Genomic DNA, 144,179 nt, shown 5'->3' on the forward strand with positions numbered 1-144,179 from the left:
CTCCCAAACCACAGCAAGCATTTTTCTGAAGTCCTTTGGGCCTCTTAATCTAATTTAGTCATGTTTTATAAATTATTTTCCAATTTTTATTTTAATCATATCTGTATGTTTCAATATTGATTTTGCATTTCATGTAATTATTAAAATGTGAATTGAAAATTATATCTATTGCTTCCTGGTATGATTTCTTTCAGAATAGTTTCATGCAGTTGGGTAGTCAGCCTATTTGTGGATATCAACCTGACAGGGGCCAGCGATCCCCTATTAAGTTGATGGCTGATAGAATAGGCATAGGAGAAAAAGGATCTTTGAGGGAGGCTTTCATCAAGATCAGTGGCAAATTATTATTTTGACAATGAGGGCAAAACATGGCCCAAGAATTCTCGGAAACATTATGTAAGCCCATTCTTTATTAATAGATTGCCCATTGCCTTCATTTCCTCTCAGTGAAAACATATCCAGTTGTCTCTTCATCTCAATTCTGTCGATAGTTATTGCCTTCCCTGGTAACTTACTCCACAACTTTGGGCAGAAAGGTTTCACTTGCTTACAGTTTTATTCCAAATTTCACTTCTAACTTTACTTATTTGAATGTAAGTTTCTCACCAGAGAATACAACATTGAACTTGGAGGAAGCAGCCTTCTATCAACAAGAGAGAAAGTGATTACTCATCATCATTGCTTGAACTTAATCTCCATAGAATAAACAGAGGCAGGAACAACTATCCTCTGCAGTAAACAATTGAGTTAATGGGTCCTTGGCCTCCCAACACTTTTCGAAGAACAGTGATTAGATCTGGAATATCACATGGTACTCTATATGGAATCAGCTTCCTTTAATAATCATCTCAAATTTTCTTGATTTTTACAAACCAGTTCTTCACTTGCCTTCTTTTCCGTTAGTATGTTGTGCTGATGGTTTATGTTTATACGATCCAATCCCTCGACCTTTTTAGGAGCAACATGTTTTAAAGTTGTTACACTTAACACATTCTATTGATTACTTATTCCCTTAAGTCTATTTCACACATTCAGATTGAAATATGTTTGTCACCCAATTCCCTGTAGCCTACAGACTTAAATATCTGTTCACCTGGTTCATGTTATATACAGAAAAATAATAAGTTATCAGAAGATAAACCTTTTGGGGATACTTCAACTGCAATATCTTTCCAATCCAAAAAGTTCAATTTTATAATTACTCTTTTAGTCTTTGGTTTTCAAGCTGATATTTATCCTGCATCAATCTTTATCTTCTTCACAGTCACAATTCTGTCAGTAGCACTTTTACTTCAAAATTGGAAGGTTATAGCTTCAAATCCCACTCCAGAAATATGATCACAAAAATCTTGGCTGATGTTGCTACGATAGGAGAGTTGGAGGTTCTGTCCTCTGCATGAGGCATTGAATTGAGATCTGCCTGCTCTTGGAATGGATGGAAGAGGTCTCATTTCACTATACTGAAGTAGAACAGAGGAGTTGTCCCTGTCCTGGTCAATATTCATCTTTCCACCAACACACAAAGCAAACTATCAACTCACCATAACACAGCTGTGGATGAAAGCTTGTTGTATACAAATTGTTTTTCACGTTTGCTACATTACACTAACTGCACCTCAGAAGTACTTCATGGCGAAAAAAAACTTTTGCAGGATTCCTGAGGTCAATCTAAAATTTCCTTTCGGCACCAATCATCCATGTGAAACCTGGTCAACCTTGGCACATTAGTACCCTTGTCCTGTTCACCAGTTAGTAGCATCCTTAAAACAAAGCTCCATAAAGCCTACTTCTCTTTATATATAAAATTAAAATTATTTATAAGGAATACATTTATTATTTTATTGAATATCACAACACTAAAACTGCTAAGAATGCCTTTCTTCTAACTTCCTTGCTCCTAGTTGTCTATTGATAGGGTATTGGTAGGGGAATCCAAAGCTAGAATGCATTGGTTTAAGGTGAGAAGGGAACGATTTAAAATGGACCCGAGGGGCAACCTTTTCACACAGAGGGTGGTGGGTATATGAAACGAGTTGCCAGAGGAAGCTGTAAAGGTGGGTACAGGTACAACGTTTAAAAGACATTCAGACAGGTACATGGATAGGAAAGATTTAGAGGGATATGGGCCAAACACAGGCAACTGGAACTTGCTCAGGTAAACAATTTAGTCAGCATGGACAAGTTGGGCTGAAGGGCCTGTGTTCATGCTGTATAGTTTTATGACTCTATAAAATGATGTATTTATCTGCTTTTCATTCACTAGTGCCTGCAAAGAGTTTCTTGCATACTACATGGCCTCCTCATTCCCTAATGTTACAGACAAGAAGGGCACATAAGTGGCCTTCCATGCTGAGCAAGGACAAACAGGAGCTGGCCTGTTGCCTGTGGTTCAAGCAGGTGCTGGTCACCTACGTTATAAAGATAAGGCATCTAACACATGCTTCAGGACCCAATGCTGGATGCACTCACGGAAATCAATACTACATGCTGCCAGTATGAAGTGTAGTTACTTACTTATAAAGCACCCTCACAATTACTGCGATTCAGCATCTGCCAAGGTCCCCAACCTCATACGGGAGACTAAGGCTAACAGTCTAGTGCTCAGTCGAACCATGGGCTGCGTGTAGGGGCAGAGATGTACAAAATAATAATGGCCTGGTGTATTACTTGGCTTCGCAAAAAGCAATAATCATGCCACAGGATGTAAAATGGAACATTTGTGCAGCAACCACGGGGTAAAAAATAAATCAATGGAGCAATGTTACCAGAAACAATTTCTCCTCCATTTTTATCAATTGTACTTGAAGTGTCATTATAGATGAGTTAGAAACTTGATGTGGCACATCCTCAAAATTGTCCAAGGTGGTTTGAAGAGAGAACAAGGAGAAACTACGTAACCAGAGAGGCAGCTAGGAACAATATGTATCTGCAGGAAAGAAGCTGTAGACTCTACTATAGTACTCAAACAATGGCCATACATCGGGAGAATATCAGTATCAAATTGGCAGCAAGTGTTTACCTTCTGTTTTCCCAATAGTTTGTCACCCCTCTACAGTCCTTTGTTACTTCCATCTTGAGGGCTGACTCCAAGGTAAAATTGTGTAGAGGGTGGTCACACTATCATGACACTGACCCGATTTTGTAAAATTCGAAGACCTATTCAAGAACTTGTGTCATGCCTCCATGGTCATGCGCCCTGTTGTAGCAGTGTTTTGTTGGTGCATGGAATTGTGCACAGTGTCAGCAGCTTCAGATGTGCATCATGACTTTGGAAAGTAATATACTCTGTAAAATTACGGTGTTCGATTGTGCTGGTGCAAACCAACCGAGAAGAAATATATGAATTGCTTTGTTATGCCAAAAAACTTTTTAGCAATAGGTTAATATTATTTGTGTCCAGATATTGCCAGTTACAATCTGCAATAAAAGTTGAAAGGGATATAACTTTCACAGTCCCTTACAGTGCAGTGCCTGTTGTGGCAGAGAGCTGTAGGTCAGGTGGCCCAGTTCACTTAGATTCCATTGTCATGTGTGGCATTTTAATTGGTCCAGTAGTACAAATGTATCATCCAGTGATGACAGATTGGAGGAGTACACTATGCACCTTGAATGCTGTCTGACTTGTCTCCGTGGTTGTTCCTTTTTTCTACCTAAAACAAGATGTCGACGCATATTCATCTGGAAAACTCATTGTGACCTTTTAAAGAACTGAAATAGGAATGGATCCCCAGAGTCAAAGATGCTAAGAGAGATAGGAAATGGTTACCAGCAACCCAGAAAACAATAAGGACTGAGAAATAGGTCTAGTGTAACCACTTTCTATTTCCTCACTTCCTTTCTACCATCTGACAATGTCAACTGCACAGTCTACAATAGTGATTGACACCCAGTGTAAATGATGCTCAATGGGCAACGTCAAAGATACAAAACTTAATAAGGCCAATTATTATAAGTATGAAGGCCAAATTAATTAAAGAAAATCGAACAAGTGCATTTGGTGGAAATCTGAAATGAAAACAGAATTTACTGGGAATACTCAGTCAGTCAAGCAGCATCGATGGAAAAAGGTCAAAAAAATTTCAGGTCGAAGACATTTTGTTAGAACCTTTGGTACAGTCAAACAGTGTAGATGGGTTGGTAATGACTGGAAAAGGTTTGCTAGAGAGCCTGCCCTTACCACCTCAAATGCACCCACTCATTTAAAAGTGGGCACTTCTGCCTTCTCTTGGAAAGCATTATGGAAAATTGAGATATAAAAATAGGCAGGGTTTCAAGATGCTGTTCTGATGTTGGTCTGGAGTGACTGTACAAAAAAGGAAACTGTCAATCAGCAGCCTTTTTGACTCAATGCCCAATTTTCTTCTGTATTTAAGCAACTTACTGCCGGCCATTTTGACCTAGCAGTACAGCTAATTATACCCATGAAGAATTTGTGATTCTTTTCCTTCCTATCCCACTGGAATATCATTTGATAGGAAGGAAGTTCAGCCACTTGCACCAACCTTGGTTGCAATGCAGCAAAGGATTTTCAAATTATTTTGCTCCCAGACAAAAGATGGAAAATCTGATTACAGTGTGCTACTTCCATCATTCTCAGGCAGAGTCAATACGTTTGAGCATGTCTCAGCATATTTTTGGCTTTTCAAGACTGGCAGCTGGAGATTATTTTGATCCCTGTGGATATTTGACAGTCTCTTAGTTCTGCTAATTAGGAATGGTGCATAACATCAAAAACACTGCCGATTTAGAGTAATAGTTTCCAAAATACATGTATAAATAAAACTTGCAACCTCTTTGCAGGTTCAAAAAAAATTCAGAATATATAACAAATCTGCCATGTAAGGAATCCCTCAGATGTATTGAGAATTAATCCATCCAATATGCTTGCCAGCAATTATTTAATGATTTGAAGTAATTCTGTTAAATTTTAAATGTGATTGAAAGGCAATCCTGTAAAGCTACAAAATAAGCAAATTTAAAAAATTGACAGGAGTGAAAACATAATTAGATTATAATGACGTGTACTCCAAGGAACAACTGACAGACTCAATTTTCAATTTCTCCAATCTGAAAGCAAAACTCGGAAACTGCCTATTGTCTCTTTGATTAATCACGTAGATTTTAGCCAGCACCCTGACTGGAAATAATACATTTTCAGGGGAAAAAAGGAGCAGATTGGTCTCATTTATGTTATGTGGTTCTCAAGTAGTATGATATATAATTTAGGATCCAATTTCATGATACCAATTATCACTCAATTTGATGAAAGCTATATTTAAATACATGCCACTTTTACATCACCAGATTATTGCCAAGAACAGCCTGAAGTTGACAGGAGTTGGTATCCATACAGTGGAGTCAATTCCTTGGCCTTTGCTGTCACAATAATAGCTAACAGTCCTTGCTATTATTTAATGGTGAATGATGCAGCAAATTTAGGTAAAAGGCAGATGGGCTGACAAATGCCAACGAAGTTGCTCAGCAAGTTCCCCACTTTAACATTAGCTGAGCAAAACAACACCTCAATGTCAGTTTCGCCAAAGAAATACAGTAAATCCATTATTTGCAAAGTAGTCAGGAACTAAACCCAGCAAAGAAATCTAACCTTTGTCATCATGTCCAACTATCCTTTTAGTACTGCTAATCAACCTCTCTAGCTGTGGAATTCCTGAGGATCAAACAGATTTCAGGCCTAGCTACAGCTGCTCTGGGCAGGCCTTTTCCCTCATTACTTTCATTGAATAGTTTCCAGTGCCAGAGGAGGACCGATGGTGATTTCCATTGACATTTCTTTCACCCACAACACTGTGTGGTGATGGAATTATTGTTTAAAATTTAGTGAATCATTCAACATCACTGAACACTGAGCCTCATCTTAGCAATGATTCCTGCCATCCAATTCCATGTCAACTTTGGGGGCTGGTAAGCTGGGTTGAATTGGTTAGAGATTGGCCTTGATCCCAACATCATGAGCTCTTCAACATCTAAGTGAAGGACATCCCTGACACAGCCTCAGCCAAATTCACATAAACTGATAACTCTGGATTAGCTGTATGTTGCCTTAACCACCGAACAAAGACCACGAGGATTTGGTGAGAAACTTCCATCACTTGAAATGGTCCAGATCTATCCAACACCTTAGCAATGACATTCTACATCAATAATGAGGTCTCTGCCCAGAAGCTAAACATCAATTTTTACACCGAGAGGGTGGAATGGGTGGGCTGCGCTAAGTACCTAGGTGAAGGGTGGACTGTTCTCTCACCTTAAAGCAACATTTGTTATGTGGTTCTGACAGGGTAACATGGACTGCAGGAACCAAGACCCCCTGAGTAGCAGCTTGACCCTGGTGTACTCTACCATGGAGTACCAAGCCCCTGTATGGAGAGACAATTGCCATGCCAAGATAATGGATGTGCAACTAGATATGGCTTTGTGTATTATTACTGGAACACTGAAGCCAATGGATACTGTCAGGCTCCTGACACTGTGAACATCACTTCTGTGGACAATACAAGGGAAGTCTCCATTGCCCACTTTGAAATTGTATCTCTACTCACTGGTGACACTTGATCCAGTGCAGAATCGAAGGATACCAAAACTTCACTTCAAATCAAGTGAGAAAGACTCTAATGATACATCATTAGCAACAATGGAAGTCTCACTGGACCAGCAGTGATGTCATAAACAAAGACTTTATCACCATTCCAAGAAACCTATAGCTGTACTAGACCTTCAGATAGTATATAGCATCCTTGAATTAGACATGAACTGGGTAAGGAAGATATGGCCATCTTTTACACCAATGGAAACCTAAATCATGTCTTAGTTTTGACCGTAGCAGCAAAGATCAAACAATAGGATATACTGTCAAAGACTGCCCTCTCCAATTATTTCCAGGGCACATGGCCAACATTAACACAGCCACACCAGATGCCATAGCCTGGCTCCGAGTCCCTGAGAGCAATACATAAGTTGATACCACAGCCATCCAATAACAAGAATACAATCTTCCCTGGTTCTGAAAATTAACTATTGTACAAGTAGAGGCTCATTCCTTCCATGCAAACACAAGTGGAACTTTGACACTATGGCTAAATCTCGTTCAATATGCATCACAGAAGATATCTTTTCTAATCTCTTTTGAATCCAAAATTAAGCAAAAGTCATTCGATACTGCAGTGTTTTTTAGTTTAATTTTCAGTATTTTGTTTTAGATATTTCAGTTGTTCAGACATGAAGGCCAGACAATGATTCTGTGCCAACTGGTAGATGCACACTTAACTGTCAACTGCATTTGATCTCAAACCCTAATATGCAGGTGCATCTTTGGACTATTGTATAAGGTGCTCCCTCAATCAAAATTACAGGGGAGGCTTATTCTGAAAGAGTCAGCAGTAATACCATAGAACCATAGAACAATACAGCACAATACAGGCCCTTCGGCCCACCATATTGTTCCAACCTTCAAACCACTTCTAAGACTATCTACCCCCTTTCTCCCATATATCCCTCTATCTTAAATTCCTCCATATGCTTATCTAACAATATCTTGAACTTGACCAACGTATCAGCCTCCACCACCACCCCAGGCAGCGCATTCCACGTACCAGCCACTCTCTGGGTGAAAAACCTCCCTCTGACATCTCCCTTGAACTTCCCACCCATTACCTTAAAGCCATGCCCTCTTGTATTGAGCATTGGTGCCCTGGGGAAGAGGCGCTGGCTGTCCACTCTATCTATTCCTCTTAATATTTTGTATACCTCTATCATGTCTCCCCTCATCCTCCTTCTCTCCAATGAGTAAAGCCCTAGCTCCTTTAGTCTCTCCTCATAATCCATACTCTCTAATCCAGCCAGAAATAATACTTTCAGTTTCCCCCTGAAATACACCTACTGTAGGTAAGCAGGGGGAACAATCCTTTGTTAGTGGGAAAGCTAAACTTCCTATCATTCATATTTTTTTCAAGCATTTTTTTTATTGTTCTATTGCTACCTTCCCCGTTAGCAGGAAAACCTTAATTTATAGGCAATTTTGGAGTTCCCGTGAGACAGCAGATGCAGTATGCTAGATTATTACTTGGAGTGCTTACCAAAATGCTACAAAGAAATCATCATTGTATGCCTTATTTCTCTCGAGCAAAAATTAACCCTGGCATACCTAAATTTGGAGTTTCATCTATGAAAGCTAAACATCCTTCATAACACTACATAATAGCATGTTTGGTAGCTTTTGTTTTTGGTAGCATATGTGTCAACAGCAGCAACAGTTTATGGTACCACTGTAGAGCGCACATGTGCTCCTCCTTTCTGACACAATAGATTTCCCCAGTATTTCCAACTTCCAATTACCTATCTGGGTGCAGGCACTGATCATTTCCCCCTCAGTGTTTTGCCAAGCAGCCCTCCAGGATTGGTCAGGTTTGATCATGGAAAATAAGTCATAATTTGCCATTCACAGGCAAATACACACATGCAAGCATAAATCCTCACGATGCCTTTGCTGTTCCCTTATAACCGTAGGCTATTTAACAAGTGTGGCAGATTGTAACGTAACCAGGATCTCCAAGGTATTTATTGAAACAGATGGATATTTGGAGGTAGTAAAAGCTCTCCCTCACAAATGTAGCTGAGATTTCAATATTTATCTTTTACCCTAAACAATATTTTGTATGAAATTTTATTTTGTTATGTAAACAGATAAGAAGATTTTCTATCTTTGCACAGGCATTTTCAGTTTAATGGTTTTTTTTACTGAAAGAGAATGAGACCATTACAGTTACTTTCCAGGTGCTGTTTCCAGCAACAAGCTTAAAAAAGATTGATTTTGAGGATATGTTTGAATTTTCCCTGTTGTTCCACTCATTCAAATAGTGCACGTATTGCTAATTTGAATGAATAACATGGTCCTCTTAAGGTCAGAGCCAATCAATTTTCAAGTAAACTTTCAATTATACATCAGGAATTTAGCCTCCTTCCAGTTATGATTGTTATCAAAAGAATTTAGGATGTTCAAAGCATTTGCTGCAATCAACTTCAGCAGAATTAATTGCACTATTTTTTATCATCTTCTCCTTGAAAGAGAACCACATAATATATACAATGGCACCAGTGGCATGCACATGAAAATGGCTGGGGAGTATGTCCAAGGGCCCTAGTTCAACAGAAACAAAACAAATAGGACTTGGCTGATATATACAAGCCAAAAGAACAAACTTTCTGATTCATCAATACTGAAGCTGTTTCAGTTTCTGCTGCCATTTCATATGCATATCCCAGTTTTTATTTTAAAATTTTGAAAATGTTTAAAATATTTGTCAAAATGGTGCTTTCTTCTACCCCCCTTTGTTCCTCCTTACCTTTGACCCTTCCCCCGGTGGATCTGCTCTCCCCTCCTCTCCCGCACCTGCCTATCACTATCTCTTACCTGCATCTACCTATCACCACCTTGTGCCCGCCCTACCTCCCCACTTCTGTCCACCTATCACTGCTCTGCTTTTCCCTCCTATATACTGGGCTTCCCCTTTTCCTATCTTCAGTCCTGAAGAAGGGTCCTGACCCGAAACATTGACCGCCTGCTATTCTCCATAGGTGCTGCCTGGCCTACTGAGTTCCTCCAGCATCATCGTGTTTTTCATCTTTGTACTTGTTTTACTGTATGTGAAAATAATTCGAGGTGATTGACTACTTGATAATATCACACTTCCTGGATGTCAGGTCTGCCCAATAAGTTAGCAACCTGGGAGCAACCAATGTCAAGAGAAGTGAAATCCCAAGTTCAGCATGGAGCACTATCACTTTGCTGTCGACTGCAAAGTATTAGCCATCACTGAATCTTTTCCACCATCCTTTCAGGTCACACATTCAAGAACCTAGACCCAGATCTTGAGTGCCTATAATTTCAAATCTCTGGCATTTAAATGGAAGAAAGTGCAGGACCTCTTCACTTGCATTGTCAAATGCAGAAGTCCTGAATATTTGCTCCACTGCCAGATTGCACATAATTGCTTGGGTTTCCACCAGGTGATCCAGTGTCCTCCCACATCCCATGGTAGGTTAAGTGGCCCCTGTAAATTACCCCTCAGTGTAGGTAAGTGGCAAAAGAATCCAAAGGCTGCTTGATGGGCATGTAAGAGAGAATATGTTGCAGAGTCACAAAGAATAAGGTGGGGGGGAATGGGAGTAATGGGATTGTTCAGTGGGGAGCCACCGTGGACTCAATGGGTCAAATGACCTCCTTCTTTTCATAATATGTAAGTAAATAAAAGCAGGACCTTGCTGAGATTCTTGGACCCAAGACGTTTTTGTCTTCAGTTGGGACTGTTGGGCAACTTTTACACTCAGAGGGTGGTGGGTACATGGAACGAGCTGCCATAGGAAGTGGTTGAGGCAGGTGCAATAGTATCTTTTAAGAAGCACTTGGATAGGTACATGGAGGGGCGGGGCTTGGAGGGATATGGACCGAACGCAGGAGATTGGGACAAGCTGGGTGTGCACCGTGGTCGGCATGGACTCGTTGGGCCGAAGCGCCTGTATCCACGCTGTATTGTTCTATGACTCCACTTTAATAGGTCCAGCCTAGCTTGAACAAATCTGGTGATATGCTATCAATACCACATAGAGAATTGATGGTTTGCCAAACTCATTGTAATCAGCAGGCAGTTGAATGTTGTGTGCTGCCCGGACCAAGTTGAACAGACACCGGTTAATTGTGCGTCATGATCCCAGCATGTGTTTACTAGTGCTATCCAATTTAGTTCCCATTATCTTTGGGATAAAGTACTGTACAATCTTCTCCAGCTATTCTGAGCATGTTCCTGCAAATCAATCACTATTAGATAATCTGGTGACTTGTAAAATTTCATAAGCCTTATTATCTCACTAGGTTACATGAAAGAAAAATTCTTGAAATGCTTTTAATATTTTGGTTAAGCCAACATGTTTGTAAAACTATACAATCTGATTTTTTTCTTGTAATATTGAAATGAAAATGAAAGCAGAATGCACCAAGTAAAATAGGACCATGTGAGACAAGTAGATTCATTAATAAACACACAGTCTGTCAGAATAGGACTCAGCAAACTGGTTTGTGGTGAGATTACAGAGTAACCTGCAGAAAAGATAGGAAAGCATCTCGATTTCAAACTGGTTAATAATTAAAACACTTTGCTAATCACCAAATATATCTTTAAAGTACATTAATAATCATTGTACAACAACCTTCCTTGTACAAAGAAACATTACCAAATAAGGTGATTGAGAAAAGTAGGACTTCAAGTTTTAGACATGTACTTTATATTCACCAGAATAAATGTTCTTGCCACCAACGCTGTCTCTGCAAAATGCTACAAATCTATTGGCAGGGTAGATGAATCCACATCAACATTCTCTTCCAGGCCAATCTCTGCAGCATCGAGGCCCTAATCATGCTGAACCAGCTCTGATGGGTGAGCCACACTGTCCACATGCCCAATGTAGATAGGCATCATGGGAAATATGAACAAGGTGGATTGAAAGGGCCCATTTCTGTGCTGTACAATTCTATGATTCTATGATGCAGGTTTTCAACCCAAAATATCATCAATTTATTTTCCCCCACAGATGCTGCTTGACCTACGGTCTTCCTCCAGCAGATTGTTTGTTGCTCCGGATTCCAGCATCCGCAGTCTCTTGTGTCTCTATGATTCTATTGTTCTCTGACAATTCTGGAAACACTCAGCGGGTCATGCACTCAAAGAGAAACTGAATTAACATTTCAAGTCTTTAATCACTTCTGAAGAAGGGTTTCAGATCTGAAACATTAACTCTGTTTCTCTTTCTACAGTTGCCGTCTGACCTGAGTGTTTCCAGCATTTTCTGTTTTTACTTCGGATTTCCAGCACCTGCAATATATTTGATCTTCCCTCATCACTTTTAGACTGGAGTTGGATATCAATTATAACTTCTTCAGTTAATTTAACAACTCACAGGTCTACAGCTCACAGTGAGCAGGATGCAAAATGAGGAACAACATGGGAACCAAGAACACTGCAGACATGATGGGACAGATCTTAAATTGCTGGCTGCTTGCCCCGAAGCCACGTTGTTCATTCCAGTGTAGCCCACTGTATAGTTATCCATTGGAAGCCATGCTCCCAGAACTTCAATGCAGGTGAATGCCCCAGGATAGACAGCCCGCTACATTCACAGAAAGGTGTTGAGCTGCCCTCAAGCTCACCAACTATCACAACCATCTGAGTGAATGCAGTCGCTGCATGTTTATACTTTGGATCTTTTAAACATGAAAAAAATGTTTAAATGAATTAAAAACATTACTTATTTTAACATACTGTAAATTAAACTTTTGAAAAAGCACCACAAAAATGTCAACCTCAACAATGACTTTTGTGTTCAGAACACCCAATATTTTCTTGCAATACCCAGGATATAAGCTAGTTAATCATACTAGACACATTTCAACCTGGATGAGCAGGAGTGATTGGGTTTGGGTGCATGGAATGTGTTCAGCTCAAAAAAATATGATTCTGCTCCAGAACATAAACTTTACAATATTCTGGCCGAGAGACTGAATCTAGTATTCTCACTTACCACAATGCTACATAATTGACATTTTATGGAGTTGGTCAATGAGTAAAATGGTTCTTGGTATCCCATTCTGTAACATTCATGTACAACCCATTGAGTGCACTAGAATTTCTAGCCAATAATTTCAAACATTTTAAGTTCTAAACTACTATCAGCCGATATCTGAAACAATAGAAGTTGGACGATTGAGTGCATTCACCTGCAAAATGGTAATCTGGCAAAACAGATTGGCAGCTCAGTCTGCACCCATCCAATTTTGCTTACTTCAAATTCTGATGTTAAAAACATTCTGTGAACTTCTTGTAATCATAAGAAGTCAAAAACATTGTCCAAATGATAGCCATTTCATACATGCCAGGAATACCGAGAAGTTATATGGCTGAAACTTCTTTAAACTTGACAAGTTGTGAGCCCTTAAAATTTTAATTATCAACATGTGTAATATGAAATATCTTGAACATGGTTTGCAAGTTATAAATTTTCTCCATAAATATAAATGATAATGTGTGGAGAGGCCATGGATGGCCAAATCTGAATCAGCTATGTTCCAAGCAGCTTCAAGGTGGCCAACATAGAGTTTACAAGAACTGTGGAGGAATAAACTACTAACAGCAAGTGCAAAAAAAATCTGCAACGACCTCACCGCCAGAAACTGACGTGACAGTTCTGCAGCATTGGCATTGTAGACTAAAAATAGATTCATCTGGAAATTCAATTGCATAATTCTGTTTTTCTTTGCAACATTACAGCATTGAAACATGATCCTTTATTTCCAAGAGGCAAATATAATAATGATAATTTCTAGGTCATTTCCAGAAATTTGACCGAGAATTTTTGGGTATAAGTCACCCATGTCCTCTTGATGTCAAGGCAGCAAACTTTCCTTCTGGACCATTGCGGTGGTTCTCATGTTGTTCCTTATTTTGCATCCCGTTTACAGTGAGCTATAGACCTGTGAGTTATTGAGTTAACTGTAGAAGTTACCCAACTCCAGCCCAAAGGTAATGAGGGAAGATCAAAAATATTGCTGGTGCTGCAAGTATGAAATAAAAACGGAAAATACTAGCAGGTCAGGCCAGCAAACCAGTGTGGGGCTCTCACAGGACATCATGACCTTTTTAGTACAACATCATGGGAGAAAGAAAAAAGATGAGACCAACAGGGAATATTGAGAAGGCACCAGGCAACTATAGCCAGCTGAATAAAAATAACATTTTGAAGGGAAAAAGTAGTGTTTTCAGATAACTAAAGTAAACCTTCAAAATAATTTATTTATAACCTTATCTAAGAATATTTCATGCAAAAAGAAAACACCCTGCTCCTCCTCCTCAGTTAAGCAGTAGTCTTCTATCATAAATGGTTTGGTTTCCAGAAGAGGAGGACAAGACAGTTTAAGAAAGGTCCTTTGCCTAAGGCAACCAGTGATGGACAACCATCCGATCACCAATCATTTTAAAATGATACATTCAAGCTGAAAAAGATTGATTAAAATTTGGAATGCTGCCCAGTAGTTGACCTGAAATCATGTAGAGTGCCACACTTATAACATTCAAGTCTATTTTTAAGTCAAAAAACTGAGTGACCGAGCAGGATGTTTCAAGGAATTGTTTTTTTCAGATTTGCAGTGCAGGTTGTCCCTAGGTTACAAACGCCTGACTCACGGACACCCCACGTAATATTATTAAATTCAAAAGTCCAACGTACATACAAATGTTTGCTCCTACGAATAGCAAAACTAGTTTCCTCTCTCTCACTGCTTTTAGTAATTGTTTCTTCTGGTCAGTTTTGTGTGCTTTTTATGCCATTCATTACAATACTGTGGAGCTATGGTTACCATATCAAGTGATTTTTGTGTACTTTCCAACTTACATACAAAATCGACTTTTGGACATCTGTAAAAATGGACCCTGTTCGTTATCCGGGCATGGCCTGTACTGAATGTATTTTTTTCCTTTTTAAAAACTATGACTTGCTATTATTGTTTAAATGATACTTAAAATATGGCAAATGCATCAGTCACCACCCAATGAATTATAGAGAGAATCCCTGTTTGTGAAGACAACAAAAAATTATTACCTGAGTTACAATGTTAATATAAAGTGATGCATCAAGAGAAATAATGAGTGAAGTTTGCTCTAAGCAATAGTCAAAGCACTTGAGATCTGCCAAGAAATGAGAAATGCGAAATGCTGCAAAATTGGTAAACTGATCAGAAAACAGACTTTGCCAAACACATTATTAAAATCTACTTTTATGGGAAAAGTAAGTGCAAAGAATTAAAAGGCAGTTTTAAGGAAAATGCAACAATAAAACCATTAAATATTAACTTGGAGATTTCATTTAAGATTTTCAAAATGGATGTAACAAGATAATACAAAGATAAGCTAATTGGAAAAAAAATCAGCCTAAGATGTTCCATGTCTTTCCACTAGAAGGTTGGTTTAATTTGCAAAGTGATACAGAATCTAAATAGGCAACACTGCACTACACAAAATTAACACACCATTAAGTGCATAATTCTCTAGTGTGATGCTGAAAGCTCTGTATAATGAAGAAGTCAGCTTTTAATTGTAACCACAAACAGTTTTGTCCAATTAAATGGTGTAGTTTATAGTGCAAGTAGATTTGTTATTCACAGATGTCTAATCCATTTCAGTAATTGCATGGTTCTTGGCCAGACTGGCCCCCAAGAGACCTATGAGGTACTTATTTGGATAACTAGGCGAACAACAAAGCAAGTATAGAAATGAAAGAGAAAATCGCCTTGCACACTCTTTGAACTGTATAATATGCATCTATAAACATCACAAAAGATTGCATCAATTTTTATTGTTTATATATTGCACTGGAAAACAGCTTTAGTATTTGTAGAATTGTTTGCCCTACCACAAATATGAGTTGTAATATTCTGCTCTTTGTTAGAAAATCTTTGCTGTTTATTGTGTTGAGAAGTTGCTGCTCATGATTTGTTTGGAAAAAAGCAAAATAAATTATTATCTTCAAGTGATACACATTAGTGGGAGAATTAAATAGAGTGACATGGTATGCAGCACCATACATTTTGCATATTCATGAGGTTTTGCTGTTAAACTACATGTTTGTGTCATGATCATGTTTTATTACTCTAACTCATCAAATGCTACACATTTATTCAGTCAAAATAATGAATTTAAAAAAATCATTAAAAATCTTCCTGTAGTATCTTATTCATTTCAGAAGATTGTACATTTTGTGGAAGGATTAAGATTCACATGTTCAATATTATATCAAGTGCTGTTGTACTCTGAAAGGGTCTGAATATTGGAAGATATCCTTAACCACATCTAAAAGTGAGGCTATTTTAATTTTATGTTCATTGTGTGCCTTCTAAATGTTGAATATAACTTAAAACTGTTTTAAATATAATGTTAAATGAAAATAGAAAAAAACCACTATGGATGCCAGATATCTGAAATAGAAACAGAAAATGCTGTAAAGACTCACCAGACCAAGCAGCATCGCAGCACCTGTGGAAAGAGAAGCAGATGACCATTCACCAGTTGGAGACACAAGAGACTGTAGATACTGGAACCTGGAGCAACAAACAATCTGCTGGAGGAACTCAGCAGGTCGAGCAGCATCTGTTGGGGAAGAGGAGTTGTCAACATTTCCCATCATATTGTTTGTTACACTTCACCAGCTATTCGTCTCAGCCTCATTAATTTTGAAAAGGCTTGCATTTACCAAGATAAAACTGGTTACTTTTCTGTAATACTGAATTGTAATTTTGACTTTGCAATTGAACAAAACAAGCACTCTTATTTCAGTTTCTAATGAAGGGTCTGCATCCTTAAACCTCAAATTATTTTCTTTTTCCACAGATGCTGCCTGGCCTGCTGAGTCTTTACAGCATTTTTTGTTTTTAAAGTAAGATAAGATATCTTTATTTGTCTCATGTACATCAAAAACTTTATATTTAATGTTGTAGATTATAACAGGAATTAATTTGTAGGATTATTTTCTTTAATACTTCAATGCAAAATCTGTGGCAACTTGATTGATTTTGTTACTTAATCAGTAAACAATAGAAACAATATAATAGCCTTCCTATTTATTATTACCATTCCACTACAAGAACCACCTTAAATCTTTACTTAAATCTGGGTTTGCAATCATTAGGCAGAAACATGCAGTGGTGAAGTAAGGTACCATCCAAATAATTTTAAAATAAGACTCCATGCACAATGAGTCTTTTTCCGATGTATTCTGCTTAAAAGAAAACGTTGAATGGCATTTCTGTATTCATATTCCACCAGTGTGTGTAACTTAGCTATTATACTGTTATTATGCATTATCTTTTGAAGATCTCTTTCCAATCATTGCACTATAACCAGCAACAGACAATTGACTTGTACTGAACAAAAGATCTGTCAGTATTGAAAAGGTTTGCATACACTGTGATAAAGCTGGTTGCTTTGTTGTGGATGGTAAATGAACAGTATGGGAGTAATTTTGACTCTGTACTTGTACAAAACAAGTGAGATTAATTCATGTGCCCACTACATAACTTCGCCAATTTTAATTTCCATTAAACCAATTGAAATGAAAACCAGGGAGGTGCACAGCATCAAGTTGAATTAATCTTGCCATTTTATACTACTGTGCACAGTCAAAATGCCGTCTCCCTTTCAGCATCACTGTAGCTACAGAGAAATAATATTTATCTGTTCACGCTCTTCACCTCAGTCATAGAGAATCATTGAACCATCAGCAAGTATTGTAGAATATTCAGTCACTACTGTTTTCTGTGATACTTTTGTCACTGAAATGGTTGATATTCACAGTCTCACTTGGTTTATTGATTGACCATGTTAGGACTGGGGAGGATTGGGAGATGGGATTGTCTGGACAATGTGAGTCTCTATCCTCAAGTTTTGCCCATTCAAAACCGCAGGACTTGATTGAGAACAGAGGCCCCACTAATTCTCTAACGTAAGGCAAAGAGCAATTACATCTGAGTCCTAACCAAACATGCTCTCCAGCTGCTTTTCCCTTGACACTCCTAGAGTAAGCGTATTAAAGAAGGACGACAAATTTTCATCCCAGTGTTTAATTACTCATTAATGCAGTAATGATTTATATAATAACTAATATCCTGAATTCTCCAAGTCTCAATAAACACATGCTGGAAATCAGATGTGACATTCAGATGCAAATCATTCAAGATAAAATTCAAAAAACAATGGAAACTTTGTGTGGATACGGACCACTCTGTGTATTTCTTTTGGTTAAGTATTTGTAACTGATCCATGTTGTAAGGGATTGACTCACTCAGTGTTATGTCTAATCTTAGAACAGTGATGCACCAATAATATTGCCCTTTAGTCTGGGTGTGTTTTCTTTAACTTTCTTCAACGGAGTAAGCAAACATTTGATGAGGTGGGGCTACATTACACCACATTACATTTCTCAGTACTAGCCCAAAGTTTTGATCAGATTTAATTCGGCAAATTTGGACAATTTGAGGTAACACTTTTTAAAAAATGCTCTTATTCCCCATAACTGAGGTTCAACCTTTATGGTTTAATCAAAAAATCTTCCAACTCACCTCAGCATTTTTAACCTCTTTGACTTTGCAATGGCTCTTACAATTTTCCATTTTATAAAATCTAACTATATTCCAATAGTTCTTTCATAAAAATGTCCTGTTTTCTCTGTACCTTTGTATTTCTCTTTTCACACATGGACAGAGAGCAGAAGTTTTCCCAATATAATGGCCATGGAAACAAAAACTTACATTTATAAGGCACCATTCATAAGTTCTATCTTTCAAAAGTGCTACAAGCTGATCTAAAGCTGACAATGTAGGGTATGATGGTGTAAGGTGATACGGGGAGGCTACTAACTCTTGTACAACCACAGACAGTTGTATCTCAGCTTAAATCATTCTGTAACTGGTGGTCATGCTTTCAGTTGTTTAGAAACTAAGGTCTGCAATTCCCTCACTATGCCTCTCTGCCTTCCTACCCCTTCTCTCTTTCAATATGTTCTTTCACATCCAACTCTTTGCTGAAGCTTTTAGTCACCTGTCCTGTTATCTCGTTACTTGGCTTTGTGTCAAATTTTTATCCGATAATCATGCTGCTGAAACATTGTGGTATGTTTTACTACATAGAGGCACTAAATAAGTGTAAGTTGTTGTTACTGAGGTTCATGACTAATGTTATCCCCTACCATCTACTAATGTATTGCATTGAGAAGGGAGATCAATTGGCTTGTTACAAGCCGATCTCTTGAGGGGTATCAGACCCTGGATCTATGTGTTGACTCATCAACAAGGAGGCTTGTCTAAAAGTCGTGATGGAAAGTTAAAAGTTTTAGAGCATTCAACACTTGGAGAGTTATGTGGTTTCTCCCCTGGTGCCATAACTCTGCTCTTGTGTGGAGGTGTAGCCAACAGCTGGCTCCTGGTTACTTCTTATGTACAGGTCCGGAGTGGGATCCAATGAAACTGTTACACATTCCTCTGAAGTCTGCAAGGAAAATTTGCTTCTCCATCAAATGAGAAGTGCAGCTTAAGAGTTAAGTGTTGCCCATTCTCAGAGGCTTGTCTTAGAGCCTGTACATGGATTTGCTATTCCCCAAACTCGTATCTTCAACTAAACAGCCGCTCATGGGTTCTAGTGTCCAAAGACTCAGAGATAATTAAATCGTGACACTTTAGGAGTTCAAAGGTATTGTGCTTGTTGCTGGATTTGTATCTAGAGGTTTTTGTCAATGATCTTGAGGCATGAGTTTAAATCCCATAATGGCAACTGGGGAATTTGTGGGGACAGAAGAATATGAAGAAAAGATTATAAGGCAATGAAGAAAGGCCCACAAGTTGGGCTAGACAGTTGCTCCAGCAAAGAACCAGCATGGATATAATGGGCTGAATGACCACCTCCTGTGCTGTAGCCATTCTATGGTTCTGTGATTCTATGTTCATGTCATTGAATAAGTTGACAATTTAAAAAAGCATAGTCATGCTGAACATGAAACTACTGAATTCACATAAAAAACCCTTCTTGTTCAATTAGGTCCTTCAAAATAGAAATCTACCACTCTTACCTACTCTGTCCTATACATGACCCACGGACGCAGAACATTGTGGTTGACTTTGAACTGACCTCGGAAATGGCTTGGTAAGTTCTGGGTTGGCCAATGTGCACCGGCCCAGCCTGTTATGCCCACTCCTTATCAGTCAGTAAATACAAAAAGTCTTCTCTGTCCATCTCCAATCCTTTTTGCTTCTTTTGCCTCATTTGCTCTGTCCTCCAAAGTTAACATTTCTGCAAAAACAGCAAAATAAATAGTCGTAAGTTCAAATTGCAATGGCAGATGTAGAATTTATATTCAGCTAATAACCTTGAACTTTAAATAAAATTAGTTATCAATAATGACAACCAGAAAACTACAAGATTTTTGTAAAAATCGCATCTGGTTCAGAGAAGGATATCTGCCATCCCTACCTGTTCTGGCCTGTATGTGGGCTCCAAGCCCAACAATGTGGTTGACCCTTAAAAACCCTCTGAAATAGGCCAGTAAGCCACACAGTTCAAGGACCAATAGGGATGGGCAATAAATGCTCACCTTACCAGCAACTTCCAGATCTCAAAATGAAACAGAAATACAATCATTGTCGTTAAAAGTAAAAACCTGAGCTAAGTACTATTCCTAACTACCTGCTAGTGCAATCTTCAGCTAGTACTTGCTTTCTATAGGCAATGCTGTTTAACGTCCACGTGTCCAGGTATGTTGGCCCATTTTAATTGGGATTCGTCTTAATCACTTGAAATGTATTGATGATATAATTGTTACTTGGGTAGGTCTCCAGACCTTAACTGGGCACATATTCTTCTCAATTCCTATAAAAGTGATAATAACATTACATGGGATTTCCAGGCCTTCTTGTCCACACACCCCACCCCAACAATAAACAACAATACCAGTTAGCAATATTAACTACCTATTACCTTGGTTTCATTTTCTAAAAGGGTTTGCAATAAATTTGCATAATGTGGGAATTTTAAGATCTGAATGGTTGGGAAGAAAAACCCTTTTGCAATGTTAGATTATTGCTCTAAAATTATAAAGCAAAGTGTATGTCATGTTTCAAGATCAAACTATTTCTTCTTTTAAATTTCATAGTGGAAAGCTGCACATGTTCTTCATTAATGACCTTCACCAAAACCTGATTACTTTGCACATCTTGCTGATGCTCACAAATCCACCTTTGGAGCATTAGAAATAACGCTGGGGGTTCTAAGCACAGAAAATCAACCATTGATTCCTTTTTTACATTACACTACGTTCTGTTGATGTGAACATTTTCTCGTGCTGTTTTTCACTTAATGTTAAAAATTTTGGTTTCCATTTCACACTAAATAGATAGGAAGCCTTATCAATATGTATTTTACAAATTTATGACGCTTTTCCTCAGGATTGCCTGTTTTTCCGGGTCCAAAGATCATATGAGTGAATATCTGCCCCATTTCCTTTGTGCTAGAGTTTCAGTGATTTCCTGGGAAATGGTAGAGACCTGAACCTTCAGCACTGTAGGCATACACCATGTATATATTTGCAGGATGGTATGTGTTTGGCCTTAAGAGAATGTACAACAATTCAGCAGGCAAAAGACCAAATAGACATTGAGTGTGATAGAGATGTGATATTCATACAGTCCAACACTGATTCCCAACTTGGAACTATCAGGAATGTCATTACATCAGTGGGCATGATAGATCAGATACCATCAGGGACACATGGCAACAATCTCTGCAGACGGAAATGGGAAAGTACAGAGATCAGATGCTCAGAGATTGTTGAAGAGGAATGGATGGGTGTTGGTGGAGCTCAAGCCATAGGAGGCTAGAGGTACTTCTGTGGGGCCAGGAAGAGCACATTCCTTTCTTCTGACACAAAGAAACTTCTCAATAAATTAGAGAAACAACAGGATTTACTTGAACTTCCTTGGGCCCACAGTTAGAATGGTTTCCTAATATCAATGATATTATCAGGTGGAGACTGCCATTTGAATTGGGACCTTGCTTCTATGGGATGGGCAGCTGACCTGTGCCTTAGTTCAAGTTATTAAAATGCTTGGAGACAGGAATGGATCAGAAACACGGTGGAGGAAGAATAAAAAAGTAATTTTAAGATAAGATAAGATTTCTTTATTAGTCACATATACATCGAAACACACAGTGAAATGCATCTTTTGCATAGAATGTTCTGGGGGGCAGCCTGCAAGTGTCACCACGCTTCCGGCGCCAATATCAGTTTTATACATTAACCTTTCCATCCAACCCCATCTGCAACTAGTAAGGAACTTCTGGATGCCAATTCCAAAACCCAAGGTTGGCAAGGTGCCCTTGCAACAGGAAATTTATGTGTTGCTGGACCTGGACTTATGAAGAGGAGCTTGTGGCAGATGGCTAAAAACAATGGCTTTATTTCACATTTCTAATATCGTTGGCTGTCAGAAAAACTGCGATAATTTCAAGGTAGTGGAGGGAGCTGGATGTTGTCTGTTAACAGTAGAAACTCGTGTGTGTCTTTAGTTGATGTTGCTGAGGGGAAGTGAGAAGGAGAAGGGATAAAGTATCAATCCTCAGGAAGACTGGATCGAACAGTGTGGATCCAACAAGACAAGCCATTGTTAGTGAGTGTCTGGCTGCAAATGGATGGAATGAGTGCAATCCCTCCCTTTCTGTGTAACAGTGAAAAGGTGTTGGAGGTAGAGATTCTACCAACCATGGTAAAGGGCGCAGACAGATAGCTGGATCACATTGGTAGCTTGTTTGGTACTGGGGCAGGTACTAAAAAGCCTGCAGAGCTTCAAACAAGGGGTTTGAAACGAGTATGTTATTAACCTGTTCATTCAGCAAGTGCAAAATCACCAACCTTCCCTTAGATATCATGCCAAATAATTTGCTTAATCACATGTATACCTTGATAGGATTTTATAGACATGGTTAAATTCTGTCTCTGTTCATTTGTCAGGTCTGCCGAATAATCATGTTGCAGATCCAATGAGTGAAACATAGTAACAATCACTGTAATGCTTAAGACCAACTATTATGGAGTATGATTGTCTGTTGGTTCCTTCTATTTAATGACATCCTGTCTGATGATTATGATTGTTTCTACTGGTGAAAGAATCAGTGTTAAGATTCGCTGAATGTACTCTGAAATGGCACTTCCATGAAGCTGGTGCTACCCAGCTGCCACTGTTGAGAAATGTAAGTACAAAGTGTAGATAGAGTATTCCTCCCAAGGTGGAAATGTCAAGCCCTAGAGGGTATAGGTTTAAGTTGAGGGGGTGGGGGAAGTTTAAAGGAGATTTACGAGGCATGTTTTTTTTACACGTTGTGTGGTAGGTGCCCGGAATGCACTGTCGGGGAAGTAGTGGAAGTAGATAAAATAGCAATGTTTAAGAGGCAATAAGACAGGCACCTGAACAGACAGGGAACGGAGGGATATTGACCACGTGTAGGCAGGTGGGATTAGTTTGGATTGGCACCATGGTCGGCGCAGACATTGTGAGCCAAATAGCATGTTCCTGTGCTAGACTGTTCTATGTTACATTACAGATGCAGTGGTAAGATCCGAACACTGGAAGATAGCAATAACAATTAGCAGATGAAAACCTTCGGACAATTGCCTGGCGTCTGCATCCTTCATGGAAATTACACAGACTGTCAGTGGGCTTTTCCTTGAGAAGTGAAAACACCGCCACCCTAACCACTATCCTCACGACAAGATGATTGTCAACATTTGAAGGCTTCGTGTAAAGATTGGCCATCAACTGTTCTAATCATTTTGTCCTGTGATCGGCACCTATTTTCAGGCCTACCTCTTGCCCCCTGTAGAATAAAACAGCAGAACTGCCACTAATCCTATATTGAACTACTGAAACCATTTGGGAGTTTAAACCCTTAAGTTATGTGGGAGCCAAAAGCGTGAGAAATCTAAATCTTGATTGCAATTCACCTCACAAATAATACTTTTAACCGTAACCAGATATGTTTAAACTTTGCAAAGAGCTCATCTCTTAAGCTATCACACTAAATATATTGGAGAAAAAAGCTTGACATGCATAAGAAGAGTTTAATATGTTTGTGGATTACAGCATAATATGATCTTTATGTGTTTTGAGATACTTTTAACCTTAAACTAAAGGAAATGAGTTGAGAATTATGATGAGGACTTATCTATGCAGAGAATACCATTTACATGTATATCATTTTTCACTCACCTTCTGCCTTTTGCACTTTCTTCAGTCAATTAAATAATTGAGTTTGATGCACAAGTACTTGCAAAACTTTGTTGATTAAAATGCTTTCTCCATGATCTTGTTTATCTATATTATCCAGATAGAAACTGAATAATTATCAGTTAAATATTAGAAAACTGAGGAAGTATCAATGTGTCTCAATGCACATTGAGAATTTAAATAATTTATGTGTAGAATTTACAATTTGTTACATTTCTCAGGAGCCATCTGTGTTATTAGTGATTATAATAGATCAATAGGCTGCTAAATTAGCTTTCTCAGCTTAAATGCAAAACGGCTGCTTGGATGAAACATCACAGAGGTTCAGTGCCTTAAGGAGAGGGAAGACTTAGAAGGGGTTTGGGCAGGGAGATTATCTCAAAATCCCAAAATTAATGACCTGGAGGATAGTGGAGGTTAGGCACTGCCACTGAACAGGTAGTGCCCAGTTCTACCTGTTTTCACCCTTTGTCGCTGCCTGTTTCAGTCAGAGCCACTGCTCCTTGCACTTCTTGCACATCCACACCCACTCCCAATCCCAAGCAATTATCTATGGAAGTACTGCTAATTACCTGCTTAATTGGCCCAAAGTTGCACTTGTCTAAGTGTACCCAATACCAAATTGGGAATACTTGGCAGAATTCTTTCCAATGCCAGCTACCCCACAAAGATTAACTACCACTTCTAAATCTCAGAAGCTTCTAACCACCTTTAATCAATGTAGCTTGCTCCATTGCTAGTTGATGTGGTTCAATGGTACATAACCATTGGGGAACTAAAGGCAGTTGTGGCTTCCACCCAAATTGATGGTGAGCCTGGGTCACACACCCATCCAAAGGTGGTCTCAGGAAGTCCAAAGTAGTTTTAAGCTTGGACCTCACCTGAGGGCAGTTGCCAAGTTGCAAATTCCAATGCACGCTCCTCTGTAGCTCGTTGACAGCAATACTGAGAAACTGGATGGTTGGGAGGCTGAGTGAGCCTTCAGCAAGTAATGGCAAAGGTCTCCCCCACGTTGTCACCACCATCAAAGTTGCTGCTACCAGAGCACTAATCCATTGACTCCTGGAAGAACCAAACAAGAAATTGTTCTTCCGAGTCTAACAACAGTTTTATTCCAACGTGGTCCTTGGATGTCTGAGACCCGTGCTATAGAAACTGGGATTCAACAGAAAAAGAACCTTGTTTTTAATCACTAATTACATTTTTTAAAAAATCATCCTTGGATCATGAGGATGCAGAGCAGGCTTTTTGCCAAATGGAATCCAAAACCAGCCACCCAGGTACATGAGAGGCTTCCTCTACTTGTCACTCCTCACATTTAGCAACAGTCAATACCTTTTAATGCAGAACAGGATCCCAAATTTAACATGAAATGAACCACAGGCTTGAATGCAGTATCTAAGTTGCCAAAACACACTGCCAGACAAATTCTATCACATTAACATATTTGGCCAGGAAATCCCTTGGTAATGCTCTTGTTCATAAAGTTATAGGAACTGGAGTAGGCCATTTAGCCTTCAGAGCCTATTCTGCTATTTAATACTATAGAAGATCTGTAACTGGACTCCATGAATATACCCCGATTCATAATCCTTAAATAATCTTGCACTACAAGGTTCCACCAAGTGCTGCTTTGCCAGAAATTCCCCCTACCCCATTAATATATTTTGCAGGTTTTAATTATTAGCTTGAGCTCAGGTTCGGAGTGATTGGTTGGACTTACAAAGTTACAGTGACTTTCTTGACCTTGATCTGTGTTTCCCAAGCTCTTGTGTATTCTGGCGGGTTCAGTTGTCCTACATGGGTTGTGACACATCCGTCATTGTAATACCCTATTGTACGAATTGCTTATTATGTGGAAAAATGTCAGAGTGCTGCCTTCCACAATGGGAAATTTATCTTTCACATGGTTCACGACACAGTTTCTGAAGTATTTTCATGTCTCTTTTTATTACAGCCAAAATAAGGAAATTAAAGATCAGTTACAATAGAGAAAGAAAACTTTTGTTTCTGAATGAAGAAACACATGTTTCACTGCAAGGTCAATCATTAATACATCAGCTATTGTTTCTCAATAATTAAACCTTAAATAAGAACACATTTTAATACAAAAAATTTAAATACAAACAGAAGTAAAAATATTAAACATTATTGATTTTGGTTTATGGGCTTTTTTTCTCTAGTCATTCCTAACTTGACTACTGCATTAAAGAGGAGCTTTTTTTAAAGCATTTGGCCTTATGCACAGAACTCTTCTTTAGAGGAGCCACAGTTCAATTGAGCAGACTATGCTAAGAAATTGCTATACAAAAAGCAATTCCTACAATACAGTACATATCAAAATAATGCTTTTTGGTTGCAGAAATAGAAACTAATAATGAAAAAGATTTTACATGGATACCACATGATTGCTCGATTACATGATGAACCTGGTTTCTTAAGAACTTAGAAAATAATTACATCTGTGAGAAACCAATGTTCTTGAACTTGATCATTGTGTACAATAGGTAAAATGGAAAGAATTTCTGAACAAAAATCTAATTTCCCCTTTAAGCCATTAGAAAGTGATAGAGCTATTGTTAAAAAAAAGTAGTTAGCATTCCACTTAAGTATTATGCTTCACTCAGTACTTTATGTCTTGACTGGTCACAATGACATCACTGTCACAAAAGAAGTTTTTCCATCTGAGTCTTCTCACAGTCTTCAGCAATCATGCAGAGGCATGTCATTTACTAAAAGCCATGCCCTTTAAGTTCATGTCAAACAAAATAATCATCTGAAGCTACATTACACAATGTAAAATGGCCAGCTCTCCAGGCACTGGCAGAAATGGCAGGTGGGCCTAAAGAAAGTCTGTACAGCCTGTCACTGGAAAGCCTTCTGAAGTCTGTGCCCATGTAGCTACAAGGAAACAAAGCATGTCAGGCTGCCTTTCAGAACATCTTCTTGGCAGTCTGTCTGATAAATGCCGAGTTTTGGCTCAAAAATGTTGATGGCAAATCTTCACTTCACCGAAGCAGTATAGCTCTGATTACGAGAGGCAACCCACGCCATGAAGATATCCCTACAGAAGACACAAGAGTTTAACCTTACTGCTATTACCTTTAATCTGAGACAAAATTAGACACACATTTTCAGCACTGTAAGATGCCAGGTAGATAACTAAACTCCAGATTTTCTCTACCAATCTGGACAACAGAATGAATATGACATTTGAACAAAGTCTTGAGATTAGCTTTTTAGTAACAAACTACTTCTTAGTTTTTATCAGATTATGTATTTTATTTAAATGGTGCTTTTAAGAAATATTTCAGACAAAAAGCAATAAACAAGGTACACAGTGACAGATCAGCCTTTCCATCTCATCGCAATGGCATCACCCATCTTAGAATTTCAGATCTGCAAGTGAAATATTTGTAACTGGAAGTAGTAACAGAAAGATATTCATTTCAGCCGAATGCTCTGCAGTTTTTCATTCCCCCATTCACTCATTGATATTTTAACTGGCAGGTGTGGTTCAACCAGGAATGGTAATACAAGATTTGCACCATAAACACCAATAGTAATTTTTCAAATTACATTCACACTTTAGATGCAAGTCACTGTTCACAGAGCATCACAATGTGCATGATAGCAATGTTAACAACAGCAAATAATGATATCCAACTATATTTTTATTTCTGTTTGTTGTTTCCACATCTCACACTTTATCATCGACAAGAAGGAATGTGCCACTGGCAAGCCTATCATGTTTTCCATGGGCTAGCAATAGGAAAATATCAGCACTTCATGATTTTTCTTTAAGTATGCATGTTTCACTGTTTCATCTATGCCTCTTGAAGAGAGAATTCATTTATATCATTTTATTCAGAACTACAATGAAAAGAAACAACTAAAAAGCTTAATGTTGTAATAACTGGTAGTAACGTTAACACCAAGACAGAATAAGAGACTTTTAGATTCATTTTCATCGACAGTGCTTCAAAAGAACGTAAAATAATATAGTAAATATACTAGTGTATTGGATAATGAAGATATCCTTAACGTCTTGAAAACTTTACAGATAGATCAGTGCTTCTTAACATATGCCACACAGTTTACATTCGTGAATAGTTACAGTATTTACCATCAGTTCCAAACTGCCTCTGTTTCAGGATTTCTATCAGTGTAGTAATGTTTAACCACGATGATCTATGCTCCATCAACTAGAAATATTAGTATTACAAATCAGAAGATTCATCTTCCACTACATTAGTACACTTGATGGGTTAATCACTATTTGATTTCTGCTAACTGACAAGGATTGATGGCTGAGATCAAGTTTTGCATAATGAAAATGGACATACAGAGAAGGTATGTATTGTCATATCTAAAACAACATAAGGAGTGTTGCCTAATTCTTGTTTCCAGCCACAAACGGGCTTGCACTTTATATATCCATTTAAATGTCTACCACTGCAGATACTGGTGTGTTGAGATTTTGATTTCATTTGTGCATACTGCTTGCACACTAACTTTCTTTGTATAGTGTGTCTTGAAAAATACATTTTCATTTAGATATTGTAACTAATCTGATAAAACAGGTATATGTGAAATGTTACCTGCAGTGGTTAACTACACACTCGCTGCTACAGTATTCATTATCCCACTCCACGCTCTGGATTGGTGGATTTGTGCAGCCAGTCCTCATGCATCGTAGTGGAGTGGTAGCACCCACAGGAGTTGGTGGGGGAGAGCTGATGATAGGCTGGACTTCAGGCGGAGGTGGTGAAAAGGTCTGGAAGTAGTTAAAAACTATTTAAATAGGTAATTTTTTCCCTCTAATTAATCCAATGTTTAAATGGTTCTGAAGTGGAGGGTAGAGTCGGCGAAATTTTCTAGCTCTGTGGTGCCCAAACAAGATGTAAATGTAGTATCAACAGTCGGCAAGGAATAATGATACCAATGCTCCTTGTAATGAATAACAGGGGGTCTCTATAATGTGGTTTCAGTCTTAATAGCTTGCCTTCATATGCTGAGTGTGAAGCTGCATATTTGCTGTAGCCTCATGCTAAATACAGAGAGTGCACAACGGACCAGAATAAAGAAAATACCCAATCTTGCCCCTGAATTCTGTCTAAGGTCAAGCACTAAACTTTATACATGGTAACAAAACTCACAATCATTCTTTTCAAAGGAGTGAGTGACCTGTAGATACAGGAATGAAGAAAGCTATACTTTGGCTTCCAACAGACAAGGACCAGCAAGGGTTGCATACAAATTAGATAGGCAAAGCACTCCACAACAAAAGGAGGGTCATTTTAGCCACAAATAAGCATTATATTCAGAGAGCTTGTCCTTGTAAAGTCTGCACAATAATTAGTAATTACTATTCAAATTAAAAATGAGTAAAAACACCATTTTGCACGCTTTAATCTTTGAAATTAATTGGGACAACCATACATGGTTCAAGTATTGCCTTTGCATCTTTGCATTTTAAGACTGGTGCCTGCACCAGAAAACTGGGTGGAGACACTTTTTGGAGATTTGCATCTTTGTTACATGCAACGTAATTACAAAAAAATGAACAAAAGGAAAAACACACACTGAAACATTTTCCTGCCTCCTTCCTTCCTTTATCTGATACTATACGACAATTCCATGTTTCCATGGAAACAAACAGATAAACTGTATTGAAAGAAAACAATGATAGATTACATGTACATGGGGTGTCATATCCAATTAAATCAAATTGACTGTGTACTGCAAAATGCTGCTGCCCTCACAGCAGATCAATAAATATGAGCTAAATCCAACAAAGTTCTCTTATATTTTCCCATCCAAATCTACTAAGTCCAAGACAGATCATGCTACTCTGATCCAAGTACTGCCTGCTAAGGGGGCAGGTGGTGAACAGACACCATTCAATCGTGGCCTATTCAGTCCAAACTACTCTAACACTCCATTCATGCATAGCAAAACACCATCTGGTCCTATTTTCCCTCCAGCAATCACAGCTGACCAAAAACGATGATAACAGCTGTTACAAAACAAAAGCCAAACAAAGGGGCAAGAAAGGTTATACTCAAGTCCAGTACTGCAAACTACTCCATGAAGTGGGTAATAGAAAGAATCTTTTCAAATGCTTAAAGACTATTCAATAGAGCAAGGCAGAAGACACTGGTTAAACCTGAGATATTTAATCCATCTGTTTCGTAATACTGCAAACATCAATGGGTCAGGTGATAATGGCTGACTGAAATTATGCTGTATACAGTCACCAGGATTGTTGTACTCTAAGTTAGTGATTAATGACCTAGTGCCGACTATAATTAAAACTTTTTTGTGTTCATTCAACTAATGCGAAGCTGTTTAATGGGAATAATGATACAGCTCTCTACCAGAATGGTAAAGATCCCTGTGTGTAATCTTGCCGCATTAGATGAAAACAGATAAAATTATTTAAACCTCACTGCTAAAATTCGTAAACTTCTTATTTTTCTGCGATTGTACATTATTGACATGTTAAATATTTGTGCCATGAATAGGCAATGAACGGACAGAAAAATTCTGTTCATGCAAGTGAGATATCACATCATAATTTTACATTGGAGGCAGCTAATTTCCCTAGGGCAGAATGAGTCATGCAAACTTTAATGTCTGAAATAGCCAAAAATAAACATAAATTAAAATATGATTCATATTACTCTTTTGTCAGAAGTAAAAATGTAATTATACCTGACAATAAAATATAAAAGCTGATTTGCACTGAATTATCTCGATGCCTAATTCATATTAATTTTCTGATAGCAGATGAAATGTTAATTGGAGGAGATAATTTCCCCACACAAAGCTTTCTTTTCTTCCCACCTAATTTATTCTGAGCAATGGATTTAAGAATTTAATCAGATATACACCACTACACCATTAAATGTTTGTATACAGGGATCAAAATGCTGAACAGTTGCGCAGTAAAGGAGAAATGCATGTTCCTTATCAACGTAACAGTGTAGTTCAGCCTCAACACAATACCTGCTATTTTGTGACTGCTTATTATTTTAATTTCTGTTTACATCTAATAGCTGGTAGCTGTGGACACATAGTCTAGCATGTACCCCAGTGTGTATTGGGATTCCAGTCATGCATGACACTTGCTGTTTTTAATTTTCATTTTATCATCAGCAGTTTAAGGTTGTTGCCAGTGCTAATTTGCAATTTTAACCAGACTTCTCCACTATAGCTTCTGACAGGACAGATGCTGTAATTAATCACTAGAGACAGCTGGGGACGGCAGCCATGCTGTTCTAGAGAACATTACGATGGCAGCCTCATTTCTGAAGCACTTGGATGAGAAATGAAATAATGTGAACTGCTAATCCCATCTGTGTGCAGGCAGGATGCACAAAGGTGCTCAGTACTTTTTTCTCAATGCTATTAATACAAATTACAAATTCATTTACTGGTGAATGATTAGACAACTGATAAGATCTTTTACTACTGCAATCTATTTAGAACACGGTCCAATTCAATGAATGTTATTTCTTAAATACATTATCTTAGATTCTTATTAGTATTCCTATATGCGCTATGCATTTACAAGAGCTAGTTTTGTATCTGGGAAGCAGAATGTCAGACTGAAATGTCTTGTTGATGGTATGTGGGGAGGACAATCAAAATAAAAACTTGCATCAAATATCCTATAAGAGAATTCAAAGGAAAAATATAGTTAGTAAAAACTGAGGCCAATCAGTGCAGATTTTAATTCATTTCCTGCTTCTTCAAATCAAATTCATTATGCATTCTTTATTCTGTTCAACAATGGTCACTGGAGATAGTGGAGCAGATGGATTTTATTTGCAAAGCAGCATACCAGTACATAGAGTGTAACTGCACTTTCCTGATTGTCATCCAATTGTGGAATCAGATAATCAGTGTGTTATCTGTGGAGTTCATTTCAGAAGTGTGAAAGGACCATCAATACTAATGAATTATGAAGGCCTTCCTCAAGAGTGAACTAAATCCAATAAGATCTAAACATTCTATGGAGCTTAAAGTAAATAGGATGGAATAAAGGGCTTTTTTCCCCCCAAGTAATATATTTGTTGATTTCCCATCAAGGAAAAAAATCAATATCAGTTGTTCTGTGCATGATGCACCTTATGGATTCTGATTCCTTTCTAATTGTAAGCTGACATTGCTCAAATAGTGAAGTTGCGATTGAGAGCTTATATTAGCCAAATCTACAAGGATAATTCTAATTTCATTTATGTGGTGTACTGACATAATAGAATAGTGAAAATGATGTTAATTTCTGTAGAGTAAACAAATATAAAATGTGGCAATGAAAAAAAAATCACTGAATTCACTTTCTTTAACAAATGGGAATGATTTTCTCGAAGCCACCAATTAAACCATAGGTAGGTTTGGTTAACGTCAATCTACACTTAACTCATCTAATTGTGCAGGATTATTTCTATTTCGATACTGAATTGCAAAAATGTTTATACCAATTACCACACCGTTTTATTTACTAGTATAACTTTTATTTAAACAATCTGTTATTTTTCTTGTTTTACATTTTCTTCAAGTATGTAAAATGTGTTGCTGTACAAAATGTATTTTATACATAGTACAGAACGGAGCTAAAATGCTCAGCTTCACATTATAATGAACAATAAACTTAACGGGTGCATAATTCATTCCTAAAAATCCACGCTGTGATCAGTTTATCACAAGACAAAGAAGATCCTGAAGTATATTTTTATTATAACAAACAGTTTGAGGTCATTAGTACACCGGATTCATCAATTTATGAAATACCACTCAATTCCCATTTTAGGAACATGAGTCACGTCAGTATACAATGGCACATCAACTTGATTCACTGGGAATTTTCCGTTTTTAATACTTACTGACCTGTGGCAATACTTGGGTCTGGGCCTGGGTTTGTAGTGGAGATTGCTGTTGTTGCTGGACTGGTTGTGGACTTGACCTTGTGGGAAGAGGAGAAGTGATCTGTGAGGCCACCACTGGTTGCGATGCAACAGGGGAATGCTGAGGTGGTGAGTGCTGAGGTGGGTGTTGCTGTTGCAGCTGCTGGATTTGCTGTTTCTGCATGTGCTGTAGCTGCATTTGCTGTAACTGCTGCTGGATCTGCTGCTGGTGCAACTGTTGCTGCATGTGCTGCTGAATTTGCTGCTGCTGCATTTGATGGTGCATTTGCTGCTGCTGCATTTGGTGTTGTTGTATTTGATGCTGATGCTGTATTTGCTGATGCAGTTGCTGCTGCATGTGATGCTGCTGGAAGTGTTGCAATTGATGCTGTTGCATCTGCTGCATCTGGTGTTGTTGAGACTGCAGTGGAGGGCTTAACTGGGGTGAAGGTGAAGTCGGGACCAGAGTGGTGCCCATAGAAGTTCCTATGGGTGTGGCAATGTTTGTTGACATGTTCGCTGTGATAGAAACAGATGCCAGCTGATTGCCTTGCAGGGGCAATCTCATTGGTTTGGGGGCAATTGCCCTTGGCAGTGTCTGTTGCAGGGACTGGGTTGACACTGAGACAGATGCATGCTGCGAAAGTGATGAATTCATAAGAAGGGAAGTTGAAAGACTCGTCGACGCCAAAGTCTGCTGCACAGAACGCATGGTCTGTGCTTCCGCTGATTCTGCAGCAGCCTGTAAAGAGAACAAAGTGCAGGAACCTTAACCTAAGTAAGGCATGTGACTACTATAAACCACTATATCCATACGTAGCGCTGATAATGTTACTGGCGGAGAATTTATTGTGCATCTCTATACAACCAGACAGCTGCAACGCCTGAATTTAGCTTAAGTTTTTCCCCACTACTTTGAAGTATATCCCACATCATTAGTAGTTGTTGAGTTGGATTGTCAAAGCCTGCATTTTCTTTTCTGTTTGATAATTTATTACACATCACAGCAGAATAACACAATAATCAGAGACACGAGAATCAATTTATTTTAAAATAGCACCATTTTAAATGTTTTTTGTTGATATTACTGATGCTACAGACATGATTCAAGGGGATTTCCATAGCTGAAATCAATCCAATGTTTGACAAATAAAATACACAAATATAAATGGGAGGCTGGATAGGCCAAATCACCACATCAATAAAAAGGATCAATTATGGCTAAATGACATTGAAGTATTTAACAACTTTTCCTTTCAATTTATGAAGACTTAATACAAATATGTTATCATATTTTTGCAGTGAAATCCAGTGGAAACATTTTAATCAAATCTGGAGCACTTGAGGGACTTGGCTAGTTAGCTGGTAAATTAATATGTTGATCATTACCAGTTATAATGAAGGGAAAATATCCCGACCAGCCATGTGATAATAAGCAGCAATAAAAATCAGATATCAAAAGGCATGCTGTGATGAATAATCATTTGGAGCAATTTTGAACTAATTATGAGAAATTGGAAGATTATCTACCCATGAACATGCCTGTAACAAATATGGCGGCTTGGACTTTGCAGTCAGTGGTAGAAGGAAGGCAAGCTGAGCCACATTGATCATAATGAAAGTGGCTCATATAAATTTAGTGGGTTCTGTGGGGTTGTTTCTCCCAATTCTGTTTTGACCTTCAGTCTGGTATTCTTAATAGGGGATCTGTGGTGTCAAGGAACAACAAAGTCATCAAGCCAACCTTACTAAATCATTTGAAGAATTCTTGCAGGCAATAATCCAGAAAGTTAAAGACACATTATAATTCACATTTTAAAGAAAACAAATTAAAGCATGGGATATGTATACAAGATTATAGTAGAACTAGAAATGTAAATTCTGTACAAAGTATTTTGAAAATCTCTAAAAATTTTTAATCAAAAAATGGACAGAAAGATGCTTCTCATTTGTAATACTAATTTTATAACATCATTAGAAACTCAGTTGTACATCATTCAATAATGCCTAACTTTTCAATCTCTTTTACCACAATAAATTATTAAAAATTGAAGTTTGCATCAATTCATTTATTCAGTATTGGTTGCATCTGCAAATACTGTCACAGAGCATTTCATAATGGAGCAAGCTATGATTGACATCAACTTCTAGATCTCTGCATTGAGTTGCACAAGTTCATTGCCAGAGTTTACTGTCAAACAGTAACGATGTAGAGCCATGACTATTTTATTTTTGCAAACTTGGAGCAGAGAGATTTGAAATTTCTTAAACAATGAAAGATATGACAGTTAATCAATTGCTTGTTCAGGTCTTTAAACAAGAATATATTTGTATTATTAGGAACTGATGAAACTTTATTGAGAAAATGCCAGTATATGCAGCAAGCAAGTTGAATATAAGTTTGTTCATTTAAAATTCATTCATGGGGATACCTTTTGGTTATTTTGGTTAATGTATAAAATTAACCAGGGTAGTCTTTCAAACAAAAGACTCTTGTGTTGAACTGTTGTTTTGAAATAATTCGATTTGATTCATGATCCCTAGTTTACTTCTCCAGTGCAATGAAGTTATTGCATGTAAACATTTCTCAATTGCTTAAATAAATGCTTACATTTTTAGTTTTAAGTCTCTCTTAAATATCCTAAGGAATCTCTGTAAATTAGCAAAACCAACCTGCAGAATCTTAAACACAATGTGTTTCAAATTTAGAAGGTAGTTATTTTGGGAATTTGGAATGTTAAGATTCGAAAACAAGGGAGTCTCAATCTCCAATCGTCTCTGTAATATCTCCTTCCAATTCTTTGGAAGCATGTTTAAGAGAACCTTAATGCAATTAATTCTCTCAATGATTCAAGATCTTCAGATCTGTCTCTCACTTATCTTACTTGGTCAACAATTAAAACCATTATTTTCCAGTATCTCTGAAACCCCAGAACTTCTCCAACCAGTTTGTGTAACACTCCTTCAAAATAAAATTAGAGCCAAAACCCATCCCTCCTGCCAGACTCTAGGTCCCCTTCTTATTGTTTCTAGCTCAATGGGCATTGGTGAGCGCTACATCATAATACGTGCAGTACAAACTGATAGTTTAACCAACTGGCAGAGGAAAGAAAATGACATGGCATCATTATTCCAAAAGCTGAACAGCTCTCAAGGAAATTATTGGTGCACTCACTTCTGTAATATAGCAAATGTATGGACCAATTCTGCCAGCAGCAAGATCCCACAAACAATATGAAGGTAATGACCAGACAATTTGTTTTAGTGAAAATGTGTGAATGTTAAGTATTGGTCACAACAGTCAGAGATCTCCCCTGCTCGCTATCAAAAAGTATTGTGGGATCTTTCAAACCTACTTGAGAAGACAGAGAAATTCTCATCTTAACATCTGATCTGACAGTGTAGAACTACATCAGTCCTACATTAAAGTATCTACCTAGACTATTTCCTCGGATTCTAGCAGTAGGCCTTGAACCCACAGCATTCTGACCCACATTAAAAACTTTGTTTTAAAATAAATTATATTTTCTTCCTCCGATGATAGAGCTGGTGAAAGATATGCGTTACCGCAGTAACTTATTCTGACAGAGATGACAAATGATGAAATGCAGCTTCTTTCCATAAATCCAATATGTGCTGCAGACACTTTTGTCACTCACTTTTTGTCACTTGTGATATAAAACCAAGTTCTGTTATGTGATTTGTGAAGGTTTAATTCAGTTTGACTCTTGCAGTAACCCACGACCTAGCATGAACTATAAAAACCAGCATAAGCAAACAAACCACGTTCACAAAACACCTTCAGAAAATTACCTTTGAAACAAGGCTGGCTCGGTAGGCAGCAAGAGCTTTCAGATATTCCTTTTTGGCAGCTTCTGTTTTTCTCTTGTATACCTATATTCAAAAAACATATTCTCAAAGACTGAATATTGCTTGAATAATTATTAGTGTTGTACAATTTTGACTTTTGTGATATGTAGCAATGTTGCAGCACTTGATTAATATAAATTTGAAGATATTTTAAAAATTTAAGAAATGGAAACACGAATAGGCCATTTGGCCCTTTGTACCTGATCCACCATTCAATACAATCAAGATATGGCTTTTACCCTAAAGCCACTTCCCAGCACAAACATTATTTCTATTGATTCCCTTAGTTAACAAAAATCTATTGAACCTTACATCCTCAGTGACAAGCTTCCAGCTCTCTTCAGCGAAGAAGTTTCTCCTCATCATTTTTCTGAATGGCCAACATTTGAGATGGTGATTATGATTCTAGAAACCACAGCAAGGGGAACCTCTCCAAGCATCTTGCCAAGTCCAAAGGAATTCTGTATGTTTCAATGAGATCACCTTTCATTCCTCCAAACTCAAGGCAGTATAAGCCCAGTCTACTTAATGTCTCGTCACAGGACAACTACTCCATCCCAGGAACCAACGTCGTGAATCTTTGTTGCAGTTCTTCTATCATCAGTAGAGAAACCAGACCTGAACAGGCGCAGTCATACAAGTGCCCTATATAATTTTAGATCCGTGCAACAAAGGAAAAACAAACCATTTTCCTTCCTAATCGTTTGTGGTATCTGCCCAGGTCCTTCTGAAGACCTTCACCTTTCAAACTGTCAACATTTAAAATACATTCTACTTATCTATTTTTTCTACCAAAATGGATGACCTCACATTTTTCAATATTATATTCCATCTGCTCTCTTCTTGTCCATTCACATAGGCATTCCCCTGAAGTTTCTCTGCATTCTCCTCATAACTCATTCTGCCACACAACATGAGAAAACTTGGATGCATTACACGTGGTTTCCTCATCCAACTTATCAGATTTGGACAAAGCGACCCAGTGCAATATATAGTGTGAACAGATGGGGCCCCCTGCATTTATCCCTGCATCACCAGACCAGTCACAGCCTACTAATTGGAAAATGACTTAATTCCTACCCTCTATTTTCTATTAACCAGTTCTCCGTCCACACCAGTATATTATCCTCAATCCCACATAACCCAAATTTTGTTTGGCAAGCTCTTTCGTAACACCTCAATGAAGGTCTTCTGACAGTCCAAATACACCACATCCACTGGTCTGCCCTTACTTATTTTGCTATATACAACCACAAAACACTCAAAGTTTTGTCAAACATGATTTCCCTTTCATCAATTCACGCTGACACTGCCGAATCCTATTATTATTTTCTCAGTGCCCTGATAACACTCCAATAATATATTCTAATATTTTCCCACCTACCAATATCAGATGAACTGATCTGCAGTTCCACACTTCCTCTTGTTTTTAAAAATAGTGGGCTTATGTTTGTTACCTTCCATTTTATGGGAAGAATTCTATAATCTATGGACTTCCGGAACATGAAGATGTTGTGTTTTTACCACTTTTATACATTTGTACCCCAGAAGCCGTGTACGATGCCAGTTATACACTAATGTCATGGTTAAAATTGCCCTGTAATATTATCAATATCAATACAGTAATATAATCCAGCTGCATTATCAAAATCTATTTCAGCAGCAAAAGATACGATTGGTCGTAACTCCATCAGTATCTGCAGAGAAAATGTAGGATTTACCTGTTTTTGTTCCTCTCCTAGACTGTCCCACATTGATGCTACAATTTTGGAAACTTCTCCAAAAGTGGCATTGGGGTTTTGTCCTTTGATGGCAGCTTGAGTATCCCTGAAGAATAGAGCATAAGCCGACACTGGCTTCTGAGGCTCATTGGGATCTTTCTTCTTCTTCTTCTTTGGTGTCTTGGGTTTTTTACCCGAATCTACTGCAGCTCGTTTCTCTACACTAACCTGAAACAGGTCATGAGAAAAGTAGTCCATTACACAAAGTGCTCACTTCAAGGTGATTAAAATTGTAAGTGCTTTGGATTAAGTTATGTTGAAAAACGATTTGGGAATGTAATTATTCCTAACAAAGGTAAAATTGAAAGAACAAATATTTGTACGTTTAGTTTTAGATAAATCAAAAAAAAGACAATGTATGAAATGGCTTTAGGCATTTAACTGTAGAGTATACTTTTGAATCAAGCAGGATTTAGTAACAGCAGATCAAAGCTTTAGGCAATCAAATAGCAGCAGTCCTTCCTTGATCTAGATTAGCTAACTGGTTTTAAAACAATCTCCAAAGTGCTTGACAGAACAAAAGCAAATCAAGGCAGATTAGTTAATCAAATATCATTCAAAGCAAACTTAAAAATTGCAATTATCTTATGAAAATTAACTGTGACATTCAATGGAACTGTTCATTTGCTTTTACTTTAAAACTGGCCTGAAGAGACTCAGCAATTATTGACCTTGAAATTTCATTTGTCTGCATTTCAACCAAACTACTTCTGCAAATAAATCAAAAACATGAAAATAAATACTGCAATGAGCGATGTCAATCTGTCTCGACATAGAAGTATTGAAGTCTCTCAGTGAGAATAATGTCCATTAAATATAAGAAATTATGATGTCATCTGCAGCATATAGCCTTACACAGACACATTTATAATGCCAAGGGAACAGTTGGAGGCAAGTACGTAAATATTTTTGACTATTGGCAAGTAAACTACCTACCCTATTAAATTCCTCAGCATCATCATCATTTACGGAGCTGGAAGGAGATGGGGTGGCTGACTTGCTAGCAGGGGGTGAAGGTGAATTCTGTGGCACGTTGCCCCCTCCTAGATTCAACCCCAACTGGGCACTCAGCTGTGATTGGTTAATGGTGGTCAGCTGATTGTGTTGCATTATTCCTGCTTGATTAACATCAGCCATGTGAACAACAGACCTCATCCCCATGTTTGGATCATGGTGATACTGGGGAACTTGTGCCTGGCCCAGGTCCTGTATTGGAAGAAGAATAAACCAGGTTAAGAGTAATAATAAGTGGACACAGAGCTTTGATGCAGAAGAAGACAATGAGATAATTAACTGTTTCCTTAGCATAATGGAGCAGATTTTCATCACTTCAGGAAAATAAAAAAAATGTATAAATTGTTGGCTCCAGTCCAGTCTGCTAGAAGATAAAATTCTATCTCCAGTAGTTCTTGAGTAACTGTACCTGGGCGAAGGGTCATTGATGACAACAGGACAAGACAAATTTGTAGAAATGTGGCAGTACACAAATGTGGAAAAGTGTGAATATTGGCAATGTTGTTTATGACCAGTGGACAGAAAGGTCTTTATTTATTGCTTTCCAAATGCATTCAAAAAAGCGGTACTTTTATTGGTTATGAGATGATGTTAACTCTATAAGGCCAAGTTATGATTAGGCTTGCTGTGGAGATCACTCTCGTGCAATATTACTGACCCATAAATGAGATTGGCTATAGAGCTAGTGTGTGCACTTATTTAGCTTTAATAAGCTAAGTGAGTTGAAGTTGTTTTGTGACCCTAGTTATTGCCATGTTAGAATGGAAATTTCCCATTTTATTCACCAGAGTGGAAATTCACATTCTGGTGGGATCGGATCTTCTACTGAAAAGCACACCAAGGGAACAGAAATCCTTGTACATAGTGCAACATTTTTGTGTGCCAAACAACTGAATAAAACTTGTACGTGTGATTCTGTAATTTTGTTACAAATCTACCCGTGTGTATGATACAGTGACATCAAATGGATTCTTGTTATCACTTGCAGAAAATTCATTTTTGCATTTAAAACCTGAAGCATACCAAAGCTGTCAATTTTGGCACAGATTAAAATGGGAAATTAGACAGAGCACTTAGCATGTCTTTAACAAAGACTTTTACAATGTTTATGGTTAACTTCTGCATGCGTAGAAGCAGAGAATGATGTTGCCATTACAACTCTGCTTTTCATACAGCTGCTTTATCATCGATCTTGGGGAAAAAAGTCATTGTATTTTGTACATGAAATGCACACTTTACTCATTCCTCATTGTAATGAAGCATGAGGCAGGGACCAAAATCCAGCAGCCACATTGTTGAGGGTTTTATAATGAAGCTTGCAAGTATGGAGACAACACGTCCTGTTTTCTGATGCTCTTCAGCATTCTAAATTAGGTTTCATTATAATATTCAAAGTTAGTGATGTACTGACGGAAAATCTCAATATGTATCGTTATAAACTTTAAGACTTAATATTGGCATAAATGTGAAAAACTGGGGGATCTTCACAAATGTACACAAACCTCACAAATTAAGTTGTAGCAAAAGAAATCAACAGGTGCTGCACATTTAAGGTCAGCTTGTAGATGTAAATACAAGCGGCATGGTAGCGTAGCGGTTAGTGCGATGCTTTTACAGCGCCAGCGATCGGTGTTCGATACCCCTCGCTGTAAGGAGTTTGTACATTCTCCCCGTGTGTCTGCGTGGGTTTCCTCCGGGTGCTCCAGTTTCCTCCCACATTCCAAAGACGTACGGGTAGGTTAATTTGGGTTTAAAAAATGGGCGGCGTGGACTCGTTGGGCCAGAAGGGCCTGTTACCACGCTGTAAATAAAATTTAAAATACAAAAAGGTGCAATTTAAGGAGTAAATTTGAAGCAGGGCAGCTTCCACGAAAATAATTAAGAACTGTTTTTTTCTAAAATATTTGATTCTGATCAAGCAAGCAGTGTGAATTGTCAATGGGTGGAATTAAGTGCAATTGTTATTGAGTACTATCAGCTACAATTATCACTCAAAGAGGTAATTGGAAATTTGGAAAATTTTCAGGTTTCTTAAGATGAGCGTTTGCAGCACTCAAAGCCATTATTTATGGTTTCTCCCATCACTATCCTTGTACTTTTTCCTGACTGGTGACTTTGCTCTAGATAAAGGATTTTCAGTCATTTAATTTTCCATCAACCTTGTTAACTTCTTTAAATGTCAAATTGAGGGAAATATTGGAATTGCAGGGTTATGCAAGCCATTTAATTTCTTGTTGAGGTTATTATGCTAAAATGGACAATTTCATAGCTATGTTTATGATAGAAATAAGAAGATAAACAACTGTGCAGTCAACACTTCGTCCAAAAGAACAAAACGTTCCAGATATTAAACATTTTAATGATGCATAAAATAACTAGTTCACTTGCAGCTCCGCAAACAAGGCTGTTAATTCACTAAATTGATTAAAAACGTGAATTGATTTAAATGTTATATACAATGTTTATACATAAAAAAGGGCATCTGTACTGCTGCTTAAATATGCCACAAATCACAGCAAAAAAAAAAGCCATTATGGGAAGGTTTGCTTGGAGGTAAAATAGGCAGATAAATGCTTGCTCCACGTTTATAGTGTGAAAACAATTTCTCTTTAGTCCTAATGAATATTCACTAACAGGATTTGGTATACAAGTACAACTATACTCCAATATGTTTGATATATAAGCAATTTTCCTTTTTTAGTGTGCTATTAGCTGCATCAATTCACATTTCAATTAAAATAGGGATTGCAACCTCATCTATAGTATTGCCTGGAAACATGGGAAAGGGCAAAATTGTCACTGATCATTATGGAACGTAAACTCCTACATATACAATTTACTGGGACAGTTCTGGTATATAAACTGGTGTTCTGAATATTGTGCAGACTTTGGTAAACTGCACTCAATATTATAGTATGTATACTTAAGTGAAATCTCCTGCATTAACAAAACAATAAGTGAGGACTATAGGAAAATGCATTTCGCTCTGACATTCACTGCTCCTTTTGAGTTAATATCAGAATTCATTAAAACTAACCTTACATAACATACACCAGAGTCCCCTAGCACTTCTAAGTCAAAGCTGGAAAGACCGTTAACAAGTTCAATTTTCATTCAATCAGCAGTACTGCTCTCTGAAATGTTTCATTGCAGAAGAGGAATAAAATAATCTATATGGTAATTATGAGGATGAATCCCCCAGCAACTTTCACCAACATGAAAGGTCAGCTCTATTCAGACATTTTATCAGCTCTCTGCACATACTCCTGTTCTGGCAATTTATATGTGAACTGTGTTTTACTTCCCCCCCCCCCCCCCCCCATTCACAACTACCTGCAGAATTAAGCTCTTAAACCAAATGAGAAAAATGAAATTCTGAATGCTAGCAAAGCCTATAATAGCGCAGAGATAAATCGCTCAGCTGTTGCCCCTCAAGCCTCTTGGGCTGAAGATTTTTTGTGGTGCACTGTGGGTATTCAGAACTTGTTCAACATGATTTCATTTCATTTCTGGCACAGCCTGAGAAAACTAAATTACAGAATCAATCATACAGAAGGTCAGAGTGAGACTTCATTACAAGTATTGCATGCTTGCATGAATATCTTTCATTTCTGACTGACCCAATATGTCACAATAGCTGTCTAGTAAAAATTCCACTTTCTGAAACTGATGTACTACAGAAGTCATTGCTATTCAGTGGACTGGACAGATTACGGAGAGGTGTTAAAAGAATGTGCTGAACCACTAGCCATAGATTCAAGCAAATGTCATGGGATAACTATACAATTATTATAAAGCAATAAAATAATGCTAAAAGGAAATTATCAGTGGGCTGAGCTTAATTAAATTTGAATTTAGCATTAAAAAAAATATTAAAATGAAATTGTCTTCCCAAGTACAGACTCTTGTGATTTATGGAACTGTACACATCAAAAATATTTTGAATCTATGTGTAAAATAAAAGGCAAATAAGCTTAAGTTAAACGTTATGGCTTCTAATACAGTGGCATGCAAAATTATGAATATATGTAAATGCATTACAAAAGGAAAAACATTTGCAGGGTTCAGATTCATAATCACAAATGTAGCTTGAGTGGTTTACATTCAATTTCAGAATTTGTATTGGAGTACTGCCTTGAGTCTACTTATTTACATGTTGCTTTTATTATTTGGAATATAATTCAGGAAATCAGATTGTTTGAAGATCATTGCTTAAAAATTTTAGGGTGCAGTAGAAGGGTGCAGCAGAGGGGTACTACTGGTTCTTTTGGTTACTGACTCTCAGTTGAAAGCTTTGTGAAATGAAGATGAACTGCCCAATGCTCCTCTCCAAGAATGAGTTCAGTGAGGAGTGTAGGTAGCTGGGTGAGGGGAGAAAATGAGAGCATTTTGTAAGTATGCAGGATTAAAAAATATAAAATGTCTGAATTGACGTGAAATGACCTGGAAGTGGTTGTTATAGAGCTTCACTTCGGAGAAAAAAACAATTTACAATTGCACAATCCTGTGTGACTGAATTTATAGTTATGTTTGTGGGTAAACTTAAAATGTGAGAGACTTCTGGTGTACTTGAATTTAAAATGACTACCAACATTAATATTATAAACACTAATGATGTAGAAGGCTAATATTCATTGAATTTTGCTCCAGGGCTTCTAGTATTACCACTTTTTCGTACAGGATATTATATGAACATTCATTTGGTACATCTAACTCGCTGTTAGCATTTGAGATGTTCCACAAAATTAATCTTTCTACTTCCTTTAATGTAATCAATATCAACGGTATAATATTTTCTTGTCTATTAGTTCAGACTGTTAAAGGTCTTATGTGATGGACAACAATAATTTGACCAAAGTTTTTAATTTTCATCTAAGAAGGTCTTTATGTATCACATCCATCGGCCAGCAAGAAAGGACAATTAAGTGCTTCTCCATGATCACTGTAAATGCTGTCTGGTGAACACCTGATGAGAGATGTCTTGTTGTTGGGGAAGTCTACCATTCAGTTCACCCAGAGGTGTAAAGTTCTCCTTTGGACAGGTGCTCCATGAAGCTACCCAGCCAAGCACTAATCAGACTTATCCTAATTGCAGCACGTAAGCTCTGATCGTGAAATCAGCACATCCTTCTCTACATTCAATGTTTGCCCATCATCTGTTATGCTCCTCCAAGGGAATGCTATCAATACTGGGAAATGGAGCATACATTTCTAATGGGAACACCAACCAAGATTTCACCTCTGTAATGTCATTATATACTTCCCAAGTTCCAGATGTTGTCATAACTTCCCTAAATGAGGCTATAATTTAGTGTCAATCAGGAACTGATTGCTTCTTTGGATGCATGACAACCTGCAACTTAGTCAAGAGTGCTAATCTCTTTACATTTCAGTCCATCCACAGTGGTCTGAGGCAGACTGGAATTCACACTCCAAGAGGTGAAAAGCAGATAACCCAATGTATCTTGGTTATAGGAGTTTTGGAAATTCATTTGAAATAATATTTATGCTAAAAGAATAATAAACCAGTCAAGCAAATGCAACCTGACTTGTAACATAAATGCATTCCCACTAAAACTCATCCTATTTTAAAAATGTTCCTGTGAAATGACGCTCTGTCTATTCATTCCTCCAATCAGATTCTAAGTCTGATTCACAATGCACAAAAATTAGGCTCCTATTTTGGTGTATAATAAATTTGTGGCAACAGTTATTATTCTACAGAAGTGCATTTCTTCCATTGTCTGTCATGATAGCAAAATACTTCCTCTGAGCAGAAAATGTCAATCATGCTGAAACCAAGTACGGAGAATCTCATATGAAAGGGAGAAACGTGTTTAATGTCTGAAAAGTAAATTATATGCTTTTGGTACAAAATGCCTCTCTCCATAAACTAAAAATAACTATTACTGTGCTGTACAATAGATAAAAATGAATGAATAGTCCTGTCTGTTTCCCCTAAGGAGCATCATTATTTCTTTTAATTGAGGACCCAGATGTAATTCTGTTTGATCTACTTTTCATTCAACCATATGCATTGATAATGTTTGCACTATTTTGCAAATTATCAAGCACCGTGGCACATCCTTTTTAACAAGAAACCCAAAGAATGTTCTGCTTCATGAAATGGTTTGCTGTATGTTTCTCGTTTATTACTCAAGGGATCTATCAGTGCTGCATATCTGAAAGCCACCAAATTTCTTCATTGGGGAAAAATGAAAATAGGAACATAACCCATTTGAACACAAACCACTGGCATTGTTACATATTTTAATTGGAAGGAAGAATGAAAGGATATTTGATAGATATAATGGTCCTTCCTCTTCCATCTTCCCCTCACTGTTTGTGTGGCTCAGAATGACCCAAGTGGATGTCACTGTTACCCTTTGAGAAGAATAATTGAGCAATATTCATAAAAAATACCTTTCTGGTCATTTAAATTCATCAGACTACAAATACACTGTAAATGTGAGTTTAGGGATTTGAAGCTGAACTGGCTGATTGAGTTCTAGACATGTCATTCCATTTTTTTGTTGAACAACATTAAATGATCCAGAGTTAAATGGAACGGAGAAGTCCTACCCAGGCCACATATGAGCTGGTGGTCAATGACATGACAACTGGATGGGCTCTGCAGTGCGTTTGTGGTCTGCTCTGCCAGATTATTGCCCAAGAAGTGAAGATGCAAATAATTCACTGTGTTCCTTGTTACAACTTTGGAATGATTATCAAGTCACATGACTGTCAAACCAGATTGGAGAAATAGCCAACAGTTCCACTGAAGTCATTTTTCCATGATTTGTAACAGACTATAGAGCAAGGAATCTGGATCCAGCTCTGAACTGACAGCCTCCTTTTTGTAAATGGAAGTCCTCTAATTTGTCAAGCCCTAACATAAAAGTGAGGCACTAGTCTTGCAGCAACTGACTGGTCACAATTTTGAACATGTATATCATACAGGAGAGGAAAAAAATGCAAAACGTTATCATGCAGTAAAACAAACAGCTACCATTAAACTTTGAAAACAACCCCATTATTGGTAATAAAATCCTGAATGCTGTGTAAACTTTTCACCAGCATTTAAAGATAATAGGGTCTAAAATTCATAGTCTCTGAAAATAACCATGGGTTTGAAATGGTGAAGAACCTTTGACATCAATATTGTACCTCACTTTGAAGAAAGAGTTGCAGTTACCTCACCCATGCAACAATAACAAGACATTGCAAAATTCTGCAGCTCCAGTCTGGAAGGAGTCTGTTGCATTAAAGCTGATGTTTATGGTCACCTTGATAGCCACTGGCAATGCATTCCTCACCCTATTGCAAGGTTGTCATGGTGCTGGCAGTAGTTTGAAGACTTCAGTAATAAGGTTCATGCAGGAAAATTGCTCAGCAAACACCTGGGGTTGAAATAGCCTCCTATTCACAGCCTTTCATCACCCTTCTCCACCTCCCTACTCTTGAAGCTCATCTCCCACTTTTCTCCCAGCCATTCTGTGTTCCAAAAGGAACGTCCACAGATGTATCTGTGAGTGGGAATGACTGCTCTGAACAGAGGGCTTGAACAGTCCTTCCTCACATGCCACACCCCGTGGAGCTTTAACACTAAGAAGCAGAAAACACTTGTAGAATTCTAACAAGACTGAGAAAAAGTCAAGCAGCAACCAACCCAAAAGCGGTTGATGATCCATTTGAATAGAGTTGATTGCAAGGTGTGGGAGGTAGGAGAGGTTATCCCTGCTGCTGGATGTACGTTTAGCTGTGTAGTTAATAGAGTGCACTAACTATCTCATGATTCTTGCAGCAGGCACTGGCCATAGCTTGCTAAACACCCTTGATACTGTGTTCAGTGTCTTGAATCTCAATCGTTCAACTGAATAAGTGTTACCTGCAGCACCCGAAGAACACCGCTAAGGATCTGGATTTTTTGCACGATAAGACTTTAAGAATGTTGCATTCCTCGAGCAGCTGTATTCCATTTTACCTGAATGACTTCCACGTAAGTCACCTGCTCCAATGTAAGCATTGGCTCTACACCTGTCACTAATCTTTTGCGTACCAGTTATGATTACATTCTGCAAACACTGAACAGACAGCTGAAAACACAAATGCATAATACAGTTGGAAACCGCAACCTGCTGCCGATTATGTAAATAAAACAAGTCTGGGCCATGTTCAGAAGCAAAGCCCAGATGAGATTAGAAGAAGTTTAGTCTCGATAATATAGAGCATTGAAGGCTACATGTTTCATATTGCTAAACTCATCAAGAAAGACAAACTCATTTTCAAGTACACATCAACCCAACAGAAGTGTAAAAGAAATTCATCCCAGTCAGTCATGCTAGATGTGTCAGCACATCGTGCTCTGCCTCTGAAATTCATTTCATTAATATCAGTGGAACTGAATTTGGTGCTGCTGACCTTTGATGAACTCGAGGCAGAAATCTTTACATTCATATACCATTTGTAATTACATGCTGGTTTTAATCATTTAAAATAAATTTACAGCTTAAATTTCTGGGCAATAGTTTGAATATTTCATTCCATCTTATTCAATTTAGTTATTTACTGGTTTGCTTTACAGCAGCAGTAAAAGTGGTCATGACATTGTGATATGGGAAGAACCTATATCGGTTGTTTTTGATGATGAGATAATAGAGGAGCATGAGAAATCAAAGCAAAACCCCTATGACTGATTAAGATACAAATTAATATTGCATTGCGTGGCCCATTTAAGTAATCCTAGATATTTTGTTTCAATTTATTCCAACATTTCATCAACTTGGAGCTGTAAAGTCATCGTATGTAATTATCTGTAAGAAGTTAATTTGTCTTAAAGCAAATGATTCTTGTTATCATTTGAATGATTATTTAACACATAGGAACTTATAGATTGATCAGGTTTCTTATAATTCACAGCTTGGAATCTAATTCTGATTGGAGTAAACTAATGCTTTTTTAATATTCCTTGCCAAATACATGAAGATAAGCTCTAGGTGAAAATCATGAAATATCCTGAGTATTCTTTTCCATTTCCAATTTACTTCCCCCTCTTTAAGGCCTGAAATCATTGTTGGAGTGTTCATGAATGAGCTTTTATAGTGAGTGTGGAGTATATCAGAGTTTAGCCAGAGCATGTGCCACATCAAAGCAATATAAACAAAGTTGCTGGGCAACATTCAACTTTGAGAATCTTTTTTCTTGTCCTTATCTAGAGTATTTTTGCCAATTCCAGCACCCTCATCACTACAGGGTTGAGTTTAAGAGAGACTGTGAAATAAACCTGTGGTCCTTCTGCTTTGTATGGCTCAATCAATCATTGGTCGAGCTCATTAAGCCACCAATTGGCCCCAAAGTGGGACTATTTCGATTAATGTAAATTTTCTCTGTTGCTGCGAAGTAGAACAAGTATTTCTACAGTTCATTCTTCTACAATCAGGAAATCATTATTAAAAACTCTAAGTGTATTAACCACCACTGAATATTAAACAAAATAGCTGTACTGAATAAAAATAAATCCATGTCTTAATTTGTGCATCAATAAATTGACTACAATTAATCTATTAATATTATGTATCATTCCAATTTCTGGTCCAGCATTATCTTGAACCCCATATAAAACCATGCCGAATCCCTGCTTCAAATAAGAATGTTGTACATTCTATACAATTGTATTTAAGTTCCACCCACCACAGTCAAACCATTGCTGAGCATTCCACCATCCTGGTCCATAATACTCCTGGATATTGTGATGGAAGGCAGATCCAGGCTCTGTGGGGGAAAGTGAGGTGTGAATTCATTCTCTTGTGAGGGCAATGCATCATTAAGGCCTTGGAAAGCTGACACCATGTCTGTAAGTCCCAGGGTGGGGTCTGTTTCTGGTGGGGGAGTTATGGGGGAATCTCAATTCTTCATCCCCAAGGCTCGGAGTGTGGAATGTCTGAAGAGAGAACAGATTGCAAATGATCAGCGTGCAATACAGTACAAACATAAAACAGAGCTGAATTATGACATCTTTTCTCAAGTAAATTTTTACATTTCCAACCTACTAGCATGATTAATTAGTAAAGTGTGAAAGTTTTTTTATCACCATCAGAATGTGCATCAAGATGTATCAGTCTGAACAGAGACTTAACACAGTTCAGAATTTAACCTCAACAAAATGATGACTGTTGATCTGCCAGCAAGTGATCTACTGAGACAACTAAAATGCAGAGGATTCCTTATTTTCAGCTTTATATTCCTGTTATAAGTAAAACCATCCCACAAAATCTTGGGTTATTAAGGCTTTTGAATGAACAAGTGTGATAGAGGCACTACATTCCAATGGCTACCAAATCAGCTCAACAATTACATGAGCCATTTGTAGCTTAATTCAATACACACCACTGACCTTACTCTGGAAGTTGACAAAATGGTCCTGTGAAATTTACTTATATGATTGGTGACTCACCTTCTACCTACAGTGATTAGCAATGCTGATATATGATTGCAGCTGTTCTTTATGCAACCAAATGTAACAGCTCTTTTGTCATGTCATACACTTACTAAGCCTGGTCACTCAAGTTCACTGCTACTGAAAGCTACTCGCTATTCACGAGGCACCAAAGCAAACAATGGTACGATTCCATTAGATGAAACCATGGCAATGTGCACTGGAGTTGATGTTATTGTGCAGCTTTGCAAGGAATAAATGGGTCTCAGTGATTAAACTTTTGAGAAAGGGGGAAGGATGCACAAAGGAGCAGAGGCAGGGAAACAGAGGGCAAGGTAGGAAGTAGTGTTGAAGTGTACGGGGACAGTGAAGCTGCAGAGGGATTTGAACACAAGGATAAAAATATCAACTCTGTGATAAAGGAAGAGCAAGAGCCAATTTAGGTCCGCAAAAACAGAGGTATTGGTTGAATGGGACTTGGTTCTGGGTGTACATCAACAGTAGAGTTTTGGCTAAACGGAAATTTGTGTAATTTTCAAGGTAATTATTAGTACGGGGACTGGAGTAATCAAAGGTTTGGTCATGCCTTGGGCATGGAATTGTGTTTGAGTGGCAGGTACTGATGAAGCTAAGCACAGCAATGAGAGGTGCAAAAAGGTTGACTTTGTGATGGACAGCTATCAACTTAGAAGCAACTAGATTTAATTCACTTTTTTTTAGAATGAGGGCATCTCTGGCAAAATCAGCATTCCCTTATTGCCCTCATAAGGTGACAGAGAGCCACCTTCTTGTGAAAATATTGCTAGCTTTGCAGGATTTAGACTTTGTGACAATGAGGAAACAGTGATGTAGTTTAAGGTCAGGGTGGTGTGCAGACTGGAAGGGAACCTGTAGATGATGGTGTTTGGTACATTCATTAAAATATTGTAGTCATTCAAATGTGGAACACTGTACTTTTCTGGACAATACATCGTGCAAATTTGCACGGTCTTCAGACATAATCCACACTTGGAATACAATTACATTTATTGCTCACTGTGTTTGTGCCACTCTTATAAATACTGGGCAATATTTATCTCCTCTAAACATAATCACTGCTCAAAATGTTAATGATAATATGAAATTATTAACTCTCTGGAAAGCAACAAAAAGTCACTGAGAACAGCATGCCTACAGAAGCCATCAGCTGTCATTATTTCCCTTAAACCAAAAAAAGATAAGGTGCCAGATAATAGTGTCACTGCGAGCATGCTAGAAATATCAGCACAGCGTAGCTTCTATTAGTGTCACTTCAGATAAAAATAACTGCTTGGCTTGTTTAAGTCTGCGCTTGAAAACATTTGTTTGTGATTAAAGTTTAATTGCTCTAAATTAATAATGTAGAGACAAGAGCATGCACCTTAGACATTAGACTCTGATGGTTTTTTGAAACAGCACAGATGGGTCTTGTTGATACATGGATGACAATTATTATTTTACAAAGTATTAGCATATTACAAATGTACCTGTACCAAAATGAAATATTACATTTGGTTTAAGATCCGGAACCCAGAATGGCCCCATAATCAGTATCAATCTGTCATTGAATCTATTTACTGCACTTGACTGTAAAGATGTTGAGGCTGAACAGAATGTTACAGGGATAAATCATCTAACTATTGTTGTGGATTAAAGTAAAATACCACAACCAATTAACATTTGTTGAAAATTATATACAGCTTAATTTCAAAACTTAGTGAAGAGACATGCTCATAAAGCTGGTGCTACTTTTAAAACGAAGTGGCAACACTTCAGAAGGTGTGCAGTCGGACTGTACTGAGGAATCATTTGTGTAGAGAACAAAGAGTGATCACAAGGCAGCATGATGCCATAAACCGCAGACATGAAACCTAAGCAAATATAAGCCATTGTGTGATTATGTTACTATATATTGTGAAACTTCATGGAATAGCTTTACGCAGTTTAAAGCCACCTTTTGTGCCTAGCAGAGGTACTGACAGTGATATCAACATGTTCCACAAGAAAGCGCGTCGTGAAGCTTACACTCCTGATTCCTTTTTTATTGGCTTGATGTTCCCTGAGTGGGGCCAGCTCCAAAGCAATCCCACCACCAGTCATATCTTCCCCTCTCTCCACCCTTTCTGCTTTCCACAGTGACCACACTCTTTGGGAATCTCTGGTCTGCTTATCCCTCCTCACCCACCCGTCTCCTGGCACTTTCACCTGCAACAGGGGGAGGTGTAGCACCCGTCCCTTCACCTCCCCCCTCACCACCATCCAGGGACCTAAATAGCCCTTCCAGGTGAGGCAGACGTTCTCCTCCAACCTGGTCCACTGCAATTGGTGCTTGCAATGTGGCCTTCTCAAAATTGGTGAAACCAAGTGTAGACTAGGTGACTGTTTTGTGGAGCACCTACACTCTCTCCACAACACCCATCTTGAGTTTCCAGTTGCATGCTATTTTAACTATCCTTCCCATTCCCACACTGACCTGTCTGTTCTTGGCCTTCTCCACTGCAATGGAGATGCCAAATGCGAATTAGAAGAATAACATCACGTATTGCACTTGGATAGCTTACAAACCAATGGTGTCAATATTGAACTTTCCAATTTCAGGTAACGCACACCCCTCGTGTTCGCCTCCCCCACACACTTACCCTTCCACCTCATTTTCTTTTCCCTTTGTTCACCTCTTATCTTCTTCCCACCCTCCCTTTACCAAATGGTTCCATATACCCATCATCCCCTCCCCATCTGGTTCTACCTGTCACCAACCAGCCTCGATCCCACAACTACACCCCCACCTCCTGGCCAACCTCACACATATTGCTATGCACTGGCAGTCTTTCCTATTCCCTCTCAGTCCTGATGCAGGGTCTTGACCAGAAACATCAACTTGCACCTTATGTCTCCACAGATGCTGTTTGACCCGCAGATTTCTTCCAGTGTTCTGTTTCTGATTCACTCAGGAAGCTGACTCTTTCAATCTCACCTACCCAGATGATGCTTGGAGTCTGGTGGCAAGGGCCGAGTAGTGGTATGGCCTCAAGTGAGGCAACTGGATGATATAGTGGGCCAGTTAAAAAACCACCCACAAAAATCCTCGAAGACTTTGACAACTGGTAAAGCCCCTCCCCAAGCACTGGCCTCAAATTTATTAATCAAAATAAAAATAATTTCATGGAAAGCATCATACCTTTTTTTCCCCTTTCCTCTCAGCAGCCCTCTATCCCCATCCAAATGCATGGGAACTTTGATCCTGTGCCAGCCCTAGCTTAGCACAGGATCTGTGAACAGATTCTCCTGAGTAAATGCTGGGAAATCTCAACAGGTTCCTGCTCCATTGCTTTATTACAGAGGGAAAATTGTTGGTGAAACTCAACCAGAACTTCAGGACATCCACATTTGCCCAGGAGTCCTAAAACTTAACAACACTTGCACAGAGAAATTCTACCAGCAGAATGTTCATCATAATATCAGATTTCCCAAGATACAGTCTTCATTTGATAATATAATAAATACTAATCACAGTTTTTTTTTGAATACCTAGGAAACAATGAATAAGGAAGCATTAGATTATCAGAGACCTTTTCACCTTCATTATTGCTTTGGGGTCTATAACAGAAGAATATGAATATCGCAATGCCTGCATATCTTGAAGTATATCACTACAAATCCATCCTCTAATCTGTTTACTGAACTGTGGGTACAAACAATGACGATTTTATAATTTAATTCTCAATTGTGTCCACACATTTAACAAGAGAACGGATTGGTTTCTACACAGTCTAAAACACAAAATAACCCATGGAAAGTCATTATGTAAAGGCAATGGACTGGATTCAAATTTACAAATCAGAGGTTTAAGGTACTCCATGATGGTATCAAAGAGCTAAATAATCTGCAGCCTTTCTAACACACTATTGATAAGCAAATAGCAAAAAAAACCTACAATATCAATACGAGAACTGTCACCATGCCAGCAATCATTAACTGCCCCATTTAAGGTTTGATGCAGAATTTAGTTTCTTACAGTCAATTCCAAAATTTGCCTGGAAAAAAAATCAAACCCAGTTTGTAGTGCTAAAGTCACTATTCTGTCACATCAGCATGTAGTCCTCTGCCTCTGGAGTTCATCCTATTGATTTGAACTCTACTGCTGTTTTAACTCCATCTTCGGAAGACCAATTGATATTACACAGTGCAAACACATCTGCATACATATTACAAGGAAACACTGTGACATGTTCCTCCATCTCTTCAAGAGCCTCTTTGCTGTCTTGATTCTAGGCACCAAGATCATCTACTACTTGTAACTGCACAGCCACCAACCACTGCTAGCACCCCATCCTCGATCTTTTAACACGCACCTGGTTCTCACTACACGATCTCATGCTGTCTTACTTCTCCGGCTTACAGCACGCATGCAGTATATTCACAAGATTCTGACATTCTCACTTAGCTTTTCAATAGCCATTCACAAAAGCTTGCCCTCTAACAGTAGAAGACTGAACATTGTACGATAGAAATGGATAGAGCTAAAAAAGCAGATTGAAACAAGACAAAGCCTGAGGTTCTGATGAAAGAAATCAGCTGGGCTCTAAATCCCCAGGAATAGTATAACAAAGAATTGAGCTGGGGTGTCAGCCAGACAGGTGAATGGAAATTCAAGGTCCTCGTCAGGCAGCTAGGAGCTGGGGTAGTCAGGACAGTTGTGGGGGGGGGGGGGGGGGGGGGGGAGAGGTACATGTAGGCATTTGGTATTGGGCTGACAGTGGGTGGGTCATAAGCAATGTTACTGCCTTCCCTGCCTTCCTGCCTCTGGAAGGTGTTCAAGATTCACCATGGGATGTTGGCACCTACACTGCCTACAGTTAAATATGACTTTCAAAATCACCCAGACTTAGCACTGAAGATCAGGAGCACCCAATCCAGTATATTTTGCATGTAGATTAGAATAAAAAATCTGCAACAATTTCTTCTGAGCTTTGCACAGACCAAAACTTCTTGATGAATCTCCATCAGCAATAGATATGTCAACTTAGGTTGTTCAAGAAGGATCATTATAGACTTCCAAATGGCTAATTCCCTTTGCAGATTTTAATGAAAAGTGAAGCAAATTCATTACATTTAGGTAAGTTCATTTTTTCTACAATTTAAGGACAGGTATTGGTTCAAAGGCAAAATCTAATCTTTAGTCCTCATTATTGAGCAATGTACTGACGCAGCATGTACTAACCACAAGACGTCAGTTGAATGATTTACGCCCTGTTCATTGTGACCTTATACATGACTTGTTCAATGCACTGAATGTACATTCAACCAGGAAGTGGCACCATTAAACTTGCCTTGAAATTGTAAGTAGTAAATGTTTACTGGATGAGAAAGCAACAATGCTTCCTTGAATATTTTTAAATAATACATACCTTATTCACTATTTTTATGAATTTGATTAAACTTTGGAAATGGATAAAATTAGTGGCACTTTGAAATCTTTAATTTACTGCAAGTATTGTGGCGTAAACTTCGATAAATAGAATATAATAATTTTTGTTTACTTTAATCAATATCTGTCATTTCATTGATTAATTTAACAGTGGATCGCAGGAGACATCGCATAGTGTTCCAAAACTGGCATTTAAAAGATAAGCTCGTGTGTGAGACTTAAAATTTGCTAATTGAAGTAAAATAGAGTCTTTCAACACAAGGAAGGACTTCTTGGGGAACAAACACCTGGGGGTGAATTATATGGACTGCAAAACCAGGACAAGGATCATAGTAATGATTAAACCAGTTTCCAATGCAGACAGAACACCAACTTGATCCTGCCTGCTAACTTACCTAACTGATGTGTGCAGGCCAGCATCAACCTTCCTAAACAACAGCAAGCCTCAGCAAGGGGCCAATATCAGAGTGCATGGTACTTAAAATTAAAAGCTGTTTTGCTCTGGTGAAAGCCATCCTGCACCTCTTCAGGATGCAGCAGGTAGTCTGGAACTTCTGCTGTCTTGAAAGACACTGGAGAGTGGTTATATGGGAGATAGCAGACATCAAGATTTTTCCTTGCTGCACTTGAGGTTTTGATGGAGGAAGCAAAGAGAGGACTACCCATAAGGGCCAAGCAGTTTCCCACACAACCTTAAGTAGAAATGCAATCACAGTGAGAAATGGCAAGAGCCAAACCTCACGGATCTGGACTGAGCACCACAAAAAATGTTCAATGACCTCAACGCGTCAGTGAAATCATCTTCACCAACTGCACAGCTATCCTCAGATGCTGCTTTTATATTCCACCGTCTCTTCACCCCCCATAACAACCTCTGTCAATCAGGACTCATACTCACCATGGATTCATCACTCACGTGCTGAGCACTCCTCTAAGTCTCACAGCTTCTACACACGAGAATTTTCAACCAAGGCAGTTTCTCACTCATCTATTCTTACATTTTGCTCTCCCTGTTTTCTTTTCCCAATTCCTTGGTCTTCCTTTGCTGAATTCTGTTGTTTTCCCAATGAGAATTACAGCTTTATTTGGCAATGTTGCATGCCTTTTCCTTTGATCTAATACTTTCTTTATCTTGTCTTGACAGGCATGTCTGGACCATGTTTTCTGTTGTGTTTTTTTGCCTTAAAGGGGATATACGTTACCTGCAAACTATGTTACCTTTTGCTGGTTCACCATCATACTTTTTCATGTATTTAGGCAAATTCTCACCTCATGCCTTCTTATTCAGACATACAACCCTGATTTGAGATGGAATTCAATCATGTTCAAACTTAATATAAAGTTCTTCCAGATTATGAAGATGTCCACATCAGCCTTGGGTGGTGGGCAATTCCACAAGCATACTTATGGGCCAAACTATTCTGGATCATTGATTGAGCAATCAGCTAGCACTGTAGCATGAGCAGATGCCACAGCAGTGGAAGCTCAAGTTGCCACCTTACAAGCTCAGCTTATTGCCATACAAGCTCAGAAACCTGCCATCATACATTACATTCTGATTCTTGTTATGATTTGCCAACACACTATAATTTCAGCTGCTTTGCATGAACGGTTTCGTAAAAATGACCTGCAGCTTCACATGCACCACAAAATGTGTGCAGATACACCTGGACCATGTCAGAAGTGATTCAACAATTTCAGCATCCCAAAAAAATACATACTGCAGAACAAAGTTTTGTTCCCATAATGTCCTGCACCATAAATGAACACAGCTGAAATCTGGACAGTGTCTGAACAGTTGGTTAAAGAAGAGCTTTGATAAGTGTTTACTAACACAAATGATCATCAGCAATACAGATTGATTCACATTGCGATATATTGTCTGGGAACCTCTGGCACCAAACCGTAACCATTGTTCCTTCACAATTTAAGCTGCACTAGTCACTACTGTTAAATCTTACAATTAATATTTGTATTATATCAGTTTGGTAATTTGGAGACACAACCAAAGATCCCGAACCTTCACTTTTTTCCCGTTAAAACCACAGTATTGTTCCCAAGCAAAATTTAATGCAGCAATAACGTTGAATAGTTGCTGTTTTTTGACCAATTCGCCATCCCATCCCACCCTTTCCCTTTCTCTCTGAAAGTTGTTAACTCTAACTGGTGTCATATTCCAGCAAAAGTCCAGCATTTTGTCTGAGTGAACACTGGTATTATATAAATCACACTTGGCAGTGACTTTTTCCCCTTTGATTGCAGTCAACTTCAAAAGGTTGCTTCAATGATCTCTCAAGCCACCGTGCATGTGCACATTCAGGCAGGGTTGTTAGATGGTGAACCAGAGGCGAAAGGCTGACTGATCTTTTCCAGCCTAACCTGAGCACAACAAGGCCACCTGTAGTTCTCCAACTGTGATCACTGTTGAAATCAGCACAGAGCTGCAAGGCTCAGCTACTCCACAGAAACTCAACAAACCACTGACAAATCCCACCACTGTTTAATTCAATGATTTCTGAAGATATATACAACTTAATTTGTGGATTGTGTCTATGACTGGTGTTCTATTACTGTGTTGTAATTAAAAGTAATTTACTGTAATGGCTGTTTTGTTATATTTCTCAGATACAAGTTATTACCCAGTGGAGTACACGTAAAACCTGAACCCACTGGCAATGTTGTTCTATGAAGAACAATTAATTGCACAATAAATATAATGAAATCAAGCTCTTGTTACTGCAATCTTCCAGTTACAAAAATTGGTCCTACCTGAACTCAAGGAAAAGAGGTGGGAATTCTGCAGACCCAATCAAAGGTACCCAAGTGACACTGAGTGGGACTTCTGCTAATGCTCAAATCCAGGTACGGGATCACCAGAGCCCTGGGAGCTGGGCTGGCTGCTGTAGTGATCTGCAACTGTGTCTGCCTGGCTACAGAATGAGAATTCAGGACGTCACCCTGTCACTTCAAAGGGGAGCATGCCAGGTCAAAACTATGCCAAATAAAACTGGCTACAAAATATTTAAAGCTGTCCGAGGAAGAGATAGAGAGTTTTAAACACTCATTAGGTGAGGATAATTGAGCAGCACCCTGGAATACTTCAGTTGGTGATGTCAGAGCCCAAGCTGTCGATTACACTCAGCTTCAATATATTTGGAAGCTCCACGGAATAAATAAATTCAGAGACCTCTATGGAATGCAGCAAATCCTTACTAAAGGTACCTGCAGTCACCCAAAAGACTCAACGGCTGCCTACCTGCAGAACCACAGGGTCAGACAGCTGAGCAGATTGCTAATGCCTTTGCTGGAAACGTGGAGGCTGACTGACTAACGCTTCTGGAAGATGGCAGCATCTACCAAGGCAGCCAGTCTTTGGAATCAAAAGATAAGATAAAATCTTTTAGTCACATGCACATCGAAACACACAGTGAAATGCATCTTTTGCGTAGAGTGTTCACACTTCCGGCACCAACATAGCATGCCCAGAACTTCCTAACCTGTACGTCTTTGGAATGTGGGAGGAAACTGGAGCACCCGGAGGAAACCCACGCAGTCACGGGGAGAACGTACAAACTCCTTACAGACAGCAGCCGGAATTGAACCCGGGTCGCTGGCGCTGTAAAGCATTACGCTAACCACTACACTACAATAAGATTTCTCAGGATATCTGCACACCGGGCCATAGCAACAGTACAAAGAGAAAGGAGAATAAAACTATGCATCCATAACATGTGGCACCAGGAGTCTAGTCCACATCATGCAATGATAAGCCCATCCTGCATATTTATGTGAAAAATACTGTAACGATGCCTTTCACCTCTAGAAGATAAGGTGAAATAAATTCAGAGGGGGCCATAGGAACCTTTCAAATTTGTAAACGTAAACATAGCTGATCTGTACTTCATCCACACTTGAATCATAGCTCTAGTTGCAATCAGCTGGTAGTCTTGAAAATTTCTATCACTCAGCATCCATTCCCATTCCCAAGGAAGAGCAGACCATATTTATATATTTGTATGGAAAAGGACTGTTTTTCTGATCTCACTACAGGTTGTTTTGTGTTGGTTGGCATCAAGCTTCCCAAGTTATTGGAAGTGGACTCGTGCAAGCAAGAGAGAACGTTAGCTGTGGAGTACTTGATGGACCAGTCTCCAGAAAGTGGTTGGTGAATATGCACAATAAAATGCCCAACACATTTCTAAGTTTGTCAGGAAGCTTGCTTTCAATATCAAGGTGCTCGGAGTGGTCTGGCACCAACATAGAGGGGGCACGGCAGTGTAGTAGTTAGCATAATGCTATTACAGCGCCAGTGACCCGGGTTCAATTCCTGCCGCTGTAAAGTGTTTGTACATTCTCCCCGTGTGTCTGTGTGGGTTTCCTCCCACATTCCAAAGACGTACAGGTTAAGAGCTGTGGGCATGCTATATTGGCGCCAGAAGAGTGGCGACACTTGCAGGCTGCCCACAGCACATTCTCAGTAATGCAGAAAGATGTAAATGTAAATGTGCCTAATAAATAAATATCTCATCTTATCTTTTCAGGGTGGAAGTGAGGGACATCACTGTTCATGGACTCATAAATCCAACCATGATGCTGCAAATGATGGCCCCTGTTGCTGCACAAGCTGCCACCACCCAACGACTGCAGCCATGCCAGCTCAAACTTCTACTGTGTGTCACTGATCTTGCAAAAATAGAATGGTACCAAGAGGGGTGGTAGGTACGGGACTGTTGGAGAATGGAGACTTGGGGCTGCAGTTGCTGGAATGAGTTCTTCACACAGAGTCTGTGCGGAAGTGAACACCTTGCTTACATTCTCCTGTGCTAGTCCTCCACTTTATCCTCCTCCTTCTCCTCAGCTGCTCACCACACAGCCTGTGGATTCACACTATCGAGGTTGTGCAGATCACCACAAATCCAAAAGCCCACTGTGTCACGTATTGCAGACTCCTCCCCCAGGTGGTGGAGGCTTTGTCACAACAGATTGTTCAAATCCACCCCGCATGGCCCGTGGTTTTCATTGTATGCACGCTGCCAAATGTGAACGGGTTAGACACTAGAGTTGGTGGATAACCCTGACTGATCAGTAACCACTCTTTGGTTGCCACTGTGGTTCAAAGGCAGCTGGCTCCATAAACCATCACTGAATAAAAAGGCATTGTGACTGCAGATGGATACACTGGGCATTAATCTGAATGATTCACTGTTTATGTTCAGTCACCATCTGAACACTTGGAATGAGGCAGAGTTAACATGGGGCACCCACACGGGACAGAATGCAACCTGTGCAAAACTGTACCAGAGCACAGCCTGCTGTCCTCAGAGAGCCACATGACCTCCGGTAAAACTAAATGTAATCACAGAATTGTAGAATCGTACAGCACAGAAACAGGCCTTCTCGGCCCACCTCATCCATGCCAACCACATTACAGATCTACACTATTCCCATATGCCTGCGTTACGCCCGATTCCCTCTGTGCCTTTCCTATCCAACTACCTGTCCAAATGCCTTTTAAATGCTGTAACTGCATCTGCTTCGACCATCTCCACTGGCAACTCGTTCCAGAGAACCACCACCTCTGTGTGGAAAAACTCACACCTCAGATCTCCTTCAAATTTTTCTCACCTTAATCTCGTGCTCTCTAGTTCAAGACTCTCCCGTCCTGGGAAAAATACTCTCCATTTCCTATCGATGTTCCTCATAATTTTGTAAACCTCCAAGGTCACCCCTCCTGCATTCCAGTGAGGATAAACACAGCCTATCCAATTTCTCCTCGTAACTTCAAGCTACATTCCAGCGAACCTCTTCTGCACTCTCTCTATTGCTACCACATCCTTCCTGTAGCATGGAAACCAGAGCTGTCCACAATATGCCAAGTGTGATCTAACCAGTGTTTTGTAAAGCTGCAATATGATGTCCCAACCCTTAGACTCAGTGCCTCAGCCTGTGAAGGCAAGCATAACAAATGCCTTCTTCACTACCCTATCAACCTGTCTCTCAATTTTCAGGGAGTTGTGGACTTTCACTCCAAGGTCTCTCTGTACATCAATACTCCTAAGATCCCTGCCAGTCTAAATGTCCTACCACACATATCCTTCCAGAATTCGACTTGACTTGCCAAAGTATATTACCTCATAATTGTCAGGATTAAATTTCCATCTGCCACAGCTTTGTTGTTTTCAATATATTTAAATGACTCCTTATCCAAGTAATTTATATATATCACACACAAAGTTCCCAGCACTGATCCCTGTGGTATATCACTTGTTACAGACTTCCAGTCAGAAAAAAACATCCACCACTGCCCTCTGCCTCCTTTTAATCAAGGCAATCTTGGATCCAGTTTGCCAAGGTGTCTTGGATCCCTTGTGCCTTAACCTTCTGGACCAGCCTACCATGCATGACCTTGTCAAAAGCCTCATCGAAGTCCACGTAATTCAGGTCTGCCGCTCTACCATGATGCAGATAGGTCTCTTTGAATAGAGAGACCCAGTGACTTCCCCTGTGTAACACTGGATGGCAAAATGCGAGATACCGCAAATGAATCCATCATTCTGGAAGGAGGCAGGTGCATAATATTCATTGTCAAGAGACACCTACAGAACCACTGATAATACATTCTTATCCTGTGATTGTGGTTACAACAGGTGGTAGATAAGGAAATACAGACATCTGCTACTTTGTTCATCACCGAGATTCAGGTAGAGTGGATATAGCCTCCTGCTGAAAGCCTCCCCTGTTCTCCTCCTCCTGTTGTCACCAGTTTCTCCTCCTCTGTGTGGCCTTTAAATATTGTCCCAGGGGAGGAATGTGAGAGGAATGATTACAAAGGTATCCATGTCAGAGAGAAATTGGTTTATACCAAAGTCTGATCAGCATCCAACGTACTTCAGCATCTGCTAGAATAGCCGCTTTCATTTTCTGCTGAAGACTTCGGAAACATGAATGGACTCTGGGAAGCAACAGACACTCGCTGAATCACAGGGATAGCAAGGGCAAAACCTACCAGACTCTCGCCCGTCAGTAGCTGATGAACAGTTTAAATGGTGCTAGTTGGGATGAGTTACAGGTTAGAAGGGAGATGTGATCCTGGCATCGGAACACACACTCAGTCTTGTTTTGTCCTGTTCTATGAGTGATGATTAGCAAGAGCATTCAGCTCCAAAATGGCAGTACTGGATCAGCAGACCACGATGATATTAAGATCTGTTAATTCTCTACAATTCCAGAGTTTTTCAGTGTACGAATACCAATGCATTTACCAAAATGGTACTTAGCCCTGCTAATGAATGCTTTGCATACCATTTTGGACCTCAAAGCTCTTTTAATACCCAAAATGCAAATGCAAGCAAGTCCAATATCATTTTTATTGTTTATTAATTAGCGCAAGTCAATAGAGTCAGAATAATTCTCTTAACATGAACCGTGTAGTACTTAATATAGATGTCACTTGCCATGCAACAAGCATTTGAGTTTTCTAGTTAAGAATTTCTTACAATGGGTTGTGCCATTTCCATCTATTTCCTAATGTTAATTTTGCATGTTGATTTCAATTGCAGCGCTGTGTAACAGAATTTGACCACACAAGCTGGCTCGTTATAAACCAGGCAATAGAGCACCACATTCTGGATAAAGTGTTTAAACACTGTTGTCTTCTACCTGGTGGTACCAAAGGACAACTTTGGCAGTATGTGGAAGTCAATGCTCAAGCAACCCAATGTGAGTGATACATTTGCAGCACCAACCACACCTCAGAATGCAGAGTGCCAAATACAAGGAGGATGAAAGCTTGGGGCTGACGAGGAGTCTGGGGAGAGAGGCAGCAGTGGGTGCAATCAGGAGCTGGGGATGGTATATGGTATCAGACAGATCACTCCTGCTCAGACTGGCTCACGTTCAGGTAAATTGAAAAAAAATTTGTTTTATCCCCTGAAAGACCACAAGTTTGTTAGGTTAAGGTTTCAGAAAACACTGCAACATCTACAGTACATACAGGGGTCATACGTAATTCAAATCAAGACCAGATTTAGGAGGGAAAATCATCCCAGGGCTGGTTTCTAAGGTTTGCCCTGGAGATACCCCAGTACCCTTTGCATAGAACATGTCCCTGGATGGAATGAGAGTGTCCACAAAGCCCATCACTAGTCCATCTAGCATCTGTAAAAGGGGCATTGTACAATCATGCATCAAGGCCGAGATCATTTATGTACTGAAAGACAATGTACATTTACATATACAATAGAAACAAGACAAATTAATATACTTGCCTCATTGCTGGTCAAGAACGCATGGCTTGGATCTGCCATATTCATGTAATTATTGTTCCCTGCAAACTGAAATAGAAAGGAAAAGCCATTAAGTTTACAGTCATTGAATTCATTCCCACCTGACTTTGAAACATTCATGGAACTAGAGGTTGCCCATGTCCTTCCTCACATGGGAAAACTGAACTCACTGTTTTGCTCTTAAATCACAGAGTACTGAATTTAAGAGTTCCTCAGAATGCTGAACATTAGAAATGGATGCTGTGTAAATTCATATTGTTTCAATACATTGTTAGAAATAGTTACAGCAATATATCCTATAGTTAGAAATCTGGGTTTCCACTTTACAGCATGGAATGTAAGCAAAAGTAATTGTTTTACAAAATGTCTCAGCTTTTGTGCTATTATGAGTGAAGCTACAACTTTTCCTAGGTACTTCAAAACACTCCATTCTGTTCGATTTCAGCTTAATTTAACCTGATGCCACTTCAGTTGATTTTCCAAAGACCACAGGAGTAAGTTTGTTATTAGATTATATCAGAGGCTTTAACTCTCACAAATTCACGCTATTGGCAATAGTTTCACTGAAAGCTGGGCCAGCAATGAGATGTGTAGAAATGTCTAAACCTTGACACTACTATTAATTAATGGTTTATGAAGACCTAATCATTCTGGACTCTAAGCCAATTAAATAAATGTACCAGTATATTCAATGAAATGTACATATTGGCACGAGCAATGTTTCACTGGATGGCCACCCAATCTATAACATTCACGACGGCTTTTAAGACTTTAAAGCAACATTTTTGTTGGCTCCTGCGGGTGGTATATAAAATTTTCATGACTATGCCAAGATGCAATGGCATCTTCATGCTGAGTAGAACCAACACAACTTGACATCTGTGAAATATTCAGTGAGTGAAGCTATGAAATCAATGTAATTTGAAAGCAGTATAATGCCTTTGATTGTATATAAACGACGAGATAAACAGCTTTATAGTTAAACAGTATTGGGTTTTTTTTTGGCTTGCTGTGACAAGGGAATCATAACAGCAAGAACAATAATAGTGAAAAAAAGGGTCAGGTTATATTTTGTGAAGCAAATTTATTTAAAAAGTGTGGCTGAAAAAAATTAGGGAAGAATCAATTAAACATTAAAGAACATCCTCAAGAAAAACAAGCTTGCATTCAACATAATTTCATCAGTTTATTCAGAAGGTCCCAATGTGCTTTACATAAAGTCAGTCACAATTAAGATTTTAAGTGAACATATCTCCAAAAGGAACAAGTGCAGTCGGCACATGGGAACACCATCACTTGCAACTTCTCCTCTCATTCACACAACACCCTGACTTGGAACTATTTTGCCATTCCTTCACCGTTCCTGGATCTCCATCCTGGAACTTCCAACCCAAAACCAGAATGGGAATACCTTCATCAGAAGGATGGCAGCAGTTCAAGAAGGCAGCTCACTTTCTCAAAGGCTGTTATGGATGGATAATAAGTGTTGGACTTGACATTGACATCCTTATAAGAAGAAATGAATATTTTAAAAAGATGAACAACAAGATCACAGAAACAGCAACAAACTATGTGGTATTGTTAAATTATAGTAAAGCAATTTTAACACCCATGAAACAGACAAGCATGGACCAATGATACAACCCAAGCAAAGCTTCTCCAGGAGCACAGAATGACCTCAAGACTACACTGAAATATTAGTCTAGATTGACAGTTCAAGCCCGAGAGCCTATAATTCCAATCAGTTTAGATAACTGATAGAGGTGAGGCAAAAATATCCTCCAAGTCCACTGATGCAAGAAGACCAGTCTCCATGACAAAACGTGGGTTCATCCACCCACATGCTGAAGTTGACAGCTGGCGTGTATAAGATAGGCACAACTGCAGTACTCAACCCCTTAGAGGTCTGGACTGCCACAAGAGTCCCGAGTCAATCAAAATAATGTCAGAGTGTGCAGTTGGGGGAATCCTTACAACTAATGAATTCTTTCAAAATCTCCATTTTGACTTTATGCAGAGGTGTTCTGAGCCGCTCATTCACAAGTACAGTGATAAAACTACAAACTCGGGTTTCAGTCACGTGTAGACATGTTCTCATTCTTTTGTACCTCTGTTAGTGACTCAACGTAAATTGTTGTTTGTTTCTAGTCCTGCAAAGTGCCACAGTATGTTTTGTGGTTAAAAGTACTGTATGAATAGAAGCTGTTGTTGTATGAAGTCAGAGAACACGTGGTTGACTGAATACCCACCAAAAACTTAGGCCCATTCTCCCAGAATTCCTCCATTCCTAACTCTCATCTTTGAGGAACTGGTCATTCAGCAGATATCTGATCGATTGGTCACAACCAATTTCTACAAGTAGCTGACAAATCGCTTAGCTAGAATTCATTGCAAAATGTGGTAAATCCAGTAGTGCTGGGAGGAAACTAGGTTTCGGTAATGGATAGGTGCATAGTTTGTAAACGCCACAGTTTTCAGTGCACAGCCCTGATGCCCTCATTGCTGCTCGATTAGAATGACCCTTTCAGAGGAAGAGAGTGATCCAATCCAGAACAGCACAGGGCAGCAAGACGTAGGTTGCTGATTGCACCAACTCTGACTCTGACTCCATGGTTTTAACTTCAAGTCTCTGAGGAAAACAGCCATGACCTGAAGCAGTCTTGTCAAGTGACATAAACAAAGGGTCAGCAAATGTGGTCTTCCTCATCCACATGGACTGCAAGAATATACTTGAATTTTCATTTTAATTTGTGAAGTGATGGGACTGCATTTACTTGTGTGCAAACAATGACTTCAGAGAATGGCATCAATATTACAAGACAGAAGTTGCTGGGCAGGTGTTGCTATTTCTCCTTTGTGTCAGCAGTGGTCCTTATCCTACACGTTCAGTTTCTCCTTCTTTTCATTTCCATGTCATTTAACCCATTCTTAAACATCAAGATGATCTCTGCATCAAGGATTAACATTAGTAGTAACTGCACTGCCCCATAGCCCTGGTTTAAAAATGTTGCCTTTGCTCTCTCCTTTCACTTAAACTCCTCAGCTCAATGGAAAGAGGTCGTATCTATGCTCTTGTCATAATTTTAAACAGCTCTCTGCAACCTCCTCTGATCTATTGAAATGAGCCTCAGTCCTCCAAGTCCTGGTCTGCCGATATGTTTCCTCCTATTAGGCAGGATCCCACTGAAAGGCACTTTATCTCCCTCCACCCAATGAAAGCTGAGCAGAACAGAATTATGAAGTAAGTATCACGGGAGCACAGGGCAACTTGATTGATGGCTGCTGAGTCAAATTGGTGGCCTCCAATTTCATGCAAACACAAAGCCCAATTTTAAGACACCTTTTAAAATCAAAAAATGTTTACAGCACTTTGCATGAATGTTAACAAACAAACATTGGCACTGAACCACAGAATGAGGTACTGAAAGAAGAGAAAATGTATCTACAGTTTAATGGATAAATGTCCAAGCAGTTCTTTTTGCTGCACATACAACTCCCATGACCCATTTTGACATGGGTTGGTTGAGATGCTTCCTGACTCAGACCACACCTCACAAATACATGCAAATCCAGATTCGATTGATCTAACATCACCTCAAGAAACTTTTCATGATCTGTTAATTGGAGTATCTGCCACAATCATTCCAACCAGTAAAATCCATCATGCCAGAAATGGAGAGTTCATAAAGTACAAAACTGAAGCCAGGAGGGGCAAGGAAGGTCACCGCAAGGACCTTTGCTGAGGCTTTCCTCACCCCTTGCCCCACTCTTACCTGTCCAATCACCACTTCTTCCCACTACACACGACTCATTCACAAAAGCCATCTCACACAGGCATTTGACTTGCCCAAGTGCCAGAGAGCACCTGACATACATAACTTTCATTCTAGACAAGACACTTGTCCAGTGAAACCTTATTACTGTTAAAATCCATTGGGCCTCAAAGGAATTCCTAGCGAGGAAGTTTGGTGCTTTGATCCTGTTCTCTCCCTGCAAGTTTGAAGCCTAGAGAATGAATTTATACTGGTCCCTATTCCTTCAAATTCCTTCTTGTTGGGTGGAATTTAAAACTGCTCACAGTCCTTGCAAGGTAATTTATCACATGTTGAGATGTTTCCAAGGTGCAGTGTAAATGCCATTGTTTTCTCATAAGTACAATATGCCCTGTAGTCCACAAACTGTTACCAGCCAAAAATGGATTAAAAAAACCACCTTCCCAGATAGAATCCCCCGAGGAAAGTTGGAGGTGTCTCTCTCCACCTGCCCTCAGCAGTCATTAGCAAGCAGTTAACAAACCCTCAACCATTATTTGCCCTCCTTCTGCTTTTGTCAGTTGCCTCTCAACACTTTGTCCACAGGAGTAACGCTGAGAATGGCAAGGACTACATGGCTGGCAACCCTGACGTTCTTGAGAAGGATATGAATCAACATCCATTCCCTGACATCCTGGTTTCATGCAAGAATAACCCCCCTATCAAAAACAATGTCATCCACCACATGTGGAAAGTGATGCATCTTGTGAAGGAAGGGGCCCCATTTAAAAGAAAAAAAGCCAGGTTTTCCAACTCCTTTGGCATGCTGCCACATGAGCCCCTGTGCTTAGGCATCAGATACAATTAATTAAGGATACAAATAAAGCTGGAAACAGAGTCAATCCAAACAAATCTGGGAAACAACAGAAGCTGGCAGCTCAAAACTACAACAGACGTTTGGTTAACAGGAATGCCAACTCTGGTTGGGTGTTTTATTCCTGGAAGCTTCATCACATGACCTCCCACCTCCAGCCTTCTGCCACTGGTGTACTTTCATAACGCACCAGAATGGGGTTATCGTAACTGTTTGTGATTCTGATCCCCACCCCATCACCAATGTTTATTTTTCCCCATATTGGTATTGGTCCACACGGATATAACAAGCTCTGGCTTTGAAAGCTAATTTCCTGAATTGTCTGCACATAGGGACTGATAGTTTCCCCATATTTAAAAGTATAGTGACCTGGTTGAAAGATAGGACCATTGCCTTGAGTTCAGTGCTTGAGTTAAGAGTGAATTTTCCTTAAGGTGTGAAGGGTGGAAATCATATGAAACACTAATAAAGGTAGAGAGAGAAAATCAGCTTCCAATTAAAAAGCAGACTAGTTTGGTTTACTCCATTTTAAAGTCTCCAGGCAACACACACGAAAAAAAGACAGATGGTAACTCCAACAAGTTTATAGTTAAATAAATAATAGAACTATCATCTTACAAGACTAAATAATGCAAGAGAAAGCAGGCAGAATGAAATGAAAAGCAAGTTTAAAAATCTCTGCTGTGTGTGAATGTAATTAGTAGGGGAACTACAGTTAATCAGTTGTGAATGGTGCCCATTAATTACTGTTTCCCCTGGAGAAATAACCAGCTCTGTGACAACGTTAACACTACAGTACAGGGATAAGGCTATAAACAGGGCCTTATGCCATTTGGTAAAACAGGTGGCTTCATTAGTGCAAGGAATCTGCAGAGAAGCCTTCACCTGAAACACAAGGTCTGCTTTGGACAAACAGTCATTATCCAAGCCAGCAAGCTGCTGGAGCTCTGCAAGCTCAAAATAACCTTTGACCCAGAAGCACAAGAAAGCCCAAGCTTCTGGGATTAGTTTAAAACTCCCTCCACCCACCTCACAACCCTCAAACCCACCTCCCACCCATGGGTGATGAGAAAATATACTCCCAACAGGCATAATTATAGACCTGCACTAATTTATTACTGAAAGCAGAATCAGATTTCTAAATTATAATGTTTCCACAGGAGAAAATACAGTTGGTTACATTCTGCTTGAATGACTGGCAAATAATTGCCAGTCCTGGCAAGGACAAAGGCTGATAGGGGCATCAATTAAGGATGAACAGCAAGTTATTTTTTTTAAATTTTTTTTTCCATCATGCTCACAGTCTGTCTGATTGAATGAAATGACAAATTAAATTAACGGAGATTGCTAAGCCTGGCATGCTGGTGGGGAGCTGTGCAGAAACTGGGTCAGCACAGGCAATAAACTGTCTGTAATTAAAAGATGAGAAGACTGACTAATGCTACTTCAACCTGATTAGTCCAAACAACACAATATGCACTAAAAAAATCTTTTGGCAATGGCAGTGGGCTCAAAGTATCAGTGTGATTCAGGAACACATGCTCAGCTGTCAGGTGTACTATTGAGACTTAATGCAATAATGAATGTCAAATGTTGCCTCATTTTATACTTGTAGATTAAATTCAGTGGTAAAACACGATGTAATATCTATCTACAATTGATCAGCTGGCTGGAAACAGAAAAAGGGATTACACAAGTGCTTTAGCTCAGCAGGTTGGTTTAGCACACATATGGCACATTACAATTTACATTATCGAATACTAGTAAATCCTTTGTTTTTAACTGACACTGAATATCAAGCATGTCAACAAGGAACCTGAGTGGTGGTGTTTTGATTGGAAGGGAAGAATAGAAGTTTTCATGTTTTTCCTTGAAAAATTGTCATTTTGTTAAATAAATGCAAAAAGTAAAATAGTCAAAAATAAAAGTGATGACATATTTCAGAAAAATCTTTCTCAACATGAAACAAGTCAAACATTCAAATCTCAGCAGTGCCTTAGTACCACCATTTACAACACTTGGCTGGATTTTTTGAGGGAAACCTTGTTATTTCACTACCTAATTTTCTCTGCACAGGGATGTGAAAAGATGAGGGCAAGCAAGGGCTTGGGCCATCCCCAATAATCCTAAATATTTACAAAATGTCACGGGGATAAGCACACATTCACCTCATTCCACGAAGGATGCATGAATGTGCTCCTCCAAAAGCCTGCAAATGTAATGCTCATACTCTTGTACTGGCTCGCTTGTAGTGGATCGCTCCACTTCCACTCTATTTCAATGGCTCAGTCAAAATTGGAATAAACCTGGAAGCAGAAATATAAACCTGCCTCCTGCAGCGATATGTGACAGCACCCACATCACAGGAAGTGTCTTAATGTTGGGGACGTCTCCAACTACTTTTCATGTATAATAATTCTTTGATTTCAGTTTGCATTTTGACATGAAAGCTGGTTAAGCTTATAATTAATATGGTTAAAATGCTGAGGAAATCAATACTTGCAATCCTAGCATTATAGTTCTTTGCAATATTTATAAACAAATGAGTTTGTGCGGCTGCTGATGAAAAGTCACTGATGTTTATAGCTGTAATTGTTTGATAAAACTTTATAATTATTAAATATTAAGTAACATCTCTGAAATATTCATTTCAGAGAATTTTAGATTATTTGAGGTTCACGATGTTGAATTGGACATTATATCAGAGTCAAGTCTGAAATGAAAATATAAATACTCAACTGGTTAAAAAGTATCCATGGAGGGAAGAGCAGAGCTATTGGGCTGATCGCACAGGGCATGAACAGGAAGTGTGGACTGGATTGAACACATTCCAGTCCAATGTTTCAGATCAATGGTCCAGGATTATCAGCCTGAAACATCAAACTTGTGTTTCTCTCCAGAGATGCTGTCAGAACTGCTGAACATTTCTATATTTCTGCTTTATATTTCACTCAAGCATTGTTCATCCTCATTCTAAATATGCATTCACACTCTTGGAGTATATGTAAATAACTACGACATCACTCCATGTTATTGATCATGGATGTATCCTCGAGGACTTTTTACCACAGCAAGGTAGGTTCTCCTTGCATCCAGACTTCTGCACGTCTTCTCAGCAATACAGAAGCCAAGAATGTGCTAGAGATCTGATCTGCTGTTGCCTCCAACTACTAACCCCACAGCTGGACTGAGCACTGCATCCAGCACTGAGCTGAGCCAGATGCCATTTTGTATCTGGCCCCTAAGGTTTGTGTCATTAGTCCATGCAATGCGGCCCCATCCATTTCACACGGGGTTGCTGATCTGGATTGCACAGCTAAGGGCAGATAAAAAAATAATTTCTTTATATTAATTAGATGGCTTTTATTAATTTATATTAGTTAATTTATATCAGGGATTGCACAGGAACAAAACGGGAAGTGCAGGCTGGATTGAACACATCATAGTCCAATGTTTCAGATCAAATGGTCCAGGATTATCAGCTGCAACATCAAATTTGTGTTTCTCCTCCAGAGATATTGTCGGAACTGCTGACCATCCCAATATTTTTGTATTTATATTTTATTCAAATGTTGTACATCCTGGTTCTAAAGATGCATTCATAGTCTTGTAGTATACATATGTAAATAAATGCAACATCACTGCATGATGTCATAGATAGTGTATCTACCCTCAAGACATTTGTGCAGTCCGAGAAAAATCTCACATGAAACAAATGCACCTTCTAGAGCTCTGTGCATTCCCCTGTATTACTCTGCTTTAGAGCTCACAATAGAGCAGGAACCCATGGGGACATACACCTAATGCTGATGATAAGGATCAGATGGAGAAGGGGTAAAGCTGTCCAAAGTTACAAAGTTGTCCAATAACATTGAATGACCACACATGGTAGGGAAGTCGGAAAACTCACGATTGGTCACAGTAATTGCAACGCCAGACTTTAAGCAACAGGACTCAAGTTCAGACCCAAGCGTAGGGGAAAAAGGGCAGCGCATGCAAATTACTGAGGATAAGAATTGAAATTGTTAAAGTGGCAATGGTGCAGACAGCAGCTCAGAGCCAATCTGGTTGCACCTGTTTATGAAGTACTTGAGCCCTGCAGTTCCAAATCGAATGGATGAAAATGTACTTCCGGAGAAACAATATTGTTGAAATTAAAGGTGAGGGCTCAAATAGTGATGCTATGTGGGATCCTAAGAAAGCAATCTTACTAATAGAGCCTGGGCTTGGTTATATTTTCTATTCTGGAGATTCCAGATGCCACACAAGTGACATGTACTTCAATGAGGTGATAACATTCAGAGATCACAGAAAACTACAAATTCAGAAGTTTGAGCCAAAGGTCTAGTGAGATCATAAGCAAATGTCCAGAATCTATCCCCAACACTATTAATTTTGCATCCTGCTTGAATCAAGTGTTACAGGAAAAGTTTGTGTTCAGTTTAACAAATGAGGATATTCACCCTAAGTTATTAAACACATAACATTTAACAATCTAACGTTCACACAAAATCATGACACCAATGGCTTTCAAAAATGCAAAAGAATTTCAGTTAGTGCACAATGTCCATGTTAAATGGAGACATAAGAGACCACAGATGCTGGAATCTGGAGGGAAAAAACAAAACGCTGGAGGAACTCAACGGATCAGGCAGGATCTGTGGAGCAAAATGGACAGTCGATATTTTGGGTGCAGATGAAAGGTCTTGACCCAAAACATCTACCATCCATTTCACTCCTCAGATGCTGCCTATCCCATTGAGTTCCTCCAGCATGTTGCTTTTTGCTTCATGTTAATGTTTGGACAAACAATGGTAGCAAAGGTGGAACCTCTGATATTAAACGTAAGTCACAGTGGGTGAATCTGGTGCAAAAGGAGAGGACTGATGGAGAAAGCTGCTACTGATGTGTTGAGCACCATCCATCAGGTATGCCAGTTTACAGCAGTAAGATGCTTCCGCTGCAAAATGGGGCATATATCCTCCATGTGTATGGCTAATCCCAGGATTGCAAACCAGAATAATGTTAGCCGGGTAGGTTGCACAACTTCAGGGCAAAACTTATGATAGAAAGACACAAAGGAGAGGCTTGTACAATTGTCAATCTGACAAGTAGCATGGAGAGTTATGCTTAAATAACATAAATGCTGTTATTTACAATGAAGATAAACACAGCTATTTTAAGACTGAAATGAAAGTTAATGATCGGTACATTGGGAGAAACAGTTTAACAGCTGATTACGGGCAGAGATATGTATATCAAGAAGTTCACCAAAGTGTTATAAACAAAAGACATGCAGAATCTGAAGATATATTCTGGCAAAACACTGGGAACCTTAGAGCAGCAACAATGTGTAGCTTGTCATAATGGTCAAAAATTGAAGCTACCAATCATTGTAGCTGACCGTATGGACCAACTATGAGGAAGTTGACCTGACTGCTTCCGGAGGCATGTCGACTGAACAAACAAATTCTTATACTGTTCTTGTGCTGCTTTCACTGTGGAAGTCATCATCACCCCCACTTTCAGAAACCTCCCAGGTTGTATCTGCTATGATACTTTGCTACTTACTGCAGTATTGCAGGTGCCAGTGAAAGCTCTACTGACATAGTGAGGAACCTTAATAAGTATGATTTCTGCATTTGAAGCAGAAAAGGGCATTTTGGCCATGGTGAAGTTATTGATAGAGGGCACCCTTACAGACATGTCCCTGGCAACTTCCCTGCATGAGAGTCATTTCTTGGGTCAGTTGCCTTTCTTCAGTTTTTATACTCACTTCTGATCTGGTGAACATGGGATCATTTCTTTTTATGCTGGAATTCTTCTTGCAATTCTGGCTGCTTATTTTTTTTTTAAAAAAGAGGAATGGGTATGGTCACTGGATCCACCTCTTTGACGCATGTTTAGCAAAGGCTTTTGTAGCTCTTTACCTTTGACTACAGGCCAGAAGTATCTGATCCTTTGAATAACATTTGGTTTGGACTTGGATACTGGTTCTTCTGTGAGTGAACAGAGCCCATCATGATTCTGGACAACATGCTTGAAGATCTCATGAGAAATTGATTTGGGTGCAGCACTACTGTTGACATCATTTGTACACCCGAGACATCAGAAAAACAATAAAACAAAATTCTTACACCAAACAGTCCAGACCTTGTTAACGATGGTCAGTGATTCACACCAAAGTTTCCATAAAATTGATTAGCTTAGACTTCGAAGTCTATTAGTCATTTCAGGCTACATCTGCACCAGGTGTGTCGAGCTGCAGCTCCTGAGGGACTGTGTTAGGGAACTGGAGATGCAGCTCGATGACCTTTGTCTGGTCAGGGAGAATGAGGAGGTGATAGAAAGAAGTTATAGGTAGGTGGTCACACCAGGACCACGGGAGTCAGGCAAGTGGGTCACAGTCAGGAGGCGGAAGGGGAAGAGTCAGGTACCATAGAGTACCCCTGTGGCTGTACCCCTTGACAATAAGTACTCCTGCTTGAGTACTGTTGGGGGAGACAGCCTACCTGGGGGAAGCAACAGTGGCAGTGTCTCTGGCACAGAGTCCTGCCCTGTAGCTCAGGAGGGTAGGGAAGGAGAGAGGAGGGCAGGGAAGGAGAGAGGAGGGCACTAGTGATAGGGGACTCTATAGTTAGGTGGGCTGACAAGCGATTCTGTGGACGCAGGAAAGACACTCAGAAGGTACTTTGCCTCCCAGGTGCCAGGGTCCGGGATGTTTCAGATCGCGTCCAAGATATCCTGAAGGGGGAGGGAGAACAGCCAAAGGTCGTGGTACATATTGGTACCAATGATATAGGCAGGGAAAAGAGTGAGGTCCTGAAAAAGGACTATAGAGAATTAGGAAGGAAGTTGAGAAGCAGGACCTCAAAGGTATTAATTTCCGGATTACTGCCTGTGCCAAGTGACAGTGGGTATAGGAACAGAATGAGGAAGAGGTTAAATGCGTGGCTGAGGGATTGGAGTAAGGAGCAGGGATTCAGATTTCTGGATCATTAGGGCCTCTTTTGGGGCAGGTATGACCTGTTCAAAGAGGACGGGTTGCACTTGAATCCCAGGGGGACCAATATCCTGGCGGGGAGGTTTGCTAAGGCTACTGGGGAGAGTTTAAACTAGAATTGCTGGGGGGTGGGATCCAAACTAGAGAGACTGGGGAAGAGGTGTTTGGCCCTCAAATAGAGAAAGCTAGTAGTAGGTACGATAGGCAGGTGATAGAGAAGGGACGTGCTCAGACAGGTTTGAGATGTGTCTATTTTAACGCAAGGAGTATTTCGAACAAGGCGGATGAGCTTAGAGCTTGGATCAATACTTGGAGCTATAATGTGGTGGCCATTACGGAGACTTGGATGGCTCAGGGACTGGAATGGTTGCTTCAAGTGCCGGGTTTTAGATGTTTCAGAAAGGACAGGGAGGGAGGCAAAAGAGGTAGGGGAGTGGCACTGTTGATCAGAGATAATGTCACGGCTGCGGAAAAGGTGGACGTCGTGGAGGGACTGTCTACAGACTCTCTGTGGGTGGAGGTTAGGAACAGGAAGGGGTCAATAACTTTACTGATTTTTTTTTTAAATAGGCCACCCAATAGTAACAGGGATATTGAGGAGCAGATAGGGAAGCAGATCCTAGAAAGGTGTGAGAATAAGAGAGTTGTTGTGATGGGGGATTTTAATTTCCCAAACATCGATTGGCATCTCCATACAGTGAGGGGTTTAGATGGGGTGGAGTTTGTTAAGTGTGTTCAGGAAGGATTCTTGACACAATATGTAGATAGGCCTACAAGAGGAGAGGCTGAGCTTGATTTGGTGTTGGGAAATGAACCTGGTCAGGTGTCAGATCTCTCAGTCGGAGAGCATTTTGGAGATAGAATTATGATCACTATCTCCTTTACCATAGCATTGGACAGAGATAGGAGCAGACAGACTAGAATGGTGCTTAGTTGGAGTAAAGGGAATTATGAGGCTCTTGGGCAGGAAATTGGAAGATTAAATTGGGAACAGATGTTCTCAGGGAAAAGTACGGAAGAAATGTGGCAAATATTCAGGAGATATTTGTGTGGAGTTCTGCATAGGCATGTTCCAATGAGACAGGAGTCACAAGAGGATACAGGAACCGTGGTGTACAAAGGCTATAATAAATCTAGTCAAAAGGAAACGAAAAGCTTACAAAAGGTACAGAGAGCTAAGTAATGTTAGAGATCTGGAAGAGTATAAGGCTAATAGGAAGGAGCTTAAGAAGGAGATTAGGAGAGCCAGAAAGGGGCATGAGAAGGCCTTGGCAGGCAGGATTAAGGAAAACCCCAAGGCATTCTACAAGTATGTGAAGAGCAAGAGGATAAGATGCGAGAGAATAGGGCCTATCAAGTGCAGCAGTGGGAAAGTGTGTATGGATCCAGAAGAAATAGCGGAGGTACTTAATGAATAATTTACATCAGTATTCACTACGGAAAAAGATATGTGGGATTGTACTGGGGACTTGCTGCGGGCTGAAAAGCTTGAGCATGTAGATATTAGGAAAGAGGAGGTGCTGAAACTTTTGGAAAGCATCAAGTTGGATAAGTCACCGGGGCCAGATGAGATGTACCCCAGGCTGCTGTGGGAGGCGAGGGAGGAAATTGCAGGGCCTCTGACGATGATCTTTGTATCGTCGATGGAGATGGGATAGGTTCTGGAAGATTGGAGGATTGTGGATGTTGTTCCCTTATTCAAGAAAAGGAGTAGGGATAGCCCAGGAAATTATAGACCAGTGAGTCTTACCTCAGTGGTTGGTAAGCTGATGGAGAAGATCCTGAGAGGCAGGATTTATGAACATTTGGAGAGGTATAATATGATTAGGAATAGTCAGCATGGCTTTGTCAAGGGTAGGTCCTGCCTTACGAGCCTGATTGAATTTTTTGAGGATGTGACTAAACACATCGATGAAGGGAGAGCAGTAGCTGTAGTGTATATGGATTTCAGCAAGGTGTTTGATAAGGTACCCCATGCAAGGCTTATTGAGAATGTAAGGAGGCATGGGATCCAAGAGGACATTGCAGTGTGGATCCAGAACTGGCTGGCTCACAGAAGGCAGAGTGGTTGTTGAGGGGTCATATTCTGAGTGGAGCTCGGTGACCAGTGGTGTGCCTCAGGGATCTGTACTGGGACCCTTGCTCTTTGTGATTTTTATAAACGACCTGGATGAGGAAGTGGAGGGATGGGCTAGTAAGTTTGTGGATGACACAAAGGTTGGGTATGTTGTGGATAGTTTGGAGGGCTGTCAGAGGTTACAGAGGGACACAGATAGGATGCAAAGCTGGGCTGAGAAGTGGCAGATGCAGTTCAACCCAGATAAGTGTGAAGTGGTTCATTTTGGTAGGTCAAATATGATGGCAGAATATAGTATTAATGGTAGGACTCTTGGCAGTGTGGAGGATCAGAGGAATCTTGGGATCCGAGTCCATAGGACACTCAAAGCGGCTGTGCAGGTTGACTCTGTGGTTAAGAAGACATAAGGTGTATCGTCCTTCATCAATCGGGTAATTGAATTTAGGAGCTGAGAGGTATTGTTGCAGCTATATAGGTCCCTGGTCAGACCCCACTTGGAGTACTGTGCTCAGTTCTGGTCACCTCACTACAGGAAGGATGTGGAAGCCATAGAAAGGGTACAGAGGAGATTTACAAGGATGCTGCCTGGAATGTGGAGCATGCCTTATGAAAGCAGGTCGAGGGAACGCGGCCTTTTCTCCTTGGAGAGACGGAGGATGAGGGGGGACCTGACAGATGATGAGAGGCATTGATCGGGTAGATAGTCAGAGGCTTTTCCCCAGGGCTGAAATGGTGGCCTCAAGAGGACATAGGTTTAAGGTGCTGGGGAGTAGGTATAGAGGAGATGTCAGGGGTAAGTTTTTTTACTCAGAGAGTGGTGAGTGCATGGAATGGGCCGCCGGCAACGGTGGTGGAGGCGGATACAATAGGGTCTTTTAAGAGACTGTTGGATAGGTACATGGAGCTGAGAAAAATAGAGGGCTATGGGTAAGCCTAGTAATTTCTAGGGTAGGGACATGTTCGGCACAGCTTTGTGGGCTGAAGGGCCTGAATTGTGCTGTAGTTTTTCTATGTTTCTCTGTTTCTAATATGAAACAGTTTTACTTGGCACTGGAGTAAGAGGAATAGAATACATGCAACCTGAGCCCAGAGTAAAGCTCATTTCAGTTTATCACATCATTGACAATTAACAGAAGTAAATTCTGATTTTAGTGCAATGCAGTAAAATACACATTATTGAGTTGGTACCCAATTTACAAACTTCCCAAAGTTAATTTTTATTAACTTAGATGAAATGAATAAGAAGGGGATGTAAAGCAGACTGTCAACCTGTGATGACTCATTTTGTACTAAATTATATGACAAGGTTCAAACAGAAATTGCTTTGCTGAAACCCTGAATTTGAAGATTAAGTTCACTGTAATAGATGCATTCATTTATTGCTGAGAATTGCATGTAGAATTCATTACTTGTAAACAATAAATGCAGATTGGATCTTCAAACCTTAATGTAAACACTTATATTGTGGTCAATGATGAGGCCAACCAGTCCAGGCAAGCACTCTTCTTTTGAGCAAGGACTTTAATCTGGTAGCCAGCATATGCATGTCATAGTACTTTGAATAACAACTTTTTCTTTTAAATTTCTTTAGTGTGTTCCATACAACTCAAGTACAATATTAACTACAAGAAAATCCACAAAACTAAAAATGAGTGTTTGTTTTATTATAATGTCATATCGACTTTATATGTGCGGGCAAGTTTTTCTTTACACAGAGTGGTGGGTGCTGGAATGCACTACCATGGGTGGTGGTGGAGGCAGAATCGATATAAGCGTTTAAGAGGCTCTTAGACAGGCATGTGAATATGCAGAGAATGGAGGGATATGGACCATGTGCAGGCAGAAGGGATTAGGTGTCATTAGCTTAATTAGTTCGGCACAACATTGTGGGCCAAAGTGCCTGTTCTTGTGCTGTACTATTCCATGTTCTATAATTAAAGCAGACGATTTTAAACTCACAGAGTCATTCAGTATGGGAACAGGCCATTCAGTCCACCACTATGTCCACACTGACCAGTGGGCAGCCAGCCATATTAACCCCATCTTCCAGCATTTGGCCCACAGCCTTTTCGGTCTAGGCAATTTAAGTTCACATTCAGAAATGTTTTAAATGCTGTCAGTGACTGTGCTTCCACCTCTCTCTCTGGCAGTGTATTCCAGCTATTCGCCACTCTCTGGTGAAAAAGGTCCCCTTCAGATCCCCACTAAATCTCCTATCTCTCACTCTAAATCTCGGTACTCGAGTTTTATTCATCTTTGTTAAGGGAAAAAAGTTCAATGTAGTCTACCCTATCTATATTCTTCATAATTTTATATACCTCAATCTTGCCCATCAAATTCCTCCAATATTTGGAGGTGAATAATTTGGAATGCCTTGGACTGCTCTGCAAATGCTCTGTAAACTTTAAACATTTATAAGATGCATGTACCTAAAAGATTTAAAATTTGAAACCAGTGACTGAACAAATTATTCTAATTGTTTTTATTTCATTATGTAATTTTAATGAACAGATCTGTGTCTTGAAAGAATCAGTAAGATGATTTGTACTGGAACGAATGATAATTAATCTTTGAGACTACCAATACAATTTATTGCACAACTAATCATAATAAAAAAAACTTTAAATGTAGAATACATGTGGCAAAGATAAACAATTTCAGTTGGAGCTATGTCCACAACTTCCTTTATGCACTCATCAGTTCAAGCCATTCAACAATACCCTGAAGAAGAAATACTTATTCACAGCTTGTTTATTACCTTTCATCAAAAACAACAATTACAATCCAATGTTCACTAGTTTTAATTATAATCCATGTTATATTATGATTTAATATTTGTTTTTTTCTGGTTGAAAGTCAAGTAGTAATATAAAATTTATATATATGTTTCTATTCAGCACTGTTATTGAAAGCACTTCATCAAGGTGACAGCTAGTTTATGGACCTTTTTTTGTTGAACAGTTCCCCTTGAGGACATCTATTAATTCTTTGCCTGAAATTGTATCTAGTGACTCATCCAACACCATTATCATGCCTTATCATGCTCTGGTGATCTAACTCTAAATTTCCAATGAGGCTTGATCCCTAGAATAAATGCGGTGGTGGTGGTGGGAGGGTTAGGTGGGTGGATGGTGAGAATGACATCATAGGCAAATGGCCCTGCTGTGATTTTCACCATCAAAAACTTTGAATAATTAAGGTAAATCTCCTGGCATCTGACGAGTCACTGGTTGGCTGCTTACAACTGAGGGTAGGAGGTAACAGCTTTCAAATCTGCAACAGCTTAAAAGGAACAGGCATCAATGATGTATCCTTACTGTACAAGATAAATTTCAGAACAACAACAGGGCACTGGTGCAACATTAGCTTCCTGCTCTCCAACCACAGCCACACTTACTTTGTGGATTAGAACCAGACTCATTTGGAATCATCAGATAGAGACCTATTGGAGAACTGTGCAAGACCACTGCAAGGCAGCTGGTCAACAAGCATCAATGCAACCACCTCATGCATGGTATTCAGTGAAAGAGAAAATTCAATTACATTAGTAGATCAGCCACAGCTTCCAAGAATACACTGCAATAAATTTGACTTACATTGGCTTTCCCTTCACACTCTGTTAAAGTATTTACACTGCCAAGTAGCAATGCCCATAAGTTGCTCTTAACCCTTGCCTGGATCTCTTCACTCACTCACATCCCTGCTTGCACTTTACCATATAAATTTAAATTTAATTTTTTCACCACTTATGATTATTCCCACTGACAAATGGATCTTGCTTTATGTCAATGGAACAAAATGCAGTCTTGTCTCACCTCTATCTCCACACATCCCAAAAGGTGAAGAATATCATTTGCAAAGGGAAATACCTTCTATACCTTTTCCCTTCCTATTATACTTTGTGCTAGTTATGACAATTGTATTATAAAACTACCACTTTTTCCATATACTAAAGATAATGTGAAGTCACATTTATCAAGAAACAGGTCTTCCACTAACAAAAGAAGAAATCCAGATTAGAGTCAAGCGTTCATACTCCACACATTTGCACAGATATATACACACAAAGTTGCCACTGCTCACAGCAGATCCCATTGGACACCTATTACTCCTAGTCAAGGGATCTGCAAAGAAAAATCAACAAAAGCACATAATTTACAACTTGCCGAGCCTAAACCTTCCATAACCTTATTGCCGCCACTTTGTTTTCTCAGAGAAACACCAATAATAGAACATCGCATGGTCAATGTTCAAATCAGAAATACAGCTGCATGTGGCCCCACTGCACTTTGGAGAGGGCAGCACTGCAGTATGTTGCACCATGTACTTTCCGGTACTTAATGGAAAAAGAATAAACATGTTAGCCATGCTAACTGGTGCACAAATGACATTTTGATTAATATGCGAATAGAAAGTATAAGGTGCATTGTATGGTTTAGACAGAGTCAAAAGAACGTGACTTTGTACATGGAAGGTAGGTGGGCTGATCACTGCGGGAATGAGATAGGATCTGCTGATCTCCCTCCTTGTTTTCTTCCTCTACAAGTTTGTCTAACATGAGCTGCAAGTACTTTAAAAGCAAATTATCTCATTGAAACCTCATGAAGAAATGGGACCACAGACTCCTGTAATCATAAGCCCCTTCTAAAGAGTTCATGGGCCTTCATTATTGCCCAGTCAAAATTGGCATGGTAATGAGCAATCTAGCATTAGTCAGAGAATCATTTGGGAATAGTGTTCATTTTATTAATTTCTTCATCGAATCTAGATTCTTAAATAGGTTTGGGCATGAGAAATGGACAAACACATCAGCCCACAAATATAGAAAAACTTGGTATTTCAGTTCCAAATTAAACTGGTACACAGGTTTCCTGTGAAATGTTGACATTACTTCAGCTGGGAGCCAAGGGGGGGAAAAATGCAGGCACTGGATTTTGGCAGAGCAATGCTACATTCTGTATCACCATCAAGAGATTCTACCCAGACAAGTATTTCAAACTGTGGTACAGTAACTCATTTACTAGGAGGACCAGTGGGCAAATGGGAACAGCACGAGCACACTCTGTGTGCTGACTGTGATTCCCTGCCCCGAGCTCCCTCCATCTATTCACGTCACATCCATCTCCTTGGTTGGATATGCTCCATCAGACATCTCAAATGAGAAAAACAGTAAAATTCTTTAAATTGTTTTACAATTTGGTTTGTAATCATACTCCATCCAGTTTATATCTATACAACATTTCAATTACAATATGGCAAAAAGCCACAGCAAAATTACCTTTAATTTGAGTAAAGTTAGTTATATATTGTTGAAATAGTTGCACAATTGCCAAGCAGTTTATATCAGATTTATAATACAGGACCAGATCTTACTGTCAATAGATGTTGAGGTTCATTTTAACTTTTGTTTTGTGTTGTCACATTTTATTGCTCTTCAGTTGAAACAAATCTAGAGTTCCGGAAAAAGCTAAAAATGGAAATATATAATTATATCATGAGACTGGGTGATGCCATTCAATTCCAAAGGTTATTTTCATTCTCCATGAACTTTGGTTTCCACTGAAGTATTCATACACTGACAGTTTCACAATTCTTTTTATAATTTACCACACAACTCATTGCACAGAGAATGGCACATAAACATACAGCTTGCTATTCTATTCTTCAGTGAAACATCTTAACAGGTTGCATTCTAACCTGTTGTTGCATTGATATCACCAGTAAGTATTCAAGGTGGTGCCAGCTCCTAAAGGCATACTGCCCATGGCAGCCAGACAGCGCAAGACACACTACAACTGGCATGAGGGAGACAGAGTGTAGGGAGAGGGAAAGCAGTTCCAAGATTTACTCAACATGATACTCAGTGTCTGGTGCAGGAGACAGAGGCCATGCGGGATGTCCTGTAAGAGGAGAGAGTCAGGATGCAGGAAGCATGTCAGAAAAACAGCCTGGAAATAGGTAACTGGGACAATGCCAGCCAGAAGTGAATATCCGCAAACTATAGAGAAATGCCAGAAGCAATTTCATGCCAAAGCTAAAGTGGCAAGAACAAGGACACCTTAAACACACACACACACACACGACACCACAGAGCTTTTTATTAAATCAAACTCTGGGAGCTGGGCATTGCTGCAAAGCAAGAATATATTTCCCATCCTTATGCCCTCGAGGAGGCAATGATGAGCCACTTTCTTAAAGTGCTGCAGTCCTTCTGGTGAAGGTACCAGCACAATGGTATTGGATAGGGAGTTCCAGGATTTAGACTGAATGATGAAGAAGGAGCAGTGAGACATTGCCACATCCCAAATGGTGTACAGCTTGGAAGGTGTTCCCATGCACCTGCTGCCCTTGTCCTTCTAGGTGGTGGAAATTATGGGTTTGGAAGTGCTCTTGAAGTATTCAGGTGAGTAGCCAGTTCATTACATAGATGGTACATCCATGACCACTGTGCACCAGTGATGGGGGAATCAACATTACAGCCGTTGCACAGTTACAAATTAGGATTATTGTTAGGGTTAATGTAGGGTTAGTGTTTGCCCTGGATTGTGTCAAGTTTCCCCAAGAGATTTTGGACCTGCACTGATCTCAGCACGTGGATAGAATTCTATCACACTCCTGACTTGTAAAAAGGCTTTGACATGTCAAGAGACGAGTTGGTCGCTGCAGGATGCCAGCCTCTGACCTGCTCTTGCAGCTGAAGTATTATATGGATGTCCTTGTTGAGCTTCAAGTGTTGATGGTGGAGTCTTCAGTGGTGGTAATTTCATTGGAGGGTACATGGGTAGATTCTCAATGCCTGGCACTCATGTGACACACGTTATCAGCCACTTAGCGGTCTGGATCCATTTATAAGGAACACTGTTCAATGCCATTCACAGTGCCTCAGCAAATGAAACAGTCCTTGCCTTAAAGTTGTCTTGGTCTTGTTGCATGAAGGCATTGCCTACTTCCTTTGCTGAGGAGTTGTGAATGGAATTCTACATCGTGTAATCATCAGTAACTTCCCCACTTATGATGGAAAGTCATTGAGGAAGCAGCTGAAGCTGATGTCAGCCCAGGAAACTCCCCCCATGAACTTCTGCTGTGATGTTATGGGCTTACGATGATTGACTTCCAACAACCAGAAATATCTTCCTTTGTGCAAGATATGACTCCAGCTTTTGTATTGGTTTTCCTTTGATGCCCATTGACTTCAGTTTTACTCGGGTGTCCTGATACCACACTTGGTAAAGTGCTGCCTTTATATCAATGCCACCTCACCTCTGGAACATCGTTGGATGAGTGTTGTGATGAAATCTGGAGCTGTGTGGAGCTCAGCCCACATTGGGTATTGATGAACAGGTTACTGGAGAGCAAGTGCACGTAATAGGCACTCCACACACTACTCTCTCCTATATTACCCCAATCATTGACTCTCACAGCTCTGTAACAATGATGTCACTCAACATCCTTCACTTGTATCACCTGTCCCTGCTAGAGAAGGCCATTCTTCACCCAGGGGTAAAAGGCCTCACCTCAAGCAACAAGTTGAACCAAGAAATGTTTCATTGCATCACTATATGACCTTTGATTTGATGACCAGTAGATATCCTCATTACCATCTCTCTGGTGTTGTACCACCTCAAAAGACATTTTGGCCACAGCTGAATTGATCTTCTGTTCTGTCTTTGCTAAGTATTGGGATAAGTATCATGACTTCCACCACGAGGGATGATCAGATTGGGTTAGATGGACATGTAACCTCAGGGAGACATGCTGGGAATCAGGCAGTGAAATTGGAATATTATTGTCACATGTCACACTGAAAAACCTGTCTTGTATACCTTTCATACAGATCAATTCATTACACAATGCATTGAGGTAGTACAAGGTAAAACAATAACAGAGTGCAGAATAAAGTGTGACAGCTACAGAGAAAAGTGCAGTGCAGGTAGGCAATAGGGGATCTCCTCAGCTGGGAGGTCTGCACATCTGTCCTTCCCTGGAGAAAAATAGATGATGCTGACGTGACAAGGTTGATGTGGATGCACACTGAGATTGCAAGCAAACAGTCAGGCCAGTCTCACTGAATGCAGGAGACAGCAGGAGCACGGGGGAGCCTATCTTCCTGCACCTGCAGATGGTGGCAAGGAGTTGGGAGACCTCCGGATGTTTTGTTCATTTGTTTGCTGGGGATATGTTATTGGACTAGCAGCCAAGGTTTTAGACCCCAGAACCAGAGACAGAGTTGCATCCCATCATGGCAGCTAGAGAGCTTAAATTCATCAAGTTAAATGTTTAAAAGATGGATTTTTTTTTAAATAAAAGAGCTGTTCTCAGTAACAATAAGGATGAATCCAACTCCAGTGGGTCAGTTCCAGGTCTGGAAACTGACAAAATGGTTGTGTAATCTAAGTGCCAGCAGATGATTGCACTATTGTCTACCAAGAACATGTAGTGTTCAGGTTCAGGGACACCGATGTCCTTGCTCAAGAAGGCAACAAACCACCCCTCACTGCAGTCTCACCCATACCATCCCAGTCAGCTCTCCAAATGGACCCGAACAGCTGTCAGAAACCAGTCCAGCTTGGACAAGAGCTCTTTAGGGTCAATAAGAAATAAATAAAATGTTATAAACAAATTGAGACATGCTAGCACTGTTCGAATGCACTCCCATTTAGAGGAAGTCACATGCTTCGTTTGGGCAGAGATCAGTGACACCGATGTGGCAGCTACTGGCATTGCTGCAGACTCTGCCAAGCCTTATCCAGAAGGAGGTGAATAACATGCTGCCAATGGTGTCACAGCTGAGGATCACATTAAGTGAATATGTCAGCAGCTAACTCCTTGATAAAAGCTCATCTTGTAAACTTTGGAAGATTTCTTAGCAGCCTACAGTGACTTATGAAGCTGGCCAGTCAAATATCTGAAGCCAGCAGAGTGTCCCTTGAAATAGCATTAAAACCAGCCAAGTAGCGTAATAAGTCCCTAGTTCTATAGAGACTGTAATTCAAAGGACTGCAGAACAATCTGCATTACTAAGGGGGTAAATGGATCTTGTGTGAATAATGATACTCTTAGGTCCGCATCAGTTTTGGATAGGAGTAGCAGTGGATGTGTGCAGTAGAATTTTACAATGGTCGCAATTTCACCAGGAAATGATTGCTAATGCAATCCAGACCAGGTGAAATCAATTGTACATAAAAATGATGCTAACTAATCCAACTTCCAGTCTTTGATACACATTCTGTGAGTGAGATCCTTTCAAATAAATAGATATTTTAATACTAAACATGTAAGGAGCTCGAGTTTCTAGGACACAGTCAACTGGTTCCAATTACCTGTAGTCCTATGACAATTTTAAACACTAGCAAATTGAACTCACTATGAGCCCAAAACAACTATTTTTTTAAGAAAGGGTAGTGTGAATGCAGAACAAGTCTGCACAGCTGTTTGCTAATAACTATTGTTTTGCATCAGAACTAGTTTTTTGTTCTTTAGCAAACTGTCTGACTGAATTGCAAATTCTAACCATCAATCACAGGGCTTGTACAAATCCCCCTTAAACAAACTTCTTCTTTTGTTCTGAGACTTTACAGTGGATAATATGGGAAAATTTGCAAGAAGATACTTCTGGAGCCCAAGGAACTGTGGAAAAAAATCCAAAAACTATTTTACACGAGTGACAAACTTAAACAGGACCTTTATTTAGAGCAAGTGGTAAAAGAACAAATTTTAAGCAAACAAGATTGTTACGGAACCATGTTATCATTTACTTTAGATTCTCGGGGGAAATATAGTGCATCTTAAAAGTGTCTGAGAGACAATTCTACAATGCACAATCCATTTGAGTGAAACATACTCACGGGAACTGTGAACAAGGACAGGGTTACAACATGGTGCCTCTAATTCTCTAAATTAAATGCTCCAGAAGTAAAGAATTGCATAAAGTATACTTCTAAACTAATCTATGCTGCAGGTTTTTTTGATTTGAGGAAGGACCTACAATCTGAAAGTTAATTAAGCTATTGACCTGCTAAGTGGCTCCAACATTTTCTGTTTGGAAATAACAGAACGGTTACTGAGGTTGGAGCTGAGGCTGGTTGATGAGACCATAAGGGTGGTCATTACTGCAGCCAATTAAGACAAGTATGACTTGGGGTTAAACACAATCTTGGAGGACTGGAATTCTGCTGTGGGCTGCTGCAGGTTTGTTGCCCAGCTTAGTTAAATCTATATCACCACTACAACATCATGCACAAATCAGAGCTTCAGTACGAGGGAGGATATTGGTCCATTTATCATATTTTTGCAAGGCATGTTTAATGTGTATCTGTTAGTTAAAGCAGTCCTCAGCAGAGAAAGTAAACCAAGAAACATCAGGTGTGCTGATGGAACTGCTCTCTAGCTCTCTGTGTATATCCAAGAAGCAGTGATGGTATTTGGAGAATGATGGTGCACAATTATGTTTCTCATTTTAGATCTTCCCCAGTATTGCCAAGGTTTCAATATTAAACGGAGTGATGTCCATCTTAAAAGAACAAAATAATCCTGTGCAATTTATCCAGTAGTGCAGTACAACCCTTACCCACTTTGCAATGAAAAAGAATGTTTATGCTCAGAAATAAGGTCCCCGAGAATCAGATCAATTACCATATCTGGCCTCGAGTTTGCTACTTGTATGCTCATCAGCCTTCAATTACATTCACTCTTGTGCACACATGGAAAACATTGACTATTATTGAAAACTAAAATATATGTCCGACTTTCAGATTTGTATTGATGGAGCAATAGTTCAATGAGGATAACAGATGCTATGATGATAACAACATCAGGCAATGATTCACACCTTGGGCTAGATTTTGCGAGGAAATGCCAGCAAATTCCATAGTCGCATATGTGAACACACAATTCTACAACTCAATGGCAGCTGTTTATTGAGAATTCCTGACATGGTACCCCACCATCCCCATAGAGTCCAATGGTCGCACACACAATTGTGGCAAATACCCAGCACTTGCGTTCTTGCCCTGACTCCAGTATGATGTGATTTGCAGAAGGGGCCTGCCACTGAGCTAGCAGCAAACACTTTGAAGCAGGTTCTCAATGGTGCTTGCAAGAAAGGCATGTATGATCTCTACTTGTAGGTCAGAAATAAGCTCTCCACTGACTGTAAATTGTTGCCCTATATTATAAACTTGAAACATGGAGGGTAACAGCAGTAACTTGAGACCTTGTCTACTGGCTGCACCTTTTTAAAAATAATCTCAGGCCAAAGTGCAACCATGATCTTTCAATTTGAGGAGCTAACAGGCAGTACTTGGAACCATTCCAATTCATTTTAGCTCAGCTTGGCACAGGAAGGGAAAATTAGTATTCCTTCATTAGCAAGTTTGTAACTACATCCAGCAAAGCTCAATTCTCACATTTACATTGGGAAAATATTACAAACACCCACTTTAACATCCTTCATTTCAGTGAATTTAAAATTCCTCGAGGGGGAGAGAGTTCCAAATTGTGAACCATAGAATTACTTTCTATTAAAGTACATCAAATTTAATCAAAGGCAAATTTACATTTCATCATATAATAGCATAAAATCTGGATAATTCAAATATTACGTTGGTCTCAGAGCCAATTATATTTTACAAGTAAGGATAATTAAAATAACTTGGAAAGTTTCCAAATACAAATAAAAAGTCGATGCTGCTGTTCTACTTTAATAATTCAATTATTCGTACACAGTTACGCATCAGCTTCAACAGGAAATATTCCACTAAGGCCAATTTTTGCAAGTTCATTCCAATCCTGTTCCTGGTTAATGTTTGCACAACTGTAACTAAGCATTACAAACCAGTTGTTCAATCTATATAAATTTGAGAAACACATATTGTCGAGCAATGACTCATACATCAGTCTATTATATGCTACAGGGCTGACTTTATTAAAACAAATCACTTTGCCTGCAGCTGAAGAATAGAAGCAATATACAGATCAGAGGTTATTGTCTAATTTAAATCTTGGCTGTTTTCCCAGTACAATATCTACTTTGTGCTCCCGCTGCATGCTTTTACTGCCAGTGATGCACTGCCTGTGCTCAAACTGCTTTGGGTGTTTTCCAAAAATATGCCTACAAAATGCCAATCAACAAGTTGCTAAAGATTAACAGAATGACTGTAGCAAATTAATTTGAACCACAGAAACATCTGTCCTGTGTGTTTGCTCTAAAAAAAACTCTATACACCTGTTTCTCTATTGCTTCGATCTGTCAGTCAATGTTGATTCAGCTTGCTGGTTTCATGTAAATACATTTTAGGTAAGTGGTGGAAGTGCATTTATCCACATTGCAATATAGTTTTAACTGCATTAGCCGTTAAACAAATCTTTACAGACTGCTTGTCTCTGCTGTGTTATATGATTACAGAGACTCTAAAAGAACCCTAAATCCCTCTTGAGGTTGCAATCATTAAAAGAGTCCAGACACTATCAAAAATGGTATCATTATGAAGCAGGTTGTGGCCTTCGACAACATGGCAAATGGGTTACGTAAAACTGGACTGAAAATAGCCAGTTACAAATTTGAGCTTACTGTACTTAAGACAAAGAAAGACATTTCTCAAATTCTCTGAAAGACTGAAAGCATTTAATAAGGTTCAAGTCTTCCTCTCCCACACCCCCCATACAACCATGGAAGAAAATAATCACCAAATAAATAAGCATGCTGCCAATCTTTTGGATATCCTGTGCTCCTTTGTTATGACTACCAGGATGACACCCTTTACACAGCTATGAAGTTCCATCAGTTATCTTGATCCTTGCACTGATTTTCAAGTGCCTAAACAACTAATTGAAGTGGATTCAAGTGTTGTTTTAAAACTAGTGTTGTACCATTTGACTGATTTTTATAGGAAGAATGGTTTGAGCACAAATTTGACAGTGATGAATGAAGCTGTGATGCTATGTCAGAGTTCCTATCACACTTTTAATAACCCGGGCTGAATGCCCACCATGTCTCTCTCATACAGAGATTTTCTTCATTCATCTTCATTAGGCAGACATTTGACCTGCCTGGTAACATCCTGATCACGTTTGGGCCAACAGGGAGCTCTTCCTCCTCCTAACAATTATTTTTATTCTAACTGATGAGATCAGTGTGATTTTATATTACAACCTGCAGTCAATCCTGCACAAGAAAGCTAATACCAAAATCCACTAATGCAGTCAAAGAATGCTTGTCCTGACCTCAAATCAAAGCAGTTTATATAAAAGCAAAATATTTTTCTTGAAAGAAATGTAGAGTGTTGCAGATGATATATTGTTTGGAGATGAACAGTTTAGCTGGATATTTCATACTTCCTAAAGCCATATTGCTGTGCAAAATTGAAGAATTACATCCTCCAGTGTGTGACCCAATAAAAGAGGATATTGTTGTCCTGCCAGGAAGGGTGAAGAGGTGAGTAATTATAGTAACAGCTAAAGTAGTTACCTACTGGGATGGAGGCTTGCAACTGAACCCTGCAGATCTCCAAACTGATGTCAATGAAAATATTCGTGAACTGCAAACTGTGATCATGTCTACTGTTAGGTTTTGTACTGTAAATAGTCATTTAAAGATTTCACTTCATAACTGGCATCGTAAAATGCAATGGTGTCATTACGATATTAACTTGTTGATTACAATGAATTTGTTTAAGTATACTGTAGAACAACATTGGTAGTAATCCGTTATTTAAAAGTGCTGATACTTCACCATAATATGTATTAAGCCTTTAGGCTCTAAGACAATGCCAAATTAGAATAGATTACATTTTGTCTGTTTCAAAGAATCATAAACAATTTATGATACAGAAGGAGACTATTTTGACCCATCATGTCTGTGCCAGGTTGAAAAAAAGCCAACCTAACTTAATCCAGCCTTCCAGTACTCGATCCGCAATCATGCAGGTCATGGGTCTGCAAGTACACATGCAAATACTGTTCCAAAGAGTAAATGAGAGTTCCTGCCTCGATCATCCTTGCAGCTAGAGAATTCAAGGACTCCTATGATCCTCTGGGTGTAAAAAAAATCCTTATCTTCTCTCAAATCTACCAGTTTTTTCACCCCTCTGCTAAGGAGAGTAAATTCCTATTTATTTTACTCCGTCCCTCATAACTTTTATACATGCCTCCTCCAAGTCTCCTCTGTTCTGAAGAAAACAACCCCAGCCTTATGTATGCTTTTTCTCGTTGCTACAAATTTTGAACACTGGCAACATCTATGTAAATTCTTCTCTGCACCCTCTCCAGAGGGAGTAACATTTTTTTTCCTGTAATGTGGTGACCAGAAATATACATGGGCTGTATGGAACCTTATCAAAAGCTTGCTGAAATCTACATAGATTACATCAAATGCACCACCCTCACAACTGTCCTCATTAACTCTGCAAAAATTTGTCAAGTCAATCAAACATGACATTCTCTTCACAAATCCATGCTGACTACCTCTGATTAATCTGTGCTCTTCTATATTATCCGAGTCTTGTCTGCAGAATTGAGCAGCTTTTTATGGCCTTTCCACTAAATAAATTAAATAATGTCTAGAAAGTGAAGAATTTTAGTAAAGTTACAAGTTGCAAGTTGATTCAGAATAATCAGTATTTAATGTTCCCCAAAATCTCAGTCAGGCCATATTCAAAATTATTTACTGTTCTGTAGGCTTCAAGTCAAAATTATTCACAAAGGAATTAAAATTAATATTAAAAAGTTAAAATCTTGAAACTTTAAATATTTAAGTACCACTAACAACTATAATGTAACTAAATGAAAGAGATAACATACTTGCACAGTACTTAATGAATCATCATTCAATAATTTAATCCTCTGAGGTAATTAGATTTACCAAGATCTCATTTTCCAATCCTGGTCAATGAACAATGAATATTTGCCTTCTCAAATAAATAGCAATTCAGAGACAAAAAGCAATCAAGTGGTTTGTTTTTAACTTCAACAGAAGAAATCTGGGCTGGTTCTAAAATAATTAAGGTAACAGATGGAACTTCATATTTCATAGCCATGTATTGTTCAGGCAACAAGGTTGAAAATTTCTCCTGTGTACTTCTTTGTTGCATCTTTTCTCAATGGTCTTTTACAAGTAGAAGTTTCCCTTAGCAAAAGCACAGCAGAGGTTCATAGGGAGCTTATATTTGACCTGGTTAGTCACATCCTTATTAGGGTTAAGGAAGTAAAGAGCACTTCTTCCTGCTGATATTTTTGATCTCATCAATAGGTTCTCAATGACTTGATGTTATCCTCCAATAAAATCAATCTTACACAGCAAAATTAATATCATAAATCTACTGAATGCACGTGCCAGGTACAGAACGAAGATAACTGGCATTCAAATAAATGTGCTTGCTATACTTAAAATCTAAAAATATTTTACATTAAATCTATTTGGAAAATAAAGTAGCTAAGTAGTTATCAATTCCCGGCATAAACTTTAAAATTGCTCCTGATGAGCAAATTGCTCTGTGAACAATACTTTTTCTCACGGACAGCAGCCACTTGTACATCTTATAGTAACCATTTGCTTTTTAAAAAGTCTAAAGATCTGCACTGCCAGATTAGATGTGACATGAAAGGAAGCCAAAAGATTTTGTTTTTACACAAACTAAAAGATTAGTCTGAGGAAGGTGCAGCCAAGTGGGGAATCAGAAAGGAAATCTTGAGGAGGCAAAGGGATGCCTGTATTTCGCTGACATGCAATGGAGGAATTGGACAGGGGAAAACAAGAGGAAGTGCTTGAACCTATTAAGGTTCAAACTTGTAAAGTCCCCCGAACTATTTGCAATTGCTAGGGGCAGCTGGAGCAGAGTTGGCCATAAACACACACAAAACTTAAGATGGTCAAGTTTAGAAGACTGTTAAACAATAAACAGGATCTTTGGTTTTATACCAAACGTTATAAAGGTACAAAAGACAGGAAGTTACTCTGAATATTTAAATATTGTTTAGGCTTCTGCTTGAGTATTACTTCCAATACTGGATAAAACTATCCAAGGGTCAGGGAAGATTTACTGCATTGTCATCATGCAAAAGGGATTTCAGTTACATGGGGAGAGGAGTGGGCTGGGCTTGTTCTCCTTGTAGCAGAGAACATTACATAGAAATTTAGAATAAGGATTTAAAATGATCAAAAATGTTGGTAGAACAAGCAAGGAGAAACGCTTGCTACTTGCAGGATGGATGCTAGGACACAGGTTTTAGATAATTTGCAAAAGGAACCAGAGGTGAAGTGTTACGTATTGGAATGCACTGCAGTTTCAAAAGCAAATTGTATAAGTGCTTGAAGAAAGCATGCAGAGAGGACAGAGGGTGGAAATAACTGGATAACTCTGAAAGAGAGCCACCACACTTAAAATTGGATGAACATATTCTCCTGTGCTGTATAATTCTATGAAAGATGAAAACAAATTACTGATGAGACATCATGCAAAAGAGATAAAAGCGGGACCCATTTGGGTCCTGAAGTTGAATGATGCCTGATTGATACTGAATTCTTACAAACTGAATGATAATTAATTCCCCCAAATAACCTTTGCCATTTGACTTGGAATGCACAGCACAGAAACAGGTCATTTGCCAACTGGTTGACATATATGTTTAAGTTCCACATAAGCTTTTGTCCACTCCTCTTCATCTAATCTCATCAGTATATCTTTCTATTCCTTTCTCCCCAAGTGTTTATTCGGCATCTTCTTATATGAATATTACCAAAACCATTTTGTGCTTTCCAAGTGTGCCATATGATAAGTAATCCGGCTGAGAAAATCCATATTTGGCCGTCCATACCAGTGTTGTTCACCTGCAGAGATAATTAAAGAGCCCCACCCTTTGAAAAGAAACAGGTTTCCACAGTCAAATGATGCGAGTACTCTGCGTCAAAGTCAGCTCAAATGGAGCACTTTCTCACTGCGTGAGCAGTTCCATTCCTTTCAGCAGTTCACCTTGGATGATTACGGCATTGTGCGTGGTCTGGTTGGATTATAAAGCCAGTTCACGTTTCAGAGTTACAGCTCACTCACAAGGCAGGCATTGTTCAAATAAAGAAAAACATTGGAATAACTAATGAATACAATTAACCTTTTCATTCCTACAGAGCCTCCAGGGCCTTCCTGCCCCCACAGAGCCATTTGGAATTCCCAGGTACATGAGCTGGGAGCAGGGAACAACTTAAGATTGCTATTTCAGCCCCTCTGCAGGGAATAAGATTGGAAACATTTCAGTTTACCAAAAACATAACACAAACAATTTAGTAAAAAAGTATTTTTTTTAAAAATAAGGTTGACAGACAAATTTGCAAAGAAGTCTCCCCAATCCCTTTCGGTTGATGGAACCAAAAGGCAGAGGAAGCCTACATTTGTTCCTGACGTTTTATTGATCTGTCATACGCAAAATAAAAGCCAATGTGCCAATTAATGGGCAAAATACCCACTCTGACTCTGAGCAGGGCTCTCTGGCCACTGGGAAGAGGTGGTTGTGTATAAATTTCTGTGTGGCAAACAGTGGGAAACCCTTCAGTAATTACCACAATCAGATTGGTTTCCTTTCTTGAAGGTGGGCATGACCACAGTCTCTCCAAAATCCTCTTCCCTTCGCAGATGATGTTGAGCAGACCAATGTCAACATTCTCTCCCAGCCTAACAACCCAGGCTCTGATCACACTCAACCTGCTCCAGTGGGTGGAACACATGCCTGACAACCGATTCCCAAAACAAGTCTTTCACTCCAAGTTCCATCATGGGAAGAGATGTCCAGAAGGACAATGGGAACATTTCAAGGTCATTCTCAAAATTGCCTTGAAAAAAAGTGTGACATCCTCACCAGCTCATGGGAACTCTTAGCCTGTGAACTGGGATGGCACAGAGCACCTGAAGCAGATACAACGGGAGCACGCAAAGGCCACACACAAACAGCAGAAGATCACAACATCCCAAACAGCTCACCCATCTGCTCCATCAAACACCTCCTGCCTCAGAGACTGGGGATCTAACTGGGATTGTCAGCCACCTCAAAGATGTACAGAACTGGAGTGGAATCTCATCATTCAGAACTTGAGCGACTACCTGAAAAAGTTATTCCTCAGCATCAAACCAAGAAGCTGCACTTTTATGGTTCTTTTAAATTGGAGTTGAGGCCGTGAATGGATTTGCTCCCAAGGATCAGAATCTCAACGTTGAGGTGGTAGTGGATTGGAAGCCAGTGGAGGTTGGGTAAGGGGACTTGATGCACGTGGACATTTAAAACCCAAGAAAGTGCCAGCGGCAGACATCTTAGGGAACTGCAGCAGGCAAGTGTAAATCAAAAACACTGCAGATGTTGGAAATCTGAAATAAAAACAGAACATGCTGGAAATACTCAATGGGTCAGGCAGTATCTGTGGAAAGAGATGCAGAGTTAACGTTACAGATTGAAGACCCTCCACCTGAACCAAACTCATGAAGGGTCTTTGACCTGAAATGTTAATTGTCTCCTTTTCCTTAGATGCTACCTGACCTGCTGAGTGTTTCCAGTATTTGCAGGTTGTATTGTAGCTAAATGTAACATCAGCATGTCGGTCGGTACTTTAACCAATATCTATTTTTCATTAATTTTTCAGTGAAAACATGCATCCCATGTATAAAAATTCTGAGAGCTTTTATGTTATATGTTATCATTCACTCTCACTGGATTGAGAAAAAGATTGCTCATCAGTATTTCAGTGGATCATGTGGAGCACCTTTGGTGAATACATGATCATCAATAAGCATTATACCAAAGAACATTGCCTCAGTGTTGACAGTTTCAGTCAAGAAAAGTTTGATGGGATGTTATGTCAATTATGTAATTTACTGTGATTTTGGAAATGCCACTCCAGAAATCAAATCTGCATTAAGCATATTAGCAAACCAAGTACCTTTATCTAGTCTCTATATCTTTTCATCTTCTTACTCTAACTACTGTCACATTTATTTAACATCTTATGCCATTTTTCACGTCTGTTCATTCTTTCTTGATCAGTGCCACAAGACAAACTCCTCTTCTCATTTCAGTAGAAATTTAGGAAGTTCCAGCTGGGGTGCCTTAAGTTGCAAATTCAGTAACACAATCACTAAGAGCCCCCATTAAAAGGTATCAGGGCCCCGAAAGACCCTACAGAATAGGATCCTTCATGTGATATCACAGTACATTTTCAGCAACTGATGCCCCATGTGCTACAAGGGAAGACAAGGCAAGTGTTTGTAAACGTACCCAGAACGTGGGTCATGGAGCAAGGGCTTGCCACCTGGCCCCACTGAACAGGAAATAGATCTACCATATACAGCAGACGGATGACAATCTGCAGAGACTTCCTAATGCACTGGGCTGCCTGCCAACTACTTTGTGAGTAATGTCAAAGAGCATAGAGGAATCCAGGTCCAACTTGTGCACATCAAGGCCAGGCAGTCTACAAGGTGCAAATGATCAAATCTTTGAGCACTCCAAGTCTTTCAGCATGTGGTCGGTTTCAATGAGATCCCACCCAATCCTTCTGAACTCCATCGAGTACAGGTCCTGAGACATCAAATGCTCCTCATACATTAAGCCTTTCATTCCTGGGGTCATTCTTGTGATCCACTTTTGGACCCTCTGCAGGGCCAGCACATCCTTCCTTAAATATGGGGCCCAAAATTGCTCACAATATTCCACATGCACTCTCATCAATGCCTTATGAAGCCTCAGCAGTACATCCTTGCTTTTATGTTCTAGTCCTCTCAAAATGAGTGCTGACATTGCGTTTGCCTTCTTTACTACTGACTCAACCTGCAAGTTAACCTCGAGGGAATCCTGAATTAGGACTCCCAAGTCCCTTTGCACCTCCAATTTCTGAATTCTCTTCCCATTTAGAAAATAGTCAACTCCTTTATTCTTCCTATCAAAGTGCATAATGCCACACTTCCCTACGCTGTATTCCATCTGCCACTTCTTTGCCCATTCTCCCAACAGACCTAAGTCCTTCTGCAGACTCCCTGCCTCCGCAACACTAGTTGTCCCTCCATCTACCTCGATATAGTCTGTAAACTTGGCTACAATGCCATCAGTTCCTTCATCCAGATCATTAATGTATAAAGAGAAAAGTTGCGGTCCCAACACTGACCCTTGCAGACCTCCACTAGTCACTGGCTGCCATCCTGAAAAGGACCCCCTTATCCCCACTTTCTGACTTCTGACAGTCATCCAAACTTCTATCCATGCTAGTACCTTGCCTCTAACACCTTGTTTAGCAGCCTCGTGTGCAGCACCTTGTCAAAGGCCTTCTGAAAATTTAAGTAAGTAACATCCACTGACTCTTCTTTGTCTAACCTGCTTGTTACCTCTCAAAGAATTCTAACAGATTTGTCAGGTAAGATCTCCCCTTAACAAAACCACACTGACTTCACCCTATCTTGACCGATTGTGCCCTATGCCCTTTGACCTATGACCCAAGTCTGTGACCTCCTCATTCTACACACCTCAGCCAGGGGAGACTTTTTCCTCACATCCAGTCTGTTGAGACCCGTTAGAATTTTGAGAGTTCCAATTAGATCCTCTCTCATTCTTTGAGACTCTTGCAAATACAAACCCAGTTGATCTAATCTGTCCTCATCCAACAATCCTGCCATCCCAGGAGTCAGTCAGGTGAGCCTATACTGCACTGTTTCCATCCTTTCTTGGGAAGGGACCAAAACTGCACAAACTACTCCAGCTGTGGCCTCATCAAGGCCCTGCAGAATGGTAGCAAGTTATTTTTGTACCTGTACTCAAATCCACTTGCTACGAAAGCCAACATACCATTTGTCTTCTTAATTACTTGCTTCAGGTGTCAGACAGCCAAAGCATCCAGACTGCCTCTTCCAAAGCAAAGTTCCTGCACTTTGTGACAAGGTCATCAACAGCCAGAGTCATCCTCCATGAGCTGCACAAATAGAAGCTTAGCAGCCTTCAATATCACTAATGCTAGCACCTCAGAGCACAAGAATAGATGATCACGCATTCAGAATGGCATCTGTTGGAAAGAGAAGTGCCAAGTTTTGGAATAGCTTTCATTCTTCATAACTGTACTCATGTGACAGCAACATACTGGTTGTTTAGTATTGAAGGCATTGATACAATGGATGTCAGGATGGTTAAAGGAAAGAAGTTGGTGTTCTGGACAGGGGAAGGATTGTTGAGGAGAATCTCTCTTCACTAACATGCAGTTTTACAACTCCAGCAGCCCAGTACATTTACAGCTGTTTGTGCTCTTCTTCCGCAGTGTGTGGCACTTCTGACTCATCTTCCTCCCTCACTTCTTCCTCTTCAACAGATGAATAGTCCCACAGGACAGTAAGGTTTTTGGACATGCAGCAAATAATGCTGACTGTTAAGATTTGATCTCAGCTGTACTGAAGCCTTCCTGTTCAGCTGTCTACAATTATTAAATGTAATGACATTAATGACTTGCTCCATCAGACTCCTTGTTGGTGCATGGCTCTCATCATGGTATGGCTTTATATCTGTGCCCCAGTCCCTGACAAGCCAGCATGAACCGGTTGATGTGAGGATAGTCTTGCCCTAATGTAGCCGTCCTACCAACCAACAATATGGGTAAGACAAAAGGCACCCAATGAGAGTTGACACATGGTTAAAATAAGACAACTGCCATCAGAAAACTAAGAACAGACTTGAAAGGATTGTTTTTCATACCACAACTAAATTGAACTGTTCCTTTCCCAGTTAAAAACGACATTGGTTTGTGATGAGAAACAAGCAAAATCATGTGTACACCTTCTACGGCTAGGGCTATAGGTACGCAGGTGATAATGCCTCCTTCGTCTCCATCACCATTTTCCTGAAAGGTTTGCAGCTCTTTGCTGCACTCCACGATGCTGCTGCTCTGCCTGATTCGGAAGCCTCAGTGGCAACGTCATTCCAATCATCAGTAATTAAGAACAAGGAAACCCTGTAAAAGAGCTTTTGCCATTTACTTTATAAAATAACTGAAACAGATATGTTTTGGCTGGTTTTGATGCTATCAAAAGCATCCAAGAGCTTGTGCAAACTCTCTGCTGGACTGACTACAATGATGTATTGGTGGGTGAATCAAGCAATATTACAGGAATGCACGAACATCAATTTCAGAAACGTCCCCAAGTCAGGCACAATGGCCATACTGTTACACTTAAATGAAGCTCCTCTTTTGTTGGCACCCAATAGGATGCCCATCAAACCTGTGTTATCAATGATTTTGCCCATTTGAGACTCTGGAAACATGCGATTCAGATTCCAGTTTTTCCCCCAAGTACCATTCCTTCCCTAAACATTGCAAAATTCTCCTGCTATTCAATACAAGTACAGTTCAATATTCATGTGGATTTCAACATCACCCAGTAGGACAACCTAAACTTTGAAGGGCACACCAGTCACTCCAGTTACCAACATGCATCTCCCACATACTGCACAATGGATACGACTTGAACTAAAAAATCCACACTGTCAATACTAATTCTTACTTTGGGAAATCTAAATAATTTTTTTTATATAGAGGACAGAAACTCATAATCCATTATATATGGTCTCAAGTGAGTTCTGAGTAGCAGTTGCTGCTGATCCAGTGTGACAAGTAGTCCTCATTTAGAGCAAAACCCAGAAGTTAATTTTTTGTTCAATTCAGTTTCTTAAATGAAGGTTCTTATGATTATTCCAAATGCCACCATCTCAAAGAAACAGTTCAGATTTTGAAGAAATCCAGAATGAATGCGATGATGGAACTAAAAAGGTGAAGTGCTGGCTGGTACTTCTATATATAATTTATAGTATGGTCAATGGACAAAAGTACCATTCTATAGGACCCATTTAATCAACTTATGTTACTACAGCTGAAGTGTTCAGACATTTTTTATTTGTAAGGAAAAATATTTTTTTTCTCTGCTGAGTAGAAGTCTCAAAACTCAGGTAACTTTCCATTGCCAACCCCAGTTTGTTTTTTCAAATATACAGGTACAAGTTCATAGAACAGAATTAATAGACTTGCAAAACAGGAAGAATATACTGGGGCAGATGCAGGTGGTCTCCAGTTATATATATGCCAGTGTTGACCAGCAATAGATATAAATCAAATAGAATATTTGTCTTTCTTCAACACAGACATCTTCAATAACCATAAAATGCATGATAAATAAATATTCAACTCAAAAATAAATAACACATTAGATATGGCATTGAACCTTGCAGAAGGTCAAATAAACGAGAAGCTCATTTTAAAATAAGCACTGTAGGAAGAAATTATACAAAAAAAATGAGGAAGTAAAGAAAGAGATTCTAATCATGGTTGTAAACCTCATTATTGGTGTAACAGCTATGTTTGGAGATTTTTTTTAAGCGTGTTAAGTAGTGTGAACAAAACATCATTCTATTTTAATTATTAGTGTGAGATACCACAAGCAAAGTGTTGAACTCATTCCTAAATAAATTCTCAAATCACACACATGGGACCAGGATATGATTCCCACCCAAACTTTGAATGCATACCAGCAGAAAATGAAGGTTTGTTCCCCGAAACATAAAATCATTTCCTCAATGTCATGGTCTAAATTAGATTTCCAAATGCTACCCACCCACAACTTTAATTTGTTTCTATATTTCCATTGTGGACCCACTCACACTCCATTAAAATAGAATAAATCATTACTCACAGTACTCAAAATGATAATCTCTAAACATGTCTTGAACTTTTACACCAATATCAAGATTTACAACTCCGTTTATACATCCTGTGCAAAAATGCAGTTTTCATTTCTCATTGCATTTTATGAATTCCTTGTACAGTGCTTATTTTGTTAATACATCAAGCTTCTCACTTATTTGACTTTCTGCAATATATAATCTTCTTCTAGTGTGTTTTTCTCTTCAGCTGGCTCAAATAATGTGTGGTGTATTCTGTAAATGTTAACGTAGCCCTGCCTTTTGTGCCTGCAAGTTCAACGTACACCAGCAGCTCAATCAACCAGCTCCCGATAAAGTGAAATTCCATCAGGTTGGACAATATTTCAAGACTGCACCTGAACTTCAATGAATTATTATTTTGCCTCACATCTCCGTGAACATTGAAGAGCAATAGTCAGCACCAAGCCTCTTCTTTTTCCTTGAATAGATACTAACACGAACTTTATAAAGCTTCAGGCATGTCTAGTAACATTATTTCTTTCTCCAGATTGAATCCAATTCTTAATTTTTAAATCACACTCTAACCCACAGCCAACAAAGGGTATAAGTACAGTTTAAAAAAAAGAGACATTAAAAATGACATGCGTTCCTTACTCTGACTTTGACGGATGAGCTAAAATGGTACCTGGGACTCTTTTCCTATTATGAGAATGAGAAAGATAATAGTCAGGATATGACCTACTGTACTGACTCAACAAAGTACAAGGGTAGACCATATCTTTATAAAAACAACAGAGTTTCCAAAAGCACATTTCTAGCATCTCGAAAAGGGAAAACAAAGACTCCCGGCATGAGGCACTCCCCTGAAGAGTCGAAGATTATAGAGTCTTACAGTATAGAACAAGCTCTTCAGCCCACTGAGTCCACACCAACCAACAAGCATCCATTTACACTAATCCCAATTTTTTCCTTCCCACAATATCTGCACCCCTCTCCCCCCCCCGAAGAAATACCACAAAATAATACCAATCTGGTCCCCTTTATAAGCTGGGCCATGATCCACCTCACCGCACTCCAGGTCTAGATGCCTGTCCTTTCAGCAGACTTCCACTAAGGAACTGATGGGAGTGCTGCAAAATAATCACAAGAGCTAGCAAGTGTAATCTTGGTTTCTCTGGGCAACTGCAGTGGGACTTAACTGGAGGAAAGCATAGTTATCTTGGCATTATACAACTCATTCAAGAGTTACTACTGAAGTTCAACAACCACACCATTCTCCATAATGCAAGTCCACAATCACAGTTTGCAGCCAGAAATTCCAATGCAACCTAATGGGCATGCTAGCTGGGTGCATTAGTTGGGCAACATTGAGGGATCAGACATTGGTCCTCTGTCAAAGACTACAGTTACACCTCAAGACCCTTAAGGAGTGACAAGGGGGAAGAGGCGAGGGTGGGTGTCTTGGAAGAACAGGACTAATATCATGTAGAAGTGATAAGGGAAATGAGATCAGCAATTGACAGAATGGATATTGGGATGTGCCATTCAAAGGATAAGAAGGTAATTCATTAACTTACTGGGCTGGTGTTTTAATCTGGTACTATGCTGGGAAGGCCAAAAAGAATGGAATTTAATGCAGATATTGCAAGAAGGACCCAAGGGTGCCTCACACCCAGATGTGCCCCATCCATGTGACAGGAAATGACCTAGAAACAGTCATTAGCATGTTTCACCACAAAGATATAAAAAAAATTATCGATTCCATAAGCTACAAAAAAAACTGATTCTATTGAATTTCTGATCAATAATGTTTGGTTAGAGACCCAAAGGCTGTCATCCACTAATCTGCAATGAGGGAGAATGTCCACAGGCCATTTTTTACTCACCTTTGCATACCTAAATTTAAACCAACATTGGCAGGGACTTGCAGCCCAACAGTTAGGAATAATGAAGCTCCCAGATGGGGTCTACAGAAAAGGGGTTGGGGCAAGGGGGAGAGGATGTCTTCAATTTTAGTCCAATATGTTGTATTAGAATCCTCTGCTAAAACAGCAGCAGCTTGGGAGTATGTTTATCAGTTTAAATGAAACAGTAGGTGATCACATAAGGCTTGGTTTTGTAGGCAATGAACACTGAAAAGGGATCCCCAGAGTTAACTGCAATATGCAATCAGATAACTTGTACACCATTAATTTTAGACATGTACACCATTTGAAACATCCTGCATGAACATCTTCATATAAACTGTTCTCTGTCCTCACTATGAAAGTTGATGTAAAACAGTTGTATTAATACTAAAACCCTTTTCTTCCTGCTATGATTTGATTAATATCCCAAAGCAAATTGTTCTTGCAGTATAGTTTTAAAATCTACTTCTTAACTAAAATAATGGCCTTTATTTCTAATAGACGATAATTCTAAATTAGATCTTTCATCTCCCACTGGAGGAGAGACACTTTTCATCCTTGGACCTATATCCTTAGATTGGGTGAAAGGTAATTAATGCTCTTCCTAAAATATGGTGAAATCAGCATCAGTATTTGTAAAAAAAAAACACCCTGGTTATTATGTAAAAAAAACATTGTTATTCAGCAAGTAACTCAGTACATCACTTGCAGATCAGAAACTTCCAGATATTCCACATTGAACAAAAAGTGATTATCCACAAATTTGGATATACTGTACAGAAAGGAAAGCATACCCATTTCTTGCCTAATTGCAAATGTTACTCTCCAAATTGTTTGCTCCATTATCTTTCTTTTTCAATCTTTTTATTAGTTTTCAAATTAATACAGATTGATATATAGCATCAATATTTATACATGTAATACAAAGAGATCAGGATAACAATCATAGCATATATAATCATAAAGAACAATAAAATATTTAAAAAATCTGTAGATCCAATGATCTCTTAGTAAATGAATATAATATAAAAGAAAGGAAAGAAAAAGATTTATTATATAAATTAAAAAAACCCAAATCAATAAAAAAAATTATAAACAATATAAACTAAACAAAAAACTTTAAAAAAAACAAACAACAAAAAAAAGAAAAAAAACTGGGCTAAGATTTCTCAATAGAAACAGGGCGATATTATGTCGTCAAATCCGTTCCTTCAAGTTGGAAAGTTATTGAAAGGGGATCTACATCATGTGAAAATATTGAATAAATGGACTCCAAATATCTTCAAATTTAAGCGAAGGATCAACAGTACCACTTCTAATTTTTTCCAAGTTTAAACATGATATAGTTTGAGAAAACCATTGAAGAGTAGTAGGGGGTATTGGATCCTTCCATTTAAGCAAAATGGATCGTTTGGCCATTAATGTAACAAAAGCAATCATACGGTTAGCAGAAGGAGATAAATGGCCAGACTATCCTTGGTAATCCAAATATTGCAGTGATAGGATGAGGTTGTAAATCAATCTTCAATATGTTTGAAATAATGTTAAAAATGTCTTTCCAATATTTTTCCAGAAGAAGACAGGACCAAAACATATGTGTCAAAGAAGCCACATTCGATTTACATCTATCACATATAGGATTTATATGGTTATAAAAACGAGCTAACTTATCTTTGGACATACGGATCCTGTGAACTACCTCAAACTGTATCAACGAGCGTCTGGCACACATTGAAGATGTATTAACTAAATGAAGAATTTTCTTCCAAGTCTCTATAGGTGTAGATGTCTGGAGTTCACTTTCCCATTCATTCTTAATTTTGTCTGATGATTCTAGACGTATTTTCAAAATTAAATCATAAATTATTGCTATCAAGCCCTTCTGATAAGGATTAAGACCTAAAATTTTTTCCGTAGTTTCAATTTTGTAAGGTGTCAGAAAAGAGGGTATAGTAGTTTTTAAAAAAAATTCTAATCTGCAAATATTGAAAAAAGTGTGATCTAGGCAGTTTGCTCCATTATCAAGGTGTTGTGAAATCATTCATATCATTTTCGTTGACTTTTTAAAAAAATTGAAAGATTTGATTACGCATTTTATGCTACAAGCAAGCTATCTACAATGTTAACAGGGCAACATTTTATTCATTTATAATCACTTTCTATTTTAAATCATCAATCCATTTTTAGTTACTTAAATGTTTCTCACAGGAAGAGGAACGTTATGTGAATGCTGCACCTTTTAATCCACTTCTATTATAAACAGTACTTCAAAAACGGTTCTGTTACTAAGTGTCATCACATATTTTAAATATTATAAGTAATTTCCTTGATAGAAAGCTAATAAGTTACATTAAAATATAGTGCAAATTACAACAAGATGTGTAGAATGTATTTAGAATTATAAAATGATAGTCTTTTGAAAAATGTGCTACAGGATAATCTGTTCAGAAACACGATTTAAGACTTCAACTGTTTTACACTGTGGAGCAAAGTTCTATGGAATGGTTTCAAATTTACCCTCTCAAAGAGCACAGGGTGAATGATGGAAGTTGCTGTTGCTTTTTGAGCAAGTTGATCAAGCAGCACTAAAGTTTTCTTTTTACTACATCTGCCTACAAGCTTCCAATTGTGCAATAATAGTCACCCTGACATTCCTGAGGAGCATTCAGGATTGAGAAAAAAATAATCCTCATTGTCTTCAGGATTCTTGCATTGCAACAGTGTAGAAAACTAGATTCAGGTTAATGAGAACTAAAATGGGAATGGAAACGAAGTCATACAAAGAGCGAAGTGCATGGAAACCAGATTTCTGAACCATTCCCAAACATCAAATAAATAGTTAAACAAATCAACTGCAGTTACGGCAAATGGAAACATGTCTGCTGACCCATATTTTTAAAAAAAAACAGCATTAGCCTTACATATCATTAAACTTTTAAAATTATAATACAGTAACCATTACAAAAAAATCTTTGCTATATTTGGCAAGGCAGCCAACAAACAAGCAAGGTGGTAACTGAGTACGTAGGCAGTTGAGGCTCAATCCTTTGTCAACAGTAACCTGAGAAGATAACAGATGCAATGATTTGTAAAAGATAATGGCCGCCTCAATAGCTGGATACTGAGACATGGCACACTGAAAAGAGAACTGGGAATACAAACTAGGGCACTGTTACAAAACACTGCCTTTATGAAACATGATACCTAGGCCTGGCAGTACTGTAAATACAAATCATTTACTGTACCATATGTCCAGGGCTTTAAAAGTCAATGCCAGTTACCTAGGAGGATTTGAACCACTTTCAATCACAAAGAAACAAGCTGTGTTCCGCTCTGTACTCTGGATAGCAAAGCATTTATGCTCACTGTCACTATATATGGCAATAATGTTCCTTCAGTTAACTGACAACACAATACAGCAGCCAAAACCAATTCAAATGGACTTTAGAAATGTACTATTTACTATGTTTTATAATGAATAATGTACAGCGATAGTAGAGTGGAGACTTAACCTTCTGACAAGACAAAAACTCATCACAGAAGGATGTTTTAATACATTATTTTCCCATAAACTTTTACAACATAGAAGAACATATAACCCATTCAATTCTGTGGAAATACTTTGGCTAGAATACCAGTAATTTTCCGGTCCAATGTTCCATTTATATTGTGACGCCCAAAGAGAATGCATTCTGTTTGAATCAGTATGATACGAGTTGCCTACTAAATCCAAGATTTTATACTGGCAGATGCCCAGATTTAGTTCAGGTATCAGGGATTATTACATTAATAACCAAACACTTGCACCAAACGTTGCTTTCATGTTAAAGCAAAAGCTACATCATTTGCACCTGCCATTAGATTCTTTCTTTATTTCTTCCAAATCGCTCCAAGATCAACAAGCTAAAACCTTAGTGGTAATTTTGACCTAATTCACCTAGTGGGAAATTGACGAAACCCACACAACATGCCATTATGACACTAGGCCCACATTACCCTCCACTGAAGTCAGTGAAGGGTAAAATTGGGTGGGCTGTCAAACTATTGTTTGACCTGGTCCTGTTAGTTTCTTGCAGTACAGATTAGGTGAAAATGACTTCACTTTGCGCTGAACTACAAGTGAAAAATCTGTATTATTTCATTTGTATAGTCATTTTACACAATTCAGCAGTAATTCCTCGCACCTTCAGATGTGCAGCTTAGTAGTTACCCAAACAATCCCTATTCTGCAACCCTAGGAGCTTTCTATCTTTTACCACCATTTTAAACCCTACTTACAACAACTTGCCATTCATCTGTTCTGACCCTTGCTCAGAGATAGTTTACATGTGGGGAATCGTCATCAGCCCAGTCCGCAGGAAGGAATTTACCTCATGTCAGAATCTAACAGGGATTAGTATTAAACCAGTTAAACAGGGCGATTGGTGTACAACATCTTAAAAGGTCCAGATAGATTGATTAAGAAGAATTTATTCTCCTTAGCAGAGCAGTCAAAAACCTGAGGTGTAGATTTAAAGTCAGAAGAATGTGGAAGCTGCAGATGGGAGGAGTTTTTTTTTTAACCTTATTCAAATATTGGAGGAAGTCTGATTACACGTTCAATATACTTGGATGAGCACTTGATGTGCCATAATCTACGAGAGTGTGGTTTGAAATCTGGGAAGTGTGATATATCCGAATCGCAATTTTCAGCTCGTCTGGACACCAGGGGCCAAAGGGTCAGAGCTGTGGAGTTCTTGGATTCTGCGATTTCACAAAACCCCTGATGCACAACAGCCTTTAACTCCAGTAATTCAAGTCATTCTCAGAACTGAGATTAAAATGACAATATCCAAGTCAATACTTTTGCTTTGTTTTCAAAGACAGGTTTTTGTGCCTTGCGATTTTGCAGCTGTACTTTCAAAAATTTTTTCAACAAAATTTTGCACCCTCTACTTTTGCCTCATCAGGGGATATTCATTTGGTCATTAATGATTTTAGTAAAAATGTGTTGCACCATCCCAGTTCCTACCTCAAAAGAGCACAAGCTTCTAGTGAGAGAGTTATTTATTAGTAGTATAATGCTTGTAGTCATATCCTGTTGGAAACAAATTAGTTTTTATATAGCCACACTTAGCTGCTGAAAGCACTCATGATAAAAATTAAACAAGTGTGCAATTATTGATCAAAATGCTAAGACAGCTGGCAACACCAATTGAACTTTAGAATAAAACAAATCCTAGTAATTGTCAACTACAGAAATTGGTTTGGCCACTAATACCTAAATTATGCACAGTATAATAAACATTATCATTGACAGCCAGCACTGAGGCAGATTACACTGAGGTCAGGTACTTTTATTACTACTGTTCCATACAAGCTTGTAATTAAAATCATTTCAGTAGTCACAGTGGAGAAACTGATGCAGAAAAATACCATTTTAAACCACTTATGCATATGTGGCTTCAAATACAGTACCATGCTGTGACAAATCATTCTCTTGCAAACTGTTTTGTTACCAGGGTTACCAAAAGGTATGCCAAGGACTGAGACAAAGAAATCGAACAGTTATTGGCCCTTCCCCCTCCAAATTTAGGAAACATGCACATTATCATGTAACTTTCCAAAAGCAGGCTCCCTTCTACTTTCTGGAAGTGGGTTCTTTCTCCTCTGGTTAATAGTTATTTCAGAATTACATATTACAAACAGAGGGACTTTCATCACTACAAGTAGCAGAGAAATTATTTCAAAACTTTTCTGATCATCAATGATTTAGCAACAAAAAAGTGCAAGTGCCTTTGGAGCATACTATGAAAGGGTACTGAAAAACTCTTGGTTTCAGGATGTAAGAAATAGAGGTTTTCCATCCATAATAAGCAAACAACTTCTGCTCCATACTCTGAAACTTACACATGCAACACACATTTTCAGGCATATACAATTTGCAGGTCTCTCGCCATCACAGCATTTTTGAGCAAAATTGATTGCTTAGTCTATCCACACAATTTTACGACAATTGAATTGTAACATTTTAAAGGTAACAGTATGTGGAATCTTCAGATTATTCTATCATCTGACCTTTGTTCCTTATTGTATCCAGCCTTTCCTGAGATTAAATTGGTTCTTTCCCAGCACAGCCAGGTCACTTGATGTATTTAACCCGAGTTAACAAACAAAAGCAGATGGGACAAACTTTTGGTTACTTAAATCATAAGTCGGGAAATCAAGTCGATTTTATAGATGAATGAAAAATTGCAATTATTTTTTTACTGGATTCAAGAAATACACAAGCAAAAGCCTTAGCTTAAAAATCTTCACACTTCTTATAAGACACTTTTTTCCCCCACTGTTTTATAAATGCTTTTGTTTTTCCTCATTTATATTGCTGATTCGGAGTAAGATTTTCTGAATTAATTTTCAGAAGTTTATTGATACAGCCAGTTTATGGATCATAGCAGTTAAATCAATACACACTAAAAAGATGGTAAGCACATCTATCACTTGTGTTTTTCCAGCACTGAACCTCAGACACAGCTGAGCACTTCTCTCCTTGTTTAAATATGCACCACAGAAAGAGGCTGGAGAATGATGCTGATTACCACATGCTGGTTAAGTAGCAAACTGTGAAAATAAAACATATTAACGTAGTCTATGATTGCACACACCAAGGCTAGATGGCATTATTTTCTGCATGTAGAATCAGGTTTGGACTATATTAATGTAAAGTGGCTTTTCATTACAATTGTCCTTATTTACTACATTCATTTTTTTCCTCAATAGCTTTGTAAAATCTGTACAATAAATCATAACTTCTAAAGCACTTCACAAATATAAACATATTCCTTACAAATAACAGAATGCAATCTTCTACTGCCGCATAGCATAATTTTTCTGTCAGTTTCCTCAGCACTTGTATTAACCCCCAGCTCAATTGCTCTAGAGTCATATCTAATGCATGCATTATTTAAATATTCCCTTACTGCAAGTAGATGTTCAGAGTTATTTAAAAACAAATCTCTCCCAAAACCAAATCTAATGAACTACATTTTAATTTACCGAGGCTTGGAATGTTAAAAATTGATAACCATTGAGTTATTTCAAAAAACAAATCAGGACATGTTTTGCTACTGAAAAGGAAAATAAACTTGTAACAAAATTATATGAAGGAAGGATAAACAGAAACGTTAAACTGTGATCAGTTCTGTCACTCTTTATGATGTAGTGTTCCCTCTGATGTCAAATTAAACTACACTGAGTAAAGCAGAATTGTTATACTTAGTGATAAACAAACTTCTTTTCCTGAAGGTAACTAATAACTAGTTGGATGATGAACCCAGAGCTGCTAAATACCAAATTTGTTCAGTAGATTTTTCTGAAATAATAAAACAGAGTTGCCTCAAATTCTCGCAGGCATCATCCTATTGCACAAATTTAGGCAAGCTAAAAAAAAAGGGTTCTCAACTCATCCATCATTATTTACTGCTTTGTAATGACTTCTTTCACTGAGAAGATTATAATTTCAGAGAACAGCAGTCCAGAAGCATTCCTCTCACTTGCTGTTTTTGGAGGCTTAATTACTACCACAATGCTAATCATAAAAATTCACAAGTTGAGAGGCAGAATAAACTAATGATCAGAGTTAGAATTTTATTTTGTCTACCAGGAATGTTCACCGTGCACTTTGATTCAATTCTCATCACACCAGACTTTGGCAAGCGCACTAAGAATTGACAATCCTATGATTTAGTTCTGACTCCACCCACACCTTCCTCCCCAGAACTAACACAGGGTTGGTATGAATTTTTGAATCCAACCCTAATCAACTATTCAATCACTCAATTACATCATGGCTGACCTGTATGTCAAAAACATCTACTACCTTTGCAGAGAACCATCTGGGAACAAGTAGCTTGACTAAAAGTCTTTGGTAGACACTTCACAAAACCATCTTGTAAACAGACTCACTAGGGTACCATTGGTTGAAGCAGACACGGGAAAAACATAATAAAGCCAAAAAAATATTTTATTTCTTTATAGCTAGTTTGAGAAGCATAGAAGCATTCAACTACCGAAAAACATTATGTTTGCATTAAACATTGCCCTAGCTCCTTCATTTTCTTATATATATGCATACCAATATTTGGGATTACCTTAAATTTGGATCATTTCAAATCAATTAATAATCAAAAAACACTTTGAATTTCAAACCAAAAATACGTAACTATAGCACAAATTATGTACATTGTAACTTTGCTCTATACCTTCTAGACACGCCCATTTTGCTGCGCAATACCTTCTTCCCACACCAATTCATCGAACAAACTCAAAAGCTCTCTACAGTTGGAAGATTCTTATTTAATGGTATTCACCATTTAGACTTTACTGCATGTGGCATGTTTTGAGCATATTACTGTTGGCAAACAAAGGTTGGACATGATTGGATAGCTGAATCACATTCAACAACATTGCTTAGTCTGTCAATCTAAAATAATTAACTTTGTGACATTAAATTCTACTTTAAGCAATTAGAATATCAGAAAAAAGGATTCAAGGTCATTAACTGCATAATGTTTCTGATTTGTAACTAGAACAAGTCTTTAATATGCTTAGGGCACGAGCTACAACACTGGAGTTCTCCAAATTCTGAGTAGGCAGTGGCACCTGCATTACTCATATCAATGGAAGCACAACAACCTCTTTGCTAAATGTCCAGAAACGTATCAGAATTCCATTGCCACTCATTTTCTAGATACGACTATAATCATTTTTTTTAAACTGTAGGGAAAAGACATTCCAATTGCACCCTTGTGTGAAAGTAACAATAGTTTTTGTAAATAATGACAAATTTTGCATCTTCAGAAATAAGATTTTTTTATAAAAGTGGCCATATATTTACAATGACAATGCTGATCTTTCCAGGTATTATTAAGAAAATACATCTTTAGCCATTGCAATTTAAACTAATGCAGGTTAGACTGTCACTACTTAGATCAGATACGGTGTGACACATTGATGATGATGATGATGACAATGACACCCCAAAGCTGGAGTAATAAGAGTGGGAGGAGCCTATGGTTGAGTAATAATCATTCCAAGTATTTTCATTTTCTAATACTCACCGCCGCATTGAGTTAATTTTAAGTAGTTTAAGACAGTTTCATTGTTGTCACATTTCACATGAAGTTACTTTAAACAAACTAAAATAGTATTGTCGTTTTAACTTTAGAGGTGATTTGCGATTTTCAATAAACTTCAGCAATCGTGCATGGTACAATCTTTACTCATGTAACCATTGCAGCACTTCCACCAAAGTTTCAGCTCTTAAACATCAAATGCATCAAAGTGCAATATTCAGAAAGTTTTATGTACTGTTAATAACTAATTCAACTCAAAGTGATTCGCAAATTCACGATTGATAGAAATTAAAACCAGGAAGAGCTTCCAAACATTTAACACCCTTCCAGTGAAACATGGGAGAATGAGCAAGCATTTACTCAGCAGGATCACAACTGTATGCTAAATAATACAATGAATTAGACTTGCTAGATTGTAGCATATCTACAGTTGGGCATCGAAATATTCACAGGGACACAGAAAGGCATTTCAGAATTACCAAACCCTCTAGATAGACTCATTACCAAACTAAGTACTAACCAACAGTAATGATGATGCAGCTATCAACAAAGATCAACAGTGCTGTTGATGCTGAAAATGATTACAGCCTTGTATTTGCCATGTGAGAGTTCAGAAACAATACTTGCTTCAGCAGCACAAAAGGATTACTCTTCTAATACACAGAACAAGAGAATCAGAAGATAATGCTGCGTGAAAGTGATAATGCACGAAAGTGAAGAGTGAGGGAAAAATAAACTTTCTCACAGTAATTAAGCAATAATTAGATGCCATGTCCCATAAGCCTACAGCAACAATTGCCAGAGCAATGTGTTACTCAGAGACAGTAAAAGCATCCAGTAAACAAGTAATAAAGTCAATACAGCGGATGTATTGAGACAGTAGAGCACATTACCAACACAATAAAATACTGCATTTCAAAAGACATCAATTCATTTCAAATGATCTCCAAAAAGGGCTGCAAACTTTTACTTGACAAAACATTTTTACACTGAATTCTCTGGTATTCTAGTTATGATTTTAAATAATTAATACAGATTACCAAAACTAGCAGAAAGTTGGGTAAAAATTTCTGTTCAATGTGATTGATTACACTCAAAATAGCAAATAAAATTAGCCTGGTTAATCCAGAGTAAATTATTTAAATTTGTATCTTCAAACTTATTAAAAAAATACTACTTTTGCAGTGCATGTCCACAGAATATTGCAAATGACACTTTTGTAAGATGCCTGATTTTTAAGAGTCCAAAAATGGCCTTTTCTTCAAAAGATGGTTAGCAATAAGTTTCTGGCTCACTGATCGTGCTGCCAAACTCATCAATGTTTCTATTGATTTCGGAAATCTAAAATGACAGATAATGATTATGCCACTTGGAGTTACTTTCTAATGACTTTAAGTGCACATAATACATTTGAAATCATAAAAGCAAAACAAAAAGCTAAGGCCACTCACAATAAATAAAACAGTAACAGACAGTATATATGCAGGATACAATTTAATGCTAAATAATTCAACCATCCTTCTCCTTACAAATCATCACGTAAAGCATGACACAATGAAGATAAAGAAATCTTTTCACCTTGTTGTAGTTGTAGTAGCCCAGGCATTGGGAAAGGTCCAGGTTGGAAGGGTCGCCAGGAATATTGTTGCCAGCAGCAGCTGGATAGAAACGTACATCCATTTTTTTTAAAATATAACAACCCTCAGTAATGAACCACTTTGATTATTATGGGGTTTTCTGACATCCACTTAAGTGTTAACTCAATTGAGGATAAGTAATGCACAGATGTAACCCTGGGGATTGTGTACAAAGTGGTTTAAATCTCTTGTTTAGAAAAGATACATGTATTTCCTGTGTTCCTTGGGTCTGTGTTTAACTGCCCAGTGCTGAGCCTCAGTATTTGCCCATGCATTCAACAGCAGCTGCTGTACACAAAGAAGCCACGCGACCAGCACTGATAAGCTGATGCTTTCCAGCTTCACCACTGCAGACTCTGATCTGGGCTGCTGATAAACACTGGAACAGCAACTGAGTCCCTTATAATAAACGGAGGCGGTTCCAAGCTTTTTTTTCCTTTCCTGTTAACTCTTAAAACAGTACCTTTAGCCGTCCATATCTACTCACGCACGCACAGCCAGCTGGGCTGGCAAGATTTAAAAAGCTGTCCTTGAAGAATTTAAAACCAGGGGTTGCTAACAGGAGTGCAAGTCTTCCACCCAACGGTCACAGCTTGTAGTCTAAAGCGCTGAAGAGCTCTGAAGCTGCTACTGGCAGTGCTCCCTGAGAATAATGAATAAGTAAAGCCCCTGGAAGGCAGTAAAGAAAGCTTCATAATGAGCCACTCCCAGTAATGCTCACCACTCCCACCAAGAGCAGCTGCCACTATACACACACACACACACAGAGGCTCGGTGCACACCTACCAAAGATTACATTGTATTTCAGCCATAATAAACCAGTTTACTTCTGGGCAGATTCAGTCTCTTTTTCACATCCCCATTCAAGCCCCTGTTCCTGGTTCAGACCAATCGGAACTGCATTTCGCAAGTCTTATTTTAACAAAGTAATCAAGCGATAGTACACATGAGCATAGAGGCACAGAGATGTAAACACAATACAAAACACATGTTATAAATATCATCCACAGCATCTTTATCAGGGGATCAATGTGAACAGTGCCGCAAATTTGCAGAATAAACAACTCATGTCGATCTCTAACACTTTGCCACCAGGGTTAATGCCCGATCACTCTCAAACCCCTCTGAACCAATATGTGCAAGCAAACTGTGAAAACCCACTGAAAACAATCAATTAAAATCAGTTCATTACTAAACTAAACTGCATGGAGTGAGAACCAAACTGCAGGAAACCCATCCACGCATACAGCAGGTTCCTATTTTTAAAACTTTATTTAATGACCCCAGTTAATGTGAAGACAATCGCCTCACTTCAAGCAAATGCATGATGACAGATTCAATTTTAATGCCACCTTTTGAAATATGTGGCGTGGCCCTCTTTCTTTTTACTAAATTTGTTCATTTCTTAAATTAATTTCATTTAGCATTTGGCTGCATTTCCAGTCTTTTTTTTCCATTGAGGACAAGGAATGTATTTTCCTGGAACAGCTCCATTGTCTTTGCTTGGAATTTCAACCACCTGTCCATTGAGTTAATATTCCAAGTAAGATCTATACAATTAAGTACAGTCAAATGAAAATAAATAACTTTGCTCATTCCTTTTAGAAAGAGACCTTGCAATATGAATGCAGTCCAGCTTGACCCATGGCTTTTGAGGAGGAATCACCTCATGCTCTGAGGACATAACACAAAACTAAAATATTAAACTATTATGTGTAATTTACATCTATATTAAATAAGAAAAAAATAGCCACTTAATGTATGCCGAATCAAATGTCCACTATTAAAACACTGAAATAGCTTCTCTCTCTGCATGGTTAAGATTAACCATTAAGAAAACACTTAACTGTTAAGATACAGTATCTGTAACACTATGAGCATTAGCTCTTAAGGCAACACCGTGAAATGGACTGGGACCTTTTTAATTTTTGTAATAATAATTCCAAAATTATTTCTTCATGGAGAGAAGTGATAAGTAAAACATTATCTGATCAAGAAGGAAAGTGAATCAGGAGGACAGTTCTCTGATATCACAATAATGTATGACAGGGTGTCACAATAGTGTATTATAGAAGAGGTTAGGGAAGGTGGGAGGGAAGGCAGGCAGGATGAACACACAGGGGGCCAGAACTGGTAAACAGAAGGACATGACCAGAGGGCTGTAAAAAGGCTGCAGAAGTAGGATGGGTGAATAAAAGGAAAGGGGTGGTTTGGTACAAAGCATTAGATCTCGAATTCACTGTGTTGGGAGATGGGTATAATGATCAACCACAATTTTGTATAGAGCTGAGCATGGAGATGCAATAAAGAGAGAAAAGGAGAACAGCAAACAGAAGCAACTTACCCCAGACGAGTGAATCGGACGAGTGACAAACCCAACAACAGTCGATCAATGACTGGGAGTGAGATTACAGGTGGATTTCACACTTGCCTAAACTGGGAGACTTGAGGCTAATTGGAATGTACCCAATCATTAGCTTGGCAGAAATCAGCCAACCCAACAAAAAGCAGGGTTCAAATCATTTATCTTCTTGGTCTGTCTTTGTCAATCACCACAGAGAAACCGCCAGACTGGTGCCATCTCAAACAACAACTCCCATAGTGAGGTGACCAGAACTGCATTTGGCAGAGAGAAATATAGGTGGAGGTGATTGGATGGATGGATGGATAATTCAAGGAGAAGTAAAGAGCTTGATCGGTAGAGCAAATGGGGGTGGGGGTTTGGGAAGAGTGGATTACTTTTGCTTGGGAGGCGTTTTGATGGATTAATGCTCAGGGCAGAGAGAGATAGTGATGGCAGTGTAGCCACAGTGGGGGTGGGGGGGGGCAGTGGGGAGGAAACAGAGGAATGGCGTAGATGTGTGACCCAGCAATTTCTGCAGAACAAAGAGACGTGCAGCCAGCAATAAGTTGAGCAAAAACTTTGGGCTTTAATTTGAGCTTTTGGGGAAAGATTGCTCCACAGGTGAGAGAATAGGGGAGCAAAGTGACTGAAATCAAGGATCTTCAATGAAATGTCCTAGATCTAGGGAGAAGGAAGGTTTGTAAACTATGGTACATTGGGGCCAGTAATTAAATCACAAGGGTAAGGTGAAGATTTCCTGCTATTCCTGCCCAAGTTAGTCATGAGACCTGTTTAAAATTATCAGAGAGTAAGGTGAATGTGACATTGTGGTGGTTTGGATGTTGTAGGGGAGGTAAAAGAATATAATTTTGGGGCAGAGTGATTGGAACTTCAAATAGTAGCAGGGGGAAGCTGAATATCATAGGGGGGTGAATGAGATGTTGTGGTAGGTGGGAGGATATCACAAGCATTGGGTGCAATTACATGGGATAGTTGGGACATGATGAGGGTGGTGATTAGGATACCTCAGGACAGAAAGGGATATCATAATGGTTGGAGGCAAAACAAAAGAGGAAAAGGGCATTGCAAGGAAGGGGAAACATCAGGGAGATTCTGGCTGCAGAGTGATGTATATGAGCGAATGATGGGATTACTATGTTACCAGGTCATTACAACCTTTCATTACAACAGTTACATTTCAGTGAATTTTGTATTATTGCTGGTTAAGAGGGAAATCAGAGTGCTGCATATGTTATTATTAGTTACTGGTGCATGAATGAAAGACCTTGTCCTTCTGCAACTCAAAGCCACCCTCAATTTCTTTATAGTAAACTTTTGACTGTTGCAAAATCATGTGGCTTCACATTCATTAACAGGTACTCAATTTCAGAAGTTTAATGCATTAACAGTTGTGAGCAATACTTGATTAAACAACATGAACAAATGACCATTGGCAATTTTGAATTCACAGAGCAGTCTGGAATGTGACCATATGATCAAATGTCAATAATCAAATGTCATTGACCAACACTTCAATAAAGTGACTATGTAAATCCTGCTTCCAGCTTCATTTATATGAAAGCACCATTTATTCATAACTGATTCTTAAAATCTACCAAATGCTTTTTCATGAAGACAAGGTTCTTTTAGCCAGATGAAACACATCACAAATGAGGAAATGTTTAATCTAAAACAAAAGCAGAAAATGCTGGAAATACTGTATGCAACAGGTCAGGCTTCATCTGTGGAAAGAGAAACAGAGTTAAAGTTTCAGGTCAGAGACCTGTTGTCAGATCTCCAAACTGAAACATCAGCTCTGTTTCTCTTCCCACAGATGTGGCCGGATCTGCCAAGTATTTTCAGCATTTTCTGTTTTTGTTTTAGATTTTCTGCATCTGCAATTTTTTTGGTTTTCAAGAAATGCTTAATGATTGGAAGTCTGTGACTAATGGTGTACCACAGGGATTGGTGCTGAGACATTTATTGTTTGTGATATGTTTTAATGACTTGGATGTGAATATAAGAGAGATGATTTGTAAGTCTGCTGATGACACGAAAGTTGGTGGTGTTGTGGATAGCCAGGAAGGTTGTCTAATGCTCAGGTTGTCTAAGGCTACAACAGTATATAGGTCAGTTGGAAACTTGAGCAGAGCGTTGGCAGATGGAATTTAATCCTGACAAATGTGAGATGATACATTTTGAGAAGTCAAATAGGGGAAGGAAGTGTACAGCAAATGGTGCAGAACTTAGGAATGTTGATGAATAGAGAGACCTAGGGGTCTAAGACCATTGTTCCCTGAAAGTGGCAACACAGTACGATAGGGTGGTGAAGAAGGCATATAGCATACTTGCCTTCATAGGTCAGGGCATAAAACATAAAAGTTGGGAAGTGGTGTTGCAATTTTACAAAACAGTAGTCAGGTTGCACTTGGAGTATTGCACGCAGTCCTGGTCACCACACTATAGGAAGGATGTGACTGTGCTGGAGAGAGTGTAGAGGAGATTCACAAGGATGTTGCCTGGACTGGAGGGCTTTAGTTCTGGGGAGGGATTGGACAGGCTGAGCTTGTTTTCTCTGGAGCGAAGGGGACTGAGGGATGCTCTGACAGAGGTGTATAAGGTGCATAGATAGGGTAGATAGTCAAAATCTTTTTCCCAAGGTAGGAGGATCAAAAACAAGAGAGCATAGGTTGAAGGGGAGAGGAAGAAGTTTTAAAGGGGATCTGAGGGGTAAGTTATTTACACAAAGAGTGCTTGATATCTGGAATTACTACCACAGAAAGTGGCGGAACCAAATACAATTACCTCACATTTAAGAGGCACTTATCCAGGCACTTAAATAGGCAAGGTGTAGAAGGATATGGTCCTAATGTGGGCAAATGGGATTCGGGTAGATGGGCAAAAGAAGTCTGCATGGATGTCGTGGTGTGTTTCTGTGCTGTGTGATTCTATGATTATGACTCTGTGAAGTAAAAATGTGTTTAATATTATGGGGATGATTTGTAAACAGAAGTCAATGTGGACCAGGATGGGAAAGATCCACCTGTTTCTTCTACGTCTGCCTCACCAGTATTACGTATAATGTACTTGTGTGAGTCCCTTGAAGTCACACCACTTGTATTGTTCCAATTATCACCAAAATCTTCCGTTGCTATGCTTGTAAAAACATAAAAAAAGAAAGAAATAAAGAGGCCTTTTATGTGAGGCCTTTCATGATCTCAGGACATCCTAAAATGCTACATAGCCAAGAAAATACTTCTTTTAAAGTTTAGTTACCATTATAACGCAGGAAATAGGGCAGCCAATTTATGCGCAGCAGGTTCCCAGGAACAGTAATGTAAGTCTGTGTGTTGGGTCTGCCATTGCTAAATAGGCACAAGTGTAGGTTTTGAAATATGTGTGTGCAAAGACTGCAATAGTGTAAATCTTTAAAAGTGTGGCGATGCAGATGAATATCTGTTTGATTGCTGAGAATTGTTGTGGGATGGGTGTGGGGAATGTGAAGAGGGGAATGTGAGGAGTAGAGTGTGAGGGATGTTGGCAAACTTATTGGCAAATGGGCTTTATTGATGTGTTCACTGACCTTGACCACTCAACAGAGGTCATTAATTTTTTTTCCCCACAATCATCTGTCAGTCTTAGCATTGACTTCCCTGACAAGCTCCATTCATCACTAACTTTGTCATCCTCTTGGACTGCTGAGACACGACTTCCACTAGGATTTGGAACTCAATGGATATGGAGTGGGATACCCCTTCCTGTGTCAGCATTGTCCAAGCTCCACAATGAATTCCAGCAGAGTTTTCAGCCATTGATTACCTGCCTTTTAACTAGTGCAGGCATGGGTTGGTTTCAATAGTTGAGCAGGACTCCTGAAATTCCTCAGTATTAGTGCGCACTCTTATTCCATTTGGCACTAAAGTATCTGAATGCTTGCACAAGGTGAGCACATGAAAATATTTGATGAGCAGCCCTGCAACAAGCTTGTATTGGCCTCCATGCAGCCTGATTTTCATGTGTGCAATGTCTGTATATGTGTATGCGTTCCTTTACTTATAGCCCAAACAATACAAAGTTTAAGGAGTTTCAGAGAGTTGCTGGAACTTTTTCATATCTCTACACTGTGCACATGCACAAACATGATGCATATATGTCATATATTTATATACACCACACCGCTATCCCCTTTTTGAAAAGAAAGGGCAATTTATTTGCAAATATTAATTACAGATTTAATCAATGCACTGTTTTTTTAAGTCTCTTTAATCTTCTCAAAGGAATGCGTCATTGGCATTGTATCCAATGAATGGCTTGAGGAAGGTGTCAATTTTTTGACTTAATTCAATAGAATCATGTATTACTTATACCCTCTCCACTGGGTCATCTTCCGGAATACACTCACAAACACATAGTTCTTCAATATTCCCTTGCAAATGTCTTGCAGAAACTAAGTGATTTACGTTTCAAATTTTGCCATTTCCACATCTCTTTGTATCACCTCTTCAACTATTACTCCAACACTCCATTAGTAAATGTCTGATTTGGTAAACAGTGTAAACAGCCAAATTCTATTATGTGTTTTTTTTCATACCTTCACTTTTTTTTTCCAGTTAACCTACCATCTGCCTTTGGAAAAATGCTGGAATTCATTCTTTAGAAAATAGTGGCAGAACATTTATAAAATCATTATACAATTAAGCAGAGTCAACATGATTTCATGAAAGGGAAATCATGTTTGACAAACATAGTAGAGGTTTTTGAGGATTGAACAAGCAAGTTAGAGACCATGCAGGTTCAGCCAGTATTAGGGAAGTCAAACGAAATATTTCCATTTATTGCAAAGGAGGTGGAGTATCATAGTATGGAAGTCTTATCAGGTGTATAGGGCGTTGGTGAGATCCTACCTGAAATACTATTCATAGTAGCTGTAGCATATTTGAAATTCCTAAAAATATGATGTCACATAGAAGGCTACCATGCAAGTTAAGAGCTCATGATGTTTGGGCTAAGATAGTTACCTTGGCTATCTAGCAGAAGACAGATAAAACAAACAGATCATTTTCAGATTTATAAGCTGTAATTTCTGGATTGCCACAGTGATCAGTACTCAGACCTCAATGATTTATAATCTATATTACTGATTTAGATAAAGTGTTATGAAGTCAAATTTGGTAACCGTACAAAGATAAATGGAAAAGCATGCTTTGAGGAATACACAAAGAAACTGCAAAGGGATACGCATAACTTAAAAATTTGGCAGATAGTTAGTGGAAATATGAGGTTATCCACTTCTGTAGGAAGATCGGAAAAGATGAATACTGTTTAACTGAAAGGACACTACACAGTTTTGTATAACGGAGGGATCTGGGTGTCTCACCCTTGTAATGCCTATTCGTTCAGTGTTTTTTGACAATTCACATCAATCTCTCAGTTGCACACTTGATTATGGGTGAAATGGTGAAGTCAGGGAATAGTTAACACCATTTTGGATTCATAAAGTGTTCAAATAAAAATAACAAAATAACAAAAAAATCCAAGAGTAGCTCTTCAGATAATCCATGAATAATGGATCTAAGTTCTTCAATAATATGCTCTTTTGTAGTGCAGGGCCCAATATGTTTCACCTTGATCCACTTTAAGTGATTATCAATGAGCACCACAAAGTTGTTGTTCCCTTTCTCACAATAATCAATATGTACTCTCTGGGAAGGTCTCTTTGGCCATTTCCAACTCAGTAAGAGGGTCTTTGCTGGGCTGACTCTGTAATGTACATTGATCTACCAGTTCTTCAAGGTAGTTATCTAATCCCAGTCAATAAGTGATGCTTCTGGCTATTGCCTTTAAGTTTACAATACCAGAAGTTTCATTGTGAAGCTCTTCTAAAGTTTGTCTTCACAACACGTTAGGTATGACAACTCTGTGTCCCCATTTCCCACAACCTTCTTCTACCAATAATTCATACCATTACTTTTACTGCAGTCTCATGTCTTCATCTGGACAATTATCTGATCCAACTAACTGTTTAAAGTTTTTTTTCAGATCTTCTTCTTAGCTGGTCCCTTGGAATAGAGGATGCCTCAGATCCACTTTGTTATCCACTAATTCAGTCAATGTGGGGAATCACAGTTTCTTCTACAGATGGGACAGGTAGTGCCTGATGAAGCAAGTGGATGTGAGTCGGTGGGGATATCGCACTTCTTCAAGGAAGCTTTGCATAAACCCTTGAATCATTTTCTCTGTCCATCTGCTAACCTTCTTCCATTTCAGAGTTTGGAATAAGGTGTCCGTTTTCGGAATCTGGTGTCAGACATGCAAACAACGCGGTCTGCCCACATAGCCAATTGAGAGTGACCAAGGTCTCAATGTTGAGAATGATGGTCTGGGAGACGTCACTGGCATCGGTTTATTTAAACTTACAGTAATTTCAGTGGATTTCTTGGTTTCTGAGAAAGATCTATTTTTGTGTTTCTAGGCCATGTCCATTGCAGTAACCAGAAAGTCATCAACTACTACTTTTGATGTGAAGCATGCTTTCATTCTGGTGACTGGTGCTTCAGTGAGGTATTGTATTTGTTGGACAGTCTTGCCTTCCTTCCTAGTTCCAAATTTATGGCTCTCCATAATTTTCTCACATAAGCACCAAGGCTTCCAAAGTAGCCAGCTTTTCAGTCTGAGGAACTACTTTGACCTCTTCTAATCATGAGTCTGGTGAAATTGAAAAATTATTCAGACAAAATATTGAAAGGGGTTAGGCAGATTACATTTTTAGTGACTCACAATGGTCAGCAAATAGAATTACCAGTAGTTGAAGGTGATTACATTAATTGGGCAACGTCAATGAGCAAAAAATGACTCAGACAATTGAAGTCGGACTGGATAGAGGTGTTCAGTCTCTGCTTGAGGGCGACTACACCCTATGTTACTCTTTCTTCTGTGCTTTTTGATCCTATCACTGTTGTTTCTTGCATGCAGAGGTTGCAAAATACTTAAACTAATCCTTGTGTGGGTTCAAAGTTAAAGCAAAAGATTGCAAGCTTCCAGACTCATCCCATAAACTGTTGACTTACACATCTCGATAGATTTGAAGTCTGTTTTATTTTACTTTGTCACTATCCTGTCACTATTTACTTTATCACGAGCCTTTTTCCTTCAATTCTTGTCACCAGTTTGTAAAGCATGTGTGTGTGCATGCATTTCTTCGCCTCAAATCTGGACAATACAAGGTATATGCAGGGAAACATGAAGAGACATGGAGGTGCTAAAATGTGTTACTCAACACATTTTATTCAACTCTCTAACTGCACTGTCTACATCCTAGCTATATGTCATATTTTTACACTACATTAAATTATAACATTTCTAGGTTGGAGTATTTTAAAATGAAGAGAAGCTCTTTAAATGTTGGTGTTTCCTGTGATTTATGGGCGGGTACGGTCGTGTAGCAGTTAGCGCAACACTTTACAGCGCCAGAGACCCAGGTTCAATTCCGGCCACTGTCTGTAAGGAGTTTGTATGTTCTCTCCATGTCTGCATGGGTTTCCTTCGGATGCTCCGATTGCCTCCCACATTCCAAAGACATACGGTTTAGGAAGTTGTGGGCATGCTACATTGATGCCGGAAGCGTGGCGACACTTGCAGGCTGCCCCCAGAACACTCTATGCAAAAAGATGTATTTCACTGTGTGTTTCGACATACATGTGACTAATAGAGAAATCTTATCTCTTATCTTACCTTCATATCCATGTGTAGAGTAGCTCAGGGACACTTGCATGATTCGAGCTCATAGCCTCTGGATTGCAATGCTCCTTATACAGGTGCAGCTGAAAGGGTTTGCTCCTGGAACTCAGAGCTTTTCTCCCCCTTCTCCTTTGAATACATTTGTAAAGGCAGCCTTACCTTTAGACCATCTCCTCCTGGACATGCTGGAGGCTCATGATTAAAGCACCTCTTTAGAAGGCCTTGCCTCACTATTCAGAAAGAAATCTCCACAATCACTGCATGGCCAGAAGTCAGGACCGGTGAACCTCAGCAAGCTTCCCTCTAACCTGAATCCTTAACACAACGTAATAATTATAATGTATGTCAACTGGGGGTTTCTTAACCTCTGATGGCCCATTATAAAGTGTACAGACTAATACACATGAGACAGAAGGAGATCACGTGCAATGTATCTAGTTCATTCAAAGGTTCTCCTTGGACTACAGAACATTGTAAATTATGCCACACATATTTACATATTCTACAGTGATCCCCTTATACTGCACGAGTGCAGGACATCTTCCTGCTGTTCAGACCTCATTCCTGTATTTGGGCCACACAGTTTGTGGATCATTGTGACAGGACAGGCATTAATATCTGTTGAGCAACAAATAGCTGCATGCTCTGTTTGCTTTGGGAGTGTGCACGTGATTCCCATGGAAACCATGCAATCAAATATTTACTAAATCTGCCAATCACTAATTATGAGCAATTTCCCTCAGTAATTCAAATCCAAGGCTTCTGTACCAGATCAGTGGCAGTGATTTTCATAGCTTGGTTAAAGTGTAGTCAATAATGTTGAATTCAATATAGTAAAATAAGAAAATAGAAGTACACAGATTAAGAGATTTCAATGAAATGTTGGTATTGTGGCCAGAGTGAAAAGTGTACTCAGTAATAGATGCAAAATAGACTCACAATTAGTTGACATATAGACTTCCTTCATTTCAGTTTTGCTTTGTTCTGTTGATCGTTAACCAGTATTGGACATTATTCATCAATTCTGGATGAGGTATAGGAGAAAAAGCAAAACCTTGACATTGCCTCACAGCTATTTCTCCTAGATTTTGTTGGTTATGATGGAGCAATCATTAATCACTGTAATGCTGCTTAAACTATATTGTCCTCACTTTGCAGGAGAGAAGAAGTCTGAAGAAAAAATTAAATAGTCTGGAAAACTAATACACTATAGTTGGCAATTGCATGACAGTAACTTAGTGAGCAGTTTCTCTGGAAATAAATTATGCAACGCTGTCAAATTTTAGCAACGTATCTTGCATGTACTCTTCTTAAATATTCAATTGTTAACCTATAGAAATGGAGCAAAATGATTGCCTTCAGCATAACATTTGCTAAAATCTTTTGAGTTAAAAGAACACGTTTGCCCTTTTCAAAGATTCATGCAGGCTGAAAGAGCAAGACGAATTTCTTCTAAATATTTTGGTTTATATCCATTAAATTGCTTGTTAAGAAACTTTTTACAGTGACAGATATCTGCAAAAGCATCAACTTTCAGAGCAGCTTCTTCAGAGGCCAGCTTAGTTTTAAGCAGATTATTTACGTTATTGTATAAGCATACTTGTATATTTAACTCTCTTACTGTACCGCTATTCATGTGACAACAACTGTTCTTTGATGTCAGCTAGCCTTCATTCTCCTAAGTTGCTGAAACTAATTTTAAAACTTTCCAAGGCATTTTTTCACATGATCAGGTAAATGTTAATGTTGTAGCTATACAGAGACAGCTTGGTCAGGAGCATACTTCTTCAGCACTACAGCGGGTATATTGTTGGATCCCACAGTCTTTGATATGTCCAGTTGGATCATTTGTTATTTGATACAATGCGAAGGGAATCAGTGGGTTAAAGACTTATTACTATGATGGTGGGGAGAACAGGAGGAAGCCAGATGGTTTATCCATTTGGCATTTCTGGGTGAAAATGTTACAAACTTGCCTTTTCCACCTGTGCTGGGTTTCATTCACCAGGGTGGATAATGGAGATGTTCATGGAACGCCCACTGAGCCATTTAGTTTTCTAACATCATTCTGAACTGGATATGGCAAGACCGCAAAGCTTTGATGTCATCCCTTGGCTGTGACATTGTTTAGCTCTGGTCATATTGTACTGTTCCTGCTCTTTAGCACACATACAGTCCTGTAATGTAGCTAGCTGCCTCATTTATGCCTGGTGCTGCACCTGGCATGATCTCTCGCACTCCTGTGTTGGTTAGGAATGGCAAGGATGGTGAGAGATATATCAGGGCATGAGTGTATGCACACTATGTTATGTAATGCCACTTGGTTGCTGATAATAGCCCACATTGCTTCACAGCTTTGAGTTGTCAGATCTGGTCAGAATCTACTCCATGTAGCGTGGAGTTCGTGCAGTTTGTAGATAGGACTTCACTTCCACAAGGACCCTGCTTCGGCCAGTTCTTCCAATTCCACTGCAGAGATGCATCTGTGACACCAAATTTAATGAGGAAGAGGTCGAGAAGGTTCTTCTCTCATTTTGCTTCTCTTACCAACTGCCACAGATCCAGTCTGGTAGCATTTTCCTTCGAGACCTAACTAGCTTAGTCAATGGTGCTGCTACCAAGCTACACTTAGTGATGAACATTGAAGTTTCCCCATCAGAGTACTTTTCAGACCGTTGTTTTCCTCAACGTCTATTTACAGTGGTGTTCAACATGGAGAAGTAAAGATTCATCAACTCTGAAGTTACATGTGGGCCAGCAGACCACCCAAGGTTTGACCTGCAGATTTCTCTCCCTAACAAACATACTGAACCAAATATTTTTTTTATTACAGTCCCCGCAACTATCGGAAATCTGAAATAAACTAAATGTAAAAAATCATTGACCTGAAATGTTAACTCCACTTCTCTCTCCACAGATTCCATCTGAACTGCTATTTCTAGCATTTTTACCACTACTTTTCCATTCCAGATTCATTTAATTATTTGGGTTTGATTTTCCCCAGACACACTGAGAGGATTTCAACTCATATATGGAGATTATTAGTCTATCCCATAGGGTTCCTGGTCCAAAAGTGGAACTACTTTGTAACCCAACCCAAACAACACTCACATCTAGTCAACAAAGGGGTCGAGTCCCTAACAAAACAGGACATGTTCAGTCAGGAGAATTACTATTCCGTCAGGCAATACCAACAAGCTCCAGTAGCTCACCAATAACCTGTTCATCAGTATTGGATTGGGTTCCTCCAGAATCCTGCGGCTTCAGATCCATTATCAGCTCTGAAGTAGAGAAATGAGATGAGATGGCCATCTTTGCCATCAGCATAGAGTTTGATAAGGTATTCTCAACGAGTTCTACTAAAATTTGACATTTTAGAATTTTTTAACTTCTATCCAGTCTTGATCCTCTCCATAGCTGAATACTGCTCTCCCTTATGAGCAGAAGCCCACATACCATTCATGTTGAAAGGTAAGTGTTCACCACCAAGCTAGAAAAAGGAGGTACCATAAAATCCATTCTAATTCTATGGCTTCTGTCATTCCTTCCACAGTGGGAAGATTCTGCCTCACCTCAAGAGTACAATCTTAGGGCAACCACAGGTGCATAGAATCTCTTCAGCTCAAGCTGCAGATTTTATGGATTGTGCTGTCCAGGAGGTCGTCACTCTGCAGCTCCAGAGGGTGCTGCAGAGATTAAACTGGAGACCATCAGACATGCAAAAAGAGCAGACATGCAGATCAGAAGATACCTGAGGATATTTTGGTCTTTAACTTAACACTGCTGGGGTAGAGGGTTCTCCTGGGGAGTGAAGCCACAGCTAAGATCATTGTAGAATGGGTGTTGTACAGGGAGGAAGGACAAAAGTCAATAGTTATAGGGGATAATATAGTTAGAGGAACAGACTGAGAGACTGCAAAGAGAGGGTATGTAAATGCTGGTAATTAAAAGCAAAGAAAACCCTTCATTGAGAAAATTGCTGACAGTGGAAATCTGGGATTAAAACAAAATTGGAAACATTCAGCAGGTCAGGAAGCATCTGCAGAAAGAGAAATTTCAGTTCTGAGAACCTTTGTCAGAACCTAAGAACCTGTTTCTCTTTTCACAGATGCTGCCTGACCTCCTGAGTGTTTCCAGCAATTTTGCTTTCATTAAAGAAAATCCAAAGATGTTTTATAAGTATGGGTAGAGCAAGAAAATAATCAAGGGTTTTTTAGGGACCAAATAGGTAATGTATGAGAGACACGGTAGTGTAGTGGTTAGCATAACGCTACTACAGCGCCAGCGACCTGGGTTCAATCCCCGCTACTGTCTGTAAGGAGGTTGTATGTCCTCCCCTAGCCTGCATGGGTTTCCTCTGGGTGCTCCGGTTTCTTCCCACATTCCAAAGACGTACGGGTTAGGAAGTTGTGGGCATGCTATGTTGGCGCCGGAAGCGTGGCGACACTTGCGGGCTGCCCCCAGAACACTCTATGCAAAGATGCATTTCACTGTGTGTTTTGATGTACATGTGACTAATAAAGATATCTTATCTTATCTTATGTATGTGTGGAGGCAGTGAATGTTGGCAAGTTTTTAATGGGCACTTCATGACTGTTTTCACAAAGGAGGTTGTAGTTAAAGAGGACGAGCGTGAAATATTGGATGGGGCCAAACAGAATAAAAGAGTAAGTATTAAGGGGTTCAGCATTTTTAGCCGTGGATAAATCATAAAGCCCAGATGAAATACAGTATATCCAAGGCTATTGAAAGAAGCAAGGAGGAAATTGCAGAGGCTCAGGCCATTAGTTTACAATTTTCCCTGCCTACAGTTGTGCTGGAGGACTGGAACACTGCTAATAATGTACCTTTGGAAGGAAGGATGAAACCGAGGGATTACAGGCCGGTTAGTTTAACCTCAGTAGTGGGAAAATTGGTAGAAACAATTCCGAGGGTCACTATAAACCTTCATTCAGAAAGGCACAGATTAATCAAGGATTGTCAGCATTGTTTAGGGAAGATCCTATCTGACTCATTTGAATGGAGACTTCTGCAGATGCTGGAGTCTGGAGCAACACACACAAAACGCTGGAGGAACTCAGCGGGTCAGGCAGCATCTGTGGAGGGAAATAAACAGTCGAGACCCTTCGTCAGGGCCCTTCATCAGGACTTCATCAGGGTATGACTCATTTGAATGAATTTTTTTTGGGGAGGTAACAAGGACTATAGAGGATAATGTGTTTAATATAGTACATGAGGATTTTAACAAGGTTTTGATGAGGTCAAAAAAGCAAAAGTCTTTGAGATCCAAGAAAGGATGGCAGATTGGATTCAAAATTGGCTTAGTAGCAGAAAGGAAAAGATAGTGGTGATGGGCATTTTGAGAACAGGAGGCTGCCGCCAGTATGGTTCTGCAGGGTGCAGTCATCAGTCCATCATTTCTTGTAATACATGTCCATGAATTAGACTTAAATGTTGAGGGCATGATAAAGAAGTTTGCAGATGTACACAAATTGGCCATGTAGGTTAACAGTGAGAAGGAAAGCTTCACACTGTAGGAAGAAATGAATGGTCTGGTGAATTAGGAAGAAAAATTGCAAATGGAATTTAATTCAGAGAAGTGTGAGATAGTGCATTTTAGAAATGAAATAAAGGCCAAAACAGTATATCCTGAATATCCTCCTATACAGTAAATGGGAAGATATTGAGTGATGTCGAGGAACAAAGCGATCTCAAAGTGCTTTTCCATAGACCAGGACAGGTTTATAAGGTGGTTAAAAGGGCATGGACAATGCTTTCCTTTATTCGTCAAGGCATGGAATGTAAGACCAGAGAGGTTATAATAAAACTGTATACGTTGATGAAAGGCAATCAACCAACATTGTTTACTCTGTTTCTGTCTCCACAGATGCTGCCTGACTTGCGTTCCACCAATATTTGTTAATATGTATGCATCATTTGTTAGGGTACAGCTTGAGTACTGCACACAGTGATGTTCATCATCTTCCAAGAAAGATGTGATTGTATTGGAGAGGGTGTAGTGGGGGGGGGGGGGTGCGGAGGAAGGGGGGGCGCTTACAAAGATGTTGCCAGAACTGGAATATTGTAGGTGTGGGGAAATATTGGATAGGCCAAGGTTGTTTTCTTTGGAACAGAGGAAGTTGAGGGGTCCAGACTGGGTAAGTAGCAAGGACCAGTTTCCTGCAGAAGAGTGGTCTAAAACAAAATGGCACACATTTAAAGTAATCGAGAAACAGATTAGAGAGGAGCTGAGGAATCATATTTTCACTCAGATGGGAGGATTCTGGAAATCACTGGCAGAAAGGGTGATAGAAGCAGAAACCTTCACCGCATCAGAAAAATGTTTGTACACCCACCTGAAAGGCCACGACCTGCAGGGTTACAGAACAAGTGCAGGAAAGTGGAATTAGGCTGGCAGCCTTTTTTGACCCGCATGGATGCAGTGGGCTGAATGGCCTCCTTCTGTGTCATACATTTCTATGACTGTAGAATGAAGATTTGGTTAGACCCAACCATTGAGCTTTGGGTCTCCACCTGCAATATAAATATTGAAGGACACTAAATTGTATTTACATGAAGCATAATGAGGTATCAAGGAATTGTTGAGCTGTGTAAGTAATGAGATGAAGACAAGAGTCATTTTCCTGCCCTCAACTTAGATTTCAAGGAGTTACTGAAGCAATCCACTGTCTTAATATGATCTACTGATTATCAAAACCTACAAATTTACTTAACTAGCAGAACTCCACCATTGCCTCCCCAAGCCATAGAACAGGAAAGGTAAAATTGTGTCAGTTGGAATTGAGAAGGAAAATTCCCTATGGACTAGAGTCACACCCAACACCAGGATAGACTGTTATGATAGTTTGAGACCGTAGGATGTCCTTCGAGGAGTACCTCAGAGAAATGGCCTAAGCTCAACTACCTTCAGCTCTTTCATTGATGACCTACCCTTTATCATGAGGTCAGAACCTAGGGATGTTTCTCAATGAATGTCTTCAGTTTCATTTGCCACTCTTCAGATAACAAAGTTGTCTATGCCCATATTTAGCAAGTCCTGGACAATATCTAGACTTGAGAATCAGAGTTAATATGCCAGGTAAATGATCTTTCATCGGAGTTCTGTTTCAGTCCATTGACCTGAAACGTTAACACCATTCCCTGTCTACAAACTGCTGTCAAGCAAATGCAGTATTTTGCTTATGTAATATTCAGGCAAGTGTTGATAAGTAGCAAGTAACATTTGCACTGCACAAATATCAGGCAATGACCACTTCTAAAAAGAGAGAATATAGATACCTCTCTTTAACATATAATGACATTACTATCACCATATTCCACACCATTAATACCCAGAGAGATTATCATTGATTGGACCAGCTATATAAATACAGTAATTACAAGGGCACATCTGCAATTGGATACTGTGACAAGTGACTCACCAAAGCCCTTACATCATCTGCAATGTACAAATTAGGGACAAGATGGAATATTGTGCACCTGCCTCACCACTCAGGAAGTTCGACACTTTCGAGGACAAAACACCTTGCTTGATTGGATCCCATCCACCAAAACTAACACTCCCTCCACCACCATCTTTAAGATATACTGTGGGAGTCACCAAGATTTCTTTGAGTACACATCCCATTTAGTCATCCACACCTAAACTGGAACAGCAGGCTGGCTTCCTTCCAAGTCACTCAATATCCCGACTCAGAAATATATCACCAATCTTTCATTGGCACTATGTCAAAAATTATTAACTCCTTCCCAGCAGTACAGCCGGAGTGCCTTCACCACATGAACTGCATTAAGAAGACTCACCTCGATCACGGGAAAAAAACTTGGATGTAGACATTTCTCAGCATGACTGAAGCAAAATAGAGTGAGAAGATCATTTTTGTTGTTAATAATATTGGTTAAACATCATTACATGGATCCTGTCAGATATGTTGTTTCAAACCAACGCTTATAGAGGTAAATTACAAGGGGAATCTTATCAATCTCCCCTCAAATTTTCGAGAGTGTTTCTATTAAATAAGCCACTGTTACATGAGAATGCAACAAAGCGACAAACAAAAGGTTCCTTTTATATGATATCTTTCTCAAACTCAGGATATTCCAAAATGCTTTGCCACTCATTAATTTCCTTTGATGTGTAGCCACTGCAGGAAACATGGCAGGTAATTTGTGCAGAGCAAGCAACCTCAAACAACGGCATGATAATGACCAGATCATCAGGAGGTAACACAATGGGCCAGAAGATTGTGTGTTCAAGACCCACTCCAGAGACTCAACCTATCTAATCCAGGTTGATAATTGTGTAGATACTGAGGGAATGCTGCATTATGAAATGAGATGTTAAACCAAGGCCCCGTCAGACCTCTGGTAGATGCAAAACTTCCTCTGGCAGTACATCAAGGGAATCAAGGGAAGTACTCCTGAGTTACTTGGACAACATTCAATCATCATCCAACATCACAATTTTCTTATTTGACACTTTTATGAAATCATAGTTTTCAATTGTGAATACACCATTTGAGTTTTAGAAACTCAATTAAATTTTGAAATTTTTCAGCACCATTCACCAACAGGGAATGAAATGTTTATTAGGCAGGATGCATAAATCTATCACGTCACACATGGGACAGTTGACTAGTAATTCGTTCCAACTTATCTATGTTTCTCTCACTGCTTCAGGTAAATTACTCAAGTAAAACATTAAACAAATTGAAATGTATTTTCAAAATTTTCCCAGATGAGATGGCAGTTAAATTTCCATCTCCAAGTACAATAGTGTTACAATTAAAGATACATTCCAACAAAACCCTTAATGGACTTTGGCTTCACAGTTGAGAGGTGATAACGGTCTGTACCCACTCCAAATGATGCTTCCTTTCCAGTGGCGAATGTGTTTCTCCTCTTAAGCATACACATCGGTCACATGCTCCACAAAGGAATAAAATACAGACTGGTTTGTTTAGTAAATGTTTTAGTAGTAGCCAGGGAGAATTTGTTGCATTAAAACTTAATTCTGTCCTGACCTCCATATTCATTGGAAGAACTTATGCTGTATTGGAAGTTGTTTGTGTCAGCCCTGTTCTCCACTGACTCACGTAAGTAAATGTAATAAGATAACTCCTTGGGAGTGTTAACAGTAGCAAACATGACACATGAGGTATCACCACACCTCAAGGTTTGGTCCACATCATCTAAAGCAACATCATGGGAAGAGTCAATGAGATTCTCATTATATTAGATGAAACATGTACCACAGCATTGATTGGGTTGATTTTTGGGGAACATCCTCCAAACAAATGGCTGAAATATCTTAGCAAAAAGGGGTAAAAGTATGCAAGACTCATAAATGGCAAATATATGCAACAGCAGCAATCATGGAGCTTCAAAAGAGACCTGGTCTGTTTATTTAACATGTAGCTGTGAACATTTTATATGAATGAGGAGTGTGCAATGCCATATGAGGTTGTGGAATTCAAAATCAGACAGGCAGCATAAATTTTTTGCAAGATTCACATAGACCCGCGATGCAGCCTTCCTGCTTATCTGAGAATACAATTCATAAAAGCAAGCCCTGGCAAGGAACAGGTGCATAAGATTGAGTATACAATCTTCTGACTTGCACCAAGCTTTTGTGAGGTGCCTCTACCAGAATCACGTATTTACTTTCAGAGACTATTTGAAGAGTTGAGGAGGTTTAGTTCCCATGGTAAAAATCAACATACCTATGGATTTCAAAGTCATGTGCAAAACAAAGGACAAGGTGCAAGAAATTTGACTTCTGTTGACTTCCATAGAACTTAGTATAAGAAGAGATGTCCAAAAGGCATTATTGTCCAGATGGTACTACCAATAAGAATGAATTTCTACAGCAAAATATCAAATATATTCTAACTGCTTTATGCTGAAGTTAATTACCACATCATGAGCATTGTCAAAATGACTTGAAGGGAACAAAAATATCTATAAAATTATGAATGTGATTCATAAGTTGATGTTTTATACTCCATACTTATAACTGTTTCCTCCTTGCTGTGTCTCAATTGTTTTCGCCTTTGTGGCTTCAGTCTGTTTATGTGTACACAGCTTGGCAACGAGTCCAGCATTATATGTTCAACATCCTCGATTTGCCTCCTGGAGTGATAGCATGAAACAGCCGCAAAGTAATGATTACATAACTCCTGTGTAGTCAACTTACCAGCCCAGGTTTTCCACATGGCAAAGGAATGGCATTAAATCACAGTGATCTTGCAAATATTCACCTGAATCAAACAGAATTTCATCTCAAATTATCAGTGTCCCAGTGGTTATATCTTCATCCAGCTGTATGCTGTTTGCTCTGCTTACTGGAATGCTATCTTCCTTGTGAGAGTCATTTACCCATGCATGTACGATTTTCATGACAATGCAGCAAAAAAAGTGTCGGAAGAAACGACATGAATTAATCTTCATTGAGTGGATGGCAGAACACACTGCCTTACCACACTAGTTTGAAATATTCATTTTTAACATCTAAGTTAAATGTAAAAATTGAATTATGGACAAAGTATAAATTCTGATTTTCAGAAGGGTACCATAATATCAGCAAGGCACCAATTAAAATGTTTTCTAAGAAAAACTGATAGCTGTAGCATGCTTTAACATTGGGTTTACAGGGAAACCTGCCTGGAGCTTCCTTTCAAATGCCAGAACTCCCCCAGTAACAACATAATTGGGACAAAAGATGGAAGACTTTGAAGTGCAAAATATATTTGATGCAATTCAATTAATGGCAATATTTTCAACCAGTTTTAAAAATCATCACAGTGGATGTAGAACACACCTCCAAGTGAATGAATTACTGTTGAGTGTTACTACTCCACTGCTTCTTGCACTCAGCTGCAAACCTTTAAAGAGTCTCAAGATTAAATTGGTAACTTTAGCCATAAGCATATTAACCTATTCAAAAGTTTTGAATGATTTTTGTCCTGATTTACCAAACACTGCTTCGATCTAAGAAGGAGGAAGAGAAGGAGAAAGGCATTTAACAAAAGGCTGATCACTGAATATTCAGAGAGCAAGGTCCATTTGGATGCAATGCCAAGATGAAAGCCAATGCAAAATTATAATTCCAAACGAATAGAATATAGAACATAGAACAGTACAGCACAGAACAGGCTCTTCAGCCCACAACGTTGTGCCGACATTGCTAATCCCTCCTACCTACAGAATGCCCATATCCCTCTATTTTCCTCTCATTCATGTGCCCATCCAAGCCCCCCTTAAAAACTCCCAATGAATTTGCCTCCACCACCCCATCAGGCAACACATTCCAGGCATCCACCATTCTCTGAGTGAAAAACATACCCCTCACCTTAAATGCATGCCCTCTGGTATTGGAATGCTCAATAATGGGAAAAAGATATTGCTTGTCCACCCTATCTATGTCCCTCATAATTTTATACACTTCCAACAGATCACCCCTCAGCCTCCGCCGCTCCAGAGAAAAGACCCCAAGTTTGTCCAGCCTCTCCTGATAGCACATGCCCTCTAATCCAGGCAGCGTCCTAGTAAAACTCCGCTGCACCCTCTTTAAAGCCTCGACATCCTTCCTATAGTGGGGTGACCAGAACTGCACGCAATACTCTAAATGTGACCTTACCAGAGTTCTATAGAGATGCATCATAACTTCTTGACTCCTATACTCAATACCTCGATTAATAAATAGAAGCATTCTGTAAGCCTTCTTTACCGCCCTATCTACCTGTGTAGCCAATTATGAATCAATCTATGAAAAACCCACAAAGACATCAATCCATAACTTTTATGCATTCTGTTAATCCTATCAACCCCAGTTGCTGCCTGAGTGAGTGCCCCTGTAGAGAGGTTTCCCAGTGGCAGTAGCATGGCTGGGGGAGCCTGAGTGCAGGAAACTTCAGTGACCTTGGAGAATGACCACAAGCAGGTTGCCTTTGGAGTGATCCTTTTGTCATGAGTTGTGAACTTTGTGATAGTACACAAATTGGATAACTCTGCAATCTGCTTATTCCTGAGGTGAGTTTAATACAGGTGTATCTAGAGTTAGTAACACCACAAAATGTATCTTAGATTCCTTTCTCCCCAAACTTACCACAGTGACTATACTTCTGAAGTCCTGATGCAGGGATTTGACCCAAAATGTCGACAATTCCTTTCCTCACACAGATGCTGCTCGACTCTCTGAGTTCTTCCAGCAGATTGTTTGTTGCTCCAGATTCCAGTATCTGCAGTGTCTTGTGTCTCCATGCTTCCAAAGTAACTTATCAAATTTGAGGTGTTCTGAGATTCTAAGGTTGTCAAAGTTGAATGTAAACAGAAGACACAAGAGACTGCAGATGCTGGCACCAGGAGCAAAAAACAAACTGCTCAAGGAACTCAGCAGGTCAGGGAAATGGACAGTCCACGTTTCAAGACAAGACCCTTCATCTGGACTGGATGAAAGTTGAATGCAGCAAGTTCCTTCTCTCCTCCTGAGATCTGGTGACTGCTATAACGATATTCCACACAGAGATAACATTTTAACAAATTAGAGAAAAAACACATGAATCCCCACATGGCAATGTAAAACCATACATCAAAATGCAAATAAGGGACTTAGTATCCAATCAGTGGTACAAATTGAACCCTAACTACATCTTTAAAATCATGACCAAACTTCAAATCCTCTTTCAACTCCTCACTCACTCTTTGTTAAACTCAAGTCTCAGAAAATACTGATTGTTCAAACAACCCATAAAACTAATGTGACATATGTAGTTAAATATAAAAGTCTTGTGAATTTATACCCTCGAGAATTAAAGCCCATTCATCCTCATCAGCTGAGAAATTATGACAATGGTTAACTAGTAAATTACAAGAACATTAAGATAGAAGTGAAAATTCTTGTGAACAGACAGCCAAAAATGTTACACAATTTTTGAAAGATAATACTTATTGTCATTAAAGTGATCAGATGTAATTGATAGAGCCAGACAATACAAATTTCAGATTTTTTTATTTTTGAATGGCAAACGAGACCAGGTTGCCTCAGTCGATGAAAATCGGGGGGGCGGGGGGGGGGCGGTGGGGGGGGGGTCCTGTGTCTACAGAGTTTGGGGAAACTGGTTTGGTTAGAATGGATTTGCTGCATGAGAAGTTCACAGGGAGCAAGATCTCTCTCCACAGTCACGGGCTTGCTGAACACTTCCAGTCTTTTCCATTTTTATTTCAGATTTCCAGCATCCACAGTAGTTTGCTCTTGTAAATCCAATCCTTGCCTGGCAGTCAGCCAGGAAAACAGGCCAGGCAGCAGTTCTTAACTGACTGCAACTGGCTTCCAGAATGACACCACTTGGCAGGATTTTGGAAATGTGGACTCTGTTCTTATTTGCTGAGTTAGTGATCATAGAAATGGTGGTAACATTCACCCCTGATGTCTTGGAGGCAAGAGGAAGATGTGACAAAAGACTGTGGCAGGAAGCTACCCTTCCAGGCGCCAGTTTCAAGCTTCCTGACAAAGAATGAATATTATGTTCTGAGTCAGAAAGAGCTGAGAACCAGTAAGAAAGGACCTGATTCACCTCACTGTGTGCTCAAACCAGAGGTTAATGTAAACAGGTTCAGCCTGGTACTGTGTACCAGTGAGGAAACAGCCAACACTATGTATGTGATCCAATCATAAAGGGAAGAAATTTAAGTTATTTTCACCCCTAATCAAACTTACTGCAGATGCTGGAACCTGGAGCAATGAACAATCTGTTGGTGGAACGCAGCAGGTCATGCAACATCTGCTGGGAGAAAGGAATTGTTGACATTTCGACCTGAAGTATCAACAGTTTCTCTCTCCCTACTGATGCTGCTCAACCCGCTGAGTTCCTCCACCAGATTGTTTGTTGCTCCAAACCTGTCCGTATGTTTTGAGGTATAGCCCGTTGCTGCAAAGATGATTCCCATGCTGGTAATGCCGTTCAGTGTTCAAATGCTGCAAGGCACCATGACACAGGAAACAAGACTGTTGTGTGCAGGGGTCCTCAAGTGTTGCCCACAAGGGTCAAGACAAATGGCATTCAGATTACTAGGAAAGGTTTATCAATGTGATCTTGGTACAAGCCAAGACTTCCCATGATAATAGGATGACAGGAGGAACTGTGAAACTATGGAAAGCTGTGAGCTCTGGCTCTAGGCTGTGGTTAACACTGTGTCATTCTTCTGCAGAGGAAACTCAATGCAGCAAGGGGCAAAACACAGCACAAAGCTCTCTCACACAAAGACTGTTTACAAGCATCAGTTACTGCTACACTTGACAGAGTTGATTGCTTGTACTGAGTACTGGGATATCAGGTACAGAGAAACGTTAAGGCGTGAATGAGGAATATGAGTTTCTCACCAGAATCATCAGCCATGTTCTTCATAGGTGGAGTTAGCCACACAGTTGTCATTGTTTTCTTTATTCTTTTTTTTCAGAATTTGGGCATTTTCAGAATTGAGTCCTGATGAAGGGTCTCGACCCAAAACATCGACTTTTTATTTCCCTCCATAGATGCTGTCTGACCTGCTGAGTTCCTCCAGCATTTTGTGTTTTCCTCTTTTATGTGGCTGGTCCTGTCGAGTTTCTGATCAAAGGCAACCCTTAGGATATTGATGGGATCCCAGCAATGATATTGCCATTAAATGGCAAGGGTTGGTGGTTAAATTACTATGTCCACATGCATTATGATGGCTTAGTTAGCAGGGACAGACAGACAGACAGAAAAGTACTAGATCTCAAATAACCTGTCTCCTGGTTGGTTCCTCAATATTATGATTTGGAAAACTATTTCAAATACACTCGATGAATGTGTCCTCTTGACTATTATTGCTCATTTGATCTTCCAAGTCATTATGTAAACTTAAGGTCCCCATGCTTATTGTATTCTACATGTTACATGTGCCTTTAATTTTCCAATTGATGCCATGCCCCACATTATTACTACTGTTTGGAGACCCATAGACAACTTCTATTCTTTGCCTGGCTGTCTATTAGTTCCACCCAAATTGACTCTGCTCTTGATTTTCTGAGTAAAGGTACCTCTTCTTCCTGCTTTATCCTATTGCTGTCTGCCTCCTCCTACATTTTGCTTATTTCCTCTAAAAGGTTACTATCCTGGAATATTTAATCCCTAAACTTGGCTACTTTCCAACCATATCTCCTTAATGGTTATTAGATTGTACACATTATTTCCATCTGTGCCATTAACATGTCAATCATGTCATGAATACATTCAGATAATGAGTTTTGAATTTTGTCTTTTTCCCTACCCTGACTTTCCTAGGAGGTATAGTCTTGTGCATATATACTCTGGCCATTGCTGATGCACTCTGGGCTTATTTCTGCTCTTGGAAATGTCAGGTTAGGAGCACATTTTCTGAAAGAAGCCATTTGGTCAGACAGCAGATTTCCTGAATGGCTTGTTGGCTAGGGTGATGGGACCGTTCGGACCTAAGTTGGTCCAAAACTTACCCCAGAGCCTGGACCCAGCCTACCAAGCAAGGAAAAGCTGGTAATGCAATTGGGCAATCTAGGGCTGTACAACATCTGTATCTGACTGAGGCTACAGCTTCAATGTTCATTACAATTTCCATGTGTGCCATCCAGACAGATTATAAGTACAGTACATCGAGGTAGTTAAAAGGGGAACAGAATGCAGAATATAGTGTTACAGTTACAAAGAAAGTGCAGTGTGAGTCGAGAAATAGAGAGCAAAGGCCATGATGAGGTAGGTTGGGAGATCAAGAGTTCATCTTTTAGTGTATGAGAGGTCATTTCAAGAGTCTGATAAGAGTGGGATAAAAGCTGTCCTTGAGCCTGGTGTACATAATCTTTTGTATCTTCTGCCCGATAAGAGGTGAGGAGAAGAGAGAGTGACTGGAGTGGGAGGGGTCCTTGATTATGTTGGTTGCTTTCACGAGGCAGCGGACAGTGAAGACAGAGTCAATAGAAGAGAGATTGGTTTGTGTGACGGACTGGGCTGCGTTCACAACTATCTGTAATTTCTTGTGGTCTTGAGCAGATCAGTTACCAGACCAACCTGTTGTGCATCTGCATAGGATGCTTTCTATGGTGCATCTGTAAAAATTGGTGAGAGTCATCAGGGATGTGCCGAATTTGCTCAGGACATTCATGAACCAGATAGGACTTTTCCACTCTGCTCATTCTACAGTTATCATAACTGAGACATATGGGTAGTTAACTTGGGTTTCAATGAGCAGCATGGACTTGTTGGGCCAGAAGGGCCTGTTAAAGTGTTGTAACTAAAATTTTTAAAAAAAGAGACAAACATTTTCAGCAAGCAGGTTAATTGAGCAACATCCCATAGTTGTGGATTTGGAATCATAGAGCACGAGCCTATTGATCTCTTTCTAGATCATCCCAACCACCTTCTGGGTGAAAAGTCCTTCCCTCCTCTCAGTTTCTTTAAATCCATGCTTAAATCCTAAGCTGAGTGGAAAAGGTCCCATCCGATTGTTATTGTGTTCAGTTTTGGTCACCCTGTGATAGGAAGGATGTGATTAAACTGAAAACAGTGCAAAAAAGATTTACGAGGATGTTGCCAGGACTTGAGGGACTGAGTTATAGGGAGAGGTTAGACAGGTTGGGCCTTTACTCCTTGGAGCATAGGAAACTGAGGAGTGATCTCATAGAGGTATATAAAATCATAAGGGACATAAATAGAGCGGTCTTTTTTCCAGGGCTGGGAAATCAAAAACTAGAGGACATTGTTTTAAGGTTAGAGGTTAAAGGTTTAATAAGAACCTGAGGGGCAACTCTTTCACACAGCAGGTGGTAGATACATGGAGCCAACTGCCAGAGGAAGTGGTTGAGGCAGCTCCATGAGACACATTGAAGAAGTATGTGGACAGGTATATGGATGACAAGAGTTTAGAAGGATATGGGCCAAGTGCTGGGAAATGGGATTTGCTTGAATCTATATCTTTGTCAGCGTGGACATGTCTGGACCAGAAGGCCGTTTTCCGTGCTGTATGACTCTATGACTCTAATTTATTCTATCCAGACCATTCATAATTTCATACACTTTAATTATTTCTCCCCTTAGTTTTCTGTATTCCTAAGTAAACGACACCTGGTTATTCAACCTATCCTTGTAGTTAAAATTTTTCAACCCCAGCAACCTTCATAAATCTCCTCTCCACTCTCTCTCATCTTTCTGGTGTTCTGTGACCAGAACTTTGTCCCACAAACATTGTATACAATTCTAAAATAAACTCCCTGCTCTTATATTTTTTGACATGGCTAATAAAGGAAAGCATCATATATGCCTGTTTAACCCCTTATCTGTTGCCTTTAAGTATTTGTTGATGTACACTGAAGGTCACTCTGTTCCCTCACACCTTTCAATATCCTTCCATTTAATGCACATTCCCTTGACATTACACATCTCAAGATGCATCATCTCACACTTTTCTGTAATAAACTCTGTTTCCCACTTCCCTAAATTCCATTTGCTCAACTGGTCAGCAGACGATCCAACATCTTCCTTCATTTGAAAGCTTTTCTCCTTGCCGTTAACCACCTTAATGGATTGTTAAGTCACAGAAGGTGAAGTCTATGTTTATAATGCTCCAAAGACTGCTGGTAGTGAATAGGCCGTATCTCAAACAACGATGAGTCGGAGTACAGGAAGGAGATAGAGAGCTTAGTGGAATGGTGTCATGACAACAACCTTTCCCTCAATGTCAACAAAACCAAAGAGCTGGTCATTGACTTCAGGAAAGGGGGTGGTGTATATGCACCTGTCTAGATCAATGGTGCTGAGGTCGAGAGGGTTGACAGCTTCAAGTTCCTGGGAGTGAACATCACCGACAGCCTGTCCTGGTCAAATCACGTAGATGCAATGGCCAAGAAAGCTCACCAGCCCCTCTACTTCCTCAGGAGGCTAAAGAAATTCGGTTTGTCCCCTTTGACTCTCACCAACTTTTATCGATGTCCCATAAAAAGCATCCTATCTGGATGCATCGCGGCTTGGTACAGCAACTGCTCTGCCCAGGACCGCAAGAATCTGCAGAGAGCTGTGGACACAGCCCAGCACATCACGGACACCAGCCTCCCCTCCTTGGACTCTATCTTTATCTCTCGCTGTCTTGGTGGAGCAGTCAGCATAATCGAAGACCCCACCCACCCGGGTCATTCTCTCTTCTCTCCTCTTCCATCAGGTAGAAGATAAAAGAGCCTGAGGGCACGTACTACCAGCTTCTTCCCCACTGTGATAAGAATATTGAACGGTTCCCTGAAACAATGAGATGGACTGTGACCTCACGATCTACCTTGTTGTGACCTTGCACCTCATTGCACTGCACTTTCTCTGTAGCTGTGACACTTTACTTTGTACTCTGTAACATTATTGTTTTTACCTGTACTATGTCAATGCACTCTGTACTAACCCAATGTAACTGCACTGTGTAATGAATTGACCTGTACAATCGGTGTGCAAGACAAGTTTTTCACTGTACCTCAGTACAAGTGACAATGATAAACCAATACCAATAATAAACCAATACCAATATTTCTCCAAAATGCTTTACAGTTATCTGATAATATCCATCCCAAGAATGGTAATGCAATATACCTGGCCAGTTATAAAGTGACAAGATTTGCCCTTGGATACCATGGCTCATGATCTCCTCTTTCTCACCTTCCTGCTGGTGCTGCTCATACCGACCTTATCTCCTCCACCCATTCCTCTGGGGGAGCCCCTGTCAAGATCCCCATGACTAAGCGCTCCTTTCTCCTGGTGACCTCTGTAAGGGGTTCATAAAGTAGAGTGGTACAGCAATCAATCTTTTCAGGGGACTGTATCTGGATAAAACGTATTGGTGAAGCCTCGATGAGGTGTCCCATAAAAGCTTCCATATGAACTTGAAATCCTCTTCAAATGAATGTATTCAATTGGTCTCCGGCAGTGTGAACACTGAAAAGTGAGCACATTTTTAAGTAGTGTCTGCGTCAACAACTGTTTACTGATATTTAGCTGGTCACGAAAAGAAATAAGTAAAATGCTGGAGGAACACAGTGGATCAGGCAGCATCTGTGTTTTCATCTGGACTTTGGCCTTGACCCGAAACGTCAACTGTCCACAGATGCTGCCTGACCTGCTGACTTTCTCCAGCATTTTGTCTGTTGCCCCAGATTCCAGCATCTGCAGTCTCTTGCATCACCATCAAAAGAAGTTGTTAATTGAAAATTCACCCAGCAAATGCAGCATCGTGCAGGCAATTTAGTTGCCAGTCATCACCTTAATGACCCTCCGGATAACTATGCCTAATGCACGATTCTGCTCTGTTGTCAAAATGGCATCTCATCCTAAACATGGACGCTGTATCTCGGCTCTCATTCACTTTGAAGGTTCCTTATCATCTGAAATATTAAGGAAAAATTATTCCTTTGAATTCTAAATGATATCATTAGAAATTCTTAATCAATTAACCTGGCACATTTAAACCTGGAGTTACACTGATGAAGCTGCTGCTCTCTCACAATCTCAGTGATGCAATCCTGCCCCAGGCAAATCAGCCTAGGATAAACATGGGAAGATCAAGTAAAGAGATTCACAAGCAGAAAATTTGATCTAGAAGAACAAACTGTAAAAGCTACACAGCAGAAATTTTAAAAAAATGAGAATGTTGGAAATACCAGTTGGTCTTTCAGGACATAAAGGGGAAGAGACAGATTCATACTCTGGATGGATGCTTTTTGGCAGAACTAATACTTTGTTGGCAGGAAGGCCAGCTATTGCAAATTTTGGGATTTGCTGTGAAGTATTCTTTCAGGGCTACTGGTCACTCCTATAAACCATCTTTACTACTTACTTTGTAGGATGTGTCAGTAAAACCCAATATAAAACTAGACTAGAATGTAACCTTGGGATGCAACAATGGCATATGTCAATCTTTTCAGGTAAAATCCTGCAGATATTTCAAGGGGAAAATTATTGACAGAGTGTTGGTGAAGTCTTGACAAAGTATCTGTAAAATCTCCCATGTGAATCCAAAGTCTTGTTTACCATGCGTTTCATTCATTTATCTCAGAGATGGGAGAAGCATTCCTTTCATAAACATGCTTCTTCTGTCTCCTTGATAAACTGAAGCATTCAGTAAAACAAGGCACAATATGCCGAATATAATCATAAAGCTGTTCTTATTTGTCTGTAAGTGTACAGTCAATGCAACTGTTAGAATAAGTCTCCTTCAGTTCAATTATTGCAACTTTTCTTTGCATATTGATGTGCATACCTCGGTGGGACAGAAAAAAACTGGTGGATATATTATGCCATTGCTTAATATCTGCTTTTAAAAATCTTCTGCTAACTTGGTGCCAGAGGCTTAGATGGGGCAGATTTTATTAGGTGCATCCAGGAGGGTTTCTTGTAACAGTATGTAGG

At 39.3% G+C, this 144,179-nt stretch overlaps 1 protein-coding gene across 1 annotated transcript; it reads right to left on the bottom strand.

The window, feature by feature from the left end:
• Window positions 1–32,761: 32,761 nt before the first annotated feature.
• tox3 (TOX high mobility group box family member 3) lies at window positions 32,762–114,270 on the bottom strand. The gene is given in 8 exon segments (XM_052028781.1): window positions 32,762–33,535; window positions 36,607–36,687; window positions 38,385–38,612; window positions 39,381–39,650; window positions 49,149–49,356; window positions 49,358–49,398; window positions 63,607–63,672; window positions 113,590–114,270. Coding segments are annotated over 8 exon segments (1,770 nt in total). The 5' UTR covers window positions 113,692–114,270.
• Window positions 114,271–144,179: the final 29,909 nt, after the last annotated feature.

The sequence above is a fragment of the Pristis pectinata genome, chromosome 13 (assembly GCF_009764475.1).
Source record: "Pristis pectinata isolate sPriPec2 chromosome 13, sPriPec2.1.pri, whole genome shotgun sequence".
In the NCBI taxonomy this organism is placed as follows: domain Eukaryota; kingdom Metazoa; phylum Chordata; class Chondrichthyes; order Rhinopristiformes; family Pristidae; genus Pristis; species Pristis pectinata.